The sequence below is a fragment of the Eubalaena glacialis genome, chromosome 10, assembly GCF_028564815.1.
Source record: "Eubalaena glacialis isolate mEubGla1 chromosome 10, mEubGla1.1.hap2.+ XY, whole genome shotgun sequence".
Taxonomy (NCBI): Eukaryota; Metazoa; Chordata; class Mammalia; order Artiodactyla; family Balaenidae; genus Eubalaena; species Eubalaena glacialis.
In genome coordinates, this window is record NC_083725.1 from 100190203 (window position 1) to 100334381 (window position 144179).

Below are 144179 nucleotides of genomic sequence, written 5' to 3' on the forward strand. Positions count from 1 at the left end.
TGGAATTCTTTGGCCCTTACATCTTCTGTGTGGCATATTTGTAAATAGCTTTCAATGCCCACTTACCAGGCTACTTCCTTTATGGAGGAGAAACGGCTGTTCCAAAAATATTCTCAGATCATCTTTTTATCATCCTGCTTCCACTTTGAGTTGGTTTTCCTGCCTGGTTACCTACTTTTCCCCTCTCTATTTTCTGCTTTCTTTGGTGATAGCTTTGCTTTTTAGTTCATTGCTTCTGAATCTTCTGCACGGACTTCTGATTGGATTTTGCTCAACCACACAGCTTTCTTCTAAACTTTAACCCGTGATTTGGGACTCAATCAGGAGTTTATCTGTTGCAAGACATTACCTTGTTGGGAGTATTTAACATACCAAAAAAATCTCTTGTCTTATTACATTCACATACATCCTTTGTTCCTTATCTAAGATAACTTCCATACAAAGTATTCCTCCTTCTTAACATTGTTCATGATAACCAACTTTTCAATGGTCATCATTTTCCCACCTTATCAGACAATACAAGAGCTGTTTTTTCTTGCTTCTGTTTGTTTTAAAAGTGTTCTTTGTCATCTTCCTTTGCCTCAGAAACATTGTCTCAAGAGTCAGGAACCCGAGTGGTAAATCTTAGCTCTGTTGCTACCAAACCAAGTGACAGTAGTTACCAAGAATGTGTATTAAGAAGCACTGAACCCTGTGTTCTCACAAAGACAAAACCACAAAGTCATTCATCTGCAATTAGTCCTTTATTTCAAGTATACTGATATGTTTTTAAGGCTCTTCATTGCAATCTAACGATCTTTTACTTTCCTTAAGCTTTATCCCACTTTGGTCCTCTAGCCTGATGTTGCATTGTTATTGACTAATTTAGATGTTACTCTAGAATAAAACTCGAGCTTTCTATTTCTACTTAATTGTGCATAGTTCAACAAAGTTTCTTGAATGAGTGAATGAAATTGTGTGATAGAGGATGTCTTGAAGGTTTAGGATGCAGACAGCTAAAATAGCTTGAGGACATTCTTTGGGCACGATTACATTTATAATCCTGGCTTTATGACTCCCATATCATCTAAGTGGCAGAACTAATGGACCACTCACCAGGTCAACCATGTATATGAGGAGGATGCTCAGCAAAAGTGACAAAGCTAATGCAATGGAACTCTGTAAGACATAAAGAACATATGGAATTTCTACAGAATTGCTTCTATATGCCTTATCTAACATCTGTAGTATTGTAAAATAAATTTTAATGAAGGAATTATAATTTGGCACAAAGTTGGTATAAATAGTGGCTTGGGAATTATATGAAACAATTTTTTAATGCATTTGAGTATATAAAGCTATAGTAATCAAGTCAGTGTGGTATTGGAGAAAAAAAATAGACAAATAGATCAATGGAACAAACTAAAGAGCCCAGAAATAGACCCACATAAATACTGTCAACTGATCTCTGACAGCTGAACAAAAGAGTCTTCTCAACAAATGGTTCTGGCACAACTGGACATCCACACACAGAAAAAAAAATTGGATCTAGACACAGACCTTATATCCTTCATAAGAATTAACTCAAAATGGATCACAGAACTAAGTGTAAAACACAAAACTATAACATTCCTAGAAGATAATATAGGAGAAAACTTAGATGACCTTGGGTATGGCAATGACTTCTTAGATAAAGCACCAAAAGCATAATACATGAAATGTATAATTGCTATGCTGGTCTTCATTAAAATTAAAAATTTCTGCTCTGCAAAAGACAATGTTAAGAGAATGAGAATCAAGCCACAGACTAGAAGAAAATATTTGCAAAAGACACAACTGATAAAGGACAGTTACCCAAAATATTCAAAGGACTTAAGAACTCAACAATAAGAAAACATTCTGCATGGGAAAGGAAACCATCAACAAAATGAAAAGGCAACCTACTGAATGGGAGAAAATATTTGCAAATCATATATCTGAAAATGGGTAATATCCAAAATATATAAATAATTCATACAGCCCAATAGCCAAAACAAAAACAAAAACAAAAAAAACCCGTTATTGGGGCAGAGACCACTAATCATCCCTCATGTATATTTGCCGTTTAATAATAAAAATGTTGAAATTTACTGTTTTAAATTTTAATAATAAAAACATCAAAATTTAGCTTTTTAGAATAATGACCACATGTTATTAGTCTCACTAACAGATGGGTATGGCAATGTGACCAAATTGTGGTCAATGGGATTTCAGCAAAAAATGATGACTGAAGTCCTTGGTGATGCTCCTAAAGGGTAGAGCATCTTTCCATTGTATCCCCTTCCAACTAGCTGGGATAAGATCATGATAAAGGCCATCTTGGCCACAAGACAAAAGCTGCATGTTGAAGATGACATAGCAGCATGATAGTAAGGAGCCTGGGTCCCTGACGGTTATGGAGCTGCCATGATAGCTTCAGACACCTACTGGACACACATGACAAAAAAAATCAGCTTCCATCTTGTTTAAGCCACTATAATTTGGGGTATTTATGTTATTAGAGCAGCCAAATAATATCCTATCTAATACATTGGCAGGTCAACCATAGTCTGAACAGATCCAACTATCAAATTTTAGATATTGAAAATTATTAAAAAGCAAAACATTCCAGGTAAGTTAAATGAGAGAATATAAGAATTTTAGCATAGTACCTGGCACACAGTAATTGAACTATTACCATATTTTCAATTATTAAAACACAAGATAAATATTCATAGAAAAAAATGGTGGTTTTAAAACACAAGACCAATACTAGTAATTCAGATACTTGCCAAAGCTATCTTCAATTCTGTTTTATATATTATCTGTCATATACCTAATAAATACATACACTGCATTGTTCTTATTCTGAAGATATGGTGATCAACAAGGAAAATAAAATCCCCAGTCTTATTTTCCAGGTATATGGGGAGTGACATAATGAATAAGTGAATAAATAAATGAACAAATTGTGAAGGTAGTTATAAAGAACATAAAAGAAGGTGATGTGCCAGAGAGTGTCTGAGTAAACTATTCTTGATTGGGTGGTCAGTGTGTGTGTGTGTGTGTGTTAAGGATACAGCAAAGAACGAATATGAACATATTCAGGATTTTGGGTCTAATAACAGAAAAACTTACATCAAAAAAAAAAAAACTCACATAGAAGCATAGAATTTTTAGAGCTGGAAGTTAAAGGAGATACTACAGTCCAGTCTCCTCATTTCATAGACAAGGAATTGAAGTCTGGAAAGTTAAGAACCCTGTCCAATGGGAAAATTTAACTCAAAGTGAGTCTGTACCAGAGCTCAGGCCTTTTTACTCCCAGTTCAGAGCTATATTCTCTTCATCAAAATTGAATCATTTGTAATGGTTACCAAAGGAGAAAGGTGGGGGGGAGGGATAAATTAGGAGTTTGGGATTAATGTATACACACTACTACACATAAACTAGATAATCAGCAAGGACCTACTGTATAGCACATAGGACTGTACTCAATATTCTGTAATAATATATATATGGGAAAAGAATCTGAAAAAGAATTGATATATGTATATGTATAAATGAATCACTTTGCTGTACATCTGAAACTAACACAACATTGTAAATCAACTATACTCCAGTATAAAATAAAAATTAAATTAAAAAATAAATAAAATTACATTATAGATGAAAAAAATAAAATTTTCAAATATCAAAAGAAATTGAAAAAAAAAAAACCCAAAAAACCCAAGCAATCCAATTAAAAAATGGGCAGAGGATCTGAATAGACATTTTTCTACAGAAGACATAAAGATGGCTAATAGGTACAGGAAAAGACACTCAACATGACTAATTATCAGAGAAACGCAAATCAAAATCACAATGAGCTCTCACCTCACACCTCTTAAAACGGCTGCTATCTGAAATACAATAAATAACAAGTATTGGCAAGGATGTAGAGAAAAAGTAACCCTTGTGCACTGTGGTAGGAATGTAAACTGGTGCAGCCACTATGGAAAACAGTATGGAGCTTCCTCAAAATGTTAAAAATAGAACTACCATATGATCTAGCAATTCTACTTCTGGGTATTTATCCAAAGAAAACAAAAACACTAACTCAAAAAGATTTATGCACACCCACCTTAATTACAGCATTATTTACATACAGTCACCAAGATATGGAAACAACCTAAGTGTCCATCGGTGGATGAATGGGTAAAGAAGTTGTGGTGTGTATGTGTGTGTGCACACACACACAATGGAATGTTATTCAGCCATAAAAAAGAATGAAATCCTGCCACTTGCAACAACATAGATGGACCTTGAAGGTATTATGCTAAGTGAAGTAAGTCAGACGGAGAAAGACAAATACCATATGATCTCACTTGTATGTGGAACCTAAAAATAAGAAGAAAAAAGAAAAAGAAGCTCATAGATAAAGAAAACAGATTGATGGTTGCCAGAGGCAGGGGTTGGGGTAGGCAAAATGGGTGAAAGGAGTCAAAAGGTACAAACTTCCAGTTATAAAATAAGTCATGGGGATGTCATATATAGCATGGTGACTATAGTTAATAATACTGTACAGATCTTCCGCAACTTATAATGGAGATACATCCTGATAAACCCAATGTAAGTTGAAAATATCGTAAAATGAAAATGTGTTTAATACGTCTAACCTACAGAACATCAAAGCTTAACCCAGCCTACTTCTAACACAAAGACTATTTTATAATGAAATGTTGACTATCTCATGTAATTTATTGAATACTGTACTGAAAATGAAAAACAAAATGGTCGAATGGGAACAGAATGGTTGTATGGGTACAGAATGGTTGTATGGGTACCGAATGGTTTTAAGTGTACCAGTTGTTTACCCTCGTAATCACAGAGCTGACTTTGTGCTATGGCTCGCTGTCACTGCGCAGCATCACAAGAGAGTATTGTACCACAGGTCTATACTCTACCCTGGGAAAAGACTAGAGTTCAAAGTACAGTTTCTGCTGAATGCACATCACTTTTACACCATTATAAAGTTGAACCATAGTAAGTAGAGGACCATCTGTACTGCATATTTGAAAGCTGCTAAGAGAGTAACTCTTAAAAGTTCTCATAGCAAGAAAAAATTTCTGTAACTATATATTGTGATGGATGTTAACTAAACTTGTTGTGGGAATCTACTATAATGTTGTATGTCAATCATACTTCAAAAAAAAATCCAATTAAAAGATGAGCCAAAGACTTTGACACCTCATCAGAGAAAATATACAGGTGGCAAATGAGCATAGAAAAAGATGCTTCACATCATATGTCATTAGGAAATGCAAATTAAAACAGCAATGAGATATTACTACACACCTGTTAGAATGGCCAAAATCCAGAACACTAACAACATCAAATGCTCTTGAGAATGTAGAGCAACAGGAACTCTCATTCATTGCTGGTGGAAATGCAAAATGATAGAGCAACTTTGGAAGAGAATTTGGCTCTTTTTTACAAAATTAAACATATTCTTACTGTACAATCCAGCAATCATTCTCCTTGGTATTTACTCAAAGGAATTAAAAACTCAAAGCAAAAAACCTGCACACAGTTGTTTATAACAGCTTTATTCATCACTGCCAAAACTTGAAAGCAACCAATATGTCCATCAGAAGGTGGATGGATAAATAAACTCTAGTACATCCAGATCATGGAATATTACTCAATGCAAAAAAAAAAAAGAGCTACCAAGCCATGATAAAACACAGAGGAATCTTAAATGCATATTACTAAGTGAAAGAAGCCAATATGAAAAGAGTTATATGTTATATGATTCCAACTGTAAGACATTCTAAAAAAGGCAAAACTGTGGAGACAGTAAAAAGGTCAGTGGTTGTCAGGGATTTTGGAGGGTGGATGGGGAAGAATGAATAGGCAGAGTACAGAAGACATTAGAGCAGTGAAAATAGTCTGTATGATACTATAATGATGGATACATGCCATTATACATTTGTCCAAATTCAGAGAATGTACAACAGGGAGAATGAACTGCAACTATGACTGTAGGCTCATCAATTGCAACAAAAATTGTAACAAATGTACCACTCTGATGGGGGGATGCTGACAACGGGGATGCTTTGTAAGCCAGGGGGGCAGGGAAATCCCTGTACTTTCAATTTTTCTCTGAACCTTAAACTGCTCTAAAAAACCAAATTCTTAAAAACTGCATTTGGGTGAATAATAATAAAATTATTTGCAGCAAATTGGAACTATAAATAAAAAATAAAACCCAAGATGTTTTCAGAAGACAAGTTGTTAATGAGTTTCAAAGTAATGATAAAGAAAAATATGAATTAGATGGAAAAGGAAAATTAATGACAGAAAGGATGTGAGAGGAAAAGAATATAGTAATCAACATTAAATGTAGCACATTATGAAGTCAACACTTCACAATCAAATTTGCTTCATTTGTTGACTTGTGTGATAGAACTTAAAATTTTTGAAATGAAGGAAAGAAGTGAGAATTCAGGAAGTCAGGAATAAGGATCATAACACTAAAAGCAAATGCCTGGGAGAAACAAGTCTCTAAGCTACATTGAGTGTATCCTATTTAATTGTTCCAACCACACTGTATAACAATTTATTTTATTGGTGGAGACTTTGTACAAGTGTATGTAGTACACTCTTTTGGTATCTATGGCCTCTCTGGAATCATTAAGTATATGTAGTGACCAAGACATTATAATGTCTGTTAGAACAAGTTCATTCATCACTTGTCCCAAATAAGGGAGCACAAATTCATCGTTCTTTCCTAGATTTCTTTCCTTTATTACTCTGCATGCACTTCTTGGGGAGTCATCTACTCCCAAGGCTTTGTTCACTATGTATGTGATATGAAACTACCCCGGACCTCTCTCCTGGAATTCATAAATATATATCCGGCTGCTTACTGAACATCTCTTTTTATCTCCCAAATATTTAAACCCAATACTCCCTAATCCAGTACCCCTTACTTCTCCTCTCTACCTTCTTGTTCTTCAGTGTTATCCATTTGAGTACATGAAACCACCATCATCTAACTGTTCAAATTAGAAATGTGAATGTTTTTCTTGACCACTCCCTCCGCCTTATAATCAAGTCTAGTAAACTATAAGTTCTTATGTATTCCTCACCCTACATGTGTCTCAAACAACAATTTTTCCCTCCACTCTCACTATCATTTCCCCTTTTCATGTTAACAACTTACTTAAAACACTTGAAAATCCTCCTTGGAAATTCTAGTTTTCTTCCTATATTCCCCCCCATTCTTTTTCTTTTCTTTTCCTCCCCTTTATTTTGCCTCCAAAAGAATCTTTCTAAAACAGCAATCTGATCTTTTCAGTCACCTGTATAAAACCCAGCCATGGCTATCCATTTACCTTAGTATAAAGCATATAGTTTTTATGTCCATTTTTAAAAATTTAAGATAATTATAGATTCACATACAGTTATAAGAAATAACACATTCAGTTATCCCCAATAGCAACTTACTGTATAATTATAGCATGCCATCGCAATCAGGAAATTGATACTATCCACCAACCTTATAATTTTTTATTATAATTTTTTATCAAACCCTCATGATGTGGCTTCTGCTTAACACCTCCATCACTATCTTCTACTTAGCCAACTCTCAAACATTTATTTGACTATGACAAGTAATAACTACACCCTACATTTGTAGATTGTTTTACAACTTTCATAATGCTTTCACATCTGAGATCTTATTAGTTTCTTAAAGGTACCCCATTACATAAGAAAAGTATATATCATCAAAGTCATCATTTTGCAGATGAGCAAAGTATGGAAAATACATTGTTCAATTTGGGATGACAAACCAAATCAATGGCACTTGGGTGAAGTGGTAAAATATAGAGAATTGAATGTTTATTATGTACCTAGACCTGTACGTGTGTTATATCATCTAATCTGCAAAACTACCCTATGAAAGAACCACCCTGTGATATGAATTGTATCATCTCATTGGCAAAACCACTCATTTTATAGATGAGGCTCACTGAGATTAAATAGTTTGCAAAGATCACAAACTGATAGATTTTACCTTTGCTACCATCTGCTTTTCAAACTCCATGAAAACTTTAGCTCACTTACGAATCACTTGCAGAAGTTTGGAATTATTCCTTGCAAGTTTCTGTAAGAAGTTAATTCTCGTTACACAAATGCTCTTTTTTTTTTAACATCTAAGAAAGTAATTAAGAACCTGAAATTTGAAGAAGTTTGTTGTTTTATGAGCCCACTTGTCTTGCCCTGGTCATTTAGAGTAAATATAAGTGCTTATGACCAGTTTCATGTTAAGACCTCATTTTCACTCTCATGGAGAGATGATGATCCTAAAGTTCCCATTTGCTTAGTAAGAAATGGGTTTAAGAAGGCAAGGATACAACAAAGCATCAATTTAAAAGGTATGTCAAGATATATAAGCTGTGGATTCTTTCCCTCTAACTGCAGTTTCACTTCCACAAATTCCTACAGAGTTGTAAAACTGCTTACTTCTGTTGGAAACTGTTGCCTTTTGTGTAGGAGGCAGATGGCATTTACTTGGCACAGCACAGAGTGGATTTGCAGAACTAGCAAAGAGAGGAAGAAACAGAGGAGGAGAGAGAACGTGTTTTCCCATGCCACTTCCTTCAGCAGCAGCTGCTGTGGTGCAGGTGACTTAGCATGGAGCATCCATCACCAGGTGAAAGGAGTGCAGGTCTCTAGGGGCCCCATTAAAACTTAAATCACAAAAAAAGACATCCACCCCAATCCGCATCTGAATACTTTATGGAATTCATACTTACTTGCAATGAGATAAAGGTCAGTTCTGCCTGCCACCCATTGCTGAAGTGGGAATTACGTATCACCACCTCTGAAGATAGTAATGCTAATTTCTCCTATTTTGTACCATACTTCATTGTTTGAAACAAGCTTGACCTGTAACAGCCACAAACTGGAAACTCTAGGATTACATCTTGGTTGCAGACAGGTTTTGTTTGCTCCAGATACAATTTGAAAAATAATTGGTGAGTTATCAGTATTTAAAAATGAGCCTTCATAGAAACATCTGGAAAAAATCACAAAGCTCAGTCCCCCATTACTGTCAAGCACCAGTATGCTAGAGCTGATTAGTCTCTGGAGGGTGTCTCATTTGCTTTTTTCCCTCAAGTGTTCAGACCAATTTTTAATCTTAAGTCAGAGAATATGGGATCACTTATAAACTGTTGAGATTACAAAAGAACATGTTGGGCTGGACTAAGCTCATTTCTGTTTTGGAGAATACTGAAGCGTTACTAGACTTCGGTAAGGAATTCTGTGTTTGTTTAGTACATTTTCTAGAACTGAAAGTGACATTAGATATCCAGTGACTTGTAAAATGTGGTCCGTAGAATCCTTGGTATTTATGGAAGTGACTCTATCACTCTACCTAAACCCCTTCTCCAATCAAAATAATTCCAACTATATATGTGTTTTCTATGTGGCAAGGATCACGTATCTTAAAGCTTTTACTCTTGTAAAAAAAGAAAATAATTTCAAGGACTGTTTTAAACATAATCAACTTGCTTTGTTAGAGGAGGAAACACAAGCCAAAAGGTAAAGACATTTGCCCTAAATCATCTGGTTTATAAGGAATTTGTTTAGAGGGATTGGATTCTTTCCTATAACCAGGAATCGAGAACCAACATCTTTTTACATATATTTAGAACAAATTTTCTGAGGCTATCTCCTCCAGCCAGACTTTAGGAGCTTGGGCTGATGGGTTAATGGTTCTCAGTTGGAAGTGTTAATTACATTGCTATTCCCCAAACTCATTCAGGAGTATCAACATTTGGGGAATAAACAAGTTTGTGAAACCATAGCCCACCCCATACCCCAAGCACACACATGCACAAACATGTCTCCACTGAACATTCTTCTTCTACCCCCTCCTTGACAGCTACTAAAGGTTTCCTCACTAATTAAAGACTGCTGTAAGTTTTCCCCATAACGTAGCCTTTCAGCCTTTCTTGACACCTGCAGCCCCACTACCATTAAAACATAGTGGCCCCAATTGTTTTTCCCAAGTACCCTGCTGGGAGGCAATGTAGTGAAAAGATGTGTTTGGACTTACAATGACTAATGTTTAGGTTAATCTACTAGCAGTGCAATTTAAGCACATTACTTAAACTCACTGAGCCTCAGTTTCTTCATACTTAAAATGGAAATAATACTGTCTACTTTGCATATAAATCCTTAGAATCAAAGATAACTTGCAAGTACCTAACATGCTGTCTGATAAAATAGGTGAATAAATATCATCCCCTGCCCCTTCTCTCTGAGTGATCAGCTAATCAATTTGAAATATCCTTCTCAAATGACATTTGAATTTTAGTAGTGGCCATTAATGCCTAAAGTCGTGGGATTAAGTATATGAGAATTTTAGTTACTGCCAAAGAATTAGATGAGGGAAGTTTAAAAAGTGTCTTGATTTCTCTGAAATTGTACCTGAGCAGGGCCTTAACTTCAACTATTTAGCAACATCTGCAAAATAGTACCTTCTCTCCCACAAAATAATATCAGACTATTTGCATCTCTCCATAACTGCATGTAGGGCATACTCAAAATAATTTCCAAATATGCTGTTGGATTCTTTCCTTTTCCTCGTATACAATTACTTTTAGAAAGCAAGTAGAGCCACCTAGGTAGCTTAAAGAAGCAGTTGATATTTGGAAACAGTGTTTTTATCCCAAGATCAATTCAACCCAACTGTAAGAAGAATCTTAAAACTCTTTGGTGACTTCCTCTGTCTCTTTTCCTGTAGAGTTGATCTGGAGGAGCCCTAGTACTAGGGTTGCTAAGAAGACATGTGTCCTAGGGAGTAAATGTGAACTAAATAAAAACACAGCAACAGGGAACCAGGCTTCATTTGTGCTCCTTTGAAATGTAAAAATAACACCCAGCATAGCTAAGAATCCCTGGCTGTTGATCACAATGCATAAAATAAAAGGCACAGTCCAAATGAAAAGCATCTCATTCCCAGGGACATACTTCTCATGGCTTTGCAATCTGAACAGCTACTAAATGCAGGGCCTCCTACTTTTCTTTTTTCTCTCTGTCTTCCAGAGGTAACCGAGTGCTCCAGATACAACCTCAGTTGGCCTTCTCTGGTTTAACAGGGCCATCTGCTGTGGCTTCTAAGACTATCTCTGGGGTCTCTGTTCTCTTCCCTGAGCAAAGCAGGGGTCCTTCACTCTGTCTTGCATCAGTTGCATGCTAAGTTTCAATATATGTTCATTTCACTTTAAAGAATTTTTTTTTCCTAAAAGAAAGAATTTTTTTTTAAAGCCACTCAGGTTTCTTTGAAGGCATTTGTGTATAACTTTTCTGTTGACAATGTGGAATGAAATCGTTTTATAAAAAAGCAAAAAAAAAAAGAGACATTCAGTGTCTAAACAAGAACTCCTCTTTATATTTGTGAATAAAGCAGGATATATAAGAACATATTTAGCTCAGAATGGAATTTGTATGCATTAAGGAAATGGGTTTATTATGTACTCCTCTTCTTAGCAAACACATTGTACTGTCAGAATGAATACTGTAGCTATCAGTGTCTGACTTCCACTGCTGGAATCAGTATTTTCAAATAATCAGTTTCACTGCATGTTATTTTGACTGAGCTTTGCTTAATCTCGCTTTCCTTCCTAAGTCATAGATATTGTCGAAGTTATCATGGGGCATTCTACAGAGGGTACCTGTAGTTATTCTTTTCATGTTCTATAAAATGTTGAATACGTGCAAATTATAGAGGGCAAGAACTCACTTTTTCATGAATTGAAACCTGAAGATTGTTGTAGTGTTTATCGTCTGTACATGTTGCTCTGGCATAAGGAGAGTTATAGAATTATAGATAACACTTATTAAGGGTTTACTATAGTCCAGACATTGTTCCAGCTTTGCATGAATTAACTCACTGTGTCTTTTGCTTTCATACTATTTTTTTTTTTTTTAAGATTTATTGATTGATTGCTATGTTGGGTCTTCGTTTCTGTGCTAGGGCTTTCTCCAGTTGCGGCAAGTGGGGGCCACTCTTCATCGCGGTGTGCGGGCCTCTCACCATCGCGGCCTCTCTTGTTGCGGAGCACAGGCTCAGTAGTTGTGGCTCACGGGCCCAGTTGCTCCGCGGCATGTGGGATCTTCCCAGACCAGGGCCCAAACCTGTGTCCCCTGCATTAGCAGGCAGACTCTCAACCACTGCACCACCAGGGAAGCCCCATACTATTTTTAAATGATCACAGTTATGAAGACAGAAGCCACGGTAGGACATATGCCAGACTTGGATCACTTCAAAAGCTCTAGATTAATTTTGGTTTTATTTTTTATAACCTCTGGGTAGTCAGAGGTTATCATCTCTTCTCTGTGTCACTTAAAAGACTCACTTATGTTTATCCTTTTTGTGATAGGGCTCTCACTATGACCAGCTAGTTCTCATTAATATGTTCATATTTCTGACTAAGAAATAGTTTCTCTAGTATCTGCTTTCCATGGAGATTTGCCTGCATGGAGAGATTGTGGCTGCCAGGCTTGTCCAGACAGAACTTCACACATCAGGCCCCTGTGAACAAGGATGGTGTGACTTCATCCCCGGGAGAGACGAACACACTCCATGAATTGAGAAAATTAAGTCCATGTGGTATTGGGGAAATGGGGGAACTACCGAATCCCTCTCAAAGTCAGAGAACTACTCTGTAATGAGTGTAAAACATTCCCTGTGTTTTGATTCATAGGTAATTTATAATTATAAATATTTTAAGGTTTATATAACATTCTCTTTAGCTATTTGGCCCAATTGGTGCTTTCTCGTTACAACCATGGGGCTTCAGATTGTCCTATCAATTGGTGGCAAACTATCTAAATTGCAGATTCAGTGTTTTGAAGAGAAATGGAATGCTTTTGGTGTTTCAATGGATAAACCTGAAGTTACATGTTGAGAGCAACTTCTGTTTTTATAGGAAGAGATAAAATGTAGAAATAGAGAAATAGGAGGTAGCACTTAAGAGGAGAATTTGAAGTTTCCCATTACTGTGCTTTTACTTTGTTACCCTTATTCTTCTGATTGAAATTTAATACGTCATAGTTGTGGCTGGAGATAGACAATTTCCAAACCTTCTCCCAAACAGTTTTTGAAATGTACACTTTCTAGAAGGGAAAAATAACCCATTATCTTCCGCCTGCTCTTCTGTGTGCTTGGAAGTGTTTGTTTGTTCTTTTGGAGAAATTATAATTAATGGCTAGATGAATTGTTTACATTTTACATAGATAGAATCAGACAATTAGAGACAAAGTAAGTTGACAAGGAGAAACACTTAAACAAGAGGAGAAAAGACTGCCCCAGTAAAAATGCCAGAGTGTTAAGAGGCTAAAACGTAAGCCTTCCGATTTCCCTTCTGCTGAGAATTCCATAGAAGATGAACATAGAATTTCACATACACAAACGCAAGAGCAAAAGCAAAGGAAGGAGAATTGGTCTCTTGTGGTATGAAAGTCAGGGCTCTAGTCAGTGGTGGTGTTTTAACTGATTCATAAAAATTTCCCACCCTTTGCAGCTGTTTTAGTAACTCTATTTCAGATGACCAGATGGATGATATTAAGAAATGGATGCTGTTTGCTTTGCCTACCTTTAGAGATAGACTGGAGGTGATAAAAGTATAAAACTAACTGCTAGAAATCTATCGCAGTGACCTTTAAAAAGAGAAACCGAGTAACTGTGGGTTTTTTTTTTTTTCAGTCACAAATTCATCCTCAAATACACCGTTTTATTTTTCATGAGATTCAGATCACAGTTAAATCTCTCTCTTTAGTGGATTGCCTATTTTGTCATTATTTATCATTCCTTATCTCTGTTTAAGTACGCCTGCAGAGTTGATCGTATCACAAATAAAAAGGGTATGCAATTATTAGTGTTTTCCTTCTATAGTTGATTTCAGTTTGTTCTTCTCAGCAAAAAACAAACAGAGATTTTTACATAAAATACCTTGTTTTAGAAGCTTTTGAGTCTATCTGATAAATATTGTAAATCATTAATAAACCATCATGATTCCATTCTCTAGCATTTAATTTAATATTTACTCATAAATTATGACTGTAATACATGATGACATATCACAGCCAGGGATGGGAACATAAGGCTTTGGCTTTCTCATTTGATTTTGTTCTTCATTTATTTAGCAGGGCTGCTCTTCAAATTCTAAATGTTGTGGATAAGGAAGACAAGGAATGACTAAGTTAAAATCTAATTAAAATGGAAATATGGGAGTTCCATTATCTTTTCTAACTCCATCATTACCTATTTTTAACTCAGCTACTTTAGCAGGGGTAAAGAGCTGATTTCAAATCTGTCAAATGCCATACTGTCTTAAGAAAAGATGCATCTAAATTTATACAAGAATATTTTTTATTCCATAGCCTTGAATAAATTTGGAAAGTGAACACACTAGTATTAATTATGCTATTATCATCTTTATAATTTTAATGTTAAGTTTTATTCACTAAATACTTTGAGTGAAGGATTTGATTGGCATGGAAATAGCATGCAACCCACTTGTGTAAAAGTGTTAAAGCTGATGAAAGTTACTACTGTCCCTTTAATATTGTAAAGGGTTCTCCATCAAGTTTCATGTGCAGTTTTTATTGTCTGGGTGATTACTGCTTAATTAATGTAGTCTCATCATCTCGAGATCAAGCCAAGGATCTGTACGGAGGAAGGACCTGAAAGATGTCATCACAACCTTGCTATTTACCTGAGGAAGAAGAGTGTTCCTCAAGTAGAAAATTAGAACAGAGTAAAGTAACAGCCACAATGTAGGGCTGGCATAGGTACAAACAGGGCACATAGAGACACAGTTTTATGGGTTTTAATTTTTTTATTTCCTTTTTTTCTTATAAAGTGTTAATATGAAGATTTCAAAAGTTTCTAGGCAAATAATAGGGAAATTAATAAAAGAATCATAAGGACATGCTGGAAAGGAAGGTCCTTAAAACTTCCAACTCTTCCTTGATGTTCACAGTTAAGAAAATTGATCAGAGAGCATGAGGATAATCAATATCATCGGAATCAAGGAATATTGGTGAAAAACAAGGAAATATAATGAAATATATTAATTCAATCAACCATCCAGGTGGAAAAAAATATATATATATTGATGTAGATTATTATATATACATATATATAATACATACATATGTATGTATGTAGAGAGAGAGAGAGAAAAAGAGAAGAGAAGAGAGAGAGAAAGAAATGAAGCAGATATAAAGAAAAAAGTGGAGAGGATAACTCCTATCAACCTCCATAGAGAATGGGAGCTCAGATAGCATCCTTAGTTCCTCAGAGCATTCTAGCAACTGGTACTCATCTGGGTGACCAAGCTTTTTCTGCTCTGGGTTCCAAAAGATGATTCTATACCTGTTCATATTCCAGCTTATACTAGATCAAGGGAATATAAACAGAATATTAAATAATCCAAGTAGAATTAATTTTTTATTTAATTAAAATAAAAAGTACTCACAGTATAGTTTTCTGGATATAATAACATTCTATAGTTTTCTAATATGTTACTATTAGGGGGGACTTTGTAAAAGGTATGTAGGAACCTGTGTTATTTTTTCATTTTCCTGTGTAGAAAACGACCTAGCATTCAGATATTGGTTTCTAATACTATTCTCCAATAAGAGAGTACAGGACTCCTTAGATAAATGGCTGATTCTAGGACTGAGACACGAAATATACAAGATGATCTGCAGCATCTTACAGTGTTAGAAAGTAGAAAAGTGTTAAAAAAAATAAAAGCTTTACAATGATAGGGATATGCTAAAGGGACCCAGAAGACAATGAAAGAACTCCCAGTGCCCAAAACTGGGAAAAATTGAAGAACAAGATAAACAGATAGTATTGTATTCTAACACAAAGTGTAAAATAAGTATCCATGAGTCCATACTTCTAAAGAAATGATTGGATAAATAAGTAGGGGAGAATAGAAAAATCTCCTATGCCAAAGAAATCCAAATAATCTACATAGATACTTTGCCCTCAATGGGATGGGGCATAAATCCTCACTCCTCAAGTGTGAGCTGCTCCTATGGATCTCCTTCCAAAGAGTGTGGTATGAAAAGGTGAGAAAAAGGGTCACTCTACAGTAGAGCATCCTGACAATACTACCTTAGCCAGGTGATCAGTGTTAACATCAAGAGTTATAAGTTACGTTACAGTGTGTACCCTTGATCTGATGTGATGAAAATGCCACTACACTGCTGTGGTCTTCCTTCCAAAATCCCATAACCCCAATTCACTCATGAGAGAAATACCAGCTAAATCCGAATTGAAAGACATACTACAAAATATATGACCAGTAATCTTCAAAACTGTCAAGATCCTCAGAAACAAGGAAAGTCTGAGACATTATCGCAGCCAAGAGGGGCCTAAGGTGACAGGATGACTAAATGTAATGTGGTACCCTGGGTGGATCCTGGAAGATAAAAGGGACATTAGGTAAAAACTAAGAGAATATGAGTATAGATTTTCCTTCATAATAATGTAATAATATTGGTTCCTTAATGGTGATAACTGTACCACACTGGTGTAAGACATTAATTATTAGAAAAACTGGGTGTATATCTCTGTACTATCTTCACAATTTTTCTGTAAATTTACAACTGTTCAAAAATTAAAAGTTTACTAAAAAAATATAAAAAGCTATACTGACAGTAGTTATCACCCAGATTAATTAGTAAGTTAATTTTATAACCCTACTTGTTGAAAAACCAAACCATCTCCATTTAGACTTTACACATACACACACTATTTTGTTAAAAATTTGTTTGAGTACAACCTTGACTATTATTGTAATTAGTCTGCTTTGGGTCAATATGCCATTTTCATTTTTATACCTTTACCATACATTTTACTGGGATCCTCTGGGTTTTCTAATTTTATAATTGTATCATCTACAAATAATGGAACTATCCTGAAGTGTTCTAGTTCCTTCTCCTTTCACTTTCTCACTCCTGCCTCTCTTTGGCAAATAAAGATTCATTCTGTATTTGTCTTGCTTTTTTATGTCACTCATTAAAATGGTGCAGTTTTCTTTATGTAATCAGTGTGTATGTGTATGTATGTGAAGCTTTTTCCTGGGAATTTTATTATTCCGTTGCAACAAAAAGGCTATTTGTATTTGATGATATTTTATATTTTATAGCACATAAAAAGTAATAGCTTTTTGTATATTTATTTTGTCACTAAGATTGCTGAGTACCCTTAATAGATTTAAAAGTTTTCAATCCATTTTCTTTAGATTTTCAGTTTGATAATAAGTATTCTACAAATAACAATGTTACTTTACAGTATTTAAATCTTTAATTTTTTCTTACCTTTGTGAATTGTCCAAAACTACCCCCAGATTTGTGAAATTGTGATTACATTGTGCATTCTCTTCTTTTCCTTTATATCAGTGCAGATACTATTAGATAATTTCACTGTTAATACTTTGTTTACTTACTTATCTGTTCAAAATACCATTTATATTAGCTTTTGACATTTTTGCACCCTTATAGCACTCTTGTAGCTCCCAGCTGCTCTTTCAATACCTCCAAATGTACTTTTTTTAAAACTGTCACTCTCTGATTTTCTTTCTGTCTTTGAGCTCTATGAGAACAGAGTCTATATCACTCCAGCTCATCATAATTTTATATCAACTTAGCATGTGATTATATTTATTGACTGACAGTGTTAATAAAGAAAAAAATACTAAATAAGATATAATTAATTTGTTCATGTTGCTCTTGCAAAGGATTGATCTTAATTGGATTTACAGCCTGTATGTGTAGCAATTAGGTTAAAACATCCCAGAGACTGGTAATTCTATGCTGATATCCTTAGTTTTCAGAGTTTTGTGGCTAAGACTCTTTACAGTGTTTTCTTAGGCATTTGAAAAGGAAGTTGAAAGAGGACAAATAGGTGTGCACCAACCACAGACTAAAAGAAAACTTTTATCCATGGGAAAGGGAAACATGAAAAAAAAAAAAAGCCTCCAAAAAATAGTATTTCTTTTTAATTCTCCTCAAGATTTATCTTACCAAAGATAAATTGATATAACCAACTCTATGCTTAAAATCATTGATTCTTTTTTCCTAATATATTTGAACTATACCCCAACTTTTAACCAACTATTATGTGCTTGTGGACTAGACTAAGTACCAAGCATGAAAGGTTTTATATGTAAGTAAATTCTTGACCTTAGTGTATATCAGATATAACAGACTTACAAATGAGTCTATATAAGTAATATAGAACAAGTTACCCGACGAGATAACATATATGCATGCTGTTCTGTTCTTCAAAATACTCGAACTCTTAGACACCATTTTTTTCCCAGTTTGAGTCTCTTTGCTTATTGATTCTTAAAATTTGACTTAGAATATATTGCTTATTGATCCTAAAATTTCATATCTCATTGACAGTGTAATACAGACCAGGTCTAAATTAAATCATAGTGTTTTAAACTGTTACTGAACAGTGACATGCCCTACATCTTTCTTCGTGACCTTTGTGCAATAATAAAATATCTTGTCTCCCTGGCATTTTTACTTTCATAGTTTTCTCTTCTTTTAGCTCCTTAGGGCACTTTTCCAGACCACCTCAAATTTTCAAATAGAACTGCATGATTTAGGCATAATAGCATCTGACAGCAGTAGAGAAACAGTCTTTCTTAAAGAATTTATGGATTTTTCAGAATGCTATCTGGGATGCCACCTCTACCCACATCACTGATTCATGAGTTCATCTTTGGCAAGACAGCCATAGAATTACTTTTCTACAGAGAACTGATAACTTTTCGGGGAAGAAGAGGGTCAGCCTGTCACTGGGTGAATATCATACAACATAAAGCCCAAATGCTATAACACTATAAAAAGTCATCAAGTATTTTACAAAATGAGGTTCTTGTTGCATGGGTTCCATCAGGCAGCAGTTTTTACTCTGATTACCTAAGGTCCCTTCGTCTGTCTCTAAGCATTCCCCTGCCTGTAGCTTATCACTTTTCCTCTAAAGGGGATTTGATATTCTGTCAATTTCCCCATTGTTTATGGCACTGTTTTGTGCAGATAGTATCTTAAAATACAAAACACTCCGAACCACAGAAACAATGTCAATCTGTCTGCCTCTTCACAGAATTTCCTAAGGTCTGTAAAACCTTCCAGCAATTGATGACAGTAGAACAGAATCCGATCTCTGTGTTTGTGTCTCATACTTTTGTAAACCTATTTAAGCTCTTAAAAAAAAAAAAAAAAAAGTTTCTCTTTTGTTTAGAACTCGAGTCTCAGGTAGCAAAACGTCTTCTGAACTTTTGTATCTCTCCACTATGTTTAACTCTTGGCTCATGTCAACTGATTTGTGAGATCTAAAATATACTACTGAGAGTAATGGATTAGTAACATAAAAATGGAGGGGTTTGTTATTTTCTGTATAGAATGAGAATATTTTGGCCTGTCTAGAAAGCAATTATTATAAAGGCAGAATAGATATTACTTAATGGGGACCTTCTAGGACCTTGGTACTCAATGGATCACCACGGGGCTTCTTAGAAATGCAGAATCTTGGATCCCACCTTAGACCCACAAATCAGTATCTGCATTTAATCAAAATCCCCAGGTGATTTGAATGCAGATTAAAGTTTGAGAATGACTGTTCTAGAAACCATAGTGGCATTTAGCTACTTTTTTGTATATAATTCTCTACACAGCATTTCAATGTAAATAAGCATTATTAATCCCATTCTAAGGATGAGAAATCTGGCTCAGAAATTTTTAATTTAAAATTTCTCAAGGTCATACAGCAAGTAAATTAGGATGAAATATGGGAAAGAATTTGTCAGAATTTTAACCCAGAAATGCCTGACCAAAGCCTGTGCAAGAACCTGTTCTTCATTTTGTGGTTTTTAAATACAATAACATTTGTTACATCTGATATAAGTGCTCTCCACATTTTTGGATGTCTTCAAGAGATTAATCTGGGGCCTATATGACGTAACCGGGAAAACTGAGAAAGCTTCAACTTCCTCCAATGAGTAAAAAGTTTGATAAGAAAATTGCATAATGTAGAACTAATGCCACCAGGAATAAAGCACGTTCAACAGAACATACAACTTTCATGTCTTACAAACTTCATTTTAAGTGTGTAAATATGACTTCATGCTTTCATTCATTTGCCTCTCAAGGCAATACTAATGACAGTGTTTTTTCTAAAATACCATGGTAAGGCCTAAGTTAGACTAAACATGAATTTCAGTAATCAAATTAAAAGTTCATGGGGAGAAGTATGAAAGATTAATGCTGAGCTAGAGCATCTCCTCATTTCTTTGTAAAGATTATAAAAATGCTTTAAAACTTGCACACTGTTACTAGATGCTAGGGTGTGAAACACTGTGAACTCTTAAAATGAAAAAAATAACAAAATCAGAAAATAGGCAAGAAAAATCTATGCTCATGTCTAATGCAATAATTATGCTGATTGTTAAGACATGGCAGAAAACTAAAGGTTTGCTCTGCAGGTACCACTCAAAATAAGAGTGAATTATTAATGCAGGGACTGTATATTACAAATAAATGATCAGAGGCGATCTGACAAAGTATTTTAGTAAGAGATTCAGGTAGGAGCTGTAGTTTGAATGTGAAAATATTTTAATTTCCAGGACACCTTGGGGCAATTTATTAGGACAACAAAAGAACTCTTAAAAGTAAGAGATGCATGTTTCCCTTACCTGTAAGTTATATTTCCCATAAAGAAACTCCAGGGCTAGTCACAAAATATGCTCAGAAATAATAAGCTAAGGGGGATTCAGTACAATTTCAATGATTTTCAATTTCTTATGACAAAAAAGGATGCATTTTTAGTTCTAAACATTTGTCTTTCAGAGTCCTTGTTTATAAACAAGGACTGGCCAAAAACGTTAATCTTTCCACAATAAAGAATGGTTTCATCTTAGCATGCCATATGTAAATAACAAGTTTTCATTTTTTTTTCTTTTTTGATGATAAATACCAAGATGTTTTGTTCTTTGATGAGCAATCTCTATCAGTGACTTTTATTTCAAAGTCATTTATAAGAATCATTGAAGCTGGATATCAAAGAATCCATTGAACTTTCTTCTAGGATGTCTGCAAGAAGAATCCTTGTATAACATTGACGACATTGTATTATTTTCACATTTAATTGAATGTTAAAAAGAGACTGGGCTGAAGTCCCCAAATTAAATACAATTAAGTGTCAAAATGCCTTCTTTTAAATAGGTATGTTTGACTATCTATTTAAACTTGTCATCAGGGTGACTCTTGGCTTTTTGGACCTCTGACTCTTCACCCAGACTTAAGCCATACACAATGGTAGGTCGGAGTATTAGGGAGACCCATGTTGAGGATTTCTTGGGAGAGAGATATTAAATGACTGACAAGTTCTCCCTTCTCTATCAGGATGGGAACAGGTAGTATCCATCTTAAGCCAAGGAATGGGCCTTCAATATATCCCTTTTCAAAACTTGCCATGTGTTATCTGGGGTATGTAGGGGAGAGAAACAAGTATATGCCTTTTGCCTAGAACAGTCCAAAGGTGAGAATGGGACTGAACTGCATGTTCACTGATAGTCATGAGGCAAAGCAAATATTTCCTTGTCCAGAGTGGACTCTGCAAAAGGTGACCAAAGGTGCATCCTCATGAAGGGACTCTCCTCAAGAGTTCTCCCTGGGGACCTCAACTGAAAGAATCTGCATGGAATGTAGGGCCAGAAACACACGTGGAGTGCGGGAATCGTATGTTATGCTGAAGAAAACATTTTAGGTAATTTAGTTACCAACCTGTTTCAAAGTGGTATTACAATGTTAAGTCAGTAGGAAAGATCTCTACTAGGCTACTTCGAAGACTCAGTCTTGGTGGCATCATTTAATGAGAAAAAGAGAATTATAAGACAATAAGTATTTAAAACAAAAGGAAAGAATATCTGGTTAAAGCCACTAGACTTGCATGACAATGGACTAATGTTCGTTGACATTTATAGGGGCCGATGAGTAACTCGTTTCCTAGAATAAGCATTAATTTAAATAAAGTTCATCAGAAAATCCCTGAAGCATTGTATCATGTGCCAGTAATTTATCCCAAAAGGAGGTGGAGAATTAAATCTCTCCCAGACCAGATTTGGGCTTGGAACAGTTTTTCTTCCATCCAGAGACTGTACCCTCCACACCCCCAAGAAATGTAATAAGTGAGTCCACACCAGGAATGAATAGTGATTGAAGGAGACAGGGAAGAGTAACCCAAAACTTCAACCCCTGAGAGAAAGGATCATCGGTGACCGTCTTTCAAAACCAAAGGGTGCCAACACCAGATTAACTGTATCTACCAAATCAATCCTTTTTTTTTTTTGCATCTTCCATCCACCCTTCCTTTGGAGGAAGCACAGCCAAGGACAGCCTAGTGAGTGGGAGAGGAGGAGCAGAGGCTGAGGTGAAGTAAGGAAGCCAGTGGTGGGGAGTATAAAACCCAGGTCTTGAAATTCAATAACCTTGTTATGCACATAAAGAGCAGAACATGGGGCTTCCCTGGTGGCGCAGTGGTTGGGAATCCACCTGCCAATGCAGGGCACACGGGTTCGTGCCCCGGTCCGGGAAGATCCCACATGTCGCAGAGCAACTAGGCCCGTGAGCCACAACTACTGAGCCTGCACATCTAGAGCCTGTGCTCCACAATGGGAGAGGCCGCAACAGTGAGAGGCTCGCGCACCGCGATGAAGAGTGGCCCCCACTCGCCGCAACTGGAGAAAGCCCTCGCACAGAAACGAAGACCCAACACAGCCAAAAATAAATAAATAAATAAATAAATTTATAAAAAAAGCAGAACATGAAGAATTGCTATATTTAGAGGACCAAAATTATATAATTTTTATGAAACATGAGGAACATGATTAATTATCATGCTTTTTAAAAAGTATTTATTTATTAATTTTTACCAGACACTTTATACAGAGTGTTCTACATGCCAGGCAATTTTCTAAGCACTTTACAAATGTTCACTTATTTGATGATGAATAATCTTTACATATCAAAATCAAATTCTGAGGGACTTTTTCTGTATACCTCTCTCATTTTAAACGTATTGGAAAGAAATTAGAATAAAAGATTACAGTAAATACTCACACATACCCATTTACCCTGCTAATGTCAGTATTTGCATTTTGCATAACCAAAAAGAAAAAATACATTTGCAGAACCTCTTTACCTCGTGCTTTGACTTGGGTTAACAGGCAGTTTTGCAAAGACCTAGGAAAGTATAGGTTATAGTAGAAATTCATTTCTCTAAAGATTAAGGATATGCAAATAGCACTTTGTTAAAACAAAATTATGCTTGAAATGCTCATTGGTCGCTTTTTAACACTTTTCTAAAATACTAATTAAATCGATGCATGGCTGGTGGCTGATACGAGTCAAACATCTATAAATTTTATACCCGGATGATCCTCAGGAAGATCTTGTGTAAAAGTAGCAGAGTTTGAAAGCAATTTGTTAAATTGTGAAAAGAGCTAAAACCTCTAAGCTCAGCCCCAAATTCATTTGGAGAAACTGAAGTAAAGAAATAACCCTTGCTCTACTCCTAAACTACTCTATTTTTAAAACGATAATGACTGATTCATGTGAATAATACACCGTCCATTCTCATCTCAAGATATACAAAATAGAGCTATGCTTACCAAATTTGAAACATGTAAAATGTAAGAATGAACTCTTTCAAAATGGCAGTTCAGTGAATGTTTTATCACTTTATTTTTAACAGCTTAATTGAGATATAATTGACATATATTGGCATATAATAAACTGGATGTATGTGAAATGTACAATTTGATAAGTTTTTATATAGATTTGATGTATATATGTATAAAATCATCAAATATCGAATATATATTTATATATAACATCAAATATATAAAAATACATAAATATGTAATATCAAATATGCATAAATATACATAACTTATCAAATATAAGTGTGAAAAATGTATATTTGAAATCATTTTCAAGTCAATATAATGAACATATCCATCATCTGAAAAAGTTTCCTCCTGCCGTTTTGTAATCCTTCCCTACCACCTTCTCTACCAGGCTTCTTGTACCTACCTAGGCAAATGCTTTCTGTCACTATAGATTAGATTGTATTTACTAGAAAATTATACAAATAAAATCATAGAGTGTATACTCTAATTCTTGCACTCATTATTATTTTGAGATTCATCCATATTTTCCTGGGTATCAATATGCTCTGCCTATTCATTCCTTCTTGCTGCTGACTAGTATTGTATTGAATGGATACACCAGAATTATTTTACTGACCTGTGATGGGAATTTGGGTTATTTCCAGGTGTTACCTATTACAAATAAAGCTGCCAAGAGTATTTGTATGCTAACTAGTCTTTGCATAAATATATTCATTTACTTTTCATGTGCAAATAACTAGATATTATATGGTCAGCAAATGTTTAAATTTTTTGACTTTTTATTTTGAAATAGTAATTTTAGTTATTCAAACAAGATTTACGACGATAGTACAAAGAATTCCTGTACTCTCATAACCCAGTGTTCCCTAATGTCAACATGTTGTATAATTTATGCTTAACTTTTTTTTTTTTCTTTTTAAATAGACTTCATTTTCAAGAATAGTTTTAGGTTCACAGCAAAATTGAGGCCAAAGGACAGAGATATTCCATGAACTTCCTGTCCCCACATATGCATAGCCTCCCCAGCTATCAACATCCATCACCAATATGATAGTTTTGTCAGAGTAGATGAACTTACATTGATATATCATTATAACCCAAAGTCCATAGTTTACATTAGGGTTCACACTTGGTGTTATACATTGTACATGTTTGGACAGATGTATAACAACATGAACCCACCATTACGGTAGCATACTTGAGAGTTTCATTGCCCTAAAAATCCTCTTGCTCTACCTATTCATCCTTCCTTCCCCTCTAACCCCTGATCTTTTTACTGTCTCCATAGTTTTGCCTTTTCTGGAACGTCATATATTTGTAATCATACAGTATGAAGCCTTTTCAGATTGGCTTCTTTCACTTAGTAACATGCATTTAAGATTTCTCCATGTATTTTCGAGGCTGATTACCTTATTTCTTTTTAGCAGTGAATAATATTCTATTGTCTCAATGTATTACAATCTATTTATCCTTTCACCTATGAAATGACATCTTCGTTGCTTCCAAATTTTGACAGCTATGAGTAAATCTTTATAAATATCTGTATGTAGGTTCTCATGTGGTCATAAGTCTTCAGTTTCTTTGGGTAAATACCAAGGAGGGTGATTGCTGGATTGTATTGTATGTTTAGTTTTGTAAGAAACTGCCAAACTGCTTCCAAAGTGTACCATTTTGCATTCCTACCAGCAATGAATGAGAGTTTCTATTGCCCCATGTCCTCGCCAGCATTTGGTATTGTCAATATTCTGGATTTGATGATTCTAATATTTGAGTAGTGGTATCTTGTTTAATTTGCATTTCCCTGATGACATATGATATGGAGCATCTTTTCTTGTGCTTATTTGCCACCCGTATATCACCTTTGATGAGGTGTCTGCGAAGGTTTTTGGCCCATTTTTTAATTGGATTGTTTGTCTTCTTCTCGTTGTTTTAAGAAGTTTTTGCATATTATCAGTAACAGTCCTTTATCAGATATGTCTTTTGAAAATGTTTTCTCTCAGTCAGTGGCTTGTCTTATTCTCTTGACATTGTCTTTTGCAGAACAGAGTTTTTCATTGTAATAAAGTCCAGCTTATCAATTATTTATTTCATGGATTGTGCAGTTGGTTATATCTAAAAAGTCATCACCATATCCTAGTCTTTTAGTTTTCCTCCTATGTGATATTTAAGGAAGTTTATAATTTTTTTGTTTTACCCTTAGGTCTATGATCCATTTGGAGTTATTTTTGTGAAGAGTGTTAAGTCTGTGTCTCGAATCATTTTGAATTTAACATGAAACGTTTTGTTTTTATATAGATTTTAACTTTGTTTTTTTGCAAAACTACTATTAAGTGTATCTAGTGCTGAATATTTGGGATGGGAAATGTTATGATATTTTGGAAAGTTAAATTAAGAGAATTGTTATCTTTTGGCATTTGTTCTTTTCACATTGCCTTTTAACAAATTTCAAGCTTTTGAAATTGTATTTTCAAGTTACTTATACAAGATCAAAAAGTTATTTCCTCTACTTATAGAACATTCAAAATAATGTCTTTCAGAATGAAATTTTTTGTTTGTTTGTTTGGTTTTTGGTTTTTTTTTTTAACATCTTTGTTGGAGTATAATTGCTTTACAATGGTGTGTTAGTTTCTGCTTTATAACAAAGTGAATCAGTTATACATATACATATGTTCCCATATCTCTTCCCTCTTGCATCTCCCTCCCTCCCACCCTCCCTATCCCACCCCTCTAGGTGGTCACAAAGCGCCGAGCTGATCTCCCTGTGCTATGCGGCTGCTTCCCACTAGCTATCTATTTTACATTTGGTAGTGTATATATGTCCATGCCACTCTCTCACTTTGTGCCAACTTACCCTTCCCCCTCCCCGTATCCTCAAGTCCATTCTCTAGTAGGTCTGCGTCTTTCCCCTAGGTTCTTCATGACCATTTTTTTTGTTGTTTTTTAGATTCCATATATATGTGTTAGCATACGGTATTTGTTTTTCTCTTTCTGACTTACTGTCTTTCAAATACCATTATCTGTTGGAGAAAGTTTTCCTAACCAACTCTGCAATGTGAATTACAATTGGAGAAAAAAAATCATAAAAAGTAATGTACGTGTATTTTATTTTAGTTGATAACATCCATATCCTATTGCCGAAACTCCAGTATTCTAGAGTTAGGGGATTCAATAAGTTTATTTGGTTTAATCCATTCACCTTACAGATGATGGAAGAGATGGTTCAGAGAAAGTAAATGACTTGAAGTTCACTTAAGACTTGGGTAAAAGAGTGATGGCTTAAATATAAATCCCCTGATTATGTCCAGTACATAGACTCCTGAATTAAATTATATTGAATGTAGCAAAATCTGTAAGTCATTTGTATTGAGGATTGGTCAAAAATCAATTCTTTTCCTTTTAGAGCTTACATGCTAACAATATACAAAATAACAAGCTTTTAGTTGTTCCATATTATCTGCTCTCCCAATTTTCTTAAAAATAGAATCTATGAACTTTAAATGGGCACATGGCCATTTGGGATAAAGACTGCATTTCCTAGCCTTTCTTTCTTTCTTTTATTTTATTTTATATTATTTTTTATTATTATTAGTTTTTTAACATCTTTATTGGAGTATAATTGATTTACATTGTTGTGTTAGGTTCTGCTGCATAACAAAGTGAATCAGCTATACATATACATATATCCCCATATCCCCTCCCTCTTGCATCTCGCTCCCACCCTCCCTATCCCACCCCTCTAGGTGGTCACAAAGCACAGAGCTGATCTCCCTGTGCTATGCGGCTGCTTCCCACTACCTATTTTACATTTGGTAGTGAATATATGTCAATGCCACTCTCTCACTTCGTCCCAGCTTACCCTTCCCCCTCCCCGTGTCCTTAAGTCCATTCTCAACGTCTGCATGTTCATTCCTGTCCTGCCCCTAGGTTCTTCAGAACCATTTATTTATTTTTTTTAGATTCCATAAATATGTGTTAGCATACGGTATTTGTTTTCCTCTTTCTGACTTACTTCACTCTGTATGACAGACTCTAGGTCCATCCACCTCACTACAAATAACTCAATTTTGTTTCTTTTTATGCCTGAATAATATTCTGTTGTATATATGTGCCACATCTTCTGTATCCATTCATCTGTTGATGGACCCTTAGGTTGCCTCCATGTCCTGGCTATTGTAAATAGTGCTGCAATGAACATTGTGGTATATAACTCTTTTTGAGTTATGGTTTCTCAAGGTATATGCCCAGCAGTGGGATTGCTGGGTCGTATGGTAGTTCTAGTTTTAGTTTTTTAAGGAACTTCCATACTGTTCTCCATAGTGGCTATATCAATTTACATTCCCACCAACAGTGTAGGAGGGTTCCCTTGTCTCCACACCCTCTCCAGCATTTATTGTTTTTTGATGATGGCCATTCTGACCGGTGTGAGGTGATACCTCATTGTGGTTTTGATTTCCATTTCTCTAATGATTAGTGATGTTGAGCATCCTTTCACATGTTTGTTGGCAATCTGTATAGCTTCTGTGGAGAAATGTCTATTTAGGTCTTCTGCCCATTTTTGGATTGGGTTGTTTGGCTTTTTTGATATTGAGCTGCATGAGCTGCTTGTAAATTTTGGAGATTAATCCTTTGTCAGTTGCTTCATTTGCAAATATTTTCTCCCATTCTGAGGGTTGTCTTTTCATCTTGTTTATGGTTTCCTTTGCTGTGCAAAACTTTTAAGTTTCATTAGGTCCCATTTGTTTATTTTTATTTCCATTTCTCTAGGAGGTGGGTCAAAAAGGATCTTGCTGTGATTTATGTCATAGAATGTTCTGCCTATGTTTTCCTCTAAGAGTTTTATAGTGTCTGGCTTTACATTTAGGTCATTAATCCATTTTGAGTTTATTTTTGTGTATAGTGTTAGGGAGTGTCCTACTTTCATTCTTTTACATGTAGCTGTCCAGTTTTCCCAACACCACTTATTGAAGAAGCTGTCTTTTCTCCATTGTATATTCTTGCCCCCTTTATCAAACATAAGGTGACCATATCTGGGTGAGTTTATCTTTGAGCTTTCTATCTTCTTCCATTGGTCTATATTTCTGTTTTTGTGCCAGTACCATACTGTCTGGATTACTGTAGCTTTGCAGTATAGTCTGAAGTCAGGGTGCCTGATTCCTCCAGCTCCGTTTTTCTTTCTCAAGATTGCTTTGGCTATTCGGGGTCTTTTGTGTTTCCATACCAATTGTGAAATTTTTTGTTCTACTTCTGTGAAAAATGCCATCAGTAGTTTGATAGGGATTGCATTGAATCTGTAGATTTCTTTGGGTAGTATAGTCATTTTCACAATGTTGATTCTTCCAATCCAGGAACATGGTATGTCTCTCCATCTATTTGTATTATCTTTAATTTCTTTCATCAGTGTCTTACAGTTTTCTGCATACAGGTCTTTTGTCTCCTTACGTAGGTTTATTCCTAGGGATTTATTCTTTTTGTTGCAATGGTAAATGGGAGTGTTTCCTTAATTTCACTTTCAGATTTTTCATCATTAGTGTATAGGAATGCTAGAGACTTCTGTGCATTAATTTTGTACCCTGCTACTTTACCAAATTCATTGATTAGCTCTAGTAGTTTTCTGGGAGCATCTTTAGGATTCTCTATGTATAGTACCATGTCATCTGCAAACAGTGCCAGTTTTACTTCTTCTTTTCCGATTTGGATTCCTTTTATTTCTTTTTCTTTTCTGATTACTGTTGCTAACACTTCCAAAACTATGATGAATAATAGTGGTGAGAGTGGGCAACCTTGTCATTTTCCTCATCTTAGTGGAATTGGTTTCAGTTTTTCACCATTGAGGACGATGTTGGCTGTGGGTTTGTCATAAATGGCCTTTATTATGTTGAGGTAAGTTCCCTCTATGCCTACCTTCTGGAGAGTTATTATTACAAATGGGTGTTGAATTTTGTCAAAATCTTTTTCTGCATCTATTGAGATAATCATATGGTTTTTATCCTTCAGTTTGTTCATACGGTGTATCACATTGAATGATTTGTGTATATTGAAGAATCCTTGCCTTCCTGGAGTAAACCCCACTTGATCATGGTGTATGATCCTGTTGGATTTGTTTGGATTCTGTTTGCTAGTATTTTGTTGAGGATTTTTGCATCTATGTTCATTGGTGATATTGGCCTGTAGTTTTCTTTTTTTGTGACATCTTTGTCTGGTTGGTATCAGGGTGATGGTGGCCTCATAGAATGAGTTTGGGAGTGTTCCTCCCTCTGCTATATTTTGGAAGAGTTTGAGAAGGATAGGTGTTAGCTCTTCTCTAAATGTTCGATAAAATTTGCCTGTGAAGCCATCTGGTCCTGGGGTTTTGTTTGTTGGAAGATTGTTAATCACAGTTTCAATTTTAGTGCTTGAGATTGGTCTTTTTATATTTTCTGTTTCTTCCTTGTTCAGTCTCAGAAGGTTGTGCTTTTTTAAGAATTTGTCCATTTCTTCCAGTTTGTCCCTTTTATTGGCATATAGTTGTTTATAGTAATCTCTCATGAGCCTTTGTATTTATGCAGTGTCTGTTGTTACTTCTTTTTCATTTCTAATTCTGTTGATTTGAGTCTCTCCCTTTTTTTCTTGATGAGCCTGGCTAATGGTTTATCAATTTTTGTTTATCTTTTCAAAGAACCAGCTTTTAGTTTTATTGACCTCTGCTATCGTTTCCTTCATTTCTTTTTCATTTACTTCTGATCTGATCTTTATGATTTCTTTCCTTCTGCTAACTTTGGGGATTTTTTGTTCTTCTTTCTCTAATTGTTTTAGGTGGAATCTTAGGTTGTTTATTTGAGATTTTTCTTGTTTCTTGAGGTAGGATTTTATTGCTGTAAACTTCCCTCTTAGAACTGCTTTTGCTGCATCCCATAGGTTTTTGGTCATCGTGTTTTCATTGTCATTTGTTTCTAGGTATTTTTTGATTTCCTCTTTGATTACTTCAGTGATGTCTTGGTTATTTAGTCATGCATTGTTCAGCCTCAGTGTGTTTGTATTCTTTACAGTTTTTTTCCGGTAATTGATATCTAGTCTCATAGCGTTGTGATCGGAAAAGATACTTGTTATCATTTCAATTTTCTTAAATTTACCAAGGCTTGATTTGTGACCCAAGGTATGATCTATCCTGGAGAATACTCCATGAGCACTTGAGAAGAAAGTGTATCCTGTTGTTTTCGGATAGAATGTCCTATAAATATCAATTAAGTCCATCTTGTTTAATATGTCATTTAAAGCTTGTGTTTCCTTATTTATTTTCATTTTGGTTGATCTGTCCATTGGTGAAAGTAGGGTGTTAAAGTCCCTTACTATTATTGTGTTGCTGTCAATTTCCCCTTTTATGGCTGGTAGCATTTGCTTTATGTATTGAGGTGCTCCTATAATGGGTACGTAAATATTTACAATTGTTATATCTTCTTCTTGGATTGATCCCTTGATCATTATGTAGTGGCCTTCTTTGTCTCTTGTAATAGTCTTTATTTTAAAGTCTATCTTGTCTTATATAAGAATTGCTACTCCAGCTTTCTGTTGATTTCCATTTGCATGCAATATCTTTTTCCATCCCCTCACTTTCAGTCTGTATGTGTCCCTAGGTCTGAAGTGGGTCTCTTGTAGACAGCATATATATGGGTCTTGTTTTTGTATCTATTCATCCAGTCTGTGTCGTTTGGTTGGAGCATTTAATCCATTTACAATTAAGAGAGTTATCAATATGCATGTTCCTATTACCATTTTGTTAATCGTTTTGGGTTTGTTATTGTAGGTCTTTTTCTTCTCTTGTGTTTCCTGCGTAGAGAAGTTCCTTTAGCATTTGTTGTAAAGCTGGTTTGTTGGTGCTGAATTCTTTTAGCTTTTGCTTGTCTGTAAAGGTTTTAATTTCTCTGTCAAATCTGAATGAGATCCTTGCTGGGTAGAGTAATCTTGGTTGTAGGTTTTTCCCTTTCATCACTTTAAATATGTCCTGCCACTCCCTTCTGGCTTGCAGAGTTTCTGCTGAAAGATCAGCTGTTAACCTTATGGGGATTCCCTTGTATGTTATTTGTTGCTTTTCCCTTGGTGCTTTTAATTTTTTTCTTTGTATTTAATTTTTGATATTTTGATTATTATGTGTCTTGATGTATTTCTCCTTAGATTTATCCTGTATGGGACTCTCTGTGCTTCCTGGACTTGATTGCCTATTTCCTTTCCCATATTGGGATGTTTTCAACTATAATCTCTGCAAATATTTTCTCAGCCCCTTTATTTTTCTCTTCTTCTTCTGGGACTCCTATAATTTGAATGTTGGTACGTTTAATGTTGTCCCCGCGGTCTCTGAGACTCTCCTCAATACTTTTCATTCTTTTTTCTTTATTCTGCTCTGCAGTAGTTATTTCCACTCTTTTATCTTCCAGGTCACTTATCCGTTCTTCTGCCTCAGTTATTCTGCTATTGATTCCTTCTAGAGAATTTTTAATTTCATTTATTGTGTTGCTCGTCATTGTTTGTTTGCTCTTTGTTTCTTCTAGGTCCTTATTAAACCTTTCTTGTATTTTCTCCATTCTATTTCCAAGATTTTGTATCATCTTTACTATCATTACTCTGAATTCTTTTTCAGGTAGACTGCCTGTTTCCTCTTCATTTGTTTGGTCTGGTGGGTTTTTACTTTGCTTCTTCATCTTCTGCGTATTTCTCTGTCTTCTCATTTTGCTTATCTTACTGTGTTTGGGGTCTCCTTTTTGCAGGCTGAAGGTTTGTAGTTCCCATTGTTTTTGGTTTCTGCCCTCCGTGGGTAAGGTTGGTTCAGTGGGTTGTGCAGGCTTCCTAGTGGAGGTGACTGGTGCCTGTGTTCTGGTGGATGATGCTGGATTTTGTCTTTCTGATGGGCAAGACTGCGTCTGGTGGTGTGTTTTGGGGTGTCTTGAACTTATTATGATTTTAGGCAGCCTCTCTGCTAATGGGTGGGTTTGTGTTCCTGTCTTGCCTGTTGTTTGGCATGGGGAGCATTGGAGCTTGCTGGTTGTTGAGTGGAGCTGGATCTTAGCTTTGAGACAGAGATCTCTGGGAGAGCTCTCGCTGATTCATATTACATGGGCCTGGGAGTCCTCTGGTGGTCCAATGTCCTGAACTCGGCTCTCCCACCTCAGAGGCTCAGGCCCGACAGCCGGCTGGAGCACCAAGACCCTGTCAGCCACATAAGTCAGAAGAAAAGGGAGGAAAAGAAAAAAGAGAAAATAAAATAAAATGAAATAAAGTTATTAAAATAAAAAATTTTAGAAAATATTATTAAAATAAAAAAATTTTAAAGTTATTAAAAAAAAGAAAATAAAAGAAGAGAGCAACCAAACCAATAAACAAATCCACCAATGATAAGAAGTGCTAAAATCTAATCTAAGATAAACATAAATATCAGAAACTGGTCAGTCACATACAGCGAACCCCAAGTCTACAGTTGCTCTCACAGTCTGTCTCCTCAATTTTGGGATGATTTGTCGTCTATTCAGGTATTCCACAGATGCAGGGTACATCAAGTTTATCGTGGAGATTTAATCCGCTGCTCCTGAGGCTGCATGGAGAAATTTCCCTTTTTTTTTCTTTGTTTGCACAGCTCCTGGGGTTCAGCTTTGGATGTGGCCCCGCCTCTGCATGTATGTCACCCTCTCGCATCTGTTCTTTGCCCAGACAGGACGGGGTTAAAGGAGCAGCTGATTCGGGGCCTCTGGCTCACTCAGGCCGGAGGGAGGGAGGGGTATGGAGTGCGGGGCCAGCCTGCAGCGGCAGAGGCCAGCGTGACGTTGAAACAGCCTGAGGCGCGTCATGCGTTCTCCCGGGGAAGTTGTCCCTGGATTCCGGGACCCTGGCAGTGGCGGGCTGCACAGGCTCCCGGGAGGGGAGGTGTGGATAGTGACCTGTGCTTGCACACAGGCTTCTTGGTGGCTGCAGCAGCTGCGTTAGCATTTCATGCCCGTATCTGGTGTCTGCCTTGATAGCTGTGGCTCGCGCCTTTCTCTGGAGCTCATTTAGGCGATGCTCTGAATCTCCTCTCCTCCCACACCCCAAAACAATGGTCTCTTGCCTCTTAGGCAGTTCCAGACTTTTTCCCGGACTCCCACACGGCTAGCTGTGGCGCACTAGCCCCTTCAGGCTGTGTTCATGCCGCCAACCCCAGTCCTCTCCCTGGGATCCGACCGAAGCCCAAGCCTCAGCTCCCAGCCCCTGCCCGCCCCAGCGGGTGAGCAGACAAGCCTCTCGGGCTGGTGAGTGATGGTCGGCAACTATCCTCTGTGCGGGAATCTCTCTGCTTTGCCCTCTGCACCCCTGTTGCTGCGCTCTCCTCCGTGGCTCCGAAGCTTCCCCCCCGCTGCCCGCCCCCCATCTACACCAGTTAAGGGGCTTTCTAGCGTGTGGAAACTTTTCCTCCTTCACAGCTCCAGCCCAGAGGTGCTGCTCCCATCCCTATTCTTTTGTCTCTGTTTTTTCTTTTTTCTTCTGCCCTACCCAGGTACATGGGGAGTTTCTTGCCTTTTGAGAAGTCTGAAATCTTCTGCCAGAGTTCAGTAGGGTTCTGTAGGAGTTGTTCTACTTGTAGATGTATTTTTGATTTATTTGTGGGGAGGAAGGTGATCTCCATGTCTTACTCCTCTGCGGTCTTGAAGGTCCTCCTCCCTAGCCTTTCTTGTAGAGTATGATCATGAGTGCCTTCTAACTAATGAGATGCAAACAGTTTTATTTGTGAATTCTGGAACATGTCCTTTAAAGGAGATAGGTATATCCTCTCTCCACTCTTTACCTTCTTCTGTCTGGAGTTTAGGCAAAATAGCTGAAAGTAGAACTTCTTAGAGAACATGGTAAAGCTATATGTTGAGGATAAGAGAGCAACATGACAGTAAAAGCCTAGATACCAAGCAAATGTGTTGACCCACCATGGACTTTTGTTCTACCTACTTCAAGTCTTCTAGCTTGAAAAATCAGATTTCAAAGATCATATTCTCCTGGGGAAGTAAAAAGCTGTTTGAGTCTAGAAGCCTGTAACAGGGTTCCAATAGTGAAGACATTTGCATGGCAGTCAAATAGATTTCATCAATACTTTGTTGCAAAAATTCTCAATGGTTGTGCCAGGAATATGGATCCCCTAAGTTTTTAGGGTGTCCATGTGGGTCCTGGGACAGCTAGAGCTATTAAGCTTGTTGGCTACCATTTATCCCAATATGCCTCAAAGATAAAATATTATTTTCTCTCTGCCTTATATTCTAAAAATGTTTGGAGAAAATTGTATTATAGTCATACGCTTTTAAAAACCATTTATTTCAACCTGTGCCTTTTTAAAGACACAATCATTTATTCCCAGATAGCCTAAGAAATTGCCCAAAGCCACATACCTATTTTGGGTTAGAAAGAAAATCAATCAATATCCAATATCTCCTGTTTTTAAGTCTTGCAGTATAGTATGCTCCTTCATAACATGGCTTGCATTTTGGCCACAAAGATGTGAAATCACTTAGCACTTTTCAGAATGAATGTTAGTTTTTGAATTATTATGCAAGAAGCAACATCCAGGAAAGTGACCTAATAAAAATAATTTGAATCATGGGTCATTCAGATCATGACAAGTGATGAAAGCCATGTGAAAGATGAAAGAAGTCAAAAGTAGTCTGACAAGTAACCAAAATTAATTTTTATCACCAGCAATAAACTATGGTACATCCATAAAATGGAATAATATGCAGATATTAAAATGAGTAATGTGAATCTCTATGTAATCACCCAAAAATATATCTTAAGAAAGATGGTTAAGTGAAAAAGATCAAGCTGTAGTAAAAAATATATGTAATGCAAGCCCATAATCACTTATCTGCAATTCTGAAAAACATAGAGCTCTAAATTTGTTTTCATGATATATTTGGTGACAAAAACTAATTGATTTTGAACTTATTTGGCAGCAAATCTTGACCTAAACTGACACGTGATTTGAGTTGCAGTTTATTCTAATTATTGCAAATATGCAATGATTTGCTGAAAAATGTTACTGTAATGGATAATAGGGTGATGCCCCAGTCCACACTAGTATTTCATCAGGTATGTATTTTATTATCTTACCTTTCTAAAATCTAAAAAAGAAAAAAAGAAAAAAAAGCCTCTGCAAATTTATCTGCTTCCAAAAGTTTCAGGAGAAATATTTAGTAATCAGGTAGAGGTGAATATTTTCAATGATTAAAGATTACCGAAAATGTCTATTTTCAGTAGAAGAAATTTCTTGGATGTCTGCTATAATAAACCTGTATTACCTATGTAATCAGGAAAAAAGTAATAAAAGTTGAAGGTCAAAGAGAATAAAAGTTTCTAAAAATATATTCATTCTTAGAAAACACCCAGCATTGGACAATAATATTAACCTTTTTAAAACACTATATTTTTCATAGACTTCAATCATACCCAAAATATATTATTGTAGCATTGGGCTTCATATAGTGGGCTCTAGATTTGAATAGGCCTAGTTTGGATTTTCTGTTATGCCACTTAATAAATTTATGAAAGAAACAAGTTACACTTGTTGAGCGTTTTATTTTCACTTAGGAAAAAGGAACAATGACTACGTGTATCTCATAGGACAATTGTGAAAAAGAAACGATCTGATGAGTGTAACTCAGCCCAATATGTACCACTTACCAAAACCTTTGGTAGATGTTAATTATAATCATTGTTATCACATTTTTCTGAAGATGTCCTTTTAGAACCAAAACTATTTTTGTCTGCCATTACCTCTGATACCTGAACCATACCTTCTCCCTGTCACATAATTCTGGTTCTCATCCTCTCTTTGTATGTGTGTATCTGGGAGTTTGAGACATGGGCAGGTGGGACAAATAAGAGTGGAAATAGACAGACTTGGTTTTTGTCTCTTTGATTTTCTCAAACAGATCAATTTATCATTTCTGGTTTCCAAAACTGATGGAAAATATTCACTTTTTCCCCATCCTGCCATTCTATTGATTTTCTCTCCACCTCATCTTTCTCCTTTTTTTCTTTAATCAAACCTGACAGATAGTGACAATAACCTTTGACTAATGTGATCAATGGTAAGCAATCGACTTAGATTTTTACCACTACTTTATCCTCTTGAAATGATTCCCATTAAACCTAGTGCAGTATTTTAGCCCACAAGTGTATCAATCAATGCCTTTTAACTAATATCACACTATCTAAAATTAAGCATATTTTTCGTTTTGAAGTTCTTGTTCTTGCCTCGGTGTTTTTGCAAGGACTCAGTTGGAGTTCTCGTCTTACAAAGGACTACTCTTCAGGTAGATGTTCTGATTCTGGGATAAGAATGAAAACCATTCCTGGGTATTCTACAAAGCCTAAAGTCACATTCATCTTTTCATTACTTCTCAGGAAAGTCTTCTTACTATAGAATAGAAATATACAACATTACAAAGAGTTTTTATAAAGCTAAAAATAAAAGTGATTGCAGATACTTTTTAAAGGAAACAATGGGCAGAAATATGGTTTGTGCCTCCAATTTTGCTGTTTTGAACTCCATCTATTGTATTTATTGTCCCTAAAAGACAGTACTACCTAATTTATCAACAAAGGACGAGGAAATCCTTAGATGTTTTGTGTTCTCACCACCTTTCCATGTATCCAAGATGGTGGCCAAGAAGTGGTTACTTTATGTGAAAGACACATTCTTATCTATTTTAAAGATATTATAAAAGATTTAATGAAAGGCACTAATTGTTCCAAATTGCCAACCTTGGAAATCATTGAAAAACTTTGCCATTTGCCCATAGCATCACTTTGTAGTTAGAATTTCATCTGATTTGTCCTCTAGTGAAATGTAAATTTTCAATCCCATACCACTGTGTATTCTAAAGGCATTTCAAATCCTTAATGATAAACAATGATACAGAATAGTACAAATGACTTGGGAATAGAACTTTGATTTGTGTTTAATATTGCCACAAACTAGCTTCTGTCCATAAATGAATCACCTTTAATTTTATTTGTTTTATAGCTAATGATTTTTTCTTTAAAATTGCAGTTAGCTGTATCTGTACTGTTTGATAAATTTTACAGAATCATCAAATATGACTATGTATATGAAAATGCTTTAAACATTTATTTGCTATATAAGTATAACAAGCAGGTCTGCTTTGAACCAGTGGTTCTTTAGAAGTAATGAATGCCTTTAAAAATTGTGTGAAATTTATGGATCACATATGAGAAAAGTATACATATATGAGAAAAATACCAATATTTACATATAATTTCAGGAGCTTGATTAGATTTTTTATTTTATAATTGCACTGCAAAAGATGACCAATTATGCCAAATTGAAAAATGTATCACCAAAGAAAGATATCCATGAGGGAGGCATTCTCTTTACTGCAACTCAATTCTAGAGAGCCAGGGGAGAAAAATTTTTTTTTCTCAGTTCTTTCTTGGATTCTATTTTTGTTTTCTGCCTATTTTTAGAGGCAGAGAAAGAATTTATAATTGCAAGTTTTCTCAAGTAAATGTTCTGAGAAAAGAGAAGTCAGGGACCCATAGTCAGTAAGAAACTTATCCAAAGTTTAGTCCGTCTTAGTCACTTTTGATGGCACAGAGTGCATCTGGCCATGTGTGAGGTCTGGATCCTTATATGCTCCACTCATGCAGAGCACAGAAGGGCACATTACCTGCCGACCATTTTAACATCAGTATCTTCATTTTATGCTGTGTGTACATGGAATAGGGGATGTTTTGACCCGTTCCCATACCTATATAGATTTATTATTGTGGTTGATAAAAAGAATTCTTTTTAAATGCATGTAAAATTCCATCCCAGAATATACAAAATGATTCCCCTCCTTCTGCCCTCAAATGATTTCTAATAGAAATAAGAATTCACCACTAAGGAAAATATCACCCAGGTGATCTCTCAATCTTGAGAGTTATTTGGAAAAAGCAATAATCAACATGGTTTGAAAATCATTTGATGAAATAATAAGAATAGGTATAATCTGTCTGATAGAACCCTGAGTTGGAATGCAATATGAGGATTTGTCTAAAGCAACTGATTATAAAATAATTCTTCAGCTTTGAATCTCTAACACGTAGAAAAGGAACTTGCCTTAATCTTCTCCTGTGGTACCATGTGAATAACAGAATACACACATATGTGAATTGGAATTAAGATTAATCTTTTGAATTTTCTTAAAATTTTCTAAAATTTTAACTGTAGGAAATGAGATATGAAGAATCATCTGAGAAATAGGGGATAAACTTTCAATTTTATTCTGTTTTGTATCAACTCAGTCATTATAAGGAGATATGTGGATGATAGAAGTTTAGCATGACTTCTTTTAAAAAATGTGGGCCTCACAAAGGAGGAGACCCTATAAAAGTTTTCCAATTTATTTTTCACAAAAACATTTTTTGCACTATAGATACTGGCAAAATGTAGGAGAATGTTTTAGTCACCTAAAGCCAATGGATATCTATGTAATGTTTCCACCTTTGGGGGCTGTTCCTTAGCTCACTTGGGAAGTCTGTCATCTTAATTCTTTGTGGGCTTCCTGAGGGTGCATATACTGGTACATACAGTGGTGTGCATGCCAGGCATTTTGAACTCTAATAAAAAAAAAAAAGAGAGAGAAACAGTAATCTTTATCTTGCCCAAGATATTGATGTGGCTCAAAAAAATCTGTGTTTAGGAACAATGACAGATAAAACTGGAAAAAGGCTAGATTTCAAAAAATGATACAAGAAGCAATAAAGGGAATGAAAATTCTAGTAGAGATGTTCAAACTGAACTTGTATGACTCTTTGTTGAAGCCACTTAAACGTTGAATGAAGGTATAGACAAAGAGGTGGTAATAATAAGTAACATCTTTGAGCACGTTGTATATGCAGCCTTTGTAAAAGTGCTTTGCACATTGCATACAATCTTTATTCATACAGCATTCTCATGAGGGGGATGATTTGAGGAAAATATATTGACACTAGACCATAAACCAGGCATTGAATAATTGTTTTATGTGCGATATGATCCATACTTTCATAACAACATTCACGACAATTGGATTATTATTCTCATTTTTAAAATGAGGAAACTGAGGCACAGAGAAATTTAGGACCTGGCTCATTGGTATATGTCACGTAAGATTAGAGCCAGGATTGTGCCCAGATATTGATAATATAATCCCTAAGATCAAGTGTGTCATCTCCGACTATACCAACAGTCTAAATGCTTTTTCATTCCTTTATTGCCTTATTTTGTATTCATTTAAACACAGTTATTGAGTAAACTACCATGTGGCACATAACTTCTGAGGATATACTGTCTTCTTGAGACGTCCAAAGCACAATGAATATAACACGCATGGAGAATTCCACCCTTACAGAATTCTAAACTTTGTTTAACTCAATGTTTTCAATCTTTATTCTTCCAAGGATACCACTTTGTCTACAGTACCTATTAATATGATATAAAAATAGGCTACAGAGGGAGTACACATTTGATGGAAAAGATAAGACCAGCTCAAGAGGTCTTTTCTTTGGAGTGCCTCCCTCTAAATATTTAAGTCCCCTCTGGAAACTGAGACCTACTGGGGCTGGCAGTGTAGTCTCTGTAGATCCTAGTCCTTGTTTCTCCCCTTTAGAGTGTCCTTTAACCCTTTAACCCTTTACATCCCTTGCCGTTAAGTCAGGTTGATCAGATGCTCTGAAGAGCTCCAGGACTTGTGCCTATGATGGTTGCCTCAGTGCTCCAAGGATGGGCTATGATCAAAAAGGGTAACCTGGTGAGTCAGCACAGCACTGATTCATGGGCCTCCAGAAGGGTGCTGACGTGCTGATTTGGGATGACACACACTCCCATCAGATAGAGGATGAATTCAGAGTTCTGGTCTGTAAGAGTATTGACTTGAAATACCTATATGGACTGGTATGTCAGTTCTCACCCATTCATCCTCTGACCACATTGCCATCTCTGGTTTACCCAACGGCAGTGCATATGCTGGCAGGTGTCCTGCATGCTATATGTCCCTTGCTTTGGGTACCCAGAGAAGTCACTCCAACCCCTTGATAGGCTACACATCACAAGTTACAGAGTCCTATGAGGTTGTCACACCTATCTGCTCTGAGGGGTTTGGAGACCAATCGTTGCACCAAGGGGCTTTTTAGACGTATGTATTTTCTCGTGCCTGATCAATGTGGTGATGGTGTGCTGTCTTAGAACAGTCTTAAGCCCTGCCAGAAATGCTAGAGATGGAATTTGTGCAAATGAAACTGCTCTTCTTGCTTGGGCCATGGGAACGTCTCCCAGGCTTTCTGCTCATGGCCGTGTATAGAAGGGAGCTGTGCCATAAACATTAAAAGAAATCATGATGTCGGAATGCAGTGACTGTAGCCTAAATAGTTCAAGAGAGGATACGGTTTTAGATTTATATTTTAAAATTCCAAAGAGCAAATTTAACATGACTAGAAAATGAATGATCATGACCATTTTCTAGCGTACTTTGGGTAAGATAATGCATTTGTGTTCAGCATCAATAAAGCATGATAACAAACTTTGAGAGAGTTATCAGGAGTTAGCATTCATGGACAGATGATGTCATGGCATGAGTAATGATTTAATCAGCATTAAATAAACATGAAATAGGCAACTGCAGAGGCAGGAAGATCTATGTTGTTTCAATACAAATAGGTGCTAAAGAGCCATGGCATTGTGAAAAATAATATTTCTGCCTTTTTTTGTGGTGACAGATTTAAAATTATCCAGGAATAATGCACACGATAATAAAGAGCAAAGAGATGGTTCCTGGCCTGGAACAAAAAGAGATGGTGCTTAGAATCTGTAAAGAATCTTCTCATGCACTTATTAAGGCAATAAACAAATATGTTAGCATCTCTTCTCTATCAATTTTTCCAAATATCCATCAACAAATTACCAAACCTCACATGGGCCAATGTATTTTGGAATAATTCTAAAAATCAAATTGTGTATAGAGCAATGGGACCCTGAAGAAACTTTTTGTCCAGGGCCCTGCCTACCATAAAGGTGACCCTGATAAAAATTGTAATGCTTTGAACTATTTAGGGAAAATCCTTCATGTCTATTATCTTCACATTGCTTACCTGTAAGAAATATTAAGATGTGTTGCATCTAGTGATATCTTGTTCATTAAGACATTATTTCTAACTTCAAATGGCAGAATAGAATGCATCTATGCTTTCATCTGTTTCTCCCATGGAGTAATTATCTTTGCATTTCAGTAACTCTTGGGAACTTTATATCTTACATTTAAGCCATAAGTACTGCTTGTCTGCTCCAGGATAAGGACTATGTTAGGTGTATGTATATTTGTTATCATTTTTACTTAAAGTCAAAAGTCAAATTTGCAGAAACTTACATGGAGAGCTTATGCTAGACAGAGAGCTTATGCCTACTTACGTTATTCAAATTTCATCTGCTCTGTGGCTAGACTCAGCCAGAAGCTGCCAGTCTGTGACTCCTGTAACCTAAGCACTTAACCCACTCTCCCCAGCCTGCTGGTCACTTCATCTGTAATCCATAGCATTTGTGCACATTTTTCATTATAGCACTCATGAAATTGCATTAAATATACTTGTTTTCATACCTGCCTCCATTTATTCTATACAGTTTCCTAAGAAATGGAACTCTCCAGGTTCATCTTTATGGAGTGAGTACCTAATGCAGTCCTTGGCTCATAAAATACTCTAGTAAATATATGTTCCTCTTTGTTTATTAAGAAATGTGGTTCCAACTTTGAGATTATGCTATGCAAAATTATTCACTTGAGCTAACCAAAGGAGGCAAGTAGGATCCTTAAGCAGAATCAGACCTGAAAGAACAAAGGAGGAAAGTTAAGGGATATTTCAGATTTCTATGTTCCTGAAGAAAAATTGGGATGAAATCTACCAGGAAAGATGCCATTTGCTAACTGATGTCTAGATACTAGTTGATACTTGCCTTACACTTGAGTCTCCCAGTATACAATTTGTCCCCAAGAGCAGTAACTCATCAATGAGTCCCTAGGATTTGATGTCTCCCAGGATATCCAACCTACTACCAGGGAGTTGCTTTGACCCTGAGAATATCTGGTTTATTGGAAACACTCAGATCATTTCTACCTTACCTTCCTTTGTGCTGCTTAGATGATACTAGGAAGTGAAACATACTAAGGATGCTAGTAAAAATAATACCTAATGTTTTTAAGCCTGCTTATTAAGTGCAAGTCATTGCTGTATGGTGTGGTCTCACTAGATCCTCATGACAACCTTATGAGGTAAGTGCTAATAGAACCCTCACTTTATCAAGGAGGAGACTGAGGCATAGTGTTATAAGTCACAAAGCTGATTGATCATGGATTGAGTAACTCCACCTCTGGTGCTCCGGGTCCTGAAATTAGGATCTGAAATTCTGGATTTTAGTCTCATTTTTACCCTGACTCTTTTTCTTTCTTCTAGTTTTATTGAGATATAATTGACATAAAGCACTGTATACATTTAAGATGTACAGCATAATGATTTGACTTACATACATCATGAAATGATTATCACTATAAATTTAGTGAACATCCATTATCTCATATACCTAAGAAGTTAAAGAAATAGAAAAAAAATTCCTTGTGATGGAAATTCTTAGGATTGACTCTCTTAACAGCTTTCATATATAACATACAGCAGCGTTAATGGTATTTGTCATGTTGTACATTACATCCCTAGTACTTATTTATCTGTTAAATGGAAGTTTGTACTTTTTGGCTGCCTTCGTCCACCCTGACTCTTTTTGTGAGTTTTAACAAGTTGTTTAAACTTTCTAAACTTTGTATTTCTCATTGGCAAAATTAAAAGCATATTATCTACCACCTAATTCTTCCATGAGAATCAAATGAAATCTGACATGAAGTGGTTATGTAAACTTTAAAGCACTGTACAGACTCATAGTGTTACCATTAATACCACATCAAAATCCCTTGAACCACCCACAGCTTTCTGATGGAGGGTCAGGCCATTACATACATATTCTTTCAATAATTTCCTAAGGAAAAATTATAGTACTTTTATATGTTGGAAATTTCTTTCCAAACACTATACAGCATGTAATTTTTCAGAATAAGTATAAAACACGCTCCTTTTTTAAAATTTCTTTACTATGGTAGTACTCTGCTTTTGGTTAATCTGCCTTACATAATAGAACTAGATGACATACATTCATATTAAAAATACTGTAGAACCCACTATCATTAACAGAATCCTAAAAAAGTGGACAGGAAAGTTATTCTCGACACCATTTAAATATTAACATAAGATTTTTCAGAAAAAGAAAAAAGTCATAAGTTGCCTCTTCCCCTTTTCCCATCCTGGAAAAGTTTTAAAATAATTTCTGTAAAACAAGAAGCAAAATGCTTACAGTTGGAACCCTGTTTCTCTAGCATCTTGTTCTGTGTAAAGTAAAATACTCTAGACCTGTCAATCTATCAAATAATAATAAAACTATACTTTTTAGAGGATCAGTGTTGTGTTGGATGCTGTGTGATGCCCTTCAATTTTATTATCTCATTAAATTTTCACCATAACCCATCAGAGTGGCTGTCATCATTCCTATGATAGGGATCAGGGAACAGAGGCTCAGAGAAGTTAAATGACTTCTCTGCGCTTACGGAACTATGATTTAGCCGTCTTCCACACCTAGGTTTTTACTCTAAAATCAATATTCACTTTCATGTTTGATTGACTAATGAATCCTGTTGAATAATAAGAACTGTTTAATGTTGTCTAAATGTAGCTTTTCATAGGGGCAGAAGGGTGGGGGTTGTAGTTTGGCTAGACCATTAAACGTTCCTAATCTGATTCTTCTGCCCCTTTACCATGGAACATGTAAAAGACATACTCACTTTCTTAGTATCTCCTGGAACAAAAATTGGGCAGGTGACACAGTTCTAGCCAATGAAATAGAGCTGGAGGCATCCTGGGAAACTTGGAAAAAATAATTCTCTTCTGCTGCAGGTATAGATATAGCTGGCACCAGTCCTTTGCCACGTCTTCTTACCAGGAATGCTGATGTGATACTTGGAGCTGTGGTAGCCATCTTGCAGCCATAAAGTAAAGGCAAAGAAAATCACAAGCATGCAGTCTCAGATAATAATGAACAAAAGCAGCTGCATAGCTCCACATTCTTAAATCAAAAAAAACAAAGCTCCTGTTTGATTAAACCTGCTATTAATCAGGTAATGTGTTCATTGAAGCTGAAAATGTTCCTAATTGATGTAACAAGAACTGAAAATTCTACGCCTCCCTGTAGGAAATATTACAGTGTTTGTTGCAAAAAGGAATTGGAAATTTTACACTTGATAAATATTAACTGAATGAATATACTCTTTTAGGAACCACAGAGTTTTCAAAATTAAATTAGATAAAATCTGTGCCGTTAAGATTCTTGTAACATATTAAGGATTGATTAAGATAAAAATTGACGGTCTCTACAAATGTTATTTTTGCTTCCCTGAATCCATTTACTTTAATTTTAATGAGAATCTTGCGTTTTCCTCTGAGAACAACTCTCACTGTGGTCGACTGAATTTCAGGTTGTAATTCTTCATCTTTCTCTGCAGCATAACCTTGAAGTACCTAATACCGTAAGTAGGGTTATCTTCGTGCTCCTTGATTCTGCCACTGGACTTGCTTTGCCTGATTGATATTAGTAGATGTGATACAAACAGAAGCTTGCAGTGGTCTTGCACAGAAAGACTTGGTCTTTTGAATGTTGGACATTGCCTGATTAGTCCACTGGTCCCAAGAGGAGAATGAGAAATATGTGCAGCAGTGCTAATCTAAAGAACGAGGATCAACCTTGTCAAGATCAGCTGAACCCTGTAGATGATGCAGGATAAATGTTTACAGTTATGCCATTGAGTTATGGAGTTTGGGCTGTAGGAACTGACTTATACACTCATCCATTTTCTGTCCAAGTGATTTGAGTAGAACTGACAATAACCGCAAGTTCCAAGATCAGTCATTTGATCTAGATTTGTTGGCTCAGTGTACTCAGTTCTCTTCAACTTAGTGATTAATTCATAAATGGGCTCATCACCATATTCAGATCTTTCAAATCAATTCAGTGACATTTTGTAATTATTAGGAAAGTAATCTCTCTTCCCACTAGGTTTCCTAAGTCTAAGAATTACATAACCCTGCAATTGCTGGGAATTGCATATGAATGCTGCAGGCCTTAGGATGAAGCCAACCAACACTGAAGAAAACATTCAAGAGATAGAAAGAAAAAAAGAAAAACAAATACAAAAACAAATCCTTCTGACTTCGTTAGAACCCCTGGATCTAGTTCCCCTTGGATATTTTATTACTGCAAATCAAAACATTCATTTTCTTACTCAAGTAATTTTGAGTTAGGCTTCTGTTACTTGCCACTAATAAAAAGGGTCCCCAGAACTTTCAAGGATAACCATGGAACAGGGAAATATTAATACCATAAAAGAGATATCCATAAAGTGTTCCTAGGAGAGACTTCATAAAGATGGGTATTCAAAGAAGATTTCAAGTAAAGATGAGATTTTGATCAATGAAGAGTAGGAGAGAGTATATCCTAGTGAGAAAAACAAAGTGAAGTTAAAATATATATGAAGAGTGCATTCTAGTGACAGTGGGAAATTTATTGTTTGACTAAAGCTGTGGGGCTTAAAATGGAGAAGTGGGAATGAGGTTGTATAATATTTTAGAGTCACTTTGCTCAAAACCTTGAAATCCCAACTAAGTAGTGTTTGCTTAATTTGTTATGCACTGAAGGATTTTACAAGTGGAGTTACATGATTAGAACTTGGTAGAATTTATTCACATGGTAGAATTTTTTGAAAAGGAGAAAAACAGATGTATGTAAGGAGAGCAATTGGAAGATGTGTCTGTCATATGACCAGTGTTTGGCACATAGTAGGGATTTAAATATTGTTTAATATTGTGTTAAGTAAGAGACTTATGTAATATTATAAATGAGAAGTAGGCTAAACTAGATGGAGAGATGATGCAAATACAGAGAGGAGGTGAAATATTCCAATAGATTTATTAGCTTTTGGTAACTGAACAGATGTGAGAGCTATAGGAAAAAGTAGCTACAAATATGATCTAGGGATTTCAACTTTGTTGATGGAGAAAACTCAGAATTTCTGAAATGATACGAAATTTGATTTGGTCAAAAATGTTTGAGGTTGCTTTAGTTTAACACAAATGATTTTCTCCCAAATGGACAGAGACTTTTCACATATTTATGATGAATTGCTTTTTTTGCAGACCAAAGTTAAAAATTTTTATGGTGCAAAAATACATCTTTTTTTCTTTCTATATTAGTGGAAATGGTATCAACATAAGCAATCCATTTCAAGTTGTTCCAGTTGAATTGGGCTGGGAATAAATTTGTGGAATGCTATGTAGATATCATAATAAATCCTTGAGAAATTTTAACTAAATATTTCAGGAACAAATCCCTCCATTATCAGGGTCCTTTTGATTGCTGTGTTAATTAATAAATATATATTTTTCAAGAAGCTATAATTTGCTATGCACCAAGACAAACCATTTGGTTCACATAGGTGTCATAAAAAGAGAATTAGGTAATTTTTCAATATTCCTTAAACCAGTAGACTGTATTCAATTTTCTCTGGCTGACATTTATATGGTTCTATTGCTTAATGCTTAGAATGGAAGCAAATATATTTAAATGACAGTCACGCCCCACTCAAATATTTGCAATGTATTTATTGTCTCATACAGTCTGACTTCTACCACTGTAGGAAACTTCTCTCCCAGACATGACAACGGATCCATCTAAAAGGACAGTATAAATACTCTGCGAATTAACCCTAAAGATAAGTTCGCAGAAGATTCAGTTAGAAATTACATTTGATAATTACCTGTTCACACTAAGCTGACTTGCCAGAATATGGGAGGTCCAGATAAAAGCATGATCCCTTTTGGTCTTTGTGTTTCCCCCCAAATTTTTCTATTGCCATCTAAGAGGGACTTACCAAGATTGGCAAGCCATACTGAAACAATACAGTTCTTAGACTCTGTTGTAAGCCTGGAAATGGTCAATTTTCAGATATCATAGAGGATGCTACAGTACTACTGACACTGATGCTGCATACAAGTAGTTCAGGATCCAATTTACCTCATGACAAATATTTATTTCACTCTGGAGCAAAATAAAGCAAGCATATGGAATAGTAACCATGTTTCTTATATAAAGATAACTAACCCTGTGATCTATGCATAGGCATTATTTGTGTCGAGAAGTGTGAGGGACACATAGATTATGTAAGCCTTCAGTTTCTGCTGCTAATTTAGGTGAAACTCATTCTTATTCGCATTGTACGTAGTACTGCCGTCCTAAATTCACACGTTTACAAGTTTAAGTACACTGCAGCCAGATAGTTGTCTTTTCTTAAGGCAAAAGATTTGACCCTTGTAGCTTAGTTATCTCTGAGATCCATAAAATTTGTGCTATTTTTCTCAAGTTCTGACTTCATTTGCAGACATACGACTCTTTTAATCTACTGAACAATTATTACATTTTGTTACCTAATCATAATGCCTAGCTTATAATCATATCAGAATGTTTCTAGAGCAAAGTTTACCCTTCTCAATTTTATCCATATTCCATTAGTGCAGCCTCATAAGCACTGCTTTGTTACAATATTTTCAATACAGAAGTATCTGGGCAGTAAAACATATGTATAGATCTGTTATATTTCTGAAAAGAACAGTAGCTACACAGAGATTGGTAGAAGTCATTTGATGTCAGGGAAGACTTTTCTAAACATCATTGCTGAGGGAGAAAGTGCCAGATATTTGAATGAATAATTGAAAGAACTATGTCCAGGAGTATGACACATTTCAGGAAATTGGAAAAGATTGATGTATCCATTGTCAAGTTCATTGCCTGCCTGTTACTAGGAACTCGGCTGTGAATACCCCAGGTAGTACTGACTATAGAAACACATCCATTCATTCTCCACCCTTCCAACCCTCCCCTGCTTTGAATAGTGTGTGCCTGTAAACTTTGACCTGATGTCAGGCAAAACTTTATTTTATGACTCTCAGCCCTGGACATACTTAAATATTATCTTTGGAGCGTCATACAAATGCACACATCCGAACTGTACTTATAACTTACTGAATCAGAACCTTTAGAATGAGTTCTAAGCAGGTGAAACCTTTAAAGTTTCACTGATGAATCTGATGCGCACTCAGGATTAAGAACCATTGGCTTAATCAAAATCTAGTATTATCTAGAACTCTTAAAAAAACAATATTCTCTTTTCACCTTAATTTCCTCTTCCCCATTTTTTCGTTTATTGCGTTAAAATATGCGTAACAAAATTTACTGTCTTAACCATTTTCAAGTGTACAGTTCAGTAGTATTAAATACACTCAAATTATTATGTAACCATCGCCACCATCCATCTCCAGAACTCTTTTTATATTGCAAACCTGAAACTATACCCATTAAAAAATAAGTCCCCGTTTTCCCATCTCCTTGCCCCTGGCAACCACCATTCTACTTTCTGTCTCAATGATTTTTTAAATTTAAGTTCCTCATATAAGTGGAATCAGAGTATTTGCCCTCAAAGTTCATCCATGTTTTGGGAAATGTCAAAATTCCCTTCCTTTTTAAAGCTGTATAATACTCCATTGTATGTATATACCACATTTTGCTTATCCATTCATCAGTCGATGGACACATGGGTTGCTTCCACACTTTAGCTTTTGTGAATAATGCTGCTATAAACATGATTTGCAAATAAGTATCTCTTTGAGACCTTGCTTTCAATTCTTCAGTGTATATACATTTGTCCCTTGGTATCAGTGGGAAATTGGTTCCAAGACCCCCCGTGGATACCAAAATCCTCAGAAGCATAAGTCCCTTATGTAAAATGGCATAGTATTTGCATATAACCTACCTACATCCTCCTGCAAGCTTTAAATCATCTCTAGATTACTTATAAGGCTTAATACAATGTAAATGCTATGTAAATAATTGCTGGCATGTGGCAAATTCAAGTTTTGGTTTTTTGGAACTTCCTGGAATATTTTTTGGGGGAAATATTTTCAATCTACCGTTGGCTGACTATACCCGGAAGTGAACTTGTTGGATTATATGGTAATTTTATTTTTAATTTTTTGAGGAACCACACCTCTGTGATCAGAAGCGACAATAGGCAATCAGAGCGCAGATCCCCAAAATTTGGAGGACGGAGTCTTTTTTGCCCACCCTAGCTCCTGCAAGCTGTGTGCAAGCTGCTTTAGGAACCTATACACAGCTGCATGCCACGGGGCTGAGGGATGAGGAGTGGGTAGCTCCTACTTTTCTAAGAGCTGAAATTGGCTGAAATTAACCACATTTTACCAACTAATTATTTCCCTGGAAGTTGCAAGCTTTCAGTAGAAGCAAGAGTTCCAAAATAAATCAGACATATGGTGCTATTGCAATTTTTTGTCCAGGTAGAGAGATAGATATCTTGTGCTTCCTACTCCATTATCTTCCCAGAATTTCCACTCTAATTCCTTTTGTAGGGTGAAGTCCTTCTTAACTGGGTCATCAATCCGAGGTTTAATCCAATTTGTCATCAAAAGTTCCTCTAGGGGACCTTTCTTAGCTGTCAGTGGTTTCTCTCCATTTCATTTGTACATACTCTTAAAATGAGAAAATTTGTCTAATTCTCTAGGCTTCAAATAAATAATATGTCTTGACAACATATTGCTTATATATGATATACATAAAAGTCATAAAATAATCTGTATCAGTTCATACCCAGTGATAAACTGATTCTTTCTATCCAAGTGTTAGAATGAAACAATGCACTCAGTTGCCTATTCAGGGCAGTTCACTGGTTCTGAATAAACAAATTAACTTGACTGTATTGGTTACATCTAATATAAAATGCAACCTATTATAAGAGGTTTTAGATCCTTTGGGACATAAGATTATAAATTACTTCTGAATATCATCTCTCCTCACACTTGAAAGGTCTACAGTTCTCCTAACTGTATATTAAGTAATTTATTTTCAAAAAGAAAACAAGGTTTATGAGCAGATATTTTGCAAGATTTTATTACAGCGTTACATAAATCAACTCTTTTTTTTAGTTATCCATATATTTTTAAATAGCTTTTTATTGTAGTGTAATTACTTCACAATACTGTGTTAGTTTCTGTTGTACAACAAAGCGAATCAGCCATATGAATACACATGTCCCCATATCCCCTCCCTGTTGAGCCTCCCTTGCATCCTCCCTATCCCACCCCTCTAGGTCATCAAGCCGATCTCCCTGTGCTATGCTTCTGCTTCCCACCAGCCAACTATTTTACATTCGGTAGTGTATATATGTCGATGCTACTCTCACTTCACCCCAGCTTCGTGCTCGAACCCCATGTCATCAAGTCCATCTCTATGTCTACCTCTTTATTCCTGCACTGCAACTAGGTTCATCAGTACCATTTTTTTTTTTTTTTTTTTTAGATTCTATATATATGCGTTAGCATACAGTATTTGTTTTTCTCTTTCTGACTTACTTCACTCTGTGTGACAGACTCTAGGTCCATCCACCTCACTACAAATAACTCAATTTCGTTTCTTTTTATGGCTGAGTAATATTCCATTGTATATATGTGCCACATCTTCTTTATAAGTCATCTGTCGATGGACATTTAGGTTGGTTCCATGTCCTGGCTATTGTAAATACTGCTGCAATGAACATTGTGGTGCATATCTCTTTTTGCATTATGGTCTTCTCAGGGTATATGCCCAGTAGTGGGATTGCTGAGTCATATGGTAGTTCCATTTTTAGTTTTCTAAGGAACCTCCATACTGTTCTCCATAGTGGCTTTATCAATTTACATTCCCACCAACAGTGTAGGAGAGTTCCCTTTTCACCACGCCCTTTACAGCATTTATTGTTTCTAGCTTTTTTGATAATGGCCATTCTGACCGGTGTGAGGTGATAACTCATTGTAGTTTTGATTTGCATTTCTCTAATAATTAGTGATGTTGAGCATCTTTTCATGTGCCTCTTGGCCATCTGTATGTCTTCCTTGGTGAAATGTCAATTTAGGTCTTCCACCCATTTTTTAACTGGATATTTTGTTTTTTTGGTATTGAGCTGTTTGTATATTTTGGAGATTAATCCTTTGTCTGTTGTTTCATTTACAAATATTTTCTCCCATTCTAAGGGTTTTTTCATCTTGTTTATGGTTTCCTTTGCTGTGCAAAAGCTTTTAGGTTTAATTAGGTCCCATTTGTTTATTTTTGTTTTTATTTCTGTTACTCTAGGAGATGGGTCAAAAAAGATCTTGCTGTGGTTTATGACAAAGAGTGTTTTTCCTATGTTTTCCTCTAAAAGTTTTATAGTGTCTGGTCTTACATTTAAGTCTTTAATCCATTTCGAGTTTATTTTTGTGTATGGTGTTAGGTAGTGTTCTAATTTCATTCTTTTACAGGTAGCTGTCCAGTTTTCCAAGCACCACTTATTGAAGAGGCGGTCTTTTCTGCATTTTATGTTCCTGGAGAAACATACATTGTATGTTTGCGTGGGTTTATCTCTGGGCATTCTATCCTGTACCATTGATCTATATTTCTGTTTCTGTGTCATTACCATACTGTCTTGATTACTGTAGCTTTGTGATATACTTTGAAGTCAGGGAGGCTGATTCCTCCAACTCCATTTTTCTTTCTCAAGATTGCTTTGGCTATTCAGTGTCTTTTGTGTCTCCATACGAGTTGTAAAATGTTTTGTTGTAATTCTGTGAAGAATGCCATTGGTAGTTTGATAGGCATTGCATTGAATCTGTAGATTGCTTTGGATAGTATAGTCATTTTCACAATGTTGATTCTTCCAATCCAAGAACATGGTATATTTCTCCATCTCTTTATGTCATCTTTGATTTCTTTCATCAGTGTTTTATAGTTTTCTGAGTACAAGCCTTTCATCTCCTTAGGCAGATTTATTCCTAGGTATTTTATTCTTTTTGTTGCAATGGTAAATGGGAGTATTTCATTAATTTCTCTTTCTGATTTTTTGTTGGTGGTGTATAGGAATGCCAGAGATTTCTGTGCATTAATTTTGTATCCTGCAACCTTACCAAATTCATTGATTAATTCTAGTAGTTTTCCAGTGGCATCTTTAGGATGTTCTATGTATAGTATCATGTCATTGGCAAATAGTGACAGTTTTACTTCTTTTCCGATTTGTATTCCTTTTATTTCTTTTTCTTCTCTGATTGCTGTGTCTAGGACTTCCAAAACTATGTTGAATAGGAGTGGCGAGAGTGGACATCCTTGTCTTGTTCCTGATCCTAGTGGAAATGCTTTCAGTTTTTCACCATTGAATATGATGCTTGCTGTGGGTTTGTCATATATATGCCTCTATTATGTTGAGGTAGGTTCCCTCTATGCCCATTTTTTGGAGAGTTTTTATCATAAATGTGTGTTGAATTTTGTCAAAAGCTTTTTCTGCATCTGTTGAGATAATCATATGGTTTTTATTCCTTAATTTGTTAATGTGGTGTATCACATTGATTGATTTGCATATATTGAAGAGTTCTTGCATCTCTGGCATAAATCCCACTTGATCATGGTGTATGATCCTTTTAATGTGCTGTTGGATTCTGTTTGCTAGTATTTTGTTCAGGATTTTTGCATCTATGTGCATCAGTGATATTGGTCTATAATTTTCTTTTTTTGTGATATCTTTTTCTGGTTTTGGCATCAGGGTCATGGTGGCTTCGTAGAATTAACTTCAGAGTGTTTCTACCTCTGCAATTTTTTGGAAGAGTTTGAGAAGGATTGATGTTAGCTCTTCTCTAAATGTTTGATAGAATTTGCCTGTGAAGCCATCTGGTCCTGGACTTTTGTTTGTTAGAAGATTTTTAATTACAGTTTCAATTTCATTACTTGTAATAGGACTATTTATATTTTCTAATTCTTCCTGGTTCAGACTTGGAAAATTATACCTTTCCAAGAATTTGTCCATTTCTTTGTGGTTGTCCATTTTATTGGCATATAGTTGTTTCCGGTAGTTTCTTATAATCCGTTGTATTTCTGCAGTGTCAGTTGTGATTTCTTCTTTTTCATTTCTAATTTTATTGATATACGTCTTCTCCCTTTTTTTCTTGATGAGTCTGGCTAATGGTTTTTCAATTTTGTTTATCTTCTCAAAGAACCAGCTTTTAGTTTTATCAATCTTTACTATTGTTTTCTTCGTTTCTATTTCATTTACTTCTGCTCTGATCTTTATGATTTCTTTCCTTCTACTGCCTTTGGGTTTTCTTTGTTCTTCTTTATCTAGTTGTTTTAAGTGTAGAGTTAGATTGTTTATTTGAGATTTTTCTTGTTTCTTGAGGTGGGATTGAATTGCTATAAACTTCCCTCTTAGAACTGCTTTTACTGCATCCCATAGGTTTTGGGTCATCGTGTTTTCGTTGTAATTTGTCTCTATTTTTTTTTCATTTCTTCTTTGATTTCTTCAGTGATCTTTCAGTTATTTAGTATTGCACTGTTTAGCCTCCATGTATTTGTGTTTTTTACAGTTTTTTTCCTGTAATTGATTTCCAATCTCATAGCGTTGTGGTCAGAAAAGGTGCTTGATACGATTTCAATTTTCTTAAATTTTCCTAGGATTGATTTGTGACCCATGATGTGATCTATCCTGGAGAATGTTCCATGTGCACTTGAGAAAAAAGTGTATTCTTCCACTTTTGGGTGGAATGTTCTATAAATATCAATTAGATCTATCTGGTTTCTTGTGTCATTTAAAGCTTGTGTTTTCTTATTTATTTTCTGTTTGGATGTTCTGTCCTTTGGTGTAAGTGGGATGTTAAAGTCCCCTACTATTATTGTGTTACTGTTGATTTCTCCTTTCACGGTTGTTGCATTTGCCTTATGTATTGAGGTGCTCCTATGTTGGGTGCATATATATTTATAATTGTTATATCTTCTTCTTGGATTGATCCCCTGATCATTATGTAGTTTCCCTCCTTATCTCTTGTAACCATCTTTATTTTGAAGTCTATTTTATCTGATACGAGTATTGCTACTACAGCTTTCTTTTGATTTCCACTTGCATGGAATATCTTTTTCCATCCCCTCACTTTCAGTCTGTATGTGTCCCTAGGTCTGAAGTGGGTCTCTTGTAGACAGCATATATACAGGTCTTGTTTTTGTATCTATTCAGCCAGTCTGTGTCTTTTGGTTGGAGCATTAAATCCATTTACATTTAAGGTAGTTATCGATATATATGTTCCTATTACCATTTTCTTAATTGTTTTGGGTTTGTTATTGTAGGTCTTTTCCTTCTCTTGTGTTTCTTGCCTAGAGAAGTTCATTTAGCATTTGATATAAGGCTGGTTTGGTGGTGCTGAATTCTCTTAGCTTTTGCTTGTCTGAAAAGCTTTTGACTTCTCCATCGAATCTGAATGAGATCCTTGCTGAGTAGAGTAATCTTGGTTGTAGGTTTTTCTCTTTCATCACTTTAAGTATATCCTGCCACTCCCTTCTGGCCTGCAGAGTTTCCACTGAAAAATCAGCAGACAACCTTATGGGGATTCCTTTTTTTTTGTTTGTTTGTTTTTCCCTTGCTACTTTTAATATTTTTCCTTTGAATTTAATTTTGTTAGTTTGATTAATATGTTACTTGGTGTGTTTTTCCTAGGGTTTATCCTGTATGGGACTCTCTGTGCTTCCTGGACTTGGGTGACTATTTCCTTTCCCATGTTAGGGAAGTTTTCAACTATAATTTCTTCAAATATTTTCTCAGTCACTTTCTTTTTCTCTTCTTCTTCTGGGACCCCTATAAATCGAATGTTGGTGTGTTTAACATTGTCTCAGAGATCTCTGAGATTGTCCTCAATTCTTTTCATTCTTTTTTCTTTATTCTGCTCCTCAGCAGTTATTTCCCCATTTTGTCTTCCAGCTTATTTATCCGTTCTTCTGCCTCAGTTATTCTCTTATTGATTCCTTCTAGTGTATTTTTCATTTCAGTTATTGTGTTGTTCATCTCTGTTTATTGGTTCTTTAGTTCTTCTAGATCTTTGTTAAACATTTCTTGTATTTTCTCAATCCGTGCTTCCATTCTTTTTCCGAGATTCTGAATCATCTTTATTATCATTACTCTGAATTCTTTTTCAGGTAGATTGCCTATTTCCTCTTCATTTATTTGGTCTTGTAGGGTTTTACCTTGCTTCTTCATCTGTGACATATTTTTTTGCCATCTCATATATATTTTTTTTTATGAGTGAGATTGTGCTCCTGTTTTACTGGTTGTTTGGCCTGAGGCTTCCAACACTGGAGTTTGTAGGCTATTGGATAGAGCTGGGTCTTGGTGCTGAGTTGAGGATCTCTGTGAGACCTCACTCCTATGAATATTCCCTGGGGTCTGAGGTTCTCTGTTAGTCCAGTGGTTTGGACTTGGAGCTACCACTCCAGGAGCTTCTGCCCAACCCCAGGCTCACAAACCAAGATCCTGCAAGCCTTGTGGGGTGGCAAAGAAAAAAAAAAAAAGTAAAAAATAAAATTAGACTAGGAAACTAACAGATATGTTAGAAAGAATGTAAAAATAAACATAAAAATGAGTCAACAACTGAAAGGTACATCAGTACCACAATATCAACAAAGTGGAGGAGGGAAAAGAAAAAAAAAGGGGTGGGGGGGAGAAAGGCCTTGGCTGTGGAGGGTGGGGCCTAAGCAAGGGTGAGCTTTGGATGGTGGGCGGGGCCTATGCTCAGGACCCACAGGGCTGGAAAAGGCCCTGGGGGCTCTGGGGGGTGGGGCTTAGGCTCAAGGAACAGAAGGGGCCCAGGTGTGCCCCCCACCCCTGGTCTCAGAGGGCAGGGGACCTCACCTGGGGACTCAGCAGGCTTCCTGGGCTCAAGTGGGCGGGGCAAACGCCCTCCTCTCCTCTCCTGCTCCTCCGGCTGGGGTCTGGGAGCGGCCCTCCCTCCTGCCCCTCCTGATCTCCCCAGCCTCCCTCCTATGCCCCCAGGACCCACACGGCCTGGATGGGGTTCTGGAGTGGGGAGAAGTGGCTTGGGAGCTCAGCAGGCTCCCCTGCCCGAGTGGGCCAGTCGATCGCCCTCTGCTCCTCTCCCGCTCTTCCTGGAGAGTCCTTCCTGCCTGCCTCTCCTGATCTCCCTGGCCTCAAGGGAGTTGATCCTGTCTGGCCTCCACTTCTCCTCCCCCCTCAGCCCTCCTACGTCCTACCAGTTCATTCTGGGGTTCTTCCCGTTTCCTTGGGCATTAGAGTCCCCCACCAGCAGCCGGCAGGTGCCCTAGTTGTGGGGAGATGCTAACTCCGTGTCTTCCCATACCACCATCTTGACTCTACCTCCACATAAATCAACTTTTGATGCAATACTTTTCGAGCATTTTTTAAAACTTTCTCCCCCTGAAGTCTTCTATGTAGAAAACCATTTCATTGGTTTTAAATTGTTATGTCTAAAATGCTTTTCCCTCAAGTGTTTTACCCATTAAATGCAATAATGATATGTCTATATTTTACCAATGTGCACATTTTCATATCTCATAAATCCAATTACATTCTTTCTCTTGGCAAAAAAAAAACCACCATTGAATGACATAGAAACTAATTGGTTTCTAAGTGAATGGTGGTGTTAAATTGCCCCTTTATGTAAAATATAGAGCTAAGCAAAAACTTAACATTAGAGAGTTTAATTATAAATTTATAAATATGTGTATGTACACATATATACACACATATGCAAATGTATATACATACCAAAATGATCTACCTGAACATTCAAAAATTACTACTGTATCAATATAGTAATATTATGTTATATTTTATATATAGTATACTATATACTGTAATATTATATATGCATAACAATATCTATAATTATATCTATACCTATATATCTGCCATAATGTTCCTGAATACAGAAAACCATCTTGGGGTTTTTTCTTTGGCTCACTTCTGACAGGAGCTTTAAGAGTGATTCAGATCTGTAGCTTTTACTGGCTTCTGCATGCTAGAAAATATAATCACTATTTCTCAGGATATGGTCTTTCTGAATTAGGTTCTCTGAGTCTAGGAAGCAGAAATCTACATTGATAATAATACAGATGATTCTGCCATCTCAATAATTCTGAAATTTAAGCAAAGGTTAGCAGTTGTTATTTTATAAGTTTTCTCAGATTTTTTTTTTTGAGTTACTGAAGAAACTTTATTCACAGAACAAGTGTGAAAATGTCTTTTTATTGGTATTAAAAGGGAATTTTAAGGCTGTAATACCAGCTCTTTATTCCTTGAAGGGAAGCAGTTACTATAATGATGTACTTGGAGCCACACGGCTAGTTAGCACCTTCCCTCTTCATTGGGGAACCATGAAATCTATTATGTTCCCCCAGGAGGGCAGTTTTCAATGAGAAATTGCTACATTTGTAAAGAACATATTGACCATGATGAAAAGATTTTATCCACATCTACACGATGATGACAAAATTGGACATGACTAAAAGGGTTGGGCAGCCCAATTCTCAGGAACAAAACCTAGAAACAAATGTCATGATACCCATAAAAATGCCTTGATGTGTCACAGGACACCAATCTAAGCCTTTAATTCACATTCCAGTGCAGATGGCCTCAAAGGTGTTTTGGATCAGCGGTTTTTATTTTTATTTTTATTTATTTTTTTTTTTAGCAGAACAGCCCTTTTCTCAAAACTTTACATGGAACCCAAATACGTAAACAAAAAAATATATTGCTGGGCCAGTCTAGGTTGAAAATCATAGGATGGCAGTTCTACCCAGCAGTGGCCCCTGAGCTTCTCAAAGAATTTTCCAGGCACCATGAGATCTCATGAGCCCCCCCCCCACCATAAACTCTGATACTAAATTGGAGAAGATCAGGAAAAATGAAGGAGGGGGTATGGCAATAGAAGAGACTCTGATATTTATTTTAAGGAACAAAAAGCTAAGGGAATTCCCTTTCAGCCCAATAAGGTAGATATTGTGATGGGATTAATGCTCACATTTCTATCTTTATCAATTTAAATCATTGATAGAAAATAAAAATTTATTTTGAAAATAAAAACATATTTTAATATACCTTAAAATATGTTAAGGTATAAACCTCCTTCACATAGCTTACTCAGAATAGAAATAGGCATCTCACAGGAATAGTTTGAGATGAGAAGTTTTGGAAATGCTGAAAAAAACTATTTTCAGCATTTATTTTAGTCTCTTTCCAGTGTGTTCTAAATTTCATAGAGACAAACCCTTTCAACTAAATTCCCAAATGAACCAACAATCAAAGGAGGAGAGAAATATGACTTGTTTGGGTGTGAAATAATGAGTTATTTTATATCTCCTCTAAGGCATTTTATTTACTACTCTAAAGCAGATTTTGCCTTTGCATACCCATAATCAGAAATGCAGGATAAAAGCCAGAAGAAGGAAAACAGTAGATTTTTAGATATGAGTCAGATTGAAGTTAAAAATATATAACTGGTTAATGAAAATGTTTGAAGGTGAAGCTTAGGAATGTGCTCACAGAGATAAAATGAATCAGACTGAATGCAGATGTTTGGCAGAAGACAACTGGCATAGGGAGAGAAACAAATCCCATGATTAACATAGAAGAAGAAAGATGATTGACAACAAACCTGAGAACTCCATATAAGTGAACAGCTGTTTACAGAGCACATGACTTTTATCATCTGAATTGGTCTCTGAAAAGTGACTGTTATAATCTATAATGGAAAAAAATGATGTGTAATGGAAATTCTACTGGTCCTTGAATAGAGAGATCATACCTTTACTCATTTATTTGTTCCATTATTCACTTAATAAACATATGCTAAGTATGCAAAATGTGCCAATTCCTGTGCTAAGTGCATCAGAAGCAATGTTGAATAAAAAGTCTTTCTTCTCAAGGAGTGTATAAACACGTAAACAGAAAATTTTGGTGCTGTGATTCAGTTCAGGTGGGAACAACACTAATAAAAGTGATATGTTTAACCTCTTCACCATGCTTTCAAAATAAAAGACATTTGCTTTCACTTTCTACTGTCTATCTTATCAACCAGCTGAGGTAGGGATGTGCTACAGGATAATGAAATACCCATCTTCAATGCATTTTTGAAAGCCCTGTGTTTAAGAATACACAATGACAAGATCAGATGATCCAGTAACCTTGCATTGTGGAGCTAGCATACTGTTTCTCCAGGGTTTAAACTTAGACTTTCAAAGGAGAGATAAATGCACTACTGTTTTATTCAAGCAACTGTTAAAATGTGGTTCTTGTTATAGCAGCTGGACTTCCCATCCTAACTTATACATCCTACAAAGCTGACAGTATCTTTATGTCTCCACATCTCTGAACTCAGCTCACACTATTCTCCTTCTTTCTTACTCAGCCTCAGCCACACTGGTCTCCTACCTATTTCTAGGGTGCGGCAAGCATACTTCAAACTCGAGCTTTTAAAATTGCTTCAGTTTGTCTGACATGTTCTTTCCTCAGAAGGTATCTGGTTATCTTCTTCATTTTACTCATGTTATTGTGGAAATGTCACCGTATCACATGGCAGGCTCTATCACTCTTGGTTCCCCTGCCCTGCTTTTTTCTTTGATATAGGAATTATTACCACCTGACCAAGTATTTTTAACTATTTATTTGTATGTTGTCCATACATACTGACTAGCAGAGATTTTAATTCTCCATTCTATAACCAGACTCTGGAATACTGCAAAGTACATAGTGAGAACTCCATAAATATTTGTTGAATGAATGATTGACTGAAGGAATGAAATAGTGAAATGATATGGCATCATCAAGGGAGGTTGTGTAGAGTGAGAATAGTTGAGGGCTGAGCTCAGTACACCTCCATCAAAGGGAAGGAAGAGTCAGAGAGCTCCCAAAGGGACGGTCCTAGACAAACAGAGGTCATCAAGAGAAGGTGGCACCTTGAGAATCAAAGAAGAGATTCTCTTCCTGGAGAATGACTTGTAAAATGCAGCAGAGAGATTCAGAAAGATGGCTTCAAAGTGGTCAATCAATGATGGGAACCAGAGGCCATTCATGACTTTGATGAGAATGGTTGTAGTGGAGCGGTGGAAGCAGAGGACATAATGCAATGGTTTGAGGAATGGATGGACTGAAATTTTTGAAACAAATATAAGCTACTATTTTCATGAATTAGAGAGAAAGAGAGAGAGAGAGAGAGTGAGAAAGACTGATTGAGTAATGTCATAAGGAGGACAGGGAATGGTATCAAGGTAATGTTTGTTAGTCTTATGGTGAAAGGAAGAGCAACAGCGCAGCCCCTAAGACTTCCAGAAAGTCAATGAAGGGATGAGTGTAATGTAAATATATGTTGGCAAGATGAGAAGTATCTGAGAGAAGTCAAGATTGCAAATAGTAACTAGAACATGGATTGGAGGGAAAGCTCAAGGGAATGAGGAAAATTTGCAAGAGTTGTTGAGGTAAATGAATCAAGTATTTGGCCAAGAATAAATGAAAGGTTTTCAGTCAGCCCTAAAGACCTCTATGAAATTAGAACCACCAATTTGTTCGTTCTCCAAAAGGAAGATTCTGGTGCTCCCTGGTTTGGATTAGACCTACTGAAATACTGGTAGCAATTTAGCTAGCCCTACCTTAAAACCTGATGTTTTGAAATGCCCAGATACTCTGAGTTGTCTTGGAGCCCAAAGACTTAGGAAAGCCAAGTGAGAAATGTCCACAATGACATTGATCTCTTAATATTTTTTGTATTATGTCGTAAAAAAAAATCATGTTTTACCTAGAAATCTGGTGTAGAAGAAAGAACTGGGCCTTAAGTTTTGACAGACCTGAATTCAAAGAAAATTGTGATAGTACAAGCTGCCTCATGTTGGGACAGTTTATTTGATTGTAATAAATTTCCTTCATGTAGTAAGGTAAATTACTGCTTTGCTTTTGGTCCACTTCAATAAATAGAGGCAGTAGAGTGTTGTGGTCCATGTACCATGTTTAGCTTAAAGGCTGGAGTTTCATTGCAAGCTTTCTTACTTTCTAGCTCTGTGAACCTAGACAAGTTATTTAACCTCTTTGTAAACCTCACTTATACATTGACAGTGCCACCAAATCTGGTTGTTGTAAGAATTTAATAGTACTGTATATAAAGCACTTAGCTCAGTGTTTGACACATAGAAGATGCTTATTAAAAGCTGCTATCATTTCTATCACAATAATCATCATTATAATCATCAATGAAGGCAGTAAAAACAGTCATTTTTTTTTTGTCATACATGCACAGCCCGAAGTGGCAACCTTATGCAAGGATATAGCATAAGGTTGCTTGTGTAATCTTAAAGTATAAATCCCCCACCTCCACCACATAAAACTTAGTAATGGCATTTCCCTTCAGCCTATAACCCCTAGTTCAGATCAACCAGCATTTAAGGATCATTTAGCGTGGGATAGGCCTCTCACACTGCACCTTGTTTAGAGTAGAAAGGGGGCGGGGATACGGGATATTTCTTTTTAAGCTCTCAAGCACTACCGAGCCTTATTAGTAGGAAGCCACATCCACTCTCTGATCCATTTCACTCTTGTTATTTCCTCCTGTATTAATTTTACTGCACCGTCATCACCCTGGGTCTACTGTCCACTCAACTAGTAAACAGATATTAAAAAGCTAATTAGGTGGCCATCTCACTGATGGCCAAGACCAGCTTCATTATCTCAATTACGGTTTGATTTATCAATTAGCTCTACAACTGATAGTTCCGGAATCACTGTGCATTGCAATGTGGCAAAATTTAATTACAGCACGGGCTATTAAAAGCACTTTAAAAATGCTAGAGGGTTAAATAATAAAAAAAAAATCTAGATATTTAACTATCATGAAGCCTTTAGCACTAATTGAATGGTGCCAAAGCAGCAGGATTGTTCATATTTATAGGAAGAAGGTTCCAATGAATGCAAATAGTCTTCCAACTCTCTTGTGATCATATTTTTCCCCAAATTCCTGTGGCATTGTTGGGTTGCTTCTGATAAAAACCTAAAGAGAATATGTAAAACAAAGATACTTTCTCCATGCAGAGTTTTGAGTGAGTATTATACCTCAAACACCTGAAAAAGCTATTCTATGAAAAAATTTATTTTTGAAAAAAAAGTTATTAAAAAGAGAAAATCTGCATTGCAGATAAACAGATGACCTATATCTTCCTCTGCAAATGATGTTGTGAGGTAGGAATAATGCATGCTTTTTATAGTGGGATGCTGTAAACACTGTTTTTTCTTAAACTCCGGAGTAGTAAGGTATCTTGGTTACCTACCCCAGTGGATTGTCACTTAAATTTATAAAGAGATATGGGTGTAGATGTGGATGCAGATAATTCTGGGGGATATTTCTGAATGCTGTGAAAGGATGGCCTAGGAGAGATGGCTTGGGGAAGCTCTGTGACGTTCAGCCCTCTTTGAGGAGGTCATGGTTTAGGTGTTTTCATGCTGATGAGGGAACCAAAGCAATGATGACTTCCACAAAGCAGAGGCTGGTCTCAGTGATTCTTTATGCTTTTTATCAAACTATACACTTGGCATAATATTTTGTGCCTAATTTCTCTTTAGGTAACAAGCTTGCAAATTATAAAGCTAAAGCTTTATAATAAATAAATAAGTAAAGCAAAGACTCAATTTAGAAAACAAAATTTTTTCATTAGAATGCCTAGTCACAGTCATTCCTCCTACAACACGTAGACTTTCCTCAAAAGTTTCACGCTGGATTTATACAATGTGGCAGGACTGGCCAGCTTGATTTCTACAAGCATGGAGCTCCAATTACATGGAGGCATCATAAATAAATGACTCTAATGGCAGTCTTTGATAAAGTCTGAGAAATTCAGGAATGAGTGACTGGCTGAAATTATTATTTTATGTTATCTGCTCATTGTACTTTTAACTACAGCTTCAGGATACTAAAAAAATACCTTGGTATCTTATTCATACATAGGGGATAAAATTTTGTTGTACGCTCATTGTAAATGGGCAAAGCACCATTTACGAGTATTTTATAGTCCTCTTATCTCTTCCTGTTCATTATTCCCCATAATTAATTGGTTATCAGGTCTTGTTAATTCTATTCCTAAAATGTTACTTGATATCAGTTTTGCCCCATCATTCTTGCTTAAACCCCCCTGAACCAAATATCATTTTTGGCTTATACTATTGTATATCTCCTAGCTGATTTGTTTCCAACATTAGTAGGGTTAACAATATATGGACTCTGCCTTCAGAAACATAGACCAAATGATAGGATTGATGGGAAATGTTCACTGCAATTTACATCAAGGAAAATCTTAGTACAGTTTATAAAGAAAGGTGTTGGGGGAATACCTACCTGGCCCTCAAGCTTTTTCCTAGGACTTAGGTTCACTATGATGTATTTCTTGGTATCCTGGTACACAAAGATTTTACCCTCTGAACTCTTGTAGTTATACCAATCATATATCACTGTTCCATGCACATGGTGTCACGGACTGAATGTTTCCCTAAAAGTCATATGTTGGAGCATTAACCCACAGTGTGATAGTATTTGAGGCAGAACCTCTGGAAGTAAGCAGGTTTAGATGAGATCATGAGGGTGAGGCCCCATGATGGGGTTAGTGTCCTTTTTTTTAAAATATTTATTTATTTATTTTTGGCTGCGTTGGGTCTTCCTTGCTATGCATAGGCTTTCTCTAGTTGCGGCGAGCAGGGGCTACTCTTCGTTGCAGTGTGCAGGCTTCTTATTGCGGTGGCTTCTCTTGTTGTGGAGCATGGGCTCTAGGCGCGTGGGCTTCAGTATCTGTGGCACGCGGGCTTCAGTAGTTGTGGCATGCGGGCTCAGTAGTTGTGCCATGTGGGCTCTAGAGCGCAGGCTCAGCAGTTGTGGCACGCTGGCTTCAGTAGTTGTGGTGTGTGGGCTTCAGTAGTTGTGGCACATGGACTCAGTAGTCAAGGCTCACGGGCTCTAGAGTGCAGGCTCAGCAGTTGTGGCACACGGGCTTAGTTGCTCCGCGACATGTGGGATCTTCCCGGACCAGGGCTCGAACCCGTGTCCCCTGCATTAGCAGGTGGATTCTTAACCACTGCGCCACCAGGGAAGTCCCGGATTAGTGTCCTTATGAGAAAAGGAAGAGACCAAAGCTCTCTCTGTCTCTCCACCCTGTGACAACACAGCAAGAAGATGGCCATTTGCAGACCAGAAATAATGTCTTCACCGGAACTTGACTATGCTGGCACCCTGATTTCACACTTCCAGCTCCCAGAACCGTGAGAAACAAAATGTCTGTTGTTTAAGCCACCCAGTTTATGGTATTTTGTTATGGCAGACTGCACTAACTAAGATGCATGGAATTTATAAATATACTTATTTTATAATTTATCTTATGAATTAATGTACAAATGTCATGCCTTCTCATCTCCAGATCTATGAAGAGAGAGACTCTATAAAATAAACATTCTATCCACAGAACATATTGGGGGTTCAGTTATTTTGGATCAATTGATAGAAAGTATATCTTTTCTGTACTAAAATCTATTAGGATATTCAGGCTTAAAAGTCAAGTGCAGAGTAGTATATGACTTTATCATGGGGTGGCAGTGTGAGCTAAGAGAAGTTAGTGGAGACTTTTGTAAGTATGTTACAACTGAGCTAATTGCAGTTGTATGAATAAGAATTGTAAAATTTATAGGGGTGGGAGAAGACAGTATCTTATGCGGAGAAAATGGAATTTGTGGAAACCCTGACTGAATACAGAAACAGCTCATTTTTTGCTAGAACTTCAATATTTGTGTGACTGGGGACTGTATCATGAGGGGAAAGTATAGCAGTGATGAGGCCAAGAAAAAGGTTAAAGACTTTGGGTAAGAACAGAATATGACGATTTCAACAATTGCTTATGTAATTTTTAATGCCTATCACTGGCACTGGCTTATAAATTCTCTGAGAGAAGATACAATATTTACTATGTTCTTACCACCTCCTATATGAAGCACTCATACATACATGTTGAATGATTGAATATGTGATTTAATAAGTAATGAGCAGGATCCCAGATGGATAATATGAAATGTCAATCCTAGAGTGGTTATTAGGGTCAAAGTCAGAACAGTGAATCCAAAAGAAGTTTTCAGTGAAGAGGGTCTAAGTCATTGTTATGAAATTGTGCTGCATACTAGAAACACCTGGGGAGCTTTCAAAAATCTTGATGTCCAGGCCCACCCTGCAGCAATTAAACCAGAAGTTCAGGGATGGCACTCAGGCATCAGGATTTCATCACTCATCCAGGAATGAGAACCAGTCAGATGAGCAACAAAGAATCAAGGAGAACAACTACACTAAGGAGTCTGGAAATCCAATTGGATGAGACACAAAAGAGCGTATCTGAATTAATTCATTTGCATTAAACCTGGATCTTGCAGAAGAGATGAGCTGAACTCGCCCTTTTGCTGTCCCCTCTCTTAAGCACCAAGGAAAGCAGATTCTGTGTCTTTATGTTTTGTATTAGAGAAGGGTATATTTTGGTGTGAGAATCAAGCCTGGATGGTTTGTACCACAAGGTAGAGAGGGAGTCCAATATGTATTTCTTTTACAATCAAGTAAATTCCAATTTTATACTATTTCTCAGAAGCATCCCCTATCACAGTAGAAAAAAATGAGCCCCATTCATCTTGAAAATTAATAGGGATTAACTGTTTGGAACTGGGCTGACAAAGGAAACACACCAAAAAAAGATGTATATGAATTCATGCTTCTCTGACTCAAATTATTTGTTTTCTTCTTAAAGTAAGAAAATAATATTAGGGCAGTTTTGGCTGACCATTTTATTCAAACACACACACACACACACACACACACAGAGACCTCTACCTCTACCTAATGCACAAATCATTAATGAGAATAGTTTAGATTCTTCCAGTGGTGTATTGAATCTCTGAGGTTTAAGACAGTTGACCCCAAACTATCAACCCACTTTCTTTTCACCTTGATATTAGAAGTCCAGCATAGCTCATCAATAAGAGTTCTTTCCCCCAGATACTTAATTCTTCTCTAATTGGTGGTCCAGTTTGGGCTCTTCTCTTCTTTAACAGAGCTAAAATAAATCAATAGTTCACAATTTGGAAATTGTCATTTACCCAAAAATAGAGTCAAAGCATTCTTTAAACATCACTTTCAAGTTTTCTTCATAAGCCACTTGAAATATTAGTGTTCGGAGAACAGTATAAAACAATCAGACAAACTATTACGTATCAAGCATTAAGTATGTTTTGCTTCCTTCTCTCATCCCTTTTCAGAGAGGCTGCTTTCATGGTCCTTTCGATAGGGATACTGGGTCATGGGATGGGGCTTCTCTGTTCCAATCTGGTTGAATACAGGTTATTACCATTCCCTAGTTAAGCCAACTAGGTTTTCTACTTAGAGAAAGAGGGGCTCCAGTGCATCTCTGTCAAGCTCTTGAACTCAAAAATAATGTTAAGCATGGGCTGGGGCAGTAAATTTTGGCCCATATATAAATGATGCAGCCAAACCTATTCCATAAAGAATCAGTAGAATAAAGTACATGGTGAGAGTCCACATGTCTCAGAGAGAGGATGAGATGGAGAGAATCTTTCCCTGAATCATTTATTTATTTAAGTCTCTAATATGATCACAGTACACTTCCTGCCGAGTTCTATGAGATGCTCTTGGATTTTTCCAATACACTTTCATTTTGTATCAAAGTCATTTAGTTTGGTTGGAAGTGTCACAAGGCAAATTTTATTTCATATATGTGTCATTACTGTCAAGATTGTAATTATCCTACTGGAATGAAATTAAACAGTTTGATTCATGTTTTAGTTAACTTGTCTTCAACAGTTTTAAAAGTGGAGACTTAGGAAGCTCTGCCCTTTCCTCAGACAAATGAAGACACATTTCAAGACTGATAAAAGCCCTATAGGAGGACACTGATTAATTAAGCCACTGGATTGAATGCCATGCAGCATTAGAAAATATGACTCTGAGAGCTACATTATTCCAAATGTTTGGAATAACACTTAATTAAATGCATAGTTCATTAAAATGGATAGAAAAAACACTGAAAATAAATTCATTGACATGAGCCACATAAAAAAGCATTGATTTATGTCTTTTAACCTAATTTAGTTGACTACTATTTTATAAAAACCCATGCAATCTTCATCTAACAGAAGAGGAAACTGAGGTCAGAGAAGATAAGTATTTTGCTCATGGTTAAGGCCTGTAAGTAATTCCCCCACCAAAAATAATTCTGAATAAAAGATGACGAGAAACACACTAAATGAAAATAATGATTGATAAAAAAGCAAAATTTGGGATAATGATTTCTCTTTGTAAAAATTTTCACTGTAATTTTATCACCATCATAAAAAAGCATAGTAAAAACTAAAACATTTCCAACTATGCAAACTCTTTTCCACATCTTTGCCTATATTTGAAAATGAAAATAGAATGCATAAACTTAAATCATGAAAGATTTAGAATAAAATGTTAAGACTTTGAGGATAAAAAAAAATGTGCTGTTTATCATTTCTGCAAATCAAAGTACTGTCACAGCTATTTCTTCTATCTACTGCCATTCCTATTTCATCAAGTTTATGACTGTGCAAATTAATGGGGCCACATCAGTCTCCCCTAAACTCTCTTCACAAAGCTGCCAGAGCTCTTTTAACTGAATGAAGCCAGCTCATTTCTGAGTGGCTGCATTCTGGTTGTTGCTTCCTAAATTGCATGGTCAGGCGTCAATGTAACTCAGCCTCCCCTGATCAAAGATGGACCTCTGGGAGAACTACTGATGCCCTTTAAGGAAGTTTAAGTAAGTGGCTAGTCAATTATCTGGTCTTCAGAAACGAAATGATTAGATTTAGCCTGGGAGAAAAGTGAGGTTAAATCCAAAGAAAGAGAATCAATTTTCTTCTGTTTCCTTCTGCTGTCAGCAAGTCTTCATAAACTGATTAATCATAAATTATGAATGTCCGTGGGACTGAGATACATTCTGTCTCCATTTATTGAAATGTATCTCCCAGGCATCCTGGCGGTGGGTTTGACTGATAAGCCAATAGCACTGGGATTTGCATAATCACGTTGGCACCTTGCTGCCAAGCTAACTTGCTGTACTGTTGACAGAGTAGCTCATGATATATCTGCACTTGGCATAATCTTGATGGCCCAGTCAGTGTCTTTGGCTGAGAAGAGTATAAATAAATCATTCTTTTAAGTTGTAATTTTTTGTCTGATTAATCCATATGTCTAATGATAAACAGTTTGGGAAGAAAATAATCTGTCTCTAGTTGGTGAAATTGTGGACTGGACACAGCCTTGTTTTAAGATTGAGAGAGTTGGGTTGTGGCATTTCTGGAAACTGTCAGATAATCTTGAATACACTGAGTCAGTCATCCATGGGAGACAGCTACTACCATACATGGAATTTAAGATTATATTTCCTGTAATATTAGATTTTTTAGAATCCAGAATAATTTTGTATAGCTCAGTGTTTAGTAAGCAATGCTTAATCAGTAAGTTAAAAAAAAAAAAAAGTCAGGTTTTCATTGGGTCACAGAAACCTAAAACTCTAGATTTGGATGGGATTTTCTTTGACTGGTGGCATTTGAAGGGCAGTCTGACATAAAGTAACCAGAACTTTCAATGTCTGCTTATTAATGAACTGTACGCTAAAGTGGACTTAATGGATCTACCAAATGTCCACTAACATTATTAATTTCAGAGATGATTTAAAGAAAAAATAATTGAAATAAAATAGGAGATGTAATGTCTTATTTCACTTTTAGTATACCTAATTCATATGGAATGTCAGAAGTGATTTATTTGACCCCATCATTTTATAAATAAGGAAATTGAATCCCAAAAAGGTTAATGCCCAAGATTACATAGTGGATTAATGCGAGAGCTAGGCAATATCTGGGCAAAGATCAGACAACTTCAGTTCTTCCATATGTATCAGAAGTTGATTTTTTTTTATTATTAACAGCCTATAATGCTGTGAGTTCAGTGATTTAAACAAAATATGGCATGGACTAACTAGCTAATTGTTTAATGAACCATTTTCTTTCTCTCTGGCACATAGGCAGACCATATTTCTCACTGCAGAAAATCCAGAACAGGACTCCAAGGCCCTAGGACATGGTGATATATTAACAAAGGCTAAGTTTCCATCTTTTGGTTCCCTGATTTCTTGTGTGGAGTAGGACCACATGCCTCCCTCAAATCTCCACCCTCTAACTGCCATTAAGCCACTGATATTTTGGAGTTAGTTTATTTTAGATGCTAACATTACTTACCCTAAATAATTCCCTGGACTTTGCTGAATTACTGAAACAATTTGACAAACATGTGGTAAAAAAAAAGAGACCTTATTTGGGCCTTTTTTTTTTGGTGTTTGCAGCTGAAAGAAGCTGAATTTCAAAGTGAATTCTGCTGTCACATTGCCAAATAAAATTAATTCAGTGCATTCTGGAATCTTCTCTGTTCCCCTTTAGACATAACTCCTCACAATAATTGCCTGTACTCCACACTACAATTCCTCACCACAGTACCTTTTGAACCTACGCTCATCATCTTTCCACTCCATGGAAATCCCTTCTATAAAGGTCAACAACAATCTCCACATTGGCCATTCCAATGACGAATTCTCTGTCCTCATTGCCTTTGATACATTTGATCACTCCCACTCTCTCAAAACACATTATTACCTTAACTTCTGATCTATCACACACTTCTTATACCTCACCAGAGGCTCTTTTTGTTTGTTTTTATACGTGGATTCTCCTCGTTGAGTGGTGACCCAGAACCAGTCATACCAGTTGGCCAGAGATGGTTGTCAAATTTTCATGAATTTTGCCATCTGGCTGATGTCACACTGAAACTTAGAATCAGCCACTGTGAGAGTATTTACACCATAGAAATAAAACAAGAAGTCAACCCCTACCCCACTTCTGAGAACTGGTTGTTAAACATTTTACCAGCACAACACTGCATCTTCTTTGCGACCTCTAAATATTAGAGTACCCAGAACTTAGTCCTTGAACATCTTTATTTCTTCACTCACTTCTAGATGATCTCAGTTGCCTAACCTTAAATGATACCTATATTCTATGACCCACAATGTATACCTCCAATATTAACCTCATCTCTCAATTCTAGAGTTTTTTACCCAACTGCAGTTGAGAAAAGGCTTTACAAAAGAGATTGAGTGTGAGGTGACTTGAATTCATTTCAGAGAAAGTGGCATAGGGCATCACATTCAGGAAGAATGTGTTCTGATAAGCAAAAGCACGCCAGTTTGGGATCATGGCTGGATGACCAAACCCTAGGGGGCACATCTAGAAATATTTAATTCACTCCATGCCAAAAGTGATGTGTATTTTGTAACTAACTTCCCGCTACACATATGCAACAAAATAGCTGAGAATTAACAATGCAACCAAAGTGCTAGCTCTCTTTCATAAGTTATATGAATGAGTAAGCCAAGCTACTAATATGCTGGGACCTATTTCCTCAAATTTAAAATGAGAATAATAATACCTGGTCTGCCTGACTCATGAGACTTTGGCAAGAAACAAATCAACTTTTTTTGTTTATTCTTCCAGATAACAAATATTTGCCTAGGACAATATTTCTATTCTGGGCAAACAAATGGAAAAGACAAAAGCCCCTACCCACATGGAGTTTACATTCTACTCAGTGCAGACCCAGTTAGGCAATAAATAAGGTAAACAAGTATGATGTTGTGTTAATCAGCATTCTCCAAAGAATCAATCAATATGGGGTGTGTGTGTGTGTGTGTGTGTGTGTGTGTAGAGAAAAAAAAGAGGAGGAAGAGAAATTTATTTTAAGGAATTAGTGCTTGTGACTGTGAAGGCTGGCAAGTTCAAAATCTACAGGGTAGGTTAGCAGGCTGGATCCCAGAAGAATTACGGTTTGGGTCTAAGGGTAATCTGCTGACAAAACTCCCTCTTCTTCTGGGAGTGATAAAGATCCTTTGCTTGATCAAGCTTTAGTTAGGCTCCCCTGAACTCTCCCATCAGTAAGGCTTATCTGTGTACTTCCTTATAGAATCCAGTTTTAGCAAGAACCCTGCTGTGTCAGTTTAGTGAGACTTCCTCAACCTTGATATCCAATTAAACTCATTTTTTAATCTTTTTTTAAATTAATTTATTTATTTGGCTGCCATGCAACATGCAGGATCTTAGTTCCCTGACCAGGGATCGAACCCGTGCCCCCTGCAGTGGAAGCGCGGAGTCCTAATCAGTGGACCGCCAGGGAAGTCCATCCAATTAAGCTCTTCATCCCTGCTTTTCCTCCAGGAGATATCCAATCACCCTGGCCTGTCTTCAGCAAGAATCCTTTTAGGCTGGTTTGGCCAGAATTCCTCAGACTTGATGTCTCCTCTTAGTAATTTTCCATCTACCAAAGCCCCTTCCCCCAAACTTGCTCCTTGGCTATAAATCCCCACTTATTCTGGTTATATTCATGATCTAGCCCAACTGTAGACTGGGATCTCTCTTCCCCTATTGCAATAGTAAAAAAAAATATATATATATATATATATATGTATATATGTATATATGTATATATATATATATATATATATATATATACATATATATATATATACATATATACATATATACATATATATATATAATCTTAAAAACTTCACACAAACATCTAAAATAATGTTTGACCAAATATCTGGCCTAGCCAAGTTGACACGTATAATTAACCATCATAGGTGTTTCTTTTGATAGATGGAGATAAATACCAAAAAGATACATAAATCAGAGAAGGGGATAGAAAGTGGTAGGAAGAAGACTGAAATCATTAGGTAGGGTCACTAGGGAAGACTTAACTAAAAGTGTGACATCAAATAATGGCTGGAAGGAGATAAAAGCATAAACCACGGGGATATATGGTAGAAGAGCTAGCAGACCAGCAGGTGCGAAAGCTCTATGGCTGGAACCTGCCTAGAATATGCCAGGAATAACAAGGAGATCAGAGTTTTTGTAGCAAAGTGAGTGAGATAGATGGCGTAGGTGCTGAATAATACCGTTATGAACAGGTAGACCTTTGTAAGGATTTTACCTTTTATTCAGGCTACAAAGCAGAGGGACTGCCATGATCTAACTTGTTTTTAAAAGGCTCTCTCTAGCAAAGTTGTTGAAATTAAGCTGAAGGTTAAAAAACCGGAAACAGGGAAACCTATTAGGAGGCTATGATAATAATCCATTTGAGAAATAATGGTAGCTTGAGCAGTAGGGAAATGGTGAGGTTGGTTAAAAAAAAATCAGATTTTGGGCATATTTTTGAAGATAGAACTTAAATTTGTAATCGCTTATGAATTAATTATGTGGTGAGAGAGAAATAAAGTAATTAAACCAAATTTGAACCTAAGCAGTTAGAAGAATGCAGTTGCCATTATCTGCGACAAAGAAGTCTGAAGACAGAGCATGTTGTTTTGTTGGGAAGATCTAGGGTTTGGTTGTTGATATGTTAAGTTTGAGAGATACTTTAATAAAAATATCTAATTAATTTATGTGAATACGCTTGGTAATTTCTTAAGTGCAATATAAACTTAGAGGAATAGACTTATCCCGCTGAAATTCTACATTATACTACAGAATATATAGAATTGATACCTCTAGTTTTATATATTATTTTGACATTTCTATCTCATTAGGTTTCCTGTTTGTTTATATAATAGCTCCAATTTCACCTGTATTTGCCCCTCATCCACATTTGCTTGTCAAGTAGTGCAGAGAATTAACTGTTGAATAATTTAGTATGGATAAATATGACTCATCTTTAATGATTTTGGGTCCAAGAAGTGATTCCATTAAGTCAGTCACAGCAGCATCTTTTGCAAGCATTAAATTTAAATTTCTTGCAATTTAAAAGGAGAATTGGCTTCTAAAATTCTCTTTGCCAGAGATGTAGAAACAGAAACATTTTTGAACTCTGTTGATAATCTGTTTTGATGTTTTCCATGTGGGAAAATTCATAATCAAGCATTCAACTTAGGAAAAGCATGGCCAATGAAAATTAATGCAGATCAGGTCAAATTCTGTTAGATCAAGCTGTTTAGATAAAAATAAACAGACTATAAAAGGTGAAAAGAGAGGATTATATACCTGAGAAAGTTGGAAAACACAGGCTGGATATTTAAACTGAAGGAAAGGAGTGGTCAGAAGACATTTCACACATGCTTTGAAATATTTAGAAATAATATAAGAAGTCATTGTCCAGTACAAATAAGTAGAATATATTCTAATCTATGAAAGAAAAATAACATCAAAATGAATAGAATTAATTCAAATATCATAAATATAAAAAAGGAATTATTTTAGGATTCTAAATAAAGAGATAGGGACTAATATATGTATCTCATAATGAATAAGCAGTAGAACTTGAGTTGAGTAGTTTCTGAGTGATTTTCATTAATTAAATTTATTTGCCATACTTCTCTTCCTCTTTGAGTGACTTTTCTCTTGGATTTTTGTCATTAACATAGATGAATAAAGAACTAATATGCATTTAAATAGCTGCTAAGGGAAAATTTTTGCCTGTGTACACAACCTTCAATAATCATTGTAATGAGGCTTTTTGGGTACATATTACATGCCAAATCATTTACCATTCCTATTAGATATTTCAAAATTGAAAAATTTAGCTCTTTGTGTAGAGCTTATTTAAGTTGTTCAGAAAATAGATTTTTAGGATTAATTAAGTACATAAGTACTTTTTTATAGTCATTTTATTCCCTTCTAGCTTACATTTTCACAATAATGCAGTAACTCTCTGTACAGAACTTTGACTTGTGGCATTATGTCATGTGAATGATATTAAAAGCAGTATGCTCAGCGGAAGATCTTGGAGTAAGAGCAGTGGTCCTCATATGTTAGCATGTATTGCAGTCACTTGGGGGATTTATTAAAACTCACGCTGTTGGTCTTGTCCTCCAGAGTTTCCAATTTAGCAGAACTGGGGTGTTGCCTGAAAAGTAGCATTTCTAACAATTTCCAAGATGATACTGATGCTGCTAGTCTAGGGATTACAATTTGAGAACCACTGAACTAGAAGAAGGAAAGGAATTTTGACAGAAAGCTACAGTTTTCTTGATATAATACTACAAATATTCATTACCTATGAACTATCATACTTATTGCTGTCTATATACATGTATAAAGAGCTATTTGCTCTTGAGTAGTAAGCCCTTGCTTAACTGGTAGCTTGAGACTATGCCTGATTTAAAGCCACAATGATAAATTTTAAAGAGAGAGTTAAATATTTTAAAATTGCAATTTAAATATTTTTCAATTGCTATTTTTATCCTTCTTGGCATGTTTAGGAAGAATTTCAGTTATAGGAGTGAGAGGGGAATATATGCTTATGTAAAGAATTGACTGAGATGACAATAACGACTCACTCCATACACACAAGGCATCCCAGGGACATCCTCATAGAGTATCAAGAGGTCAAGATCAGCTGCTTATAAATGACCTACTTCAGGAGATGGGAAAGCAATAGGTCTCATGTCAGTTGTAGACTCTGGGAGACTTGTGACCTACAGAAAGGCTAGACTGCCAGTTGGAGGACATTAGTTTTATACGAAGATTTTTCTTCTGGCACTGTAGCAAAGCAACTGGGGTCAAACCCAGCCCAAATGCCCAACAGTTTATTTACGTTTTATTTTAGATTTTTCTTTAGATATAAAGCTATCTTTCAACTTTTCCACATATAGTAGTCATAGAAATCACCTGAAATTATCACAATAATTAGTATCAACAATATAACTGTTATTTGCAAAATGATAATAATGTGTACTATCCTTAATATCTTTTGACTCATAATATCTCATTGGTTTCTCTTACATATGAGTATAAAAAAGATAGTCTATGGGCTCTCATTCCCACATGTGAACTGAGTAAGTGGTAGATAAATAAACTTTTTTACAGAAAAAACAGGACCCATGCTGTAAAATGTTTAGCACAAACACATATTTTTATAAGTCACATTTTCTAAATATGATTTATTACAATGAGGAAGTTATTTCCTAGGTATAAGGAAACATTAGGCACAAATAAGTAGATAATTTTGTCATGGATCTGTATGTTATATCTACATCCTCAGAGAGAGTTACAGCACTCAGGTTTGCTGAACAAATTATATGGTGTATTTCCAGAGGGATGTAGTTCCGAAGAAATACAGTCATTGATCTTTACAGTTAAAATAAAAACAATAACAGAAAACACTCAGAGATTCCCACTTTTATAAATTATCCGTATCTTATTCCTTCCAAGTGACAGTCTGGTCTGTGGCTGGGCTTTTTTATGCCAATCCCAATCTTATTTCCACTCACAATGTTTCACACCTTCTAATAAATGTTATGACAACATTCATTTCATGAAGATATATAATTTTTTCAATTCTTAACTTAATGTTTAAGAAACCTAAAAAAATCTTAGAAAACATAATACAGACTTCTATTTTGGGCAGCATGGCATACTAGATAATGTGAACAGTCCTCCTGATTAAACAGCTAAAAGTCTGGATTAAACAACAGTTTTTAAACATTGCTTGTAAATGCTGAGTTGGCACAAAGAAGGGAAGAAATCTGCTTAGGCAAAAATCACGGGAGAGTAAGACCATGCTAACAAACCAGTTTTTGCCCTTATGGTTTCCAGTGTGTCCAGGGTAACTTGAGTTGTGTTTTGATGACTCCATGGGTTATAGGGGGTAGGAGAAAAAGTCAGAACCCAACTGATGTGGGGGTCTAACAGGAAATGTGCACATAAAACTGGCATCAATAGGACTGCATGATGCCTTTGTTGTAAGGGTGAAATAGAAGTAAATCTTCCAGGAAAAAGGGGTCTGCAAAGAAACTTTTCTGTCTTTAAGTTGGACAGGGGCAGGCAGACTTTTTCTGTAAAGGGGCAGTGAGTGAACATTTTAGGTCTAGTGTCCTCATAACTACTCAACTCTGCCACTGCAGCACTAAAGCAGCCATAGACAATACGCAAGTGATTGGACTCACTGTGTTCCAGTAAAATGGTATCAATAGACACCAAAATTTAAATGTTATATAATTTTCACTTGCCATGAAATATTATCATTCTTTTGAATTTTTAACTATTTAAAAATGTAAAAACCATTATTAGCTCACAGGTTGAATAAAAACAGATGTCCCATATTTGACCCACTAGCCATAGTTTGCTAAAACGTAATTTAGGCAGTGTGATATTGGTACACAGATACAGGAACTGACAAATGAAACAGCATATGAAGCCCAATAATGGACCCACATGTAATGAAAGTTATTTGTAATAAAGTAGCCTTTGCAAATTTGTGGGGAAGGATGTGCTACTTATACATAGTTATGGGTGAACTGTTTATTTATACAGAAAAATATTTTTAAAACACCTGAAATTAAATCACTACCTCACACTATAATGAAGAAAAAAAAATCTGTATAGATGAAGGGATTATCAGTGAAATGAAACATTTTAGAATTAATATAAGAAGATGTTATTTCATGGCTTTATGTTATGGAATGTTCTTTTAAACAAGACATAAAATGTGCAACTATAAAGCTAAAAAACATCAATGTATTTGGTGATGATGACATTACTATTAATAACTTCTGTACATCAAGCATCAAGAAGAGAGTTAAAATGTAAGTCACAAATGGATGAAAATGTCATATATTTTCAGCAAACACTTAATTTCCTGAATATAAAATGAACTTTGCAATTTAATGTAAAAAGAAAAACCATGAGAAAATGGGAAAAATAAAAGGAATTTCGTATGAACATAGAAGAGATGTTAAACCAGATTAATAATCAGTAAGTGCAAATTAAAGCCCATGAGATACCATTTTACAGCCACCATATTTACAAAATGTAAAGGTCTATTGGGATAATAAATTGGTATCTTTTGTCATTACCTGGCCAGATGAAATATGTGTGTAAGCGACAAGCCCATCAATTCTACTCTCAGTTGCATAAAAGTTGTGAACAAGGCTGTTCATTGCAGCATAATAAATAAATACACACACACACACTACACTCACACACAAGCAAACATACACACAAACCTCAAAAATAACAATTTTTAAAAACCTAGAAATCCCTCAAATGTATATCATTTATAGATTATGTTTTATCCAAACAATGAAATATAAATCAGTGGTGGTAAGTGACTGAACTAAAACTTTATGGATCCATATGGATGCATCTTCAAAATATATTTTTGAGAAAATTAAGCATGTTACAATAAAATATAATAGACTACAGTTATATAAAGTTTAAAGGCAGGCAAAAAAATGCAATATATATTTTTAAGGATATATGTGGTAAAAATATAAAGAAAAACAAAGAAATGATTTTTATGAAATAAATTGGTTACTTTGTGTGGCTGAAAGAAAGAGATGTAATCTAGGAGAAGTACTTAAGCCTTCCTTAGCTGAGTGGTGAATATATGAAGTTTTCTTGTACTATTTATTCATTGCTTTTAAAACACTTTTTAGTATGTATGTAAAATCCATATCAAAAATGATATATTATTATATACAGTCAGTAATAATTGAAATTTACTTATTATTCTAGTATAGAACCCAAAAGATGAGTTCAGAGCACAAACACCAAGAATTACATGTTGTATTGTCCACTAGTGGTGAGCATGCCAGTCTTGAGATAAAATTTGCCTACCTAGAAACTTCCTTATTACTTATTATACATTTTTACGTACTCTTGCTTTGTTATTTATTTTAAATTCTCCATTTCCTAATGCAGATAATATTAAAGGCAAATCTCTAAGAATTGGTTTCTGAAAAAGTCCAGTATCTTGTATTTATCCACTTCTGCACTCTATTTTTAGAGATGTATTTTCAGAGCCTCTAGACATTTGTTCAAACAGTTCAAGATCCTCCAGATTCAATGAAGATACTCCTGTTGGTTCCAAGTGTATTTTAAACAATTTGGATCGTGTACATCATGAAAGTTGGCTGGATCAAAGATAACAGGGGTCATATCCAAAAAGCAACTATTTAGATCAGGATAACTATAAAATAAATGGACCGTCTAGAAATTAAACATTTCGAAAGAAAGTTTTCTATCCGGGTACATTTTTTGGTCACTAACACCTGCACACCAGCAAACACACTCTCCCACCCACATACACAACAATGCACGCACAAACACACACACAACTAAATGAGTTAGTACAGTAAGTTCCCTACATATGAGCGAGTTCCATTCCGAGAGTGTGTTCGTAAGTCCAGTTTGTTTGTAAGTCCAACGAAATTAGCCTAGGTACCCAACTAACAAAATCACCTATATAGTACTATACTGTAATAGGTTTATAATAATTTTCACACAAATAATACATAAAAGACAAACACAAAAAATAGAAAACATTTTAAATCTTATAGTACAGTACCTTGAAAAGTACAGTAGTACCAGCTACATCACCACTGCTTTTATGCTTGCTTCCGGACATACTGGGCTTGAAATAAAGATATACTACTGCACTCTATACACTACTGTACAATAAAGTACACAGAAGCATAACCACTTGTAGAGGATGCACACACGTGACAGTGTACGCCAGACACGTGAACTAACTTCTGTGATTGGACATGTGAACACACATTCGCATCTTTGAAAGTTTGCAACTTAAAGGTTCGTATGTAGGGGACTTACTGTAATCATAAAACGCTTTAAATGATGCCTGTTCTTTAGGATATGGTCTGTGAGTGCTTGCTAAATAAATAAGTCTGCATATTAAAAGCATATTTGATATCAAGGATACCAATCCCAAAAAACCTTGTGGGAGGGTACACCAGTAGTTCACACCTCAAAGAGAACTGTACTTTGTATAACTTCCTGACTAGCTTTGTACATTGTTTTTTCCTCAAGTCCAGAGAAAATATGAATATTTACATTTTAGTTTTCAACCAACGGAAGCAGAAATAGTTTAATAAAATGATTTACACATTCATAAAGAAAAAACATATAATGAAGCAGGTGTTAGAATATTGTTCAAGAGACTAAAATTTAGTGGAATATTTTAGGACCTGTCTAATTACTTTGACAGCTTTGGAGAATATAAAAATTCTGGCAAAGGCTACATGTGCAAAATTACAGGCTATGTTCTACAAACATTAATGAAATTATGCAATGGATTTGATCAATGTACTCATAAAAATAAGTAAGTTCAGGTCAAACTTCTATTTTCCTGGTGCTTGCATTTACTCACCTGTAATTTTCACTGTTAAAAGAAACAAACAAATGAAAAAAGACCAGGGAATTTATGCCTAAGTTATTGAGATATGTTATTTCAATTGTATTTTCCCTGTACAGCCAGATAATTTGGGGGAAATAAAAATAGTTAAATGCATATTTAAATGAACTCAACTCTGGACTCCCATCTTTTCTCTTTTCATATTTGACTGCATCATGTAATTCAGGTTCTCTCCTAGGGAAAATGTTCAAAGATTAACTTAAATATGTTAGATTTTTTTTCCTCCTTAAAGAGCATATTACTTGATAAACATTTGTGTGTTATTAGACCTCAACAACAACAAACAATAAGATAACTTGGCATAATCTTGTTATTCTGCCTGGCAATTATTTTACCTTTAGTGATATTTAAACCATGCAAGCAAATAATTTCAAATATAAAAGTTGGAAAATATTATATACTAATGAAATCTCCTGAAAACCTATAAAAATATTTTTTGTTAAGAAAAAAAGCAAGCACTAATTACTGCAGGCAAGATACATAGATGAATGCTAAAATTAGTGGGCCTTAAGGAGAAAGAGAATACTTGCATAGCCTCAAAGCATCTCCCTCAAAGGTCACTAATATTTCTGGTGGTTTTAATATATGGCCACAAATTCTTGATACCTCTTCCTCTAAGAGATATAGTTTAATGCAGTGCTTCTTGAGTGGGGCTGGACTATGTGAATGGCTTCTAATGAATAGACTGTAGAAGAGGAATGACAACTTTACAGGGAGAAAACTGCCAGATACCACCTTAATCAAGTAATCAAGGTGAATGTCATCAGTAACAAGTCGTTTTGAGGCCATATGTCCTCTGATAGATGCAACAAGTAAAGTATACTTCCATCTCTAGAGTGTACGTCCCCAAAATCCATAACCTCAAGCTGTTATGACAAAGCATAAGACAAACACTGAGAGACAGTATAGAAAATACGCAATCACTATTCTGCAAAGTTTCAAGGTCATGAAAGACAAGACTGGAGAACTGTCACAGACTGGAGGAGACCAAGGAGGCATAATGACCAACTGCAGTGTTAGATCCTAGATCAGATCCTGGAACAGGTAAATAGTAGATGTGTGAAAAAACTGAGGAGATTGGAATAAAGTCTGTAGTTTAATTATTAGTATTGTAACAATTAAATAACATTAAAATTTCAAATCCTCAGTCACACGAACCACATTTCAAATGCTCAATATCCACATGTTACTAGTAGCTACCACACTGGATAGCATGTGTATAACATTCTATCAGCATGGAAATTCCATTGGAAAGTTCTCTGCTGGAGCAAAAAGATAAAAGAAAAGAAAAAAGATAATTGAAGGGGAGACAAACACACTCCAAAGTTAAAGATTTAATTTAGTTTTAAGAAATGGTTGCATAATGACCACCGATACAACAAATCTTCTGTAAGAAATTCCCTGAGGCTAATTTCTTGAGAATTCCACATTATGTCCAGAGCTGAGATTTATTGCTCTGCAGAGAACATACCTAATCATCAAATTTCAGATGCAGTGATTCCACATTCTGATGAAATCTAAGCTCTGAGTGTCATACTCATTGTCCATTAAAGGTCAGTACTTCCACCTTAGCCATCTGCAAAGTAATATGCATCAGATAATAATTAAATTTTTATAGGTGTCCAATATTGACAACTATTTTCTTTGGTGTTTCTATGCTCCAAATCACTTTCACAGCACTGAAATAGTTCTCTTTCTAAAAGCAGTCTGAAAGAATGACATCATTCCCCTGCTTTCAAAGTTTCAATAATTCTCACTTCCTAGGAAGCCCATATACCTAAGCAGGATTTACAAGCCCCTTTCAATATTAGCTTAAAGCTATTTGTTTAGTCTCATCTGCCATTTCCTTTCTGTCTTCCTTCTGGTAACATAAGCATTCTTCAGTATGCGTTTTCCTTTTTTAGCTCCCTAAGCTTTTCCTGAAATGCTATTCCATGTCTTCTCTGCTTAGGGTCTCCTCTTATCTTTCCAGACACAGCTGAGACACCCCATTTATCATTATATCCCTAGCATCTATTAAGCACTTCACTATAATGGTCTCTAGGATTTTTTATACACTTCCATAAGAATACGATTCCATTCTACTCTAAGTATTTCTGTGTGCTCCTGTCTCCTTCAATAGACTTTGAACCCTTAAAGGACAGATATCATGTATTATCTCAGGAGATAACTCACCTTCTGTGTATCCAGCATACAGTAGGTATTCAATAAATATATATTAACTAAATATATTTTTATACTTGCACTATATTTTGGAAATGGAATAGATTACTTAGTCTATCCTAGTATTTTATAGATGAGGAAGCTGACACTGAAAGACTGAAGTTTTCCTCCAGGCCACATGACTAACAGGGATGGATTAGTTAAAGGGAATTAGACAAGTTTGATGATGATTAATTATTCAATATAGATAATGTCTCACTAGCTCTAGCTAAGAAAATGAAATAGAAGAAGGAAATAACTTCTCCTAGCTTGTAAAAGGAAACAAAGAGGAAAAACAAAAAGAAAAGGATGTTGGATTTTGATCTGAGATTCCAGGATTTTGCAGTCTGAAAGGTAAAATACGGCAGTAGCGCACTCTTTTTCAGTTGTCTATACGCAGGGGTGGGGGCAGTAGGAAGGGTAAGCTGTTGGAAAAATAGACTAATGCAAGTAAGTAATTACTATGTAGGTAACAATTTTTTCAGCTTCTTTCTTTTTGAAACTCTTTTCTAGGTAAAGAATTTAAAACATGGAATTAAGGGTATTGTCAGCCTTCATATGTACCGCCAAAACAAGAAAAATATAAAAGGATCAGAGAAATGTAATGATGAAATTAGTTTATCATTCTTCACCAAATACTGTGGGAATGTAACCACATATTTAAATGATAATATCATTTTGATTCAGGACTATATTGTATATTGTAAGGGCTATGACCATCATGAAAATATGAATTTAAGGAGTACTTAGAATTCATGTGAGCCCACTTCATTTTTCAGATGAGAAAAATGAGATTAAGAGAAGATTCATCACATGGAATTTTGATATCCAGCCAATGTTTTAATATTATAGTTATATGCCATTTCATGTTTTGTCAAAGAACAGTGTTAAATACATCATGGGAGAATTCCAAGTTATTTGGATCCTTTCAGATATTAGTTTCTACTTTTTTGAAACTAGTGTCCATTTTGGCAAATTTCCTATAAATAGACCAACTATAAATTCTTCTGTGGAAAAATGCAAAAAAGAAAATTTAACCAAGACTTAAAAAAGAATATTAAAATTTTATGAATTTTATAAATAATGACCCACATAAAATAATTCTTCGGTGTCAGAAAAACAAATCTAGACCTTGTTATAAAGTGTCTACCTCTAAGTGCCATTGTAACGTGCACTGCACATTGAGAATCTCTGTTTTAGACTGTTTTCTTCTTCAATATAAATAAGAGATATATACAACAGAATGATACGTAATACATTTAGATTCGTAGCCTATTTCTATGATTATAGGCTTTGACTGGAAAGACATTAATGTATACTTAATTGAGTGGGTGTTTTATTTGGCTGTCTATATTAAAAGAAATTGATCTTATTTCACATCAGGATGTTTTTAGTCATGGTTTTGATGATCATTTCCTTAAGAATATATTAAACTATTCAATATGTACATGTTGAGGGCAATCTATATGTAGGTCAGTAAAAAGTAGGTGAAAGACTATGAAATTTGTAATTAAATGGATCTGAGTTTTATAGCTTGTTCTGCAATTTATTAGCTCTGTAACCTTTAACAAGTCATATTAAATTTTCTTAACTTTAGTTGTTTTGTTTGAAAGAACTTTTTTTTATAAGGTTATGGTGAGATTTAAATAATATATTGGGCATAAAGATGTTCAATAATGGTAGTTATTCATATTTGTCATTGAATTTTAAACATGAAGATGTTCTGTGTCCTTAAAAACTCAGTCACTAGTGATGAGAATAAAGTAATGTAAATCAAAATTCAATATCAGTTCAGCACAGGCACAGAAGTGAGCCAATTTCTAAATTACCATTGTGAAAGTTAAAAACTTTTTTCCTTGGAGATTTTCCACTTTGGGATCTGTTCAATCTGTCTATCTAGTTACAAACCCCCAAACTGTGTCCACAGCTGGTACGCATTTTAAGACCAAACAACTTTATTTGTATTTGTATCTCTGGGATACACAGATTAAAAAAAAAAACAAAATTATTATTTAAAAAAATAGCTTATTACAAGATTTAGAAAGGATAGACAGAAATAAATTTAGGCTTGTATTACCCCCTGGAGAAGAGGATAAAGTTCAAAATAGTTTGCCTATATTTTACCATAAGAATACTTGGCTATTTTTTAGTTGTAAGCCAGCTAAATGTTAATTTAAAATTATATGATATTTGTTTTTTATGAGCCATCTAGTTTATTTCCACCACTGAACTCTAATAATACAATAAAGATAAATACAACCTAAATAAAAAGCCCCATTGTTGGCCATGATGCCTGAGAGAGCATTTGTAATTAGTCAGAAACCTCTTTTCTAAATATTAGGAAAAAGCCACAATGATTGAGAATTATTTTGCCTGTGTTTTAATTCACATAAAACCTTGGACTTATGATAGGATTAGAGTCCATTTTTGTAAGCAGTAAAGCATGTATTAAGAAAAAACAAAATATATTTGAGTTGACCTTAAATAACAAATAACTGTAAATTAAAGAGAACATTTCTTTATTTGTTTACAAATTGATATGATAATCTTATTAAGGATTAATGGGTCTTCTTAAGTCCCTTCCAGATCACACTTGGTTTTCATATATGTGGATTTTCTAGGGAAGAATTCAAGCCAAAGACAGAATCAACACCTGATCTATTTGGAATCCATAATCCATGTATTCCATTACACAATACCAAATGGTGAATTTTAGTCGAACTGACCAGAAATATGTTTAGTGTATTCATCTTTCTCTTCCTAACCTCCATTATATGAGGAAACATTTGTTGCATACTCACCATGCTGTAGACACCATCTATTTCTCTTTATAACTCACAGTATAAGGGAAATACTATTTTGTGTCCCATATTTTAAAATAAAGTCAAGTAACTTTCCTGAGACATACAGCTAGTAAATGTCAGAACTAGGATTTGAAGTCAAGCATAGTGGCTGAAGTATTTTTGTTCTGTTCTTAGCCACTATGTATGACCCCTCCTAATCATAATTTGGAGTGAATTATTTGACATCTCTATACATCAATTGCCTCATCAGTAAAAATGGGAGATTAGTAGTACCTTCTTCATAGGGTTGCTTCTGGGGTATAGTAAGCACTGTACAGTATAGGTGTTAGTTATTATTATGATCTGTGTAATGCCAGAAGTGATGCCTTTAACAGCTCGATTATATGGCTTTTTAGTACTCATAATTCTACTCTAACTACATGTGTGTGTGCAGGGGGTGGGGGGATCTGGGAACAAGTGTAAACACCTAGTACTGCCATATAATATAAAAAGTTTCTACACTATATGTACAAAACATTCAAAGAGAGTATAAGGCTGATTTTGCTACCGTTAATTATCCTATGAGCCACTTTGAGTCAATGTGAAGGTAGTTGATGCGTCCATTAATAAGGACTTCTTTGAAGATTTATCTGTGAGCTGTGCCTGTAGCCCCTGTGGTCTGAGTCATGCTGTTAGTCGGGTCTGATATTTGCTGGCTGTGATGGTCAATTTTATGTGTCAACTTGACTGGCCATGAGGTACCCAGATTCAACATTATTTCTGGATGTGTCCCTGAGGGTGTTTCCAGATGAGACTGGCAATCGAATTGGTGGAATCAGTAAAATAGATTGCCCTCCCCAAGGGGGGGGGGGCATCATCCAATCCACTGAAGGCCTAAATAGAACAAAAGGCAGAGGAAGGAGGAATTTGCCCCTGTTTTTTGCTTCACTGTTGAGTTGCACATCTCATCTCTTCTTCTCCTGCCCCGGACTGGGGTTTACACCATCAGCTCCCAGGTTCTTAGGCCTTTGAACTTGGACTGAATTATACCACTGCCTTTCCTGAGTCTCCAGCTTACAGACAGCAGATGGTAGGACTTCTTGGCTTCCGTGTCCATTGAGCCAGTTCTTCATACAGATTTTGGTACTGAGAGTGTTTACCCTGGGACAGAATGTCAAAGGTGAGTTTTCTGAATTGTGTCCTGGGGTTTCTGGAATTGGCTCTCTAGTCTGATTCGATAAAGACTCTAATGACTCAATTTCCAGTAGTAAAGAGAGCACTTAGACTCCATAGTGTGATCTGTTTACAGAGATATGCAAAATATCTGCATTGGATACTCCTTATCAATCCTATATAAGAGCTAGGTGACTTTCTATATGATATTTTCAAGCATTTTTGGAAAACTGATGAATATAATGAAATAGGTTTGTTGCTCCTAATGTTGCTGCTCAAAATGGTGAAAGAAAAGGTTGAGCTCAGGGATTCCAATTCCCAGCTCAAGCACCCATAAATGACCTAAGAACCACTAACTGTGCCCTGAGGAGAGAGTTAACTCCTCTAGCCTCAGGGCTGACATTGCTGGAAATCAAATGCAGAACCTTATCTAGTGACTGGCTGAATTATAATGTAGGTTGAACTCCCAGTCCTCCAGGTATCTACTCTTAAAGTGAGGTTACTGGTTCTGAAAGAATGGGATTCTGTAAACTGGGGTGAGGATGTGTAGGAAGATTTGATGAAGCCCGGAACATTGAACCCCTAATTTCTGATGAGTCTTCTCTACCAGTGGAAGAGGTCTCCACATTCCTGATGGAAGCATCACACTGGAAAAAAGATATAAAAGTAAAAGGCTGGCTCTATCTGTCAGAAGCAGAAGAGAAAATGAATGAAAAGGGGTGGGGAAGGGAAGGAGGAAGGGGAAGGAGACAGAGCAAGAACAAGAACAACTGAGAGAGAGATGTTGGAAGAGCAACCCACATTTTTTACAGAAGGTGAAACAAGAGTATGATTTTTGTAACCAGACCCGGATTTTACAAAAGGGGATCAGCCTGGAGTCATTTTAAAAAGAAATCCATGCCAAAAGACCACTTGTAGTGATGTGCTGGTAAATTGATTCTTTGAAAAAGACAAAGGAACACTAATTTTTGGCATTTTCCAGTTTCTGTGGTATAAATAATCCCACCATAGCCAATTTCAAGCTATGAATATGACAAAGGGGTGTACAACATAGAAAGGAGATGCATGCAGTCAGCTCACTCTAGCCAGTATGAGCTAGATCCAGCAACAGCATGGAAAGAGGCAACCATTGCAAATGTGAGGGGCGGCATGGGGGGGGGGTGGTATTTGAAAAGCAGCCTGCCAGGGAAGACCTTGTATTCATTAAAGGAACTGCTATTGAGATCACTTGTGAGGATCTTGGAGGAACTTGGGAAAGAGCCAGCTATTGTGCATCCCCCATCTATAGAGAGCACCAAAACTAACTACGGCTGTAGTCTACTTAAGGAAATATCTTTCCTTTTTCCCTCCTTGCTCTTCAACTTGAACTCTGATAAGTCACAAGCAGCAACTTGGGAGTGGGTGGGAAGAGACCCAGAGAAGTGGAGACGGACCATTTCCTCTTTCTCCCTACTGGTTTTCCACCCTGAAGAAACTACAAAGTATTGGAGGGGGGAAACTTTATATTGGATGGATAGACAAGTTTCATTTTACATTGGGGGTGGACTTCTTAATTACTGAACGACTCAGAAGTGACAAGAAAAGCTATGAGAACTGCCTGGGATTTCATTTAGGGAAGTTATAAGAAAAAATGTGGTTTCCTTTTGATTGCACCTGCCAAGTCAGTTATATTTCCACTGACTCTTCTGTGCCTGATCAGTGCCACATGAGATTACATGAAGAGTTCTGGATTGTTTCTGCTCCCATTTGTAGATAATATGATTCCTTTTAATAATGAATAATTACAGACAGGTAGGCAAATCAAATCTGGACTATGAGTAATATAAATGTGTCAGAATGCAGAGAGCTTATTTATGGGAAAGTAGGGACATCCATACATATGGGTAGAATCGTATATGCTCCCAAATTGCTCTGTAAAGTTTCTATCTTATTTGTGTATCTCAATCCCAGTTTTCATGAGGAAGTACAGGTACCTGTTTATGAAGTATTTTCTAAAAATGGTTGCAAAGATTCTATTCGATATCACTATATTCAACAAATAGAGAAAGGGATTTGATTGGATGACAAGGGTGTCTTGTGAAACCTTGTGTTTAAACATAAAATCACATGCATATGAGGTTTCTCAGCAAAGCCAGTATGTCTGTAATAGCTGTCTCTTCAAAGTGTAAGAAGTCAAGTTCTATTCTCAGCTCTGCTACCTAGCTACCATGTGATTTAGGCAGCTCTCTTAACCACTCTGAGCTTTCTACATAAAATGAAGTTTCCTACTTCAGAGATTCCAATCTATACACCAGTGCATTGAAAGCCTTCTTCTACAAATGTTGCTATAAAACATTTAATCGTATCAAGTCTTATCACTAAAATCTATCCCAAATGGTTATAAGTTTAGTTTTTCAATCAACTTGATACTGCCTATCTTCAAGCATAATTAGAAAACTTGTATTCTTAGATCTCTGCTATTTGACTGGCGGCATTTAACACTAAAGAAAGTATCTTATATAACTAACAAGATAATATAATGTGCATAAAATAATTATTTCTGAGTCTTAAAAAAGTAACAATAACTTTGAAAGTGTTAAAGGCAATGAGTTATTTATTTTGTTGCCAGAGCTGACATCAGATCCTTGCTCAAAACCCACCAACCTCCCCTTGAACATATCTTCAAGTCACAGGGTCCAGAGACAAAGAAAGGAAGCTATATGAAGAGAAAAACAAAACCCAGATAGAAGCAGCCGGAACCAAGATGGCAATGAACCTGACCTCCAGTAGACCCTGAGTCTCATTATACGCTGATTTTACTACATTAGATACTAAATGACGCACCTACCAGCAATCATGACTGGAAGTCACGGACTAAAAAAGGATAAAAAGAGGGTGGCATTCTATTCCCTCAGAAAGTGCTGTCCCTTTCCTGGTAGTTAATACGTATGCCTCCCCATCATTAGCCACACTCCTCCCCCCATTGCCCATACTGTTTAAAATCAAATCCCTCATGCCATGAGGGTAAGAAGCTGATCTATGAACTAAGTGCCCACTTCTCCATTCTTCCATTCTTCGGCCATTGAATAAAGCCTGCCTTTTTTTTTTTTTTCCCAGCTGCCTAAACCCAAATGGAAAAAGAACCTTCCCGCTGAGGCAGAGGGCCTTGGACGCCCGAGCAGGGGAAGTAGGTGTCCACACAACTTAATTCAGTGACACTATCTCTACAATATCACCCAGCCAGTTTGATGATGATGATAATGACTGTCACTGAAATGATGGTTTTTAAAAATTGATCATCAGAATAGCCAGTTATTTTGATGTTATGAAAGCACAATCTGTGTTATTCTGACAGGGACTGTTTCCTATTAAGAACCATTGATTCACAGAAAATAAATCAACTGAAAGCTGCACAAATATAAAACATAGCTTATAAAGAATCCATTTCTTCTCTTATAAATTAAAAAAAGAAAATTAAATGGTTATTTATACACAGAATATATATAACCTCTGAAATATGTTATTTTAATAGTATATGATAGTTAAAAGAGGGGAAAGAGAATACTAGAGACAGAAAAAGAAAAATTAACATAATTAATATGCCATAACATATGTGCCAAAGAACTCTATACAAAGGCCAGATGAAAGAATCATATATCCATACAAAAATGCAAAAGGGAAAAGAGAATTGGAAATACCAAAAGACAGAGAGCAGGCCTTCAAGATGGTGGAGGGGTAAGATGTGGAGATCACCTTCCTCCCCACAAACACATCAAAAATACATCTATATGGGGAACAACTCCTACTGAACACTGGCAGAAGACTTCAGATTCCCAAAAGGCAAGAAAATCCCCATGTACCTGGGTAGGGCAAAAGAAAAAAGAAAAAAGAGAGACGAAAGAATAGGGATGGGACCTGCACCTCTGGGGAGGACGCTGTGAAGGAGGAAAAGTTTCCACACACTAGGAAGCCCCTTCACTGGTGGAAACGGAGGGTGTGTGGGGGAGAACTTCAGAGCCACAGAGGAGAGAGCAGCAACAGGGGTGCAGAAGGTAATGTGGAGAGATTCCCACACAGAGGATTGGTGCCAACCAGCACTCACCAGCCTGAGACACTTGTCTGCTCACCCGCCAGGGCTGGTGGGGGCTGGGAGCTGAGGCTCGGGCTTCGGAGATCAGATCCCAGGGAGAGGACTGGGGTTGGCTGCATGGAGACAGCCTGAAGGGGGCTAGTGTGCCACAGCTAGCCGTGAGGGAGTCTGGGAAAAAATCTGGACCCACCGGAGAGGAAAGAGGCCATTGTTTCAGGGTGTGCACGGAAAGGGCCTTCCTGCTCTGTGTGCCCACAGACAACAGAGCAACACCTAAGTGAGCTCCAGAGATGGCACGAGCTGCAGCTATCATCTTGGACCCCAGAGTCAGGTACGGACCACTACTGCTGCTGCCGCTACCACCAGGAATCCTGTGTGCAAGCGCAGGTCACTACCCACACACCCCCCAGGAGCCTGTGCAGCCTGCCACTGCCAGGGTCCTGTGATCCAGGGCCAACTTCCCTGGGAGAACGCACGGCATGCCTCAGGCTGTTGCAACGTCACACCAGCCTCTGCCACCACAGGCACGCTCCGCATTCCAATTATTACTACCGTACCCCTCCCTCTCCCTGGCCTGAGTGAGCAAGAGAGCCCTAGTCAGCCGCTGCTTTAACCCCTTCTTGTCTGGACAGGGAACAGATGCCTGAGGGTGACCTACACACAGAGGTGGGGCCAAAACCAAAGCTCAACCCCAGGAGCTGTGTGAACAAAGAAGAGAAAGGGAAATCTCTCCCAGCAGCCTCAGGAGCAGCAGATTAAATCCCTGCAATCAGCTTGATAAACCCTGCATCTGTGGAATACCTGAGTAGACAATGAATGTTCCCCAAATTGAGGTGGTGGGCTTTGGGAGCAACTGTAGACTTGGGGGTTTGCTTTCTTCTTTTGGTTAGTTTTTGGTTTTGTGTTCATCTCAGTTTAGTTTTAAGTACTTGTTTTCATTGGTGGGTTTGTTTATTGGTTTGGTTGCTCTCTTCACTTTTTTTTCTCTTCTCTTTTTGTGAGTGTGTGTGTGTGTGTGTGTGTGTGTGTGTGTGTTGGTATGTTTCTTTGTATGATTTTGTCTGTATAGTTTTGCTTCTACCATTTGTCTTGGGGTTCTGTCCGTTTTATTTTTTCTCTTTTTTTTTTTTTCTTTTTTTTATGAGTGTGTATGTATGTTTCTTTGTGTGATTTTGGCTTTTTAGTTTTGCTTTTACCATTTCTTTTGGGGTTCTGTCTGTTCTTTTCAGTTTTTTTTTTTTCTTCCTTTTCTTCCGTGCCATGTGGCTGGCAGGGTCTTGGTGCTCCAGCCGGGTGTTGAGCCTGAGCCTCCGAGGTGGGAAAGTCAACTTCAGGACATTGGACCACCAGAGGCCTCCTGGTCCCACATAATATTAACTGGCTAGAGCTCTCCCAGAGAGCTCCATCACAACACTAAGGCCCAGCTCCACCCAATAACCAGCAAGCTCCAGTGCTATACTTCCCATGCAAAAAAACTAGCAAGACAGGAACACAACACCACCCATTAGCAGAGAGGCTGCCTAAAGTCATATTAAGTTAACAGACACCCCAAAACACACCACTGGACATGGCCGTGCCCACCAGAGGGACAAGTTCCAGCCCCAACCATGAAAACATAGGCACCAGTCCCGACCACCAGGAAGCCTACACAAACCACTGAACCAACTTCACCCACTGGGGGCAGACACCAGAAATAAGAGGAACTATGAACGTACAGCCTGTGAAAAGGAGACCCCAAACACTGTAAGTTAAACAAAATAAGAAGATAGAGAAATGTGCAGCAGATGAAGGAGCAAGGTAAAAACCCACCAGACCAAACAAATGAAGAGGAAATAGGCAGTCTACCTGAAAAAGAATTCAGAGTAATGAGAGTTAAGATGATCCAAAATCTCAAAAATAGAATGGAGAAAATACAAGAAACATTTAACAAGGACCTAGAAGAACTAAAGAGCAAACAAACAGTGATGAACAACACAATAAATGAAATTAAAAATACTCTAGAAGGAATCAATAGCAGAATAACTGAGGCAGAAGAATAGATAAGTGACCTGGAAGATAAACTAGTGGAAATAACTGCCACAGAGCAGAATAAAGAAAAAAGAATGAAAAGAATTGAGGACAGTCTCAGAGACTTCTGGGACAACATTAAACACACCAACATTCGAATTACAGGGGTCCCAGAGAAGAAGAGAAAAAGAAAGGGTCTGAGAAAATACTTGAATAGATTATAGGCAAAAACTTCCCTAATATGGGAAAGGAAATAGACAATCAAGTCCAGGAAGCACAGAGAGTCCCATACAGTTTCTCCCAAGGAGAAACACACCAAGACACATATTAATCAAACTATCAAAAATTAAATACAAAGAAAAATTATTAAAAGCAGCAAGGGAAAAACAACAAATAACATACAAGGTAATCCCCATAAGGTTAACAGCTGATCTGTCAGCAGAAACTCTGCAAGCCACAAAGGAGTGGCAGGACATATTTAAAGTGATGAAAGGGAAAAACCTACAACCAAGATTACTCTACCCAGCAAGGATCTCATTCACATTTCACAGAGAAATTAAAAAGTTTACAGACAAGCAAAAGCTAGGAGAATTCAGCACCAGCAAACCAGCTTTACAACAAATGCTAAACTAACTTCTCTAGGCGGGAAACACAAGAGAAAGAAATACCTACAAAAACAAACACAAAACAATTAAGAAAATGGTAATATGAACATATATATCGACAATTACCTTAAATTTAAATGAATTAAATGTTCCCACCAAAAGATATAGACTGGCTGAATGGATAGAAAAACAAGACCCATATACATGCTGTCTATAAGAGACACACTTCAGACCTAGGGACACATACAGACTGAAAGTGAGGGGATGGAAAGAGATATTCCATGCAAATGGAAATCAAAAGAAAGCTGATAGTAGCAATTCTCATATCAGACAAGATAGACTTTAAAATAAAGACTATTACAAGAGAAAAAGAAGGATACTACATAATGAACAAGGGATGAACTCAAGAAGAAGATATGACAATTGTAAATATTTATGCACCCCACATAGGAGAACCTCAATATATAAGGCAAATGCTAACAGCCATAAATGGGGAAATAGACAGTAACACAAAAATAGTAGGGACTTCAACACCCCACTTTCACCAAAGGACAGATTATCCAAAATGAAGTTAAGTAAGGAAACACAAGCTTTAAATGACACATTAGACCAGAAGGGATTAATTAATATTTATAGGACATTCCATCCAAAAACAACAGAATACACTTTCTTCTCAAGTGCACATAGAACATTCTCCAGGATAGATCATATCTTGGGTCACAAATCAAGATTCAGTAAATACAAGAAAACTGAAATTGTATCAAGTATTTTTTCTGACTACAATGCTATGAGAGTAGATATCAATTACAGGAAAAAAACTGTAAAAAAATACAAACACATGGAGGCTAAACAATACATTACCCTATAACCAAGAGATCACTGAAGAAATCAAAGAGGATATCAGAAAATACGTTAGAAACAAATGACAATGAAAACACGACAACCCAGAACCTATGGGATGCAGCAAAAGCAGTTCTAAGAGGGAAGTTTATAGCAATACTATCCTACCTCAAGAATCAAGAAACATCTCAAATAAACAACCTAATCTTACACCTAAAGCAATTAGAGAAAGAAGAACAAACCCCCCAAAGTTAGCAGAAAGAAAGAAATCATAAAGATCAGATCAGAAATAAATGAAAAAGAAGGAAATGACAGCAAAGGTCAATAAAATTAAAAGCTGGTTCTTTGAGAAAATAAACAAAATTGATAAACCATTAGCCAGACTCATCGAGAAAAAAAGAGAGAAGACTCAAATCAACAGAATTAGAAGTGAAAAATGAGAAATAAAAATTGACCCTGCAGAAATACAAAGGATTGTGAGAGACTACTACAAGCAACTTTATGCCAATAAAATGGACAACCTGGAAGAAATGGACAAATTCTTAAAAAAGCACAACCTTCCAAGACTGAACCAGGAATAAATAGAAAATATGAACAGACCAATCACTAGCAGTGAAATTGAAACTGTGATTAAAAATCTTCCAACAAACAAAAACCCAGGACCAGTTGGCTTCACATGTGAATTCTGTCAAACATTTACAGAAGAGCTAACTCCTCCCCTTCCCAACTCTTCCAAAATATAGCAGAGGGAAGAACACTCCCAAACTCATTCTACAAGGACACCATCACACTGATACCAAAACCAAAGATGTCACAAAAAAGGAAAACTACAGGCCAATATTGCTGATGAACATAGATGCAAAAATCCTTAACAAAATACTAGCAAACAGAATCCAACAGCACATTAAAAGGACCATACACCATGATCAAGTGAGGTTTATACCAGGAATGCAAGGATTCTTCAATATACACAAATCAATCAATGGGATACACCATATTAACAAATTGAAGGATAAAAATCATATGATAATCTTAATAGATACAGAAAAAACTTTTGACAAAATTCAACACTCATTTATGTTAAAAACGCTCCAGAAAGTGGGCATAGAGAGAACCTACCTCAACATAATAAAGGCCATAAATGACAAACCCACAGGCAACTTCATTCTCAATGGTGAAAAACGGAAACCATTTCCTCTAAGATTAGGAACAAGACAAGTGTGCCCACTCTCACCACTATTATTCAACATAGTTTTGGAAGTTTTAGCCACAGCCACCAGGGAAGAAAAAGAAATAAAAGGAATCCAAATTGGAAAAGAAGAAGTAAAACTGTCACTGTTTGCAGATGACATGATACTATACATAAAGAATCCTAAAGATGCTACCAGAAAACTGCTAGAGCTAACCAATGGATTTGGTAAAGTAACAGGATACAAGATTAATGCACAGAAATCTCTTGCATTCCTATACACTAATAACGAAAAATCTGAAAGAGAAATTAAGGAAACACTCCCATTTACCATTGCAACAAAAAGAATAAAATACCTAGAAATAAACCTACCTAAGGAGACAAAAGACCTGTATGCAGAAAACTTGACACTGATGAAAGAAATCAAAGACAATGCAAACAGCTGGAGAGATATACCATGTTCTTGGATTGGAAGAATCAACATTGTGAAAATGACTCTACTACCCAAAGCAATCTGCAGATTCAATGCAATCCCTATCAAACTACCAATGATATTTTTCACAGAACTAGAACAAAAAATTTTACAATTTGTATGGAAGCGCTAAAGATCCCAAATAGCGAAAGCAATCTTGAGAAAGAAAAATGGAGCCGGAGGAATCAGGCTTCCAGACTTCAGACTATACTACAAAGCTACAGTAATCAAGAGAGTATGGTACTGGCACAGAAACAGAAATAGAGATCAATGGAACAGGATAGAAAGCCCAGAGATAAACTCACCCACATATGGTCACTTTATCCTTCACAAAAGAGGCAAGCATATACAATGGAGAAAAGACAGCCTCTTCAATAAGTGGTGCTGGGAAAACTGGACAGCTACATGTAAAAGAATGGAATTAGAACACTTCCTAACACCATACACAAAAATAAACTCAAAATGGATTAAAGACCTAAATGTAAGGCCAGACACTATAAAACTCTTAGAGGAAAACATAGGAAGAACACTCTTTTACATAAATCACAGTAAGATCCTTTTTGACCCACCTCCTAGAGAAATGGAAATAAAAACAAATAAAACCAAAAATAAACAAATAGGACCTAATGAATTTTAAAAGCTTTTGCACAGCAAAAGAAACCATAAACAAGATGAAAAGACAACCCTCAGAATGGGAGAAAATATTTGCAAATGAAGCAACTGACAAAGGATTAATCTCCAAAATTTACAAGCAGCTCATGCAGCTCAATATCAAAAAAGCCAAACAACCCAATCCAAAAATGGGCAGAAGACCTAAATAGACATTTCTCCAAAGAAGACATACAGATTGCCAACAAACACATGAAAGGATGCTCAACGTCACTAATCATCTGAGAAATGATATCAAAACCACAGTGAGGTATCACCTCACATCGGTCAGAATGGCCATCATCAAAAAATCTACAAACAATAAATTCCGGAGAGGGTGTGGAGAAAAGGGAACCCTCTTGCACTGTTGGTGGGAATGTAAATTGATACAGCCACTATGGAGAACAGTATGGAGGTTCCTTAAAGAACTAAGAATAGAACTACCATATGACCCAGCAATCCCACTATTGGGCATATACCCTGAGAAAACCATAATTCAAAAAGAGACACGTACCACAATGTTCATTGCAGCACTATTTACAATAGTCAGGACATGGAAGCAACCTAAGTGTCCATCGACAGATGAATGGATAAAGAAGATGTGGCACATATATACAATGCAATATCACTCAGCCATAAAAAGAAACGAAATTGAGTTGTTTGTAGTGAGGTGGATGGACCTAGAGTCTGTCCTACAGAGTGAGGTAAGTCAGAAAGAGAAGAACAAATACCGTATGCTAACGCATATATGTGGAATCAAAAAAAAAAAAAAAAGGTTCTGAAGAACCTAGGGGCAGGACAGGAATAAAGACGCAGACGTAGAGAACTTGAGGACATGGGGAGGGGGAAGGGTAAGCTGGGATGAAGTGAGAGAGTGGCATGGACATATATACACTACCAAATGTAAAATAGATAGCTAGTGGGAAGAAGCTGCATAGCACAGGGAGATCAGCTCAGTGCTTTGTTACCACCTAGAGGGGTGGGATAGGGAGGGTGGGAGGGAGCTGCAAGAGGGAGGGGATATAGGGATATATGTATACATACAGCTGATTCTCTTTGTTATACAGCAGAAACTAACACAACTTTGTAAAACAATTATACTCCAATGAAGATGTTAAAAAAAAAAAAAGGAAGATGCCCACAGCATCTACCACGAGAAAATAGCAGTAAACCAGAAAAAAAAAAAGACTTACGGTTTGCAGTGTGTGCATATGTGTTTGTATGTGTGTAGTCACATATATTAGAGTGTAGAAAATGAGAAATAGATTTCTATATAGCAACATTATATCCTAGACTAATAGCTCCTTATTACAGTTCTCATTTAAAGGTATGCTTTATTTTCATTCTATAGGAATAAAAAAAATTTTTTAAACTATCTCTTTACCCTTGTATTATGGAATTTATGGAATTAAGTTCCTACATCCTCCAACCACCATCCACACTTGACAAGTAAGCCAAATTTCAGATCTCTCATCAGTGTGAATCTCCATGCCTTTCACAGCAGTTCCTGGAGGAAAAGTAAAACAAATAATATTTCCAAGCCGGAACACTTACACATATATTTTCTTTTAGATAATTGTCTTTTCCCAAATACCCTGTTTTAGAAACTCTACCAGGGTACATGATCATTAAATAGTGACATTCTCTATGGATCCGTATCTGAAAATATAAGTTCACAAGTCAAATTTATTTAGAAGGAATTTATTTAAAGGGACAGGAAATAAGTCGGAGTTTTGGAGTTTGGGTTTAGATACAGATAGTTTAAAATGCAAGTTCTGTCACTTAGCAAACATTTAATTTTAAGTAGATTTCTTATGTATTCTGAGTTGTTTTCTTGTCTTTAAAATAAAAATAATGATATCATTTCAGGTGGGTCATTGTGAGAATTAGAGTTGATACATACCTGCAGCATAATGTTGCTCTATAAAAGGTAGTACTAAAACTTGTCATTGTTATGTTTTGCATATAATCGAGCACAGAGATATTTTTAATTTTTGTATTTTGAAAAAAATTAATATGAAATCTTTATTGTTTATATCTTGTTTATATTTAATTGTATGTGAATATATGGATATATTCTAATTATAGGTAACTAGAAGATTTATTATACTCAGTGTATTACTCAGTAACTCCTGGTAAGAAGTATTTTTAAAGATATTATAATTATTAGTTTGCTATTACATTCTAAGCATTATATGAAATTGATTTTGGGTATTAGATGGTACTGTATGAATTTATTATCAGTCTTTCACTTGAAGGTATCATCAGAATCTCTAGCAAGACAAAGCCACATGTATTTTCTTTTTAGTCATTTTAAAATTTTCTTACTCATTTTTTCTATCTTTCTTAAATCTCCAAGCTATATATTAAATACATTTCCTTCTTTGTAAGTTAAGCAAAAATGTAATTTCATGCTTTATTCAGGCCAATTTTATTCCATTTACATTTCTCTTATTATTGATAAGTTTGTATATAAAATATGAATATCCAAATACCTTACCAGGCTTATTATTATTATTGATTTTCTTTCACCTGTATTATAAGAGGAGACTTGCTTTCAGCTAAATGCTGCCTGCACTCTTTTTCAGGTTTACCTTTCTCTGTTTCAAGAAAAGAAATATCACTCTATTAGAACTTGATTTAAGGATAATATTGTCACTGTGTTGTTTGCACTACAGTGAACAAGACATCCAATTCAATCACATATACCTAAAAACTAAATATGAATATTTAGACATAGTGAACTCTTCAGCCTTGATTCCAAGAGTAATTGGGCAGTAAGTAGTTAGGCAGAAGGAAGAATTTACAAATTTGCAATACTGATACTTAATTTTATAATTCCTTCATTGAGTTTTTTTTTTTTTTTTTTTAGTGGACAAGCTTTCCTGTTATTTCCACTTGAGTTAGTTTTAAAATGTGTTTATACCTGCTGATGGAAGAATTAACAACTTTCCATATGTAATTGGGAATCTACTGTGTTTATGTATGGCTAATTCCATAGATACAGAAATATCCACAGAGAAAGTGCCTCTTATCCATTTTTAAGTATTTGGACAATTTGGACATCATTTATTTTATAATGATGGGGATTTACAAATTGCGTTACAATAACATTGTGAAACCATTGTAATATTTGTTTCCCTGGCCTCCAGCACCAAATTTTGATTCAGTCTGTTTGTTCAAATAAAACAAGCAATAGATCTTTTGAAACAGATGGTGCAGTTTCTTATTAAATAAGAAACTGCACCATCAGAAATAACGCAATGTTTTTACATTAGAAAAAAAGCAAAGATACAAATGTTTCTTAATGGGATGTACTATTCAATATAAAGCTAATTCAGATACCAACTATTTTACATTCTCTGTGATATATAGGGAAATTTACCATCAACTCCAGATATATAAAAATGCTGGTTCTCAATTTTGAAAATTAAATTAATGATTTTTGTTGTTTTGTTCACTAATCAAAATAGTATTCATAGTATTTATTATTTCTGTATTGTATGTCATGCACTATGCTACTTGTAGATATACCATCTTAGTCTGCTCAGGTTGACATAACAAAATATCACAGATGAGTGGCTTAAGCAATAGAAATTTACTTTTTCACAGTTTTGGAGGCTGGAAAGTTCAAGATCAAGGTCCAGCCAGGTTTGTTTTCCAGCTAGAGCACTCTCCCTGGCTTGTAGACAGCCACCTTCTACTTTGTACTGCCATGGACTTTCTGCAGTGCATGGTGATGGAGAGAGCCAGGGAAAGAGAGACAGAGACAAGAGGTGCAGAGGGTGGAGGGGAGTGTGCTAGTTCTCTGGTGTCTGTTCCTTTAAGGATACTAATCCTATCTGATTAGGGCCCCACCTTTATGACCTTATTTAACCTTAATTACCTCCTAAAGACCTCATCTCTTCATGCAATCATATTAAAGGCTAGGGCTTCAACATATAAGTTTTAGGGAGACACAAGCATTCAGACCACAACATAAACCAAGGTGATACAGAACCATGTAGTGTGACTAAGAGCAAAAGCTTTTGAATCAGGAAGACCAAGTTCAAATCCTGGCTCCACCACCTGTCTATGACTATGGCAAAGCTACCATCTTTACCTTCTATGTCATTATCTTACCTGAATCACAAAATTGTTCCAGGTGATTAACAAAATTTATGTAAAAAGAACTCCTACAGGACTTGTGTTTTCTGGTTACTCATGTAAGGAACTTGGATGTCATCACTTACTCCTAACAAGGAAAAAGCTGAACAGACTGAAAAATCAACAGTTCTTCTTCGATCTGTAAGACAGGGAGGACACAAGGAAAAGAACTTCTTCTAAGATTGGAGAGACAATTAGGCAAGTACAGGGAGTCATGGCTTATAGGTGCAGAGAGTCACAAGCAGTAACTGCTGTGAGAACCAGTGACAGGGTAGGAAAGCCTGACCTGTAATAGATGAATTGCTGGAGGCTTGTGTAGACGAGTCTAAGAGTTAAAAACTCCAGGGAAACCCAGATAAGGGGAAACCCCACACTTTCAAGACTTTTACCTCTGGGACCTCAACCAGGTTCTTACAGTGGATATTGGAGAAAAGTCCCCTCCTGCCTCCAAAAGCAGGAGGGGAAAACAAACCCTTGTGAAATATACCAGAGAACTCTGTTCCTCTTAGTAAGACCTACCCTCAGGGAAAATTACCTAACTAGAGCTTAACCTGCTGGGGTATAATGAGAGCCTAACTAACCTGAGGGAAGGCCAATACCCTACTCCAACCAGCTCTAGTTTTCCATGTGGGAGAAGAGAAAATCCCAACACCAGCCCACTCTACTATCCTGTCCCAGAAAAGAACTGAGAAACACCTGTGAAGTTCACAGTCCAGAGACATAGGCCCTCTAAAAGACTGAGATTTAACCATGGGACTATAGAGTACTTCTTCTTCCATAATACTTCAGCACCACATTACTAAAGACCTATTTTTAGCAGTTCCTTTTATCTGGTACCTCATGTTTGACTCTTGAGAAAAAAAAAAAAAAAACACATACACAAAGCATACTAAAAGGCAAAAAAAAAAAAACAACCCACAGTTTGAAGAGACAGAGCAAGTACCAGACCCAAGCATCGTGACAGGGATGTTGAAATTATCAGACTGGGAATTTAAAACAAATATGATTAATATACTAAAGACTCCAAAAGATAAAATAGACAGCATGCAAAACCAAATGGGCAGGGCTTCCCTGGTGGTGCAGTGTTTAAGGGGACATGGGTTCAAGCCCTGGTCCAGGAAGATCCCACATGCTGTGGAGCAACTAAGCCGGTGCACCACAACTACTGAGCCTGCGCTCTAGAGCCCGCGAGCCACAACTACTGAGGCCTGTGCACCTAGAGCCCATGCTCCACAACAAGAGAAGCCACCACAATGAGAAGCCGGCACACCACAATGAAGAGTAGCCTCCACTCACTGGAACTAGAGAAAAGCCCGCGTGCAACAACGAAGACCCAATGCAGCCAAAAAAAAAAAACAAAACAAAACAAATGGGCAATATAAGCAGAGATATGGTAATCCAAAGAACCAAAAAGAAAAGGTAGAGATCAAAAACTGTATAACAAAAATGAAAACTTCTTTTGATGGGCTTATTAGTAGACTGGACACAGATGAGGAAAGAATTTATGAGCTAGAGGATGTATCAATTGAAACCTCAAAAACTGAAGAGCAAAGAGAACAAAGACTGAAAACAAACCAACAAAACAGAATAGAATGTCCAAGGACTGGGACAACAATAAAAGGTATAACATATGCATAATGGGAATACCAGAAGGAGAAGAAAGAACCGAACAGAAGAAATATTTAGGGAAAAAAAACTGCACCTAGGCATATCATTTTCAAAGTTCAAAATATCAAAGATAAAGAAAAAATCCAGAAAGGAGCCAGAGGAAAAACAATTACATCAACTTCCCAACTTCTCAGAAACCATGCAAACAAGAAGATAGTGGAGTGAAATATTTAAAGTGTTAAGAGAAAGAAATAAACAAACTTAAAATTCTGTATACTGTGAAAATTTCCTTCAAAATTGAAGGAGAAATGAAGACTTTCCCAGTCAAATAAACAAAACAAAACAAACAAACAAACAAAAACTGAGAAACTTTGTCTGACTTTGCCTTGCAATAAATCTTAAAATTTCTTTAGAGAGAAGGAAAAAGTATATAGGTCAGAAATGCATATCTACATAAAGAAGAGTATCAAAGAAGGAATAAGTGAAGGTAAACTAAAACCTTTTACTTTTCTTATTCTTAATTGAACTAACAAATAACACTTTGTTCAAAATAATACCAGCAGTGTGTGGTATTATGTTTTTGTATGGTTTTATATATAAGTGAAATGAATGACAATAATGATACGAGGAACAAGAGGAAGGAATTAGGATAGTTTTATTATTACAAAGTGCCCACACTAACTATGAAGTGGTATAGTGTTATTTGAAAGTAGACTTGGATTAGCTGTAAATATTACAAATTCTAGAGCAATAGCTAAAAAAAGTTTAAAAAGAAGTATAACTAGTATGCTTAGAAAGGAGAAAATATGTAATCGTATGAAATGTCAGTCAAAATCACAAAAGGCAGAAAAAGAGTGGAAGGCAAAAATAATAACAAAAAACAAAGAATACATTTTAAAAAGTAACGAATATTGTAGATAGTAATCCAGCTATAACAATCACTTTGAATGACAAGGGTCTAAATTTACCAATTAAAAGATAGAGATTGTTACAGTGGATCAAAACACATGAGCCAACTATATGGTTTTTTGCAAGAAACACTTTAAAGAAACAGTTACAATGAGATATCACCTCACACCAGTCGAAATGGTTATCATCAAAAAATCCACAAACAACAAATGGTGGAGAGGGTGTGGAGAGATGGGAACCCTCCTACACTGTTGGTGGGAATGTAAATTGGTACAACCACTACGTAGAACAGTATGGAGGTTCCTTAGAAAACTAAAAATAGAGCTACTGTATGATCCTCATATCCTATTCCTGGACATATATCCAGAGAAAAACATGGTCCAAAAGGATACATGCACCCCAATGTTCATTGCAACACTGTTTACAATAGCCAAGACACGGAAGCAACTTAAATGTCCATCAACAGAGGAATGGATAAATAAGATGTGATACATATATTCAATGAAATATTATTCAGCCATTAAAAAAAATGAAATAATGCCATTTGCAGCAACATGGATGGACCTAGAGATTGTCATACTGAGGGAAATAAGTCAGACAGAGAAAGAAGAATATCATATGATATAGCTTATATGCAGAATCTAAAAAGAAATGATACAAATAAACTTATTTACAAAACAGAAACAGACTCACAGACTTAGAGAATGAAATTATGGTTACCAGGGGGGAAGTGTGTGGGGGGGAATGGATAGATAGGGAGTGTGGGATTGACATGTACCGGATGCTATATTTAAAAAGGATAACCGACAAGGACCTGTTACTGTATAACACAGGGAACTCTGCTCAATATTATGTAGCAACCTAAACGGGAAAAGAATTTGAAAAAGAATAGATACATGTATATGTATAACTGAATCACTTTGCTGTACACCTGAAACTATCACAACATTGTTAATCAACTACACTCCAATATAAAATAAAAAGTTAAAAAACATCAGATGTAATTATAGTAAATAAACTATATTTTAATAAAATAATTTTTTTAAAAAAAGAAAAAAAGTTAATGGATGGGGAAGAATATACCATGCTAATGCTAATCAAAAGAAAGCAGGATTAGCTATATTAATTTCAGACAGAGCAGACTTCAAAGCAAGGAAAATTATTAGGGATAAAGAGGGGCATGTAATGAGGTATGTTCTCCAAGAGGACATAAAAATCCTTCACATGTATGCACCTTCCAACAGACCATCAAACTATGTGATGCAAAAACTGGTAGAACTGTAAAGGTAAATAGAAGAATCCACTATCATATTTGGGGATTTCAAAACCTCTCTATCAAAAATGGGTAGATCTAATAGGTAAAAAATCAGTAAGGATATATTTGAACTAAACAGCAGGATCAATCAACTGAATATAATTGACATCTATACACTACTTCATCCAACAGTAGCAGAATACCCATTCTTCTCAAGTTCATGTGAAACATTCACCAGAGTGGCCACATGCCAGACCAAAATAAATAAATAAAAGTACCTTAACAAACTTAAAAGAATAAAAATCATAAAAAAAGTCTGCTCTCAACCACAATGGAATTATACTAAAAATTAATATTATAAAGATAACTAGAAAATTCCAATACAAATGGAGATTAAACAACACATTTCTACATAACATATGGGTCAAAGAAGAAATCTCAAGAGACATTTTAAAATATTTTGAATGAAATGAAAAGGAATATACAACTTATCAAAATTTGTAAAATGGAGAGAAAGCAGTGCTTAGAGGCAAATTAATAATATTGAATGCACATATTAGAAAAGAAGAAAGAACTAGAATGAATAATATGTTTTTGCCTTCACAAACTAGAAGAATAAAAGTAAATCCAAAGTAAGCAGCAGAGAAGAAATAATAATTGGAGCAGAAATCAATGAAATTGAAAACAGGAAATCAATGAAACCAAAATCTGGTTCTTTGAAAAGATCAATAAAATCAATAAGGCTCTATCCAGGCTAAGAAAAAGAATGAATTGAAAAGTACTAATATCAGAAATGAAAGAGGAGGTATCACTATAGATCCTATGGACATTGAAAGGATAATAACAAAATACTCTGAACAACTCTATACCCAAGAATTTGATAACCTAAATGAAATTGACCAATTCCTTGAGAGGCACAATTTATCAAAATTCACACAAGAAAAGTAGACAGTCTGAATAGTCCTGTATCTATAAAAGAAATTGAATCAATAATTAATAACTTTCAAAATAAAAGCACAAGTCCCAGTTACATTCACTGTTGAATTCTATCCAACAATTAATGAAGAAATTATGCCAATTGCCTACAATCTCTTTCAGTGGATAGAAGCAGAAGGAATGATTCCTAACTCATTCTATGAGGCCAGCATTACTCTAATACCAAAACCCGAAAAATAAATCACAAGAAAAGCAAACTACAGACCAGTATCTCTGATACACATAGATGCAAAAGTCTTCAACAAAATAGTAGCAAATTGAATCCAACAACAGGTAAAAAGTATTATACAACAGGACCAAGTGGGATTTATTCCAGGTATGCAAGGCTGGTTCAACATTTGAAAATCAATTAGTGTAATCCATCGTATCAACAAATCAAAGGAGAAAAATCACATGATATTATCAATAGATGCAGATAAAGAATTTGACAAAATTCAACACCGATTCATGATAAAAACTCTCAGTAAACTAGGAATAAAGGAGAATTTCCTTAATTTGATAAAGAATATTTACCAAAAAACACACCCATAGCAAACTTCATACCTAATGGTGAGAAACTTGAAACCTTCCACTAAGATCAGGAATAAGGCAATGATATGCCCTTTCACCACTCCTTTTCAGTATCATACTGGAAGTTCTAGCTAATGCAATTAGGCAAGAAAAGGAAATAACAGGAATATATAAGGAAGGAATAAATAAAACTGTCTTTATTCACAGGTGACATCATTGTCTATTTAGGAAAAAATTTTTAAATTGACCAAAAAAAAAAATCTTTGGTCCAATAAGTGATTATAACAAGGTTGCAGGATGTAAGGTTAACCTATAAAAGCTCCTAAATACCATCAATGAACATGTGGAATTTGTTATTAAAAGGCAATACCATTTACATTAACACTCAAAAAATGAAATATATATATACATATATATATAATGTATACAATGTCTATATGTAAAAAACTAGAAACTCTGATAAACAAAATCAAAGAACCCTAAATGGTGAGATATTCTATATTCCTGGATAGGAAGACTCAATATTGTTAAGATGTCAGTTCTTCCCAACTTGATCTATAGATTCAGTGTAAAACCAATCAAAATCCCAGCAAGTTATTTTGTGGATACCAAAAAATTGATTCTGTGTTTATATGGAGAGGTAAAAGACCCAGAATAGGTAACCAGTATCGAAGGAGAAAAACAAAGTTGAAGGACTGATACTACCTGACATCAAGACTTACTATAAAGCTACAGTAATCAAGATAGTGTGCTATTGGCCAAAGAATAGACAGATACATTACTACAACAGAGTAGAGAGCCCAGAAATAGACCCCCATCAATATAGTCAACTGATCTTTGACCAAGGAGAAAAGGCACTACAGTCGAGCAAAGAAATGGTGCTGGAAAAACCGGACATGCACATAACCAAAATTGAGTCTGAACCTAGAACTTAAATCCTTCACAAAAATTAATTCAAAATGAATCACAGATCTACATGTAAATCACAAAACTATAAAACTCCTAGACGATAACATGGGAAAAAAACTAGATGACCTTAAGAATGGCAATGAGTTTTTAGATACAACACCAAAGCATAATCCATGAAAGAAATAATTGGTAAGATGGACTTAAAATTTAAAAATTCTGCCCTGCCAAAAACAGTGTCAAGAAAATTAGAAGACAAACCACAGGCTGGAGAAGATATTTGTAAAAAAACACATCTGGTAAAGACTTTTCTAAAATATAGAAAGAACTGTTAAAACTCCACAATAAGAAAACAAAAAATCCGATTTAAAAATGCACCAAAAACCTTAACAGACATTTCACCAAAGAAGATATACAGATGACAAATAAGCATATGAAAATATGCTCCACATCATCATCAGAAAATGGAAGTAAAAACAACACTGGGACACTAGTATATACCTGTTAGAATGACCAAAATCCAGAATATTGACAGCACTAAATGCTGGTAAGGATATGGAGAAACAGGAACTCTCATCAGTTGCTGGTTGGAATGCAAAGTGGTACAGTCACTTTGGAAGGAGTTTGGCAGATTTTTACAAAATTAAACATACCTCTTACCATATGTCCAGTGCTCCTTGTTATTTACCTAAAGGAGCTGAAAATTTTATCCACACAAAACCTTGCATCTGAATGTTTATGGCAGCTTTACTGATAATTGTCAAAACTTGGAATCAACCAAGATGGCCTTCAGTAGGTTAATGGATAAATAAACTCTGGTACATCCAGACAACGGAATATTATTCCGTAAAAAAATGAAATGAGCTATCAAACTATAAAAAGCCATGGAGGAACTTTAAATGCATATCAGTAAGTGAAAGAAGCAAATCTGAAAAGGCTATATACTATATTATCCCAACCTTATAATATTTTGGGAAAGGCAAAATATGTAGGCAGTAAAAAGAGCACTAGTTCCCAGAGTTTGGGGAGGAGGGAGAGGGATAAATAGGCAGAGCACAGCGGATTTTTAGGGCAGTCTAAACACTCTGTATGATACTATAATGATGAACATGTCATTATACATTTATCAAACCCATAGAAGGTACAACACCAAGAGTGAATGGTAATGTAGGCTATGGACTTCAGGTGATTATGATGTGTCAGTGTAGACTCACCGGTTGTAAGAAAGGTACCATGCTGGTGGGGTTGTTGAAAACAGGGGAGGCTGTAAATGTGTGGGCAGGGTGTATATGGGAAATCTCTGTACCTTCCCCTCAATTTTGCACTGAACCTCAAATTGCTCTCAATAAAATAATGAAACAAAACAAAAAACCCTATCCAATGCCTGGAACATAGTGACACTCAATAAATGATGGTGATTTCATCAATACTATAATTACTAGATCTGCAGATGTCTTAATGAAGTAAGTCAGAAAGAGAAAAACAAATATCGTATGCTAACACATATATATGGAATCTAAAGAAAAAAAAATGGTTCTGAAGAATGTAGGGGCAGGACAGGAATAAAGACGCAGACATAGAGAATGGACTTGAGGACACGGGGAGGGGGAAGGGTAAGCTGGGACGAAGTGAGAGAGTGGCAAGGACTTATATACGCTACCAAATGTAAAATCGATAGCTAGTGGGAAGCAGGCACATAGCACAGGGAGATCAGCTTGGTGCTTTGTGACCACCTAGAGGGGTGGGATAGGGAGGGTGGGAGAGAGATGCAAGAGGGAGGGGATATGGGAATATATGTATATGTATAGCTGATTCACTTTGTGATACAGCAGAAACTAACACACCATTGTAAAGCAATTATACTCCAATAAAGATGTTAAAAAATAAAGTCAGTAGACTCTCTCATGTCTTTAGGTAGAAGTTAAAGGATTACCTTGCGTAGTAAGCAGAAAAAAAGAATATAGAAAATGGAAACTAAATACATTAAGAGACAAGTATGTGCTCAGAGCAGTGCTTTATATTTGAATTATTAGCCTTATAGTAAATATATGGCCTCACATGTAAAAAAGTTTCTTACATTTATTTAATACTTGAAATCAAATTACTCTGCCTCAATCCTCCACTCGTGTTGGTAGGAAATAAAATCCTAATAATATTTAAGTATGTCTCATGCCCCATATGCTCATGTAAGATCTCAAGCTTACCTGGGGTTTCAAATGCCTTTGGTGTCCCATGTCTCACCTGTGATATTAGCCACAGGTGTGCTGGACAGTTATGTGCAATTTCAGACTCATGTCATGCTGACAGCATCCCACATGATATGCATGCTATGTTTCTATCCACTTCCCCACCCAGAACCCAGAACTTTCTCCCAGATCTTAGGAGTCCTTTTATAATCAGATAAAAGTGGATCCCACATGAATAGGCATTAAGTGCCCTTATAAAAGAGACCCAACATGGATAACTAATAAGAACCTGATGTATAAAAAAAAAAAAAAAAAAAAGAGAGAGAGAGAGACCTAAAGATCCCTCTCTCCCTTTCTACCTTGTGAGGACACAGAGAGAAGGTCACTGTCTGCAGCTCAGATGAAGGCCCTCACCAGAACCAGACCATGTTGGCACCATGATGTTTGACTTCCACCCTCCAAAGCTGTGAGAAATAAATTTCTGTTGTTTATAAGCCATCTAATCTATGGTATTCTGTTACAGCAGCCCAAACTGACTGTGATAATTATGTTCTTCTCATTTTTTTTTGATTACATCCACAAAGACCCTTTTTTTTTTTTAATTTTTTTCCCTTTAAATTTATTTATTTATTTAGGCTGTGTTGGGTCTTCGCTGCTGTGTGCAGGCTTTCTCTAGTTGTGGCAAGCGGGGGCCACTCCTCGTTGCAGTGCGTGGGCTTCTCATTGCGGTGCACAGGTTTCTCATTACTAACACTGAAATGGTAATACTGAACCATTTCTCCTAGAAAAAATACAGGTTTAAGTACCTGTGAGCCTTTGGTCACATTTTATCAGCAGATCAATGCATAACCTTGTTTTTTGTGTGTTTCTGTTTAAAGACACTTTAATATTATATCGTTAACTCAATAATGTTGAACTCATAGCCAATAGTACTGTAGCTCATGCCTGAATGAAGCTTATCAAACATGAAAACTTTCTCCATAAGGCACATCACAGCTTGTGCTTCGGAATGCTAATCAACACTTTAGTACTACATACACTCAAAAGCCATTTTAAATAGTGAAATCAACAAAAAGCACATAAATGCAAAAACATGGCACCAAATAAATAAAAAATGATACATTTTTACAGTATAAATGCCTTGTTTGACCTTAGCTGGTAAAGTGTGCATAGTGCAACTTAAATTTTTTTGGATATGCACACACATATGTCCATGAATAAACTCAAAATCACCATGAGTATTAATTTGGGGGTGAAAAATAAATTGTAGCTAACAGGTAAATTAAGCAGATGAGGAATTCAAGAGGATCATTGCTTATATGTTCATATTTTAATGTCTTAATTTACATATATGATAAATATATTTCTCTAAGTAGCCACAGATACTTACCCATTCCCAAACATACATGATTCAGATCACAAAAGACACTACCTTTACATTATAGAAATAAATTGGAAATAACTTTCTTTGTTCCTTGAGAAATGAAGGATTACACTATATGGGGAAATTATTTCTCACCTGCCATGTACTATATATCCAACTAATCAGAGGCACATTAAAAACCCCATACAGGGTTTTATAGTAGTTTACAATAAAATGGCATTGCCTTTTATAAAAAGTAAGTATGAATACATTTTGTTGCTATACTAGTCTCTCCTTTCACAGAATATGATTTTAAGATACATGGACCTTTTTAATTTGAACTTAATTTAGCCACTGTTTAAAATCAAAGTCTGTGGCAAGATCCTACTGTCTTGCTAAGACATCTTCAAAGCCTTTTTATATCAGTGTATCTCCTCCTTCCTTCTCACCTCCCACTGTTAAATGGATTCCTTTGACAACCTACTGTCTACTAAGATTAAAATCTCTAGACTAGTTTACTTAGAGCAAAGGATGAATGGAAGCAGTAACTTCAGACAGAGATTGTATGCAGCCTCACTAACTCCATTTCTTCTGCTATTTTCTCATGCAAGAAATATATTTGGATTGTGAGAATATGAAGGTCCTGATTTTTTTTTAACCTTAATATGGAAATGAATTTCTGACTCAGGGAAACACTGTCAACCTTTTAATTTATTTGGCTTCTTCCATCTACATTCTTGCGACTCCTTCCTTGTCCTGGTTAGTCTCTTGTGGAAATATATTATTTATACTGAACAAGGAGCTGACACTCTTCTGCAACTCTTCTTCCAAATCACTTAATTTTAAAGGATAAGGTAGAGGAAAAAGATGTGTTTACTTCAAGACCAGCTTTTTGAGCTAAGCATTTGCTCTTCTCCTGTGTATTTTTTTTTCTTTGCTCCCATTCCTAAAGCAAAATGAGAAAAAAAAAATATTGTGGAAAAGATTTATTGTTCTCTCTGGCATTTCTTACCTGTTCTTTAGACAAATCATGAAAGCTTAAACCAAAATTTTAAAGATCAAAATATTTAAGTCCCTGTCTTAAGAGGCCGCACGAACCATTGAGTGTAATGGGCTTGGAGAAAAAGAAGGATTGCTTAATATTCCATCATGTATTAAAGCATCTCATGGTCCTGTAGAGAAAATGCTCCATAGACTGAGATTTCCTCTCAATACTTATTATCAGTATTTCCTTGGGAAAAATTCTGATCAACTATAAAAATAAAGGTGGATGACTGGTGAGGTTGGATAGTGTAAGGTTATAGAACGGCCAAGATGTATTGAGATATAATTAGCAAATTGAAACTTTCAACTCCTTGAGTCCCACAGATATCTATGGTTTGCATTACATTCATTGCTTCTGATCTTTTATTGACCACCACATCTGCCTACCATTTTCCCATCCCCAAGGTTACAATTACTGACAGAATTTGGTTACCTTTCACAGCAGAAATTATTATTTATGACAATATTATTTATCTTTTTCTGACTGTATATCATCCCCATGTAATTTTAGCTTAAGTGCTTCCAAGCTTTGAAGCTTCATTCCCTGGTTTGCTGGCAGATAGCCCACTAGCATTGTTCTTCCCTTTGGAGCACAAAGACAGAACAATCTTCCCTGGGTCACTGGCATGCTGTATAGAATTTTATGAATTCTCATCACTATCCACCCTGTCAAATACTTATTTTATACATAAATGCCAGACCTTATGGATTCTGGTCAAAATTGACCTTATGTTAGTCATTGTAAACTCTCACAAGCTGCCGGTGCCTTTTGCCTCTGAGCCTGTCTCTTCTCCTGTGATTTCTGAGGCATAGTCTAACCATAATTCAAAATCACTTTATTTGGATCCTAGATCATTAAGTACCTCCAACTTCTCAAGTTTTTCTAATGCTGGTTTCTATGCCAGCTGTTCCAAAGTTTGCTTTCTCATTGGTCTATTAACATTGTTCTTGTCCCTCAGTCTATTGTATTCGCAGTAATAGAACCCAGCAATGGCCTTGAATTAGCTTTAGTAAACTGGCTCACACTTGTAAATCTGGCTCACACTTCAATGTGTTAATAAACAGGGAGTGAAAATTATTTTCAAGTCTACCTCTTCTCAGTGTTTTCCCCTAAACTTAGTGAGCTTATGCATCACTGAATAAATTATCTGCTTGGAACATCCAGTTTCAAATAACCCATATTCCATAATTTGCAACTTGGAGTTTTTCATTCTTTCCAGAAAACTGTGAAGGTGTTGAATTATTCCAGTAATCACAGTGTCTCACAATTAAAGCCTCTACTGTGTCCCGTAGTTCAATAATTTGACTCAGGCTCGTGTAGAGGAGATGCACCTGACCATTACTTACCTTTGAGAAGTCTCCTGGTCTCCTCAGTTGTAAACCTACTGAAGTTGGTCCTATATGGCTTAATCCCTACATATTATCATGTTCACAAAACACTTTTCAAAAGCAAGAAATGAGTTCTAAAAAGGCTTCTATTGTTTAAACAACATTCCAGGAGGAATCCTAGAGACAATTCTAATACTTGTCCTTTCCTCAATTTTCTCAAGCCTTTTATTTTCTAGAGATTCTTAATTTACTAATCTTGACCACCTCCCTTACCTCAGTCTCCTCTGCATTCCCTATGAAATGTAGTTCGTTCTCAGGGATCCTACTTTTCTAATTAGCTCGTCCCTTTGTTATATAGATTCACTGAATACCTCTAGCTAAGTGTTCTAGTTCTCTGCCTCCTCTCAGATTATGTACTTTTCCTTGATTCTGCATCACAAAAAGACAGAAATGAAAATAACTACTTATTACAGTCTTTTCTGTGAATATCTCTGCTTTTATTATTTTTTTCTGGTCATAAAATCTATACCATTCAAGAGATATAGATTATATGAGGGTGTAACAAGGCATTTTAATAGAATCAATAAAAATCTATATGAAAATGGTCATATAACCAGCTACGTATTGGAAAGCCTAAAAATTCATGGAATTAAAGTGACTCCACATCAAGATAAATTTATTTTTTAATAGATCTTTATTTGAGTATAATTGCTTCACAATACCATGTTAGTTTCTGTTGCACAACAAAGCAAATCAGCCATATGCATACACATGTCCCCATATCCCCTCCCTCTTGAGCCTCCCTCCCATCCTCTCTATCCCACCCCTCTAGGTCATCGCAAAGCATCAAACCGATCTCCCTGTGCTAAGCTGCTGCTTTCCACCAGCCAACTATTTTACATTCGGTAGTGTATATATGTCAATGCTACTCTCACTTTGCCCCAGCTTCACCCTCCCACCCCATGTCATCGAGTTCATGCTCTAGGTCTACCTCTTTATTCCTGCCCTGCAACTAGGTGCATCAGTACCAGTTTTTTTTGGTTTCTTTTTTGGATTCCATATATATGCATTAGCATACGGTATTTGTTTTTCTCTTTCTGACTTACTAAACTCTGTATGACAGACTCTAGGTCCATCCACCTCACTACAAATAACTCTATTTCGTTTCTTTTTATGGCTGAGTAATACTCCATTGTATATATGTGCCACATCTTTATCCATTCATCTGTTGATGGACATTTACGTTGGCTCCATGTCCTGGCTATTGTAAATAGTGCTGCAATGAACATTGGGGTGCATGTCTCTTTTTGAATTATGGTTTTCTCAGGGTATATGCCTGGTAGTAGGATTGCTGGGTCATATGGTAGTTCTTTTTTAAATTTTTTAAGGAACCTCCACAGTGTTTTCCATAGTGGTTGTATCAATTTACATTCCCACCAACAGTGTAGGAGGGTTCCCTTTTCACCACACCCTTTCCAGCATTTATTGTTTCTAGCTTCTTTGATGATGGCCATTCTGACCAGCGTGAGGTGATACCTCATTGTACTTTTGATTTACATTTTTCTAATAATTAGTGATGTTGAGCATCTTTCCATGTGCCTCTTGGCAATCTGTATGTCTTCCTTGGTGAAATGTCTATTTAGGTCTTCCACCCATTTTTTAACTGGATTGTTTGTTGTTTTGATATTGAGCTCCATGAGCTGTTTGTATATTTTGGAGATTAATCCTTTGTTGTTTCATTTGCAAATATTTTCTCCCATTCTGAAGGTTGTCTTTTTGTCTTGTTTATTTTTTCCTTTGCTGTACAAAAACTTTTAAGTTTACTTAAGTCCCATTTGCTTATTTTTGTTTTTATTTCTGTTACTCTAGGAGGTGGGTCAAAAAATATCTTGCTGTGGTTTTTGTCAGAGTGTTTTTCCCTAAAAGTTTTACAGTGTCTGGTCTTACATTTAAGTCTTTAATCCATTTGGAGTTTATTTTTGTGTGTGGTGTTTGGTAGTGTTCTTATTTCATTCTTTTACATGGAGCTGTCCATTTTTCCCAGCACCACTTATTGAAGAGGCTGTCTTTTCTCCATTGTATATTCTTGCCTCCTTTGTCATAAATTAGGTGCACATATGGGTGTGGGTTTATCTCTGAGCATTCTGTCCTGTTCCATTGATCTATATTTCTGTTTTGTGCCAGTACCATACTGTCTTGATTACTGTAGCTTTGTGGTATAGTTTGAAGTCAGGGAGGCTGATTCCTCCAACTCCGTTTTTCTTTCTCAAGATTGCTTTGGCTCTTTGGGGTCTTTTGTGTCTCCATACAAATTGTAAAATTTTTTGTTCTAATTCTGAGAAGAATGCCATTGATAGTTTGATAGGGATTGCATTGAATCTGTAGATTGCTTTGGGTAGTATAGTTATTTTCACAATATTGATTCTTCCAGGCCAAGAACATGGTATATTTCTCCATCTGTTTGTGTCATCTTTGATTTCTTTCATCAGTGTTTTATAGTTTTCTGAGTACAAGTCTTTCACCTCCTTAGGCAGGTTTAACCCTAGGTATTCTATTCTTTTTGTTGCAATGGTAAATGGGAGTGTTTCCTTAATTTCTCTTCAGATTTTTCGTTGTTGGTGTATAGGAATACCAGAGATTTCTGTGCATTAATTTTGTATCCTGCAGCCTTACCAAATTCATTGATTAATTCTAGTAGTTTTCTGGTGGCATCTTTAGGATTTTCTATGTATAGTATCATGTCATCAGCAAATAGTGACAGTTTTACTTCTTCTTTTCTGTTTTGTATTCCTTTTATTTCTTTTTCTTCTCTGATTGCTGTGTCTAGGACTTCCAAAACTATGTTGAATAGGAGTGACGAGAGTGGACATCCTTGTCTTGTTCCTGATCCTAGTGGAAATGCTTTCAGTTTTTACCATTGAGTATGATGCTTGCTGTGGGTTTGTCATATATGGCCTTTATTATGTTGAGGTAGGTTCCCTCTATGCCCATTTTCTGGAGAGTTTTTATCATAAATGTGTGTTGAATTTTGTCAAAAGCTTTTTCTGAATCTATTGAGATGACCATATGGTTTTTATTCCTTAATTTGTTAATGTGATGTATCACATTGATTGATTTGCATATTTTGAAGAATCCTTGCATCCCTGAGATAAACCCCACTTGATCATGGTGTATGATCCTTTTAATGTGTTACTGGATTCTTTTTGCTAGTATTTTTTTCAGGATTTTTGCATCTATGTTCATCAATGATATTGGTCTATAATTTTCTTTTTTTGTGATATCTTTTTCTGGTTTTGGCATCAGGGTGTTGGTGGCTTCGTAGAATGAAATTGGGAGTGTTTCTCCCTCTGCAATTTGTTTGAAGAGTTTGAGAAGGATTGATGTTAGCTCTTCTCTAAATGTTTGTTAGAACTTGCCTGTGATGCCATCTGGTCCTGGACTTTTGTTTGTTGGAAGATTTTAAATTATGGTTTCAATTTCATTACTTGTGATACGTCTGTTTATATTTTCTAATTCTTCCTGGTTCACTCTTGGAAAATTGTACCTTTCCAAGAATTTGTGCATTTCTTCATGGTTGTCCATTTTATTGGCATATAGTTGTTTTTAGTAGTCTCTTATAATCCTTTGTATTTCTGCAATGTCAGTTGTGATTTCTCCTTTTTCATTTCTAATTTTATTGATTTGCATTTTCTCCCTTTTTTTCTTGATGAGTCTGGCTAATGGTTTTTCAATTTTATCTTCTCAAAGAACCAGCTTTTAGTTTTATTGATCTTTGCTATTGTTTTCTTCGTTTCTCGTTCATTAATTTCTGCTCTGATCTTTATGATTTCTTTCCTTCTACTGCCTTTGGGTTTTCTTTGTTCTTCTTTCTCTAGTTGTTTTAAGTTTAGGGTTAGATTGTTTATTTGAGATTTTTCTTGTTTCTTGAGGTGAGATTGAATTGCTATAAACTTCCCTCTTAGAACTGCTTTTGCTGCCTCCCATAGGTTTTGGGTCATTGTCATTTGTTTCTATGTATTTTTTAATTTCTTCTTTGATTTCTTCAGTGATCTTTCAGTTATTTAGTAGCGCACTGTTTAGTCTCCATGTATTTGTGTATTTTACAGTTTTTTTCCTGTTATTGATTTCCAATCTCATAGTGTTGTGGTCAGAAAAGGTGCTTGATATGATTTCAATTTTCTTAAATTTTCCAAGGCTTGATTTGTGACCCAAGATGTGATCTATCCTGAAGAATGTTCCATGTGCACTTGAGAAGAAAGTGCATTCTTCCACTTTTGGGTGGAACGTTCTATAAATATCAATTAGATCTATCTGGTCTCTTGTGTCATTTAAAGCTTGTGTTTCCTTATTTATTTTCTGTTTGGATGATCTGTCCTATGGTGTAATGGGGTGTTACAGTCCCCTACTATTATTGTGTTACTGTTGATTTCTCCTTTCACGGTTGTTGCATTTGCCTTATGTATTGAGGTGCTCCTATGTTGGGTGCATATATGTTTATAATTGTTGTATCTTCTTCTTGGATTGATCCCTTGATCATTATGTAGTGTCCCTCCTTATCTCTTGTAACAGTCTTTATTTTAAAGTCTATTTTATCTGATATGAGTATTGTTACTCCAGCTTTCTTTTGATTTCCACTTGCATGGAATATCTTTTTCCATCCCTTCACTTTCAGGCTGTATGTGTCCCTAGGTCTGAAGTGGGTCTCTTGTAGACAGCATATATACAGGTCTTGTTTTTGTATCCATTCAGCCAGTCTGTGTCTTTTGGTTGGGGCATTTAAGCCATTTACATTCAAGGTTATTATCGATATGTATGTTCCTATTACAATTTTCTTAATTGTTTTGGGTTTGTTTTTTTGGGTCTTTTTCTTCTCCTGCGTTTCCTGCTTAGAGAAGTTTCTTTAGCATTTGTTGTAAAGCTGGTTTGGTGGTGCTGAATTCTCTTATCTTTTGTTTGTCTGAAAGCTTTTGAGTTCTCCATCGAATCTGAATGAGATCCTTGCTCACTTATTTGTTCTCCTGCCTCAGTTTTTCTGTTATTGATTCCTTCTAGTTATTGATTCCTTTCTGTTATTGATTCCTTCTATTTTTCATTTCAGTTGTATTGTTCATCTCTGTTTGTTTGTTCTTTAGTTCTTCTAGATCTTTGTTAATCATTTCTTGTATTTTCTCAGTCTGTGCTTCCATTCTATTTCCAAGATTCTGGATCATCTTTACTATCATTACTCTGAATTCTTTTTCAGGTAGATTGCCCATAACGTCTTCATTTATTTGGTCTTGTAGGTTTTTACCTTGCTCCTTCATCTGTGACATATTTTTTTGCCGTCTCTTTTTATTTTTTTTTTAATGAGTGGGATTGTGTTCCTGTTTTACTGGTTGTTTGGCCTGAGGCTTCCAACACTGGAGTTTGTAAGCTATTAGGTAGAGCTGGGACTTGGTGCTGAGACGAGGACCTCTGAGACCTCACTCTGATGAATATTCCCTGGGATTTGAGGTTCTCTGTTAGTCCAGTGGTTCAGACTCGGAGCTCCCACCGCAGGAGCTTCCCCCCGATCCCGGGCTCACAAATCAAGATACCGTAAGCTGCCTGGGATGGCAAAAAAAAAAAAAAAAAAAAGAACAAAGTAAGAAATAAAATTAGACTGGGAAACTAACAGATATGTTAGAAATAATGTAAAAATAAAAATATAGATGAATCAACAACCAGAATGTACATCAGTACCACAGTAGTAAAAGAGAGAAGGAGAGAAAGAAAAAAAAAGAGGTGGGGGGGGAGACCTTGGCTGTGGAGAGCAGGGCCTAATCAAGGGTGAGGTTTGGGCAGTGGGCATGGCCAATGCTCAGGACCCACAGAGCTGGAAAAGGCCCTGGATGGCTGTGGAACATGGGGCTTAGGCTCAAGGAACAGAAGGGGCCCAAGCGTGACCCCCACCCTGGTCTCAGAGGGCAGGGAACCTCACCTGGGAGCCTAGCAGGCTTCCTGGGCTTGAGTGGGCAGGGCAAATGCCCTCTTCTCCTCTCCTGCTTCTCTGGTTGGGGTCTGGGAGAGCTCCTCCTGCCTGCCTCTCCTGATCTCCCCGGCCTCCCTCTTATGCTCCCAGGACCAATGCAGCTAGGGGGGCTGGGTGGGGGGGCTGGAGAGCAGGGGACCAGCCTGGAAGCTCAGCAGGCTCCTGGGGCCCAAGTGGGTGGGGCAATTGCCTTCTGCTCCTCTCCTGCTTCTCCCCCAGGGCCCGTCCCACCTGCCTCTCCTGTTCTTCCCTCGGCCTTGTTCCTATGCCCCCAAGGACCTACATGAACTGGAGGGGGCTTTGGGTTGCAGGGGACTGGCCTGGGAGGTCAGCAGGCTCCCCGGACCCCAGTGAGCAGGGCAATCGCCCTCCACTCCTCTCCTGCTCCTCCTGGATGGCCCCTCCCACCTGCCCCCAGGACCCTCACGGCCTGGATGGGGCTTTAGATGGGAGGGAAGCGGCTTTGGAGCTCAGCAGGCTCCCCTGCCCGAGTGGGCCAGGCGATCTCCCTCTGTTCCTCTCTGGCTCTTTCCAGAGAGTCCCTCCCACCTGCCTCTCCTGATCTCCCTGGCGTCAGGGGCACTGATCTTGTCTGTCCTCCACTTCTCCTCTCCCCTCGGTCCCCCTACGTCCTACCGGTTCACTTTGGGATTCCTCCCGTCTCCTTGGAGGTCAGAGTCCCCCACCAGCAGCCAGCAGGAGCCCTAGTTGTGGGGAGACGTTAACTCTGCGTCTTCCCACACCACCATCTTGACTCCTCCCCCTCATCATCAAGATAAATTTAAATGGCATTGTCATGGTTAGAGCCAATGCCTTTCCAACACCTTGCCATTATGATAACATTTCCAAAATGAAATACTTATCTTTATTTTATGGGCTACTCTATTAGTATAAATGTTAAATTGCATTAAAATTTAGAAAAATATTATAATGTCTACCAGCTGCATTTTGGTCTATTTTTTTTTTTAATAAATTTATTTGTTTATTTATTTATTTATTTATGGCTGCTTTGGGTCTTCGTTGCTGTGTGCAGGCTCTCTCTAGTTGCGGTGAGCGGGGGCTACTCTTCGTTGTGGTGTGCGGGCTTCTCATCGTGGTGACTTCTTTTGTTGCAGAGCACGGGCTCTAGGCGTGCGGGCTTCAGTAGTTGTGGCACAAGGGCTTCAGTAGTTGTGGCTCGTGGGCTCTAGAGCACAGGCTCAGTAGTTGTGACGCATGGGCTTAGTTGCTCTGCGGCATGTGGGATCTTCCCAGACCAGGGCTCGAACCCGTGTTCCCTGCATTAGCAGGCAGATTCTTAACCACTGCACCACCAGGGAATCCCCTGCATTTTGGTCTATTGAAGGACATTCCCAAATGTCCCCTCTGAATATGTGTCTGGAATTACTTAAGAGGGATTTTATGTTTTTATATTTTCAGTCCTGGCTAAACGGTTTTCACCCTGAAGGTGGAAAGAGAACACAGATGTGTCCCTTGAGCCTTAATTTTTCAGCTTCTGGTCTCAAAATAGCTGGACTAAAGATATGACATCACCGTGTCCTTTTTAGTCCTAGTCTATCTTATGGTTGCCACCACTCTCTTTTCAGAAGAGAGAGATATAAATTGTTTTTGTTGTATTATTTGAGAACATTTGAATCTGTTGTGAAAAACAAGAAAGTCAAATAAACAGAATAGGAAAAACTTATGTGTTCAGTAAGAACAGTAATTAAATAAGTATTTTGTGATAAACAAAATTCATAATTTTTTAAGTACAGATAGTAAATTAGTAATGCTAGGAATATATGATTAAAAACAAAACTATCTCCCAACCCAGAAATCATTAAAAACAAAACTATCTCCCAACCCAGAAATCATCTCCACAAGGGTAGGAGAGAAAGAAAACAGTTATATTATTGAATAAACATTAAACCAGAAGGTGATGCGCATCACAGGCAATCCACTAAGAGATTACAAAGACAGAAAGAAATCTCACCCTTTTATATAGTGAAGCAAAAGCAATCTATTACATACATGTGTTCAAGATAAACAATAACTAGTCCTAAAGAAAAAAGACTTGACAGCACTACCTAAGTTTACCTAGTAATTGGGATAACCATCTGTGTTAGCTAATTGGCTTTATCCAGAGGAGAAACAATTACCCTAACTAAAAAAGTGACACACATACATAAAATATTTCCATCCTTCATTTTATATATTGGGTAAACTCAATATTGTTGCCTTTAGTATGCAAACGCCTGGCCATAGGGTTTACATCTTATGAACATACAATGAAGGGTGATTAACAAGTCTAGCACCCTCTTCAATCCAGTTTCAATGCATCATATTATTCTCCCACTCAAATTTTATATATGCCCTTTACATACCCACACACGCTCAGTTACATGGTGATAGTGATTCCCTTGATATTAAAAAAGTATTTTAAGAAATGAATCAACAAAATATGCAGGCTGTTCTCAAATTTAAATGTAATTTATTTCTGGAATACATGCCATGGAATACACCGTCAGATTGTCATTAAGAGGGTTTTTTTTTGTTTTTTTTTTGTATTTTTTGGCCTCGCAGCATGTGGGATCTTAGTTCCCCAACCAGGGATCAAACCAGGGCCCCCTGCAGTGGAAGTGTGGAATCAACTACTGGACCACCAGGGAAGTCCCTGTCATAAAAGTTTTCATTTTCAAAACTACATCAAGGGTTTGCATATCTGATAAAGATCAAGGGATCAATTAAGCCAAAAAAATGACTAACTATAAGCTATGAAAACATATGTATATAGTTTAAATAATGTTTAATAATGTCATGATATGTGTCTTATATAGGTTAAATATATACATATATTCAAATGTGTATAGTACTTAATATAAAATTAATATATACTGATATATATTATATATAATAATGAAGATCCAATTTATTATATACATAAATTTTATGTGAAGTTACAATATACAATATACACATATCACACTGTACTTTCAATGTACTATAATGTATAAAGAGTATATATAGTATTTGATATAAAATGTTTTATGTAAATATATACGTATAATGTGCATATATATTTTACATAATCATATATATTTACATATAACATTTAGCTTTAATCCATAAGTAAAACAGGATGATCTTGATAAATTGAGTTCCTCAAAGTCTTTTGAACCTTTGATTGGGTGAGATTGACAAGACACTCACCTAATCTCAGTGAAACCCAATTCTGATCTGGATTATTATTATTCTGTGTAGTGATTTTTAAGACTGAATGTCCTGGACACTGGAAATGTACTGGAATTAAACTACTGTTTGATTATTTTGTGATGCACGACAGCCAAGTTACAATACTATGAGTCGGGTGCAATTTCTCTTGAAGTAAATGAAAGGTGTCTGTTATCAATTATTATGGGAAGTAGTTAATTGCAGAGCAGGAAATAGGGTTCAAAAAAGTGCAACCGTTTGTCCTTATTAAAAAAGTCAATTATTCCACATTTGAATTTGTTTTCCCTGCTCATTGTGTTTTAGCCAACTACACTATTTAGTTATCCATTGTCTTTGAGAATTCTAACAAATAAATCCCCTTTTCTTGTATACTGGGTTTAGGGATGAATTCAAATTTCTTTTCTTTTCTTTTTTTTGTACTGTTCTCTTTTTTTTTCCCTAGCTTTATTGAAGTATGATTAACAAATTTAAAAATTTATATATTTAAGGTGTACAACATGCTGATTTGATATACATATACATTGTGAAATGATTACTACAATCAAGCTAATTAACATATTCATCACCTCACATAGTTATCTGTATGTGCATGTTCGTATGTGTGTTTTGAAAACATTTAAGATCTACTCTCTTAGCAAATTACAAGTATACAATACATTGTTATCAACTATAGTCACCATGATGTACATTTGGTCTCTAGAACGTACTCATAACTGAAAGTTTGTACCCTTTGACCAAAATCTCTTTTCTCCCACCCCCTAGCCCTTGTGAACCACCCTTCAACTCTCTGTTTTCTATGAGCTCAACTATTTTAGATTCCACATATAAGTGATAATGTGAATTTCTGTTCTTTTTTTTAGAGCTTATTTTTCCATAAAGCCCTCCAGATTCATCTATGTTGTTGCAAATGGCAGGATCTCCTTTCTTATAGGTCCACTCTGTGTGTGTGTGTGTGTGTGTGTGTGTGTGTGTGTGTGTGTGTGTATCACATCTTTTTTAATCCATTCATCCATCAATGAACACTTAGGCTTTTTTCATATTTGCCTGTTGTGAATAATGCTGTGATAAACATGGGAATGCAGATATCTCTTTAAAATAGTGATTTTATTTCCTTTGGGTATACACCCAGAAGTGAGATTGCTGGATTATATGATAGTTCTATCTTTAATTTTTTGAGGTACCTCTGTATTATTTTCCATAATGGCTGTACCAATTTACATTCCCACCAACAGTGTATAAGGGCTCCCTTTTTTCCACATGTCACCAACAATTATTATATTTTGACTTTTTGATAATAACCATCCTAATAGGTGTTAGGATATCTCATTGGGGTTTTGATTTGTATTTCCCTGATAATTAGAGATGTTAAGCACCTTTCGTATACTTATGGGCCATTTGTATGTCTTCTTTTGAGAAATGTCTATTCATGTTCTTTTCCCATTTTAAATCATATTATTTTGTTTTCTTTTACTATTGATTTTATGAGTTCCTTATGTATTTTGTTTATTAACCCATTATCTGATACATGATTTGCAAATGTTTTCTCCCATTCTGTAGGTTGCCTTTTCATTTTGGAGATGGTTTCCTTTGCTGTACAGAAACTTTTAAATTTGATGTAGTCCCACTTATGATGGTGGTGGTGGTAGTGGTTGTTTTGCTTTTGTTGCCTGAGTTTTTGGTATCATATCTGAAAAATCAGTGTCAAGACCAATGTTAAGGATCTTTCCTCCTATGTTTTCTTTAAAGAGTTTTATGTGAGAATATGCCTCTCTGTTTTATTGATTCAATGTTTACTATATCAAGAGGATTTTCAGCTATACACATTATCTTGGGTGTTAGCAAGCTAATAAAGTTGAGTTCCAGGAAATCAGGATGAATTAGTCTTGCCAAAGATTACTAAAGTACAAAATCCTCTAATCCTTAGCTCTGCTGAATATTATGATAAATTTTTGGATTTTGCCAAAGTCCTTCCAAATCCACTGAAGTCAGGAAACCTATTTCAGGCATCAAAGCCTCTCATTAGTATCCATGATTTACAGAGAAAAATGAGTCTAGCACTTTTTAAAAAATGTGCTGTTCCAGTCATCAGCAAACTTTTCAAGTCCTTGGGGGTGAAAACTGTGTCTTTTAGTAAGTTGCAAAGGAAAGACAAAATCTGCAAACATATCCTCTAAAATATGTAGATTCTTCCCTCTACCTTTTTCTAAAGAATCTGTCATGTGGAATCCCTATACCATGCACTATTGGTGAATTGTGAATTGAGGTCTCAGAGAAACATGTAGGCAGCAATTGGAAAGATTAAAACTAAAATATTGAATCCAAACTCTCTGGTGATTACATCTATTTTAATTCCACATAATCTGAAAATTATACTCTTTTCATTTCGATTGGACTATCTCAGAATCCATTTCCATAAATACTCTTCATATGTTTTCCATTTTGAAGGAGCAAACTTGCTCTCATGGTGTTCAGTTCCTCCTATATATTAGATACAAAATATCCCAAGTCCCACTTGTGAATGTCAAGTATCTTAATTTTTGTATTAGAGATCTGGTGATCCTAAATTCAATTGATGTTGTAATTTGGCAGCTTTCAGAATTAAATGCTAATTTTTCTTTCTGTCTTCTCCAGCCTTGTGCCTCTAAGTGATGAAAGGGTTTTTACCATGTTTGTGGACTCTGCCCGGACTTCAGTGTGTGATTTGACCTGAACATTTAGGGGATTCATGATTGCAGCACTCTAATCTTAAACTGTCTGTATTCTTAGAAGTAGTTATTACATATAATAATTGTTGAATTCCTCATGCCCTTCATACTATTTTCCATCATAAATAGCTCAGTTCCTCAAACTTTGTCTAGGTAACTTATTAACACATTAACTAGTAGTTTACCCTCTGTGTGCCATAGGCTTCGATGTTCCTATCACTAAATATGTATGGCTATGTATAGGATTTTCACTGTCTTCCAAGTTCTTCTTAATTCTTGTGGACCCTGTTGCTACAACCCACTCGCAAACCCAATTCATAGTGTCACACGGGTTACTGACTGCAGCCAACAGCAGATAACTCTGATTAACTCAATAAGAAAAGATATTTGTTTGAATAATAGCAAGTACTCACAAAATTGCTTGGACATCTGGTAAATGAGGGTTAAAAAAAAGCAGGGAGGTAAGGAGACAAGGCAGTCTAGAATAAAACCACATTGCACCATAGAAGCAGTCTTGTTACCATATGTCTTCTGAAATAATTGCTACAAGGAGTATCTGCTACCATGTCAACAGAATGGGCACTCTGCTGCCACCAACTTCATTCAGAATTGATGCCAATATAACTACTTTTAAAGTGAATTTTCAACCTCCCTGCTTCTCTGAGTCACTTTTTCAAGTTATAAAATCCCTTGCAGCCATAACTCTTTGGCAAGATTAGATTAAGTGTTTTAGGTAGATAGATAGATATAGATGTAGAAATATATCCGAATATGTGAGTATAGAGAGATCCAGGTAGAGACAAAGATAGATAGATAGATAGATAGATGATAGATAGATAGATAGATAGATAGATAAGATAGACAGATAGATGATATATGTGTGTGTATAATGTAGTCTTTTTTATAGATAATATAAAGTGCTTCAGAAAGTTCATGGCACAAAAATAGTGCTCAAAAATGTTGACTTGTTTATTCAAAGGATAAACAAAAGCAAACACTTATTGTTCTCTCCTCTAAGATATATTCATAATTTACTCTTTAGCTGTTATTCATAGATACCACTCTACTCTGTCAAGCTAACAGACTAGACACAAAGAAAGGAAAGGAAATAATACTTACAATAAATATAGTCTACTTAAGTCACTTCATTGTTATCCATTGTATGTACAAGAGTCATTAAATAAAAATATAAAAGAATAAGCTGAGAAAAGTACTTGAATTAAACAGATATGCATTATCTGATATTTTCATTGCAGTGTAATGGCATATTTAAGTGGCCTTGGAAGAAAAGTCACTTCAAATGATATGCAATTTTGAATAAATCACAGGCAGAATATGTTTCAAGGCATATGATAGAAAACAAAAAAAACGAATCTTAGAAATGTGGAGGTAAAATTATGCTGTTTTCCAAAATTTAAATTTTTCCTTGCTCTGTTCTTTTTATTGATATCATTCTATGTCAAAAATATAATTGAATACAATGAAAAGTTAGAAGAGTAATTTCTGTGCATTATTGTTCATTATTGTATATTTTTACCTTCCAATCAGTCATTCAAAATAATGACAAGAATTTAAAAAATTAAAACATCTATATTCTAAAGAATTTAGTAATCATATTATAGCATAATATTTTCAATGAATATTCAGGAAACTAGAAGCTACAACACTTTTAGTGTTCTTAGTTAAAGGTAATATCCAGACTTAATGGCACAAACACCAGATAGACACCAGTCCCCTTTCTCACTCAATAGTGTTACAATACCATCTCAGCTTACTTGTTAGACAGCTTTCATCATGTGAGATGACCTTTGTAGTCATTTATTAGCAAGTGTATAATGAACAATCCAGAAATTCCTATTTTAACAAATGCAATTTATTAGATAATTGATGTTCTTATCTTGGGAAGGTGTCTGTCTTTATGAGTCTATAGCGTTTCACTTTTAAATTCAATAGGATGTTATTATAGATGTCAGAGTTTTAGAATTACCCCATGCCTTTATGTCTTTAGATACTTGACTGCTTGGATTATTTTAATAGAATTGATCAGACCAATCAATCAGTATGATAAGTTAGTCCAAAGAAGTAGATCTTTTTGTCTGACTCAGTTTCACTGTCAAGACAAATAAAATGGTCCCAATCTATTGACAAAGAGTCAGAGAAGAACTGTACTTTGGAATTTGATGTCTTCAGGCAGGTCAGGTAACTCTATTGGGAAAAAAAAATCCTTGCTTCCATACAAAATTTTAAAAATAATAAAACCCAGAAAAAATAAAACTAAATTGAAAAATTCAGCTACCTGAGTCTCTTTGCTCTGAGCAATACCATAAATTCATTTCTGGTAGAGGCCACACATAGCAATACTTGATTTCTCCTGGGAGTTCCATAAAATCAATAAAAACAAGACAGGTGTTTGAGAAATTCTCTTTGAGGGTAGATGGCATAGAAAGCACAGATTCTAGGTGATAAACACAGATACTAACATGTGGATGCTGCTGCAGAAAGATTTGTTATGTTTTAAGATTTAGAGTCTGGAAAAAGTACCAATGTGGCCTCAGATTCATAAAAGAGCCAAGACCCTTCCCCAAGTAGAAATAATAATAAATACAATGAAATGAGTTATTCTGGAGGCAAAAATAACTTATTCATTGAATGTTGGAATAATGTTAAACACTAACACTGAATGAGGAAGAGAAAACTCCCAAAGGAACAAGGTTTATTTTCCCATGTTTTCTGTAAATTGGTGGGAAGTACCACATCTGAAATTGAGTTCAAATACTTTAAATTTTCTTACTGAAATTGCCTCATCCTGTGGAATTTCACCATATTGATGTAGAAGATCAATAAAGCAATGTTGTAATTTTACAACTATTAGCACAAAGTAAACAAGTCCATACGAAAGAGAACCAAGTAGGTAGAACATTGCCATAAGATTTGGTAAATGTTAATGAGCTTTCCTTTTATGGAAATACCAAACACCAGAAGCAGAAAATATTAGCTATGGATCTTGCACTCTACAAAGGGCTGTGCCCCTTCTTAAAACTTTGGAAGCTAGAGAAGATAGTATTTTCCAGAAAATTTCACTTTGTATTGATTGAGTGAAAGACAAATGAAAACTTTCAGTTTGGTATTTTCATAATGATAGTTATTGTACAGTATCTTCTTTGATAAAATCCCTATAATTATTTAATATACTACTGAGCTTTCTTGGCTTCTCCTAGTCAGTGAAGTTTTCTGAAAGACCTTGTTCTTAATGACAAAACATTCTTGAGGAAAGAACTTTATTTTTTATTTGGCTCCTACCACTGGATGCCACAATGTTTGGAACGAAAATGAAAGTTTCTGACAATGAGAAAATAAATGTCTATCAGATGACGTGAAGCTAAACATTCCATAGTATCTTTATACAATTGTGTATCCAGGTATTTGATTGTTACATATTGGAAATATGGAAATGTATTGTGGTTGCAGAAATCACATTTAGATGCTGAAGGAGGCTGTCAGTGGAAATGTATTTGGATTCCAAGCAGCACAAAGAGAAATGTTGATAACTCAAGAAATTATTTCCATAGCAACAAAGGCAGTAATACAAAGATATCTTTGAAAATCCTAAGAATGAATATTACCGCACATGTCCTGCCACGTAATTACAGAATATGAGGATGGTAACAGGTTTCCAGAGATAAGAAGATGCATCTACTAGTTAGTATCTTTGAAGGAAAGTTAGCAACTTGCCATTCCCCCCACCAAAAAAAAAAAAAAATAGGAAGAGACCTACTGGTGACAAGAAGACCAACAATATGGAACTTATTCTATGAACCAATGAAAATGGTTCAATCCTCTACCATTTAGCATAAACACATTATTAAAAATTCTATATATTTCATGTTTATGAAACCGATATTATGCCTTTATCAATTAAAATATATTCTCATCTAATGAGTTGAGATGTACTCATTTTTACTTGGCATTGTTCCAGTTCATTATCATGGGGCTCAGAATAAGGAACCAGTAGCTGGTGCTATGACAGTTGGTACATGTTAGCAAAATAATCATTTGTTCAAATGAGGGTTTCATTCTGAGTGCTTTGCTCTATTAGCTGTGTGACTTACGCAAATGTTTTCACTGCTTTGAGCCTTTAAAAAACATCTTTCAAACAAAAATTATATGCAAAGTATTGGGTACATAGTGGACTCTCAATAAATGTTAGTTTCTCCATTTTTCTTTTATCACACAGCCTGGCATTTTATCAACTAGAGATTCATTGCTATTAATAAACCACCTCATTTAAAACTGAAATGTCTCTGGGAAGGTTAAGATATTTTATGTCTTATTTTCAATTAGTTTAATTAGATTACGTTATGCCTCTATCTAAACTCAACCTCCAAAATCAACTACATTATGGAAATTAGAGTTTTTATAGGAATGGTGGGAGTGTGATAGATGTGACTTCAATGTACAGATTGAGACAGAAATTTTATCTAGCTTAAAAGAATTCAGAAATTTCAAGTTTAACACTGAAAACAGAATTTTCAAATGAGGATTAGTAGCTGATCTGTTTACTTCCAGTTCTGTTCTGCTTGGGTTTTCACTTTCTGGGGTTCTCTTCTTACCCCAACATGTAAAAGGAGTAAAAGGGAAGAAGTGTGGAGGGCCTTTCCGCTTTAAACACTTGAAAAATCTCTTTTTCATTTCTGAGAGCAGAGTTGAGAGAGGTGGGTCTTTAAAAAGATTCCCCTAGTAGTACAAGGGAAGAATTTAAGAGCAATATGTACAAAGAGTAGATAAATGAGTATTTTAAACATCTGTTTAAATGTTTATAATCGTTTATAATCTTCTCGGTACTGGTACAACCTTACTTTTCTTGCTCTCTGGAGCTCCCAGAATTTGGTCCTTTTCACATAGAATCCCTTTTCCTGATCCCTGATCTGCAATACAAGGACACCCAAGAAATTTAGAGATGGTGCCAAATCTGGTCTAGTGGTTTACACATTATCAACTTGCTGGATGCATTTACACCTCACAATAAGCCTATGAGATGGGAACTATTTTTTTCATTATTACTATTTTACAAATAAAGAAACTGAAACTAGGCCTATTTTCCACAAGTAGTAGAGCTGAGATTAGCATTTAGATAGATTATTTTCAGTGTCAGTGCTCAAAACCATTATGCCCTAATGAACAGAGCCTGAGAAATATTTTTTTCATACAAAATATATTTTGGAGCTTTTATTTTATACTGGAAACTTTGATAAGAACTTTATCGGCATTCTTTCACATGAAATATTCAAAGAGCACCTTATATGTGCCAAGATATTTAATGGTTATAGAAGTGAATAAAGTAAGCTTTTGTCCACTTGTTCAAACAATTTTGCAGGGTGAAACATACATGCACATACTTACCTACCTACATAAAATATAACATTTACAACAGACCTATGAATTAGATACTAAAAGTACCCCCATATTACTGAAGGGAAAACTGAAATCTAGAGGTGAAAACATCAAGCACAATCTGTAGAACTGTGAATAAATGAGCTTTCAGATGATTTCAATGCCCCATGTCTTGTCATCCTCAATTGTCGGGTTTTCTCAGCTGAGGCTCCAGATACTGTGAAGAGAGACAGCATCTCTGCTGCACCCTTTCTGAAGTCTTGGATCCATGTGAATCTCTGAGCATAACAAAATAATCGCTGCTTGTGCCACTAGTTTAGGGTACTTTGTTATGCAGCAGTAGCAACAGAAACAACCACCAACCCAAAGAATTCTGTAATGCAATATAACCAAACAACAGTTATATTTCAAGAATGACCCCCGTGGAGTTTCAGGAAGACATTTTCCTCCCAGTGACATTTTGAAAGTCATGTAAGCCTGGAGAAGGGAATTGGGCATAAGTACATGGCTAAAACAGTGGTTCTGAAAATTGAGAAGATTTAGAGCCATTTAAGGGAGACAAAAGACTTCCCTACCACTACTATTTCCACTTTTAGGAACACGTGAGAGAACAGAGGGTTAGAGAGGAACAAAGTAACAACAGAAGTGGTAACCACACAAGATACAAAAGAGCAAATGATTGACAAGCTTAAGAGTATAAGAGTATTTTTATAAAAATATTTCAGTTAGAAGAAGGGGAACCACTGCTAAAACCTATGACTATGAAACATTATTGATAACAAAGCCTTACTCTTGAATGTTATGTGATTTCCAAGCATCTGCACTTGTATATGTGCCATTCAAGTCTTCACAATGTCACCTTCTTTAGCTGGGCAGTTAGAATTTGTGATAGAACCTAAATAGTAGGCTTTTGTAAATTTTTCACAATGGAGTAACAAATTTATATGTGTGTGTGTGTGTGTGTGTATATAACATGCCCAGTTTCTAATATTAAACTGATTTTTTAATTTTAAAATCAGTTCTGAGCCCAGAAGACACCAGCATCCTGCTAGTTGCCTATGGACCGTATATGAGAGCACGATGTACTTGTCCAGAGCAGACGAGGCCACAGAGGATTACTTTTTGAATTCTTGCAGCTTAGTCCATCTCCGTGGAAGTCCTTATTGCCAGCGAGGCAGAAGTTCAGTTCAGAAACTGCCCAGGGCTAGAAGAAGATCCCCTTGCGCAGATCTCTTGACAGCAGAGTATAGCGATGCTGCTGGCACTGCCCTGAAGCCTCCACGCCACTACCACCCCCTCTTTGTGTTGGTGCTGCATCAGTTTGCAGAATGTAATCTGTGCAACAGAAGAGGCTGGGGCCTTTCTAAAGCTTCTATTGTTTTCTATTTGAGAACTATTGGAGAAGAAGTTGCCCATTTTCATGCTTTATTTCTCTTCTTATAATAGATTTGGAAATAACTGGGGCAGTCAGCAACAATCCTTGGAAAATCTGCAGTTTCTTTCATAGAGCTCCAATATTGCCTTGGCTATACATCAAGCAACATCTGAACAAAACCAGAGCCAATGGGGCTGACAACGTCAGAGGGAGGCACCTTAGTTCCTTGAAATCATGCATTCTTTTTATTCTTCTCTTCTGAAACAAACTAGAATGACTGGTATTCTTTCTGAATACTAACTTCAAAGTTGACCAGGTTCACAGAATATTAGCTCTAAAAGGAACTTTAGTTCTAACGGCTACCTAACTGCTTCATGGAATAGAAGAGAAAATTGAGTCTTGGTCATAAAAATAATAGGACATCCCCAAGGTCACAAGGGCACAGCAAATCTGACAGTAGAACCCTTTATCCCTGAGTCCTAATACTATATTCATGTTTCTAAATTATTACCTCATTGTAATTAAGGAGTTAGGCTTTATTACAGAACTCATGCATATACATCCAGTCATCATATTATTTTTTGGCAGCATTGCCTAAACACACGCCATTAGTAAATGGAATACTAATCCTATTTTACCACTTATTTACAGTGACATTATTCATGATCAGTGCCATGATTATTCTTCAAAAATAATTATCAGTGTATAAGACACTTTGTTATTCATGTGTATCGTTTCATTTAGTCATCACAAGAACTTCATTCAGCAATAGTATTAATATTTGAATTTAAAGATGAGGAAACTGCGGTTCAGGGAAAAGGAAAAAAAAAGGTCTCTGAAGCCACACATCTAGAATTGGTACAGGGATTCTAACACAGTTCCTTTTGACTGAAGCTCACCCCTTTGCCTTTTTACCTGCTTTGTTTCAAATTTCATACTCTACTAGATTTTCTGCCAAGTAGTTAAAGCTATGAATTCAAATTCCTAGAAAGAACATTAGAAAATCTGTACTACTTCATGTCAGGGTTGCAAAACTGCAACGCTACAGAGACTCTTCTTGAGAAACCTTTCAAGGCAATATAACAAAATCCATCAGATGAGGTTATGTCTACATACATGATACCACTTGAGAAATATATTGAGTCAAAAGAGGCTTTTTTGTTTGAAAGTTAGAGAGGGTGGCCCTTAGAAATCATGATCCTAATCTCTGTTTTTCCATACTGTGTATAAAGTTGGTTGGTAACCTTACAACCTCATGTACTGTTTTTTGAGAATTAAATAAAGAAAACTATATGTAAAATATTTAGTACAATGCCTGGAATACAGTAAGTGCTAAGTAAATGTTAACCCTGATCATGATTAGCCTCCTACCTTCATTTCTTCTCTTTCTATTTATTCTTCAATCCCTCTAAACGGTTTGCTTTTGTTTTCCGTGTTTGCTAACACTACTTCATTGATATTGTTCAAAGAAAAGTAGGGACCATCAGATTGATACTAGTATTTTCTAAGTGTTCTTTTACTTGTAATCTAAACAGCATTTATTACAACCTCCTATCTACTGATCTATTTTTTAAAGTGGATGATTTCTCAATTGCTACTAAAATATTTTATAAATAATTGTTCTGTATTCCTCAAAACTCCCTAGAAAGAAAGAAAATGCAACTGTTCCTGTTTTTTAGATTGTATCAGTTAATATCAGTCATTATCTGTCACCATCATAATTCTGTAAAACAACCACAAAACTTCATTCATTGCTCACCAATAAGCATTCATTGCTCAAGCATCTGGGGTAAACTGAGGTGCAGCTGCACTCATATTGGCTGAACTTTTCATGTCTTAGAGGTACACTGGCTGTTGGAGCATCTAGACTCACCTTGGTTGGGGCAACCAAAATAACTTGAATCTGCCCATATGTCTTTCATCCTCCAGCACATTAGTCCAGGCATATTTTCATGATGATGGCAGTGGTGCAAGAGAGTAAATGAAACCATATTATGCCTCTTAAGTCTCAAACTTTGAGTTTCATCTTTTTTAGCCAAAGCAAGTGACATGGCCAAGCCCAGATTCAAGGTAAGGGGAAATAAGCTTTACCTCTTTTCTTTCTTCTTCTTTAAAAAAAAATTTATTTATTTATTTGGCTGTGTTGGGTCTTAGTTGTGGCATGTGGAATCTTTCACTGCGGCATGAGGGCTCTTCGTTGCAGCACGTAGGCTTCTCTCTAGTTGTGGCGCTTGGGCTCTAGTGCGTGTGGGCTCAATAGCTGTGGCGTGCGGGCTCTCTAGTTGTGGAGCGTGGTCTTAGTTGCCCCATGGCACGTGAGATCTTAGTTCCCCAACCAGGGATCGAACCCGCGTCTGCTGTTTTGGAAGGCAGATTCTTAACCACTGGACCACCAGGGAAGTCCCCAGGCCTTTACCTCTTTAGTGGTGAGAACTGCAAAAATTAAATGTCAGAGAACATGGTTATAGGGAGAATAAAGAATTGAAAATTTTAATGAAATTGATTCATCTCCTTAGAAGAAGAAACTGAGGCTTGAAGGATTTAAATAAACTGTCCAAGTTCACACACCTAGTATGTTGCAGAGCTAGAATTCAAACCAAGGATTGTCAGATTCCAGAGTTGTGATTCAATACATTTTGACTTTTCTTTTTGTTAAAAAGTCTTTGCCTTGTCTTCTATAGCACAACTTCCTGGGCTCCTACTGTTAATTCACTAGTGATTAGTCATGTCTCTTTTGATGATTCTTTTACCTCTACCTAGTCCTTAATGATTAGATTCGATAGAGTTCATCTCAGAAGTCTGCTGTAGATCTTCTTTACTATAAACCTTGGATGGGGAAAAAAAATCTTCAATTTCACAAGCTTCCAACTGAAATACATCTTTTCCTTTAATTCTAAATGTAGGTTACAAAATACATTTATATGAGCAATATCTGAGGCTTTGTCATGAGTAGAAATAAGTGATAATTTCATATCACCTTATAATTTTTGCAAAAATCTCAAAATATTATTTGTTCATCCAACTTTGAAATCTTATTATTAGACTTCAGATAAATCTTGATATTTAATGTTTTAATGATGAAGCACATACATTATATCGATAGTACCTATTTCAATACAATTGGCTTGCTTTGTAATCCAAAGTATTGTATTCATTGTATGTAAAGCATTCATGTAAGAGTCTTTAGGCATTACAAAATTGGCAAAATCTACACAGTGTAAAACTAAATTTATAAAAGTTAAGAAGCCCATATGTATATAACCCCATATACTTGCTAATGATATTTTTAATTTCCACTGCCATAATTATATTACAATTGGTGAAAATCTTTCTCTAGCCCTGATATCTCTGTCTCCTGAGTCTGACACATGTCCAGTTGCCTGATGGCACGCTATGATGTTTTGGAGGCACATCACAGTCAATACACCAAAAATAGAACGCCTCTCCTCCATATATATACAAGCTTCTTTACCATACTATAATCTCATTCACAGTAATAGCTATCAACACCTGGATGTCATAGTTGGTTCCTTTGCCTCATATCTCCATTGTCAATCAGTGAAATCTTGTTTGGACTACTACAGGTACCCTCTAATCATCAGTATACATCTGCTTTTATGTCCCTCTAATCTATACTCAGCACTAAATCAGATTTTATTTTTAGATCACCTATATTATTATCAATGGTTTCTCAATACACCAAGGATAACACTCAAATGTTTAATGTGTCTTTTTAAGCCCTCCATCATCTAGACTCCCTCCAACTTCATCTTCCATCATTATCTTCCTTACAAGCTGTAATCAAAGTCCTTCTTCTTTCTCATAGCTGAATGATATTCCACTCTGTGTGTGTGTGTGTGTGTGTGTGTGTATGACCATTATCTTTATGCATTCATCCATTGATGGGTACTTAGGCTGTTTCCATATCTTGGCTATTGTGAATAATGCTGCAATAAACATGGGAGTGCATATATCTCTTTGATATCTTGTTTTCATTTCCTTTGGGTACACATCTAGCAGTAGAATTGCTGGATCATATGGTAATTCTATTTGTAATTTTTTGAAAACCTCCATATTGTTTTCCATAGTGGCTGAATGAATTTACACAATATGCTGCCATGAGAAAAAAGGAAATCCTGCCATTTTCGACAACATGGATGGATCTTGAGGACATTATGCTAAGTGAGATAAGTTAGAGAAAGATAAATACTGTATGATATCACTTATGTGTGGAATCTAAAAAAGCCACAAGCCTCCCCGGTGGCGCAGTGGTTAAGAATCCGCCTGCCAATGCAGGGGTCACAGGTTCAAGCCCTGGTCCAGGAAGATCCCACATGCAGTGGAGGAACTAAGCCCGTGTGCCACAACTACTGAGCCTGCACTCTAGAGCCTGCAAGCCACAAGTACTGAAGCCCATGCGCCTAGAGCACATGCTGCACAACAAGAGAAGCCACCGCAATGAGAAGCCTACGCACCGCAATGAAGAGTAGACCCCACTCACCGCAACTAGAGAAAAGCCCGCACAGCAACGAAGACCCAATGCAGCCAAAAATAAATAAATAAAATAAATTTATATAAAAAAAAATAATAATAAAGCCAAACTTGTAAAAAAAAGAGAGTAAAATGGTGATTACCAGGGACTGAGGGGTAGGGAATAGGGGAGATGTTTAAATGTACAAACTTGCAACTAATAGGCAAGTAAGTCCTGGAGATCTAATGCACAGTATACTGAATATAGAAAAGAATATTGTATTATAATCATCTAACTTGTGAAGAGACTTGATCTTAATTATTTCCACCACAAAAAAGAAATTATGTGACATGATAGAAGTGCTAACTATTGCTACAATGGCAATCATATTACAATATGTAAATGTGTCAAATCAACATGTACACCTTAAATTTACACAGTGCTATATGTCAAATATATTTCAATGAAAAATATTAAAAGTCCCACTATTTTCAATTTATTTAAGGTTTCTCTTTTATCCTGGGGAATTGATATCAGTTCATTTTTGCTGCCTAATAGACTATCCCAAAATTTGAGGCTAAAAGAAACAGCTACTTACTTAGCTCATGATCTGGGGGATCAACAGTTTGGGCTGGAGTCAGCCTAGCAGCTCTTTTTGTTGTTTAGGTTGAGCTCACTCATGAGTCTGGGAGTCAGTTGCCAGTCTGGTGGGGACAGAGTTTCTGGGGTTTGGCTGGCTGTCAGGTGGAGCATCTCTGCTCTTTTCCATGGTCTCTGGTCCTTCAGATGATTACTCCCATCCAGGTTTGGTCACATGGCATGTTCCAAGGGAAGCAAGAATTGAAGCTGCAAGGCCTTATGGGTTTGGCTGAGCACTTTCATAACATCAATTTCTCCACATTCGTTGGTCAGAACAAGCCAGAAAGCCAGCCACAATTCAAGGGGTGCACAAATTCCATCTTTTCTTTGGAGGAATATAGTGAACACTTTTGCAATCTACTATAGAACTTAGCATAAGTTTTTCAGATGAATAAAATCACACTCCTCCTTTGAGTCTTAGCAGTAATGTCTCTCTGTTTTTCTGGAGGTGAATAGCCTTCTCATCTATATTATTTCCTGTCACCTTGCTTTCTTCCCCTGTTTTACCACTCAATAAGCTCCTTTGTTTTTCTTTCAACCTAGACCTTATGTTCTGTAAAGGCAGGGCCATGTCTGTCTGCGTCGTTCCTTGCAAATACTGATCGTGCTCTATAATGTGTTCCATCTGTATGTGTCTGTGTCCAAATTTACTCTTCTTATAAGGAGCAGGGCTCACCTTAGTGATCTTATTTTAATTTAATTATCTCTGGAAATGCTCATTTCCAAACATGGTCACATTCTAAGATACTGGTGGCTAGGATATCAACATATGAATTTTGAAGGGGACACAATTCAACCCTCCCTCTGGTCTCCCCCAAATTATGTCCTTCTCACATGCAAAAGAAATTCTCTCCATCCCAATAGCCCTAAAAGTTTTAACTCATTCCAGCATCAATCCTAAGTCTAAAACATCTAAATATCATCTAAATCAGGTATTGGTGAGACTTGAGGTATGATTTGTCCTGAGGCAAAATCCCTCTTCAGCTGTGAACATGTGAAACCAGACGAGTTATTTGCTTCCAATATACTAGAATTCATGTTGTATACGAATAGAAGGAAATGACATCATCCTGGAAATTTAGATCTTCCACCAGTTTCGATCAATCTCTATCTCAATACCTCTGTCTCTGTCTCTAAATCAAGAACAAACAATATAATATTTTCAACTTCTCATATACATCTAATTCACATTAATTAAGAATGACAGCATTTGCTAAAAAAAAAACAAAACTGATTTTGACACATTTGAGTGGATCAAACCACGTGGCTAAAGAGGACATTAGATAATTGGTCTTTTAAAGAATCATTTTTTCTTCACATTAAAAAAAATGTCTATAAGATTCTTTAAAGCTTGTAAAAAGATTGAAATAGATGACTTTGATTGGTCAGACATATATTCTGACTGCTTTAGCTGTGTTAGGCTGTTGGTACATCTACCAGAATTAGGTCATTAGTAAAAGTCTACCAAGTTAGGGGAGGTCACAGAAGTACTATTATAATAATACACAAGGAGACAGTTTAGAAAGGACCTATGTAGTTGCTGTTGACACCTAATTTTTTTTTTTTAATTTTTACTGAGACAATTTTAAATAATTTAAGAAAAGAAAAAAAAAAAAAAGAAAAAGAAAAAGAAAAAGAATTGAATCAACTGGCTTATCTGGATAAAAAGCCAGTGGTGAAACTGACTGAATTCAGCAGCTCAGGCTGTGTTGTCAGAATCTTTCTTTAGGTGTTGTCAGGAACCCTTTTCTTCCATCTCCTGTATCTGATAGTCTTATTTTTACACTTGGATTCACCATCTCCTACTCTGCAGGCAAGTTGATCATGGAGTAAGGCACAAGGGTGTCAAGAATCTCTGACTTGACATTTTTTCAACTCTGGTTTGGGGCTGGGGACGATTAGAGATAGTCGTTCTCAATAAGTCTTGCCAAAACAAACAAACAAAATTCCTGGGGATAAATCTGGTCAGTCTAAACTAATCAGTTTAGCCAAAGGACAGGGTCTTCCAAGGGAGTCATTACCACTGAGGACTGGGACAAAATCCAGCTACTGTGATCAAAATCTCACCTGAAATTCATAGTGTGGGAAGAAGTCCTCAGAATGTCAATGAAAAATTTATCAGTCAATCTAAGAAAGAAATGGAATTTTTTTTATAAATTTATTTATTTATTTATTTTTGGCTGCATTGGCTCTTTGTTGCTGCGCACGGGCTTTCTCTAGTTGTGGCGAGCAGGGGCTACTCTTCATTGTGGTGCACGGGCTCCTCATTGCGGTGGCTTCTCTTGTTGTGGAGCATGGGTTCTAGGTGTGTGGGCTTCAGAAGTTGTAGCACACGGGCTTAGTTGCTCTGTGGCATGTGGGATCTTCCCGGACCAGGGCTTGAACCCATGTCCCCTGCATTGGCAGGCAGATTCTTAACCACTGCACCACCAGGGAAGACCCAGAAATGGAAAATTTTATTTGAGCTGAACTGAGGATTATAAACAGGGAACAGCATCTCAGAAAGCTCCAAGAACTATTCTGCCCCTTAGAAGTCAAGGCACAGTCATATGTTTTGTTTTTGGTTTTTTTATTACTGAATCACATGTTCAACTTTACTATTCAATGAAAAACAATTTTAAAATAAAAGACAAAGACAAATAATGAACAATGTTAACAGTATAAAGATAAAAATCATACATGCTTTTAAATAGGTGCAGAAAAAACCATTTGATGAAAGTCATTACCCATTCATTAAAAACTAAAAAATAACTACTGTACTTAAAAAAAAAGAAAAAGAAAGAAACCATATTATCTGATAAAACAGATCTTAAATACAACCTAAAGCAAACACTGTACTTAAAGACAAAATGTTGAAAGCTTTCCTTATGAGATGAACAACGAGACAGCAATAGCTACTATTTGTATTTCTAGTCAACATTTTACTGGAAGTCCTGGCGAGAAAAAATAAAATATAAGGAAATTGGAAAGAGAAAATAAACTGATAATTTGTTTTGGACTTTCTACATACATAATCCTATTATTTGAAAATCATGTCATGTTTGTTTTTCCTTTTCAAACTTTATACCTTTTATTTCTCTTCTAGTGACAATGCTGCATAGAAATGTTGGATGATGGACATCTTTGAAATAGTATTGACTATAGGGAAAGGAAAAGGCTTTATTATTTCAACATTGTGTTACATATGTGTAGCTGTATTATAGATGCTCTCTCTCTCTTTTTTTTTAAAGGTATATTTATTTATTTATTTATTTATTTATTTATTTATTTATTTATGGCTGTGTTGGGTCTTCGTTTCTGTACGAGGGCTTTCTCTAGTTGTGGCAAGTGGGGGCCACTCTTCATCGTGATGCACGGGCCTCTCACTATCGCGGCCTCTCTTGTTGAGGAGCACAGGCTCCAGACGCGCAGGGTCAGTAATTGTGGCTCACGGGCCTAGTTGCTCCGCGGCATGTGGGATCTTCCCAGACCAGGGCTTGAACCCATGTCCCCTGCATTGGCAGGCAGACTCTCAACCACTGTGCCACCAGGGAAGCCCCTAGATGCTCTCTTTATTTTAAAGTTGTTGCCTTTACTTTTTTACTGGTTAAGTTTTGTATAAAATATATTTGTCCCACAAACATTTGATTGGATTTGTCTGTGAAACTGCTAAAACTAGTTCTAGGAAGACTTTAACTCATAATTTTTCTTTAATGACTATATAGCATCTCATGTTTTTATTATCTCCCTGAGTCATTTTCAGGAGGTTTTATTTTTCAAAGTACTTATTATTTTTTTTGAAAAGTTCAAATTTATTGGCATAAATTTCTTCATAATATTTTTTATTTTTTTATTAGCTGTGTGGTTATATATAACTCCTTTTTCATTTATATTATTGTTTATCTTTACTTTCTCTTTGACTTCAATGAGTTTTAAGAAATACACGGTCATGTTATCATGCATTTTAGAGAACCGACTTTTGGCTTTGTTGATTTCTTTTGCTCTCAGTTTCATTGATTACAGATCTCATCTTTGATATTTCCTTCTTTTGACTGTCTTGACTTTATTGTATTTTTCCTTTAATTAATATATTATTTTGGACTCAGCTGAATATTTTATACAGTTTCTTGTATCTCAAAGGAAAGTTACATATTTCCTTCTAAATACATTGCCTCTTAGATATTTAGATAGATAATGCTTTAATTATTATTCATGCTTTTTTTTTAAACATCTTTATTGGAGTATAACTGCTTTACAATATTGTGTTAGTTCCTGCTGTATAACAAGGTGAATCAGTTATAGGTATACCTATATCCCCATATCCCTTCCCTCTTGCATCTCCCTCCCACCCTCCCTATCCCACCCCTCTGGTGGTCACAAAGCACCGAGCTGATCTCCCTGTGCTATGCAGCTGCTTCCCACTAGCTATCTATTTTACATTTGGTAATGTATATATGTCAATGTTACTCTCCCACTAGCCACAGCAATCAGAGAAGAAAAAGAAATAAAAGGAATCCAAATTGGAAAAGAAGTAAAGCTGTCACTGTTTGCAGATGACATGATACTATACATAGAGAACCCTAAAGATGCTACCAGAAAACTACTAGAGCTAATCAATGAATTTGGTAAAGTAGCAGGAAACAAAACTAATGCAAAGAAATCTCTTGCATTCCTATACACCAATGATGAAATATCTGAAAGAAAAATTAATGAAACTCTCCCATTTACCACTGCAACAAAGAATAAAATACCTAGGAATAAACGTACCTAAGGAGACAAAAGACCTGTATGCAGAAACTATAAGACACTGATGAAAGAAATTATAGATGATACAAACAGATGGAGAGATATACCATATTTTTGGATTGGAAGAATCAACGTTGTGAAAACGACTATACTACCCAAAGCAATCTACAGATTCAATGCAATCCCTATCAAACTACCAGTGGCATTTTTCACAGAACTAGAACAAAAAAATTTCACAATTTGTATGGAAACACAAAAGACCCCGAATAGCCAAAGCAATCTTGAGAAAGAAAAACGGAGCTGGAGGAATCAGGCTCCCTGACTTCAGACTATACTGCAAAGCTACAGTAATCAAGACAGTATGGCACTGGCACAAAAACAGAAATATAGATCAATGGAACAGGGAAGAAAGCCCAGAGATAAACTAACCCACATATGGTCACCTTATCTTTGATAAAGGAGGCAAGCATATACAATGGAGAAAAGACAGCCTCTTCAATAAGTGGTGATGGGAAAACTGGACAGGTACATGTAAAAGAATGAAATTAGAACACTTCCTAACACCATACACAAAAATAAACTCAAAGTGGATTAAAGACCTAAATGTAAGGCCAGACACTGTCAAACTCTTAGAGGAAAACATAGGCAGAACACTCTATGATATAAATCACAGCAAGATCCTTCTTGACCCACCTCCTAGAGAAATGGAAATAAAAATACAAATAAACAAATGGGACCTAATGAAACTTAAAAGCTTTTGCACAACAAAGGAATCCATAAACAAGACGAAAAGACTACCCTCAGAATGGGAGAAAATATTTGCAAATGAAGCAACTGACAAAGGATTAGTCTCCAAAATATACAAGCAGCTCAACATCCAAAAAACAAACAACCCAATCCAAAAATGGGCAGAAGACCTAAATAAACAGTTCTCCAAAGAAGACATACAGTTTGCCAATAAACACATGAAAGGATGCTCAACATCCCTAATCATTAGAGAAATGCAAATCAAAACTACAATGAGGTATCACCTCACACTGTTCAGAATGGCCATCATCAAAAAATCTACAAACAATAAATGGTGGAGAGGGTGTAGAGAAAAGGGAACCCTCTTACACTGTTGGTGGGAATGTAAATTGATACGGCCACTATGGAGAACAGTATGGAGGTTCCTTAAAAAACTAAAAATAGAACTACCATATGACCCAGCAATCCCACTACTGGGCATATACCCTGAGAAAACCATAATTCAAAAAGAGATATGTATTACAATGTTAATTGCAGCACTATTTACAATAACCAGGACATGGAAGCAACCTAAGTGTCCATCGACAGATTAATGGATAAAGAAGATATGGCACATATATACAATGGAATATTACTCAGCCATAAAAAGAAACGAAATGGAGTTATTTGTAGTGAGGTGAATGCACCTAGAGTCTGTCATACAGGGTAAGCTGGGGCGAAGTGAAACAGTCATATGTTTTTTGAGACAGAGGGCTGTAGATTAAATGAGGTGTTATTGACAGTTTACACAATCCAGATCTTGGCGTCATTGTGGCCTCTTACAAGATCAAGAAGGAATGTTATCTTTTAAGGAGTTGTCTTGTTGGTGCTAGGAGAATGTTGCTCTTATGGTTGAGCAGGTATTTCTGCCAGTGGGGGAGGTCTGGTCAATGCATAAGGCAGATACACAATGCACGGTAGAGGAGAGAGAGGAGGCCAAAGGGCAGAGAAAATTTTTTGTTTAAATTTTTCTTGTCTTGCCATAAAAGGTAAATTTTATTTCACAAGAGTATAAGTTTCAATTAAAAAAGAAAACAGGGGCTTCCCTGGTGGTGCAGTGGTTGAGAATCTGCCTGCCAATGCAGGGGACACAGGTTCGAGCCCTGGTCTGGGAAGATCCCACATGCCACGGAGCAGCTAGGCCCGTGAGCCACAATTACTGAGCCTGCGCATCTGGAGCCTGTGCTCCGCAACAAGAGAGGCTGCGATAATGGGAGGCCCACGCACTGCGATGAAGAGTGGCCCCCGCTTGCCGCAACTAGAGAAAGCCCTCACACAGAAACAAAGACCCAACACAGCCATAAATAAATAAATAAATAAATAAATAAATAAATAAATAATTTTAAAAAAAAGAAAACAAAAGAAAAGAAAAAGAGCCATAGATGATATGCTTGAGAAGCAGCAACCAATACATGCAGAAAATCTAGTGTATGACTCAATTGCACTGAATGATACCAAAGCCACTTGTTGGAAAGAACCTACTTTCTGAATGGCTGCATGGAATGGTGCTCTCCTAATTGGAAGTGGTTGGACACTTAGGAGAGCAAGAAGGGAGATGTCATTGTGTTGAAGACTGAGCTATTGAGATTGTAATGGAGGGAGTCTACCCAGACTAATACAACATGTTGTTGTACATATTTTCTCCCTGTTTCTTTTTTAACTTTATGATATCCTAATAAAATGTTATTTTTATTATGTTAAATCTGTGACTTTTTTCTTTAGGTCTTATAGTTTTGTCTTACTAAGTACAGTTTTCTCAACCCTCACCTCCAGGGACTGGTATGGACTTGACACCTTAAAATTCCTCAGTGATATAACTCTTGGGCAAACGTTAGAGAAACAAACAGACTAAAGTATTTTCAGTACAGTACTGATATAATCAGGCTGATAAATGGCCCAGGGCCCACTTTTACTTTCTAGATCTCAGATTCCAAGGCTTGGGTTTTGGGGTTTGTATTTCCTCAAATGTGGATTCCTCATATTGAAATTCAGGTATTACACGGATATTAATTTTGAGCTACACCACATGGTTCCTGACCTGGAAACTTAAAAACAACAACGAAAAGGCACGTGACATTTGCTAAGTCTCCTCTTCTGAACTTCAGTTTCCTTATGTGCAAAATGAATGATTCAATGCTTCTTAAGTCCCCTTTTGCTCTGTGTGGTGTGGTTTTATGTTTGAATGCATGAGTGAATCTATGACTGCTGTACCCACTTTGAAATATGCATTTAGTTCCAGACTTTATTAAATATAGTTCTTCTAGTTTCTTCAGATTCAGGTGCAGTTTCTACTGTTATGAAAACAAATGCTTTGTACATTGAGATAGTTTTTAAAAAACTATTTCCATTGTTCAAAGGCTTCTTAGAGTTACTTTCCAGTATGTTTTAGGATGAAAATTTCTTTTTAGTGTCTGAGGATTACCGATTTTTCATTAGCAACATTGGAGATATTTAAAATTATAACATTGGAA